Source organism: Callithrix jacchus, chromosome 5 (genome assembly GCF_049354715.1).
Source record: "Callithrix jacchus isolate 240 chromosome 5, calJac240_pri, whole genome shotgun sequence".
NCBI classification, from domain to species: domain Eukaryota; kingdom Metazoa; phylum Chordata; class Mammalia; order Primates; family Cebidae; genus Callithrix; species Callithrix jacchus.
In genome coordinates this window covers 132404790-132543987 of record NC_133506.1, presented here as the reverse complement: position 1 = coordinate 132543987, position 139198 = coordinate 132404790, and the positions used below count along the sequence as shown (strand labels likewise).

The window sequence follows — 139198 nt, the reverse complement described above, 5'->3', positions numbered from 1 at the left end:
TTTAGCTAATACCTAATTTTGTATTTTACTTAAGAATGGATCACGCTGGATGCAGTGACTTATGCCTGTAATCCGAGAACTTTGGGAGGCTGAGGCAGGTGGATCACCTGAGGTCAGGAGTTAGAGACCAGCCTGACCAACATGATGAAACCCCGTCTCTACTAAAAATACAAAATATTAGTCTGGCGTGGTGGCAGTCACCTGTAATCCCAGCTACTTGGGAGGCTGAGGCAGGAGAATAGCTTGAACCTGGGAGGCGGAGGTTGCAGTGAGCCAAGATCTTGCCATCGCATTCCAGCCTGGGCAAAAAGAGTAAAACTCTGTCTCAAGAAAAAAAACGAAAAAGAAAGAGAGAGAATGGATCTCAAACAGTGTCCCTTTCCTGTAAATATTGTAGTAAAGAACAGAACATACTGTTAAATAATCGTGAGCAATGATCAATACTAGGAAATTTACATTCATACAGTTCTATTATTTAATCTATGAGTGTATTTGTACGTTGCCAGTTGTCCAAAAATGTCCTTAATTAAAAAACAAAAAGTCTGTTCTAGGGCCTAATCCATGATTAAACACTGCATTTAGCTGTCACTTTAGCGTCACTTAATCTGGAGCAGCTCCTCAGTCTCTGTCTTTCGTGACCTTGACATTTCCTGAGAGAACAGGCCAGTTATTTAGTGGATTCTGTGAACTTTGAACAGATTTGTCTTTGATAGTTTCCTTGCTTTCTGGCATAACAAGATGCCCCACACCCATGTACATTTTCTGGCCCTGATTCTCAATGACCATTTCTTTCATGGGAAAGGGTATTTAGAAATGGGACCTGAGGCCAGGAATGTGGCTCATGCCTGTAATCCTAGCACTTTGGGAGGCCAAGGTGGGTGGATCACCTGAGGTCAGGAGTTCTAGACCAGCCTGGCCAATACAATGAAACCCCATCTCTACTAAAAATGCAGAAACTTGCCAGGCGTGGTTGTGGGCATCTCGAGGCTGAGGCAGGAGAATCACTTGAACCTGGAAGGCGGAGGTTGCAGTGAGCTGAGATCACACCACTGCACTCCAGCCTGGACAACAGAGCGAGACTCTGTCTAAAAAAACAAACAAAAAAATGGGACCTGAATCCCGATGGCAGTGCTATTGATTGGGGTGAGATGCAAGTGCGGACTGTGGTGGCGACCAGCTGAGCATCCCGGGACTGCCTCTCCTCCAGCCCTGGAGACTCCTCATTCTGGGAAATGGCAGCTTCGGGCTGGTTTCTGCGGATGAGTTTCTCCGATGCCCGGGTGACACTGAGGTAGAGCGGGAGACCTGCAGCGTCCACAGCATGGCTCTGGGTGTGGCTCATCCAGCATAACCCTCAAATTTCCTTTTACCCATTATTTAATGACGAATTTTATTGCATTTTAGGGCTTGAGAGGTTTACTTGTCTTTTTCTTATCTTATATTGTTGATTTACTGTAACCGCCAGCAGGGCAAACACAAAATTGGGGCATCCGCAGGCTGTCAAAGAAGTGTCAAAATATGTGATAAACATAGGGCGACTCAGCAAAACAACTCAGACTCTAATGACATGATGAATGCACCGCGCCACGGAGGACTTGCTCTGTCCCGGGCAGTGCAGGTGGCTGCTCATCCATGGAGGCGATTGTTCTTGGCAGGTCCTTCCTGCAGTGATGCATGCAGGACAGAGGGTTACTGACTCACAGGGAAAGACTGCACTCACTGGCAAAATCCTCCCTCTGAGTTTTGTGAATGTTCTCACACAAGAAACTCCTGACTGATCTGCAGTCTCGGGGCTGGATTCCTACCATGACACGATTCCTGGGCCACAGCTCCTGAGGAAATGAGGAATCTGCAGGAAAAGGTCAACAACAGGTGCCCGCCTTCGTGGTGCTAAGGGGCCTGCACCTTTGGCTTCTGAGTGTTCCCAACAGAAGGGTGGCAGAAAGCGCTGCAGGGCTGTCTGAGAAGAGGGCCTCAGGACAGAACTGCCAGTGTCAGAGAAGAGGCAGACTGGGAACATGGAAGGAGAGTGGGAAATGTATCCAGACAGGAATCTAAGGGCAGTTGTTTTGTTGAGAAGCCTCACCTCATTGAGGTATCAACATGAAACCATTTTCTTTTTCTTTTTCTTTTGAAACAGAATTTCGCTCTTGTTGCCCAAGCTGGAGTACAATGGCACGACGTCGGCTTACTGCAACCTCCGCCTCCCGGGTTCAAGTGATTCTCTTGCCTCAGCCTCCTAAGTAGTTGGGATTACAGGCGCCTGCTACCACACCAGGCTAATTTTTTGTATTTTTAGTAGAAATGGGGTTTCACCATGTTGGCCAGGCTAGTCTTGAACTCCTGACCTCAAGTGAACCACCCGCCTAGGCCTCCCAAAGTGCTGGGATTACAGGTGTGAGCCACCGTGCCCGGCCTTACTTTTTTTTTTTTTAATTGCATTTTAGGTTTTGGGTTACATGTGAAGAACATACAAGATTGTTGCATAGGTACACACATGGCAGTGTGATTTACTGTCTTTCTCCCCATCACCTATATCTGGCATTTCTCCCCATGCTATCTCTCCCCAACTCCCCATCCCCCACTGTCCCTCCCTCCCCTATTTCCCCCCAATAGACCCCAGTGTGTGATGCTCCCCTCCCTTTGTCCATGCGTTCTCATTGTTCAACACCCACCTATGAGTGAGAACATTCGGTGTTTGATTTTCTGTTCTTGCGTCAGTTTGCTGAGAATGATGGTTTCCAGGTTCATCCATGTCCCTACAAAGGACACAAACTCATCATTTTTTATGGCTGCATAGTATTCCATGGTATATATGTGCCACATTTTCCCTGTCCAGTCTATCATCGATGGGCATTTGGGTTGGTTCCAGGTCTTTGCTATTGTGAACAGTGCTGCAATGAACATTCGTGTGCATGTGTCCTTATAGTAGGACAATTTATAATCCTTTGGATATATACCCAGTAATGGGATTGCTGGGTCAAATGGAATTTCTATTTCTAGGTCCTTGAGGAATCGCCACACTGTCTTTCACAATGGTTGAACTAGTTTACACTCCCACCAGCAGTGTAAAAGTGTTCCTATTTCTCCACATCCTCTCCAGCATCTGTCGTCTCCTGATTTTTTAATGATCGCCATTCTAACTGGCATGAGATGGTATCTCAATGTAGTTTTGATTTGCATTTCTCTAATGACCAGTGATGATGAGCATTTTTTCATATGTTTGTTGGCCTCACATATGTCTTTTGTAAAGTGTCTGTTCATATCCTTCACCCACTTTTGAATGGGCTTGTTTGCTTTTTTTCTTGTAAATCTGTTTTAGTTCTTTGTAGATTCTGGATATTAGCCCTTTGTCAGATGGGTAGATTGCAAAAATTTTTTCCCATTCTGTTGGTTGCTGATTCACTCTAATGACTGTTTCTTTTGCTGTGCAGAAGCTGTGGAGTTTGATTAGGTCCCATTTGTCTATTTTGGCTTTTGTTGCCAATGCTTTTTGTGTTTTGGTCATGAAGTCCTTGCCTACACCTATGTGCAGAATGGTTTTGCCTAGGTTTTCTTCTAGGGTTTTTATGGTGTTAGGTCTTATGTTGAAGTCTTCAATCCATCTGGAGTTAATTTTAGTGTAAGGTGTCAGGAAGGGTTCCAGTTTCTGCTTTCTGCACATGGCTAGCCAGTTTTCCCAACACCACTTATTAAACATGGGGACTCCTTTCCCCATTGCCTGTTTTTGTCAGGTTTGTCAAAGATCAGATGGTTGTAGATGTGTGGTGTTACTTCCGAGGTCTCTGTTCTGTTCCATTGGTCTATATCTCTGTTTTGGTCCCAGTACCATGCTGTTTTGATTACTGTAGCCTTGTAGTATAGTTTGAACTCCAGTAGTGTGATGCCTCCCACTTTGTTCTTTTTGCTTAGAATTGACTTGGCTATGTGGGCTCTCTTTTGGTTCCATATGAAGTTTAAGGTGGTTTTTTCCAGTTCTGTGAAGAAGGTCATTGGTAGCTTGATGGGGATAGCGTTAAATCTGTAAATTACTTTGGGCAGTATGACCATTTTCACAATATTGATTCTTCCTAGCCATGAACATGGAATGTTTCTCCATCTATTTGTGTTCTCTCTTATTTCTTTGAGCAGTGGTTTGTAGTTCTCCTTGAAGAGGTCCTTCATATCCTTTGTTAGTTGTATTCCTAGGTATTTTGTTCTCTTTGTAGCATTTGTGAATGGCAGTTCATTCTTGATTTGGCTCTCTTTAAGTCTGTTATTGGTGTATAGGAATGCTTGTGATTTTTGCACATGGATTTTTATCCTGAGACTTTGCTGAAGTTGCTTATCAGTTTCAGGAGATTTTGGGCTGAGAACATGGGGTCTTGTAAATATACAATCATGTCGTCTGCAAATAGAAACAATTTGACTTCCTCCTTTCCTATTTGAATACGCTTTATTTCTTTTTCTTGCCTGATTGCTCTGGCTAGAACTTCCAATACTATATTGAATAGGAGTGGTGAGAGAGGGCAACCTTGTCTAGTGCCAGATTTCAAAGGGAATGCTTCCAGCTTTTGCCCATTCAGTATGATATTGGCTGTTGGTTTGTCGTAAATAGCTTTTATTATTTTGAGATACGTTTCATCAATACCTAGTTTATTGAGGGTTTTTAACATAAAGGGCTGTTGAATTTTGTCAAAGGCCTTCTCTGCATCAGTTGAGATAATCATGTGGTTTTTGTCTTTGGTTCTGTTTATGTGGTGAATTATGTTTATAGACTTGCATATGTTGAACCAGCCTTGCATCCCCTGTATGAAGCCTACTTGATCATGGTGGAAAAACTTTTTGATGTGCTGTTGCAATCGGTTTGCCAGTATTTTATTGAAGATTTTTGCATCTATGTTCATCATGGATATTGGCCTGAAGTTTTCTTTTCTTGCTAAGTCTCTGCCAGATTTTGGTATCAGGATGATGTTGGTCTCATAAAATGATTTGGGAAGGATTCCCTTTTTTTGGATTGTTTGGAATAGTTTCAGAAGGAATGGTACCAGCTCCTCTTTGTATGTCTTGTAAAATTCAGCTGCGAACCCATCTGGATCTGGGCTTTTTTTGGGTGGTAGGCTTTTAATTGCTGTCTCAACTTCAGACCTTGTTATTGGTCTATTCAGGGTTTCGACTTCTTCCTGGTTTAGGCTTGGGAGGATGCAAGTGTCCAGGAATTTATCCATTTCTTCCAGGTTTACTAGTTTATGTGCATAGAGTTGTTTGTAATAATCTCTGATGATGGTTTGTATTTCTGTGGAATCTGTGGTGATATCCCCTTTATCGTTTTTTATTGCATCTATTTGATTATTCTCTCTTTTCTTTTTTATTAATCTGGCTAGTGGTCTGTCTATTTTGTTGATCTTTTTGAAAAACCAACTCCTGGATTTATTGATTTTTTGAAGGGTTTTTTTGTGTCTCTATCTCCTTTAGTTCTGCTCTAATCTTAGTTATTTCTTGTCTTCTGCTAGGTTTTGAGTTTTTTTTTTTATCTTGCTCCTCTAACTCTTTCAATTTTGATGATAGGGTGTCAATTTTAGATCTCTCCTTGCTTCTCATGTGGGCATTTATTGCTATATATTTTCCTCTAGACACTGCTTTAAATGTGTCCCAGAGATTCTGGTACATTGCATCTTCATTCTCGTTGGTTTCGAAGAACATCTTTATTTCTGCCTTCATTTCATCATTTATCCAGTCAACATTCAAGAGCGAGTTGTTCAGTTTCCATGAAGCTGTGAGGTTCTGAGTTCATTTCTGAATTCTGAGTTCTAACTTCATTACACTGTGGTCTGAGAGACTATTTGTTATGATTTCCATTCTTTTGCATTTGCTGAGGAGTGATTTACTTCCAATTATGTGGTCAATTTTAGAGCAGGTGTGATGTGGTGCTGAGAAGAATGTATATTCTGTGGATTTCGGGTGGAGAGTGTTGTAAATGTCTATTAGGTTTGCTTGGTCCAGGTCTGAATTCAAGTCCAGGATATCCTTGTTAGTTTTCTGTCTTGTTGATCTGTCTAATATTGACAATGGGGTGTTAAAGTCTCCCACTACTATTGTGTAGGAGTCTAAGTCTCTTTGTAAGTCATTAAGAACTTGCTTTATGTATCTGGGTGCTCCTGTGTTGGGTGTATATATATTTAGGATGGTTGGCTCTTCTTGTTGCATTGATCCTTTTACGATTATGTAATGTCCTTCTTTGTCTCTTTTGATCTTTGTTGGTTTGAAGTCTATTTTATCAGGGACAAGAATTGCAACTCCTGCTTTTTTTTTGCTCTCCATTTGCTTGGTAAATCTTCCTTTATCCCTTTATTTTGAGCCTATGTGTATCCTTGCATGTGAGATGCATTTCCTGGATACAGCACACAGATGGGTTTTGGCTTTTTATCCAATTTGCCAGTCTGTGTCTTTTGATTGGGCATTAGCCCATTTACATTTAGGGTTAATATTGTTATGTGTGAATTTGATCCTGCCATTTTGATGCTAGTGGGCTGTTTTGCCCATTAGTTCATGCAGTTTCTTCATTGTGTCAATGCTCTTTACCATTTGGTATGTTTTTGGAGTGGCTGGTACTGGTTGTTTCTTTCTATGTTTAGTGCCTCTTTCAGGAGCTCTTGTAAAGCAGGCCTGGTGGTGATGAAATCTCTGAGTACTTGCTTGTTCGTAAAGGATTTTATTTTTCCTTCACTTATGAAGCTTAGTTTGGCTGGATATGAAATTCTGGGTTGAAAGTTCTTTTCTTTAAAGATGTTGAATATTGGCCCCCACTCTCTTCTGGCTTGTAGGGTTTCTGCTGAGAGATCTGCTGTGAGTCTGATGGGCTTCCCTTTGTGCGTAACCCGACCTTTCTCTCTGGCTGCCCTTAGTATTTTCTCCTTCATTTCAACACTGGTGACTCTGACAATTATGTACCTTGGGGTTGCTCTTCTTGAGGAATATCTTTGTGGTGTTCTCTGTATTTCCTGGACTTGAATATTGGCCTCCCTTGCTAGGTTGGGGAAGTTTTCCTGGATAATATCCTGAAGAGTATTGTCCAGCTTGGATTCATTCTCTCCATCACATTCAGATACACCTATCAAACGTAGATTAGGTCGTTTCACATAGTCCCATATTTCTTGGAGACTTTGTTCATTCCTTGTTACCCTTTTTTCTCTAATCTTGCCTTCTCATTTTATTTCATTGAGTTGATCTTCAACCTCTAATATCCTTTCTTCTGCTTGGTCAATTAGGCTGTTGAAACTTGTGCATGCTTCTCGAAGTTCTAGTGTTGTGTTTTTCAGCTCCGTCAATTCACTTATATTCCTCTCTAAGTTGTTTATTCTCATTAGCATTTTGTCAAATCTTTTTTCAAGGTTCTTAGTTTCTTTGCATTGGGTTAGAACATGTTCTTTTAGCTCAGAGGAGTTTCTTATTACCCACATTCTGAAGCCCGATTCTGTCAATTCATCACACTCATTCTCTATCCAGCCTTGTTCCCTTGCTGGTGAGAAGTTGTGATCCCTTGTAGGAGGAGAGGCATTCTAGTTTTGGGTGTTTTCATTCTTTTTGCACCGGTTTCTTCCCATCTTTTTGGATTTATCCACCTGTTGTCTTTGTAGTTGTTGACTCTCAGATTGGGTCTCTGAGTGGACATCCAGTTTGTTGATGATGAAGTTTTTTTTTTAATTAAAAATAATATATACCTTGTGATCTACCCACCTTGGCCTCCCAAAGTTCTGGGATTATAGGCGTGAGCCACCATGCCCAGCCAATGATGAAGTTATTTCTTTCTGTTTCTTAGTTTTCCTTCTAACATTTAGGCCCCTCTGCTGTAGGACTGCTGAGGTCCACTCCAGGCCCTGTTTGCCTGGGGATCACCTGCAGCTGCTGCAGAACAGTAAGAGTTGCTGCCAGTTTCTTTTTCTGCTATCTTTGTCCCAGAAGGATACCCGCCAGATGTCAGTCTGAGCTCTCCTTTATGAGGTGACTCTTTGGATATACTGGGGTCAGGGAGCTGCTTGAGGAGACAGTGTGTCCTTTATAGGAGCTCACATGCTGAGCTGTGAGCTCCATTGTTCATTCAGAGCTGCTGGGCAGGTACATTTAAGTCTGCTGTAGCAAAACTCATAAACCCTTTTTTTTTTTCCCACAGGTGCTCTGTCCTGGGGATTTAGGGCTTTATTTATGAGTTTCTGTTGTGCTGCTGCCTTTTTTTCAGGGCTGCCCTGCCCAGCCAGGAGGCAGCCTAGTCACTGTCTGCCTGCAGAGGCTTTGCTGACCAGCTGTGGGCTCCACCTAGCTGCTATGTGGACTTCCGTGCAGTCCTGTTTATACAAGTATAGTTAGAACTGCCTCAGCAATGGCGGCCCGCCTCTATAATGGCAGACTCTCTCTGTAATGGTGGGCTGCCTCAGCAATAGCAGACTACCTCCATAGTGGTGGACTGCCTTGGTAATGGCAGATGCCCCTCCCCCACAGAGCTTGCTGTGAGAGTCTTAATCCAGAACGTTTCAGATTGCTGTTTTTTTGTGGGGGTGGGACCAGCTGAGCCTGATCACCTGGCTCCCTGCCTCAGAGCCCTTTTTTTTTTTCAGTTGAACACACGGCTCTGTGTCCCAGGTGTTCCAGTCACCTGTTGAAAAGGAACCAGGATCTGTGTGATTTCCTGTGCAACGACCCACTGCACCAGCTGAAACAGCCACACTGAGATTTGTGGCGCTTTTTTGCCTGGGAATCTCCTGGCCTGGCTCCCTGTTTCAGTCCCCTTTTTTTTATCAGTTGAATGGGTGACTCTGTATCCCAGGAGCTCCAATCACCAGCTAAAATGGCACCCCGACCCATGTATTTTGTGCGTAGAACCATTGCGCTGGCTAAAACGGCCTTACTAGTGACCCGTGAGGCTCCTCTGCCTGGGAATCTCCTGGTCTGTGGGCAATAAAAACCCGTCTGGAAATGTGGCATCAACTCACCCTCTGCGCTTCTGCTGGGAGCTGCAATCCTGAGCTGCTCCTAATCGACAATCTTGGATCTCCGCTTTCTTTTTTTCTTTTCTTCTTTTTTTGAGATGGGGTCTGGCTGTGTTGCCCAGGCTGGAGAGCAGTGGCCTGATCTTGGCTCACTGCAATCTCCACCTCCTGGGCTTAAGCCACCCTCCCACCTCAGTCTCCCAAGTACCTGTAAGTAAGGCACACACCACCATGCCCAGCTAATTTTTGTATCTGTAGAGTTGGGGTTTTGGCTGGACGTGGTGGCCCATGTCTGTAATGCCAGCACTTTAAGAGGCCAAGGTGGGTGGATCACTTGAGGTCAGGAGTTTAAGGCCAGTCTGCCCAACATGGTGAAACCCTGATTCTACTAAAATTATAAAAATTAGCCATCCGTGGTGGTAGGCGCATGTAATCCCAGCTACTCAGGAGGCTGAGGCAGGAGAATCGCTGGAACCCAGGAGGTGGTGGTTGCAGTGAGCCAAGATCATATCACTGCACTCCAGCCTCGGCGTCAGAGTGAGACACTGTCTCAAACAAACAAACAAACAAAACCAGAGATGGAGTTTTGCCATGTTTCCCAGGCCAGTCTTGAACTCCTGAGCTCTAGCGATCTGCCTTCCTTGGCCTCCCAAAGTGATGGGATTCTAGGTGTGAGCCATGGTACCCAGCCCATTTTCTATTTTCTCATCACTGCTTCCAACTTCCTTCAGTTCCTTAGCCCTATCTAGGGCAGATTCATCACTTTGGCGTGGTAAAACTCAGGCCAGCCCTGTTTCAAGCCCCACTCACATATCAGGTTCGCAGTGCTTTACCTCCTCTTCCCAGCACAACTGGGGCACTCACCCTGCTTGCTGGGAGAATGAGGAGATTGGGGAGTGGGCATGGTCTAGTTCAGTGATACCTCCTGCCTCTTTTCTTTTCAAGGCCTCACTTCCTAGCTGCCATGGAGTGGACAGGAGGAATGGAAGGACAAGGAAGAAGGCAGCAGAGGTCTCTTAATGTGGCTGGCTAGAGGTCCAAGGTGAGGAGGCCCCAGATCTGGTTGGACTTGGTTCCATCTACTGCTGCTGGCCTCTGAGGATAGGGTGGACTCTGCACAGATGATGTCCCCTCTATGATGAAGCCCTGCTCAGAAAAGCCAGCCTAGTCTTCCCTGCCCCACCAGGAAATCCAGTTTCCAGTCTCCAGAGAGAGGGCCCCACTGTTTGCTTCGGAGGCCATCTGGACAGTGTATGAGCCCTGCCCTTCCTCTGAACTTTGTGCTTCTTGCTATGGAGACATTGAGGCTCTTCTGCACCTTCCAAGGGTTATGGGAGATTGCCTGGGGTGCCTCTTTCTTGTTCTTCGACTCAGACAAGGTTTTTGAACACTGCCAGCATGGGCTGTGCTAGCGGCTAGACTGCCTTCAGCAATCACAGCGCTCTCAATACTTGATTCCATTTCTAAGACTGTTTCCCAGACTGTTCTCAAACTCCTAAATCTGGGCCACAAGCATGAAAGAAGCTGTGTGTAATTAGTTTGCTTCTTTCCATAGACCTGTTTGTTGAAATGGAGTCTTCTGCTGGCAAATCATCACATAGAAAAAGAGGTGGGTACAAAGGGCCCAGATGGAAAACCTGATGGAAAAAAACAAACTCTTTTTTGGTCTGATTTGGGTAAAAATGATATTCTGAAGCAGAGTGTCAGTTGCAAAGAGATCATTATCTATACTCCCTAAGTAAATATTAAGGGGCGGCCATTGTTTTCATCTTGCTATATACGATTTTCACAGGCTATATACCTCCTGGGGTATTGGAAAAGACATTTTCAACAGAACAATAATCAATGAGAACTATAGTTTACAGCTTTTGAAGCAAAATAAAATGAGACCTATCAAGACACACTAAATCATTTACATCCCTTTTAAAATCAGTAAGAAGGAGAGTACATCCAGGACAATGGCAAATTAGGGGCCTCAAAACACATGTTTTTGGCCAGGTGCGATGGCTCATGCCTGTAATCCCAGCACTTTGGGAGGCTGAGTGGGCAGATTACCTGAGATCAGGAGTTCCAGGCCAGCCTGGGCTACATGGTGAAACCCTGTCTTTACTAAAAATATAAAAATTAGCCAGGCATGGTGGCAGGCACCTATGGTCACAGCTGCTCAGGAGTCTGAGGCAGGAGAATCACTTGAACCCGGGAGGCGGAGGTTGCAGTGCACTGAGATCGCACCACCGCACTCCAGTCTGGGCAACAGAGTGACACTACATCTCAAAAAAAGAAAAAGAAAAAGAAATCTGGTTGTTTAAAAGAGTCAGGGACTTCCCCCTTCTCTCTGTCTTCCTCCTACTTTCTCCATGTGGTGCGCCTGTTCCCCTTAGCCTTCCGCCATGACTGTAAGCTTCCTGAGGGGCTCATCAGAAGCAGATGCTGGCACCAGATTTCCTGTACAGCCTGCAGAACCATGAACCAATTAAACCTCTTTTCTTTATAAATTACCCAGCCTTCATAAATTTCTCATGGCTTACATCCTCCTTTTACCCGGTCACTTCCTCAGAGAGACCTTCTCTAACCACAGCTCTTACTCTGTACTTCATTTCTCTTATTTGTTTATTTATTTATTGAGACAGAGTCCCACTGTGTTGCCCAGGCTGGAGTGCAATGGTTCATTCATAGCTCACTGCAGTCTCGAACTCCTCAGCTCAAGCAATCCTCCTGCCTCAGCCTCCCCAGCAACTGGGACCATAGGCATGAACTACCACACCTGACCAATTTTTTTTTTGAGATGGAGTCTCAATCTGTTTCCTGAGCTGTAGTGCAGTGGTGATCTCGCCTCACTGCAACCTCCATCTCCCAGGTTCAAGCAATTCTCCTGCCTCAGCCTCCCGAGTAGCTGGGATTATAGGCACAGGCACCCACCACTACGCCCAGCTGATTTTTTGTATTTTTAGTAGAGACAGGGTTTCACCATGTTGGCCAGGCTGGTCTCGAACTCCTGGCCTCAAGCGATCCTCCTGCCTCAGCTTCCCAAAGTGCTGCGATTACAGGTGTAAACCATGAGGCCTGCCACATTTTTCTTCATAGCATGGATTATTATCTGTTTGATTCTCCACTGTCTGTTCTAGGAGCTTACCTCAATGAGGGCAGGACTGCTATATTTTGTTCATCACTATGTCCACGGCCCCAACAGTGCCTGGTGTTGGAGAAATAATCCTTAAAAATAAGGGCCAGGTGCAATGGCTCACACCTGTAATCCCAGCACTTTGGTGGGCCGAGGCAGGCGGATCACAAGGTCAGGAGATGGAGACCATCTTGGATAACATGTTGAAACCCCGTCTCTACTAAAAATACAAAAAATTAGCCCATCATGGTGATGCATGCCTGTAATCCCAGGTACTCAGGAGGCCGAGGCAGGAGAATCACTTGAACCCAGGAGGTGGAAGTTGCCCAGGAGGTGAGCTGAGATCGCACCACTGCACTCCAGTCTGGGCAACAGAGCAAGACTCCATCAAGTCTCCTGCCACTCCAGAAAACTACTCCACAAAGGTACCTTCAGCAAAACAGTTAGTATTATTGTTACTGTTTTTTAATATGGAACACTTCACGAATTTACACGTCATCTTTGCACAGGGTCATGCTGATTTTCTCTGTATATTCCAATTTTAGTGCATCTTCTGCAGAAGCAGGCACAGTATAGGTTATTAATATTGCAGGCTGACTAGAATACAATGTGGCCATTAATTTTCACTACTTCCTCTCTGGGTACTGGTGGCCAGGGTACTTTTCCTGCTAGAATCTCATTCTCTGCCTTTCCTGTGGTAATGTCCCATGTTATTCTGTGAGCCTCACTGGCCAGGTAGGGAACACTGGATAGGGAACCTTGCTGTGCTGGAGCTGGCCAGGTGCCCCTCCTCTGTGTCTCTACTTGCCCCGTGTGTTTTCTATCACTCATTTACACACCAGTTGATAGTACTTAGCCCAGGAGGCAGTATATAGTAAACTCTTAGGAAATGTGAACTTAATTAATTCACAAGCAAAACCTTTGAGTTCGTGTCATCTTTCTTTTAGATTGCACTTGTTACCACAATGCTGGGCTGTAGTGTAGACCTCCCTTGCTATCAAACTCATTCTTCCAAAAGGAGAGTACATGGGAAGGTGGAAGGACTTCCCATGTGCCAGGAAATGGTTGGCTCTAATCTTAGAAAATGAACTAGGGGCCAGGCACCGTGGCTCACACCTGTAATCCCAGCACTTTGGGAGGCCAAAGTGGGCGGATCACCTGAGGTCAGGAGCTCAAGATCAGCTGGCCAACATGGCGAAACGCCATCTCCACTAAAAATCCAAAAAGTGGCTGGGCATGGTGATGCATGCCTGTAATCCCAGTTACTCGGGAGGCTGAGACAGAATTGTTTGAACCGAGGAGGTGGAGGTTGCAGTGAGCTGAGATGGCACCACTGGACACCAGCCTGGGCAACAGAGCAAGACTCCGTCTCAAAAGAAAGAAAATGAACTTGGGTTCTTCAGCCATTATTAGAGCCTCGGGAGAACAAGAAATATGGCAGTTGTATCCAGAGACCAACGAAATGTTGTCAAACACGTCTACTAGGGCCTGTCTGACATTTCAACTGCCTGCAAGAACCACTGCCACAGCCCAAAGGGGCCTCAATCGGCCATCCAGCCAGACTCAGTCTTCCAAGGCAGCTGTACCTGCTGTCACACCGTCCAGGAGACAGACGTTCTGTACGGAGGAAATACCAGCAGGCTCACTCAGTACTGAATCCTTGCATAGGGCGCCCTTGATCAGCTACTCTTTTATTAAATGACAGAGTCATAAAGTTTTTTTTCTTTTTACCAAAATGGCATTATTTTTGCCTTTGTGCTACTGTGCAAATGCTCTAAGAAATAGATATGTCTGTTGAGCCTGTTACAAGGACAAATATTATAGTTTTAGAAACCAGGGGCATTGTTAGAACTGTTAGAAACAAGAAAAAACGAAAACACTGGCTGGACAGAAGCGTAAAACTATCTCACCTTTATACTCAGACATTAGAATACCATTCCTGGACTTCACACTTTAGAAAGCCCCATATTGCAAACGTACAGATACAAAATCACTAAAGAACAACAGGCACCTATGGGTTGCTTGGATCTGGTGAGCGGTGCTGGTGCAGCGTGATCCACAGCCTTCAACATGGGCACTTGTGACTAACACTGTTCAGGACCCCTCCTGGGTTCAAGCAATTCTCCTGCCTCAGCCTCCCGAGTAGCTGGGACTACAGGTGTGTGCCACTATGCCCAGCTAATTTTTGTATTTTTAGTAGAGACGGGGTTTCACCATGTTGACCAGGATGGTCTCGATCTCTTGACCTCGTGATTCACCCGTCTCGGCCCCCCAGCGATTTTTGGATTCTTCAGAGGCAAGCACTGACTTAAGATGTGGGAAGATTTTGAGCAGCCCAGGTGCTTGGTAATAAAAAGGACTAATTAATTAGCATGTTGATTCCTACTCTCAGAGAACAGAAATAAATTGATTTTTGCATAACAAAACACATTTCCCCACTTTTTCTTTTTCTTTTTTTCTTTTTTTTTTTTTTGAGACAGAGTCCCGTTCTATCACCTAGGCTGGAGTGCAATGGCGTAATCTCAGCTCACTGCAACCTCTGCCTCCCAGGATCATGCAGTTCTCCTGCCTCAGTCAAATAGCTGGGATTACAGGCGCCCACCACCACGCCTGGTTAATTTTTGTATTTTTGGTAAACACAGAGTTTCACCATGTTGGCCAGGCTGGTCTCAAACTCCTGACCTCCGATGATCCGCCCCCTCAGACTCCCAAAGTGCTGGGATTACAGGTGTGAGTCACCGCAGGCCACATTTTCCCACTGTATTGATTGTCCGATTCCTGATTCTGGAGATACTCCCAAATCAGTGCAATATTTGCAACAGTTGTAAATAATGTTTCGCAGCTGTGCCTGGTAGCTCACGCCTGTAATCCCAGCACTTTGGGAGGCCAAGGCATGAGGACTGCTTGAGCCCAGGGGCTCAAGACCAGCCCGGGCAACATACTGAGACTGTCTCTTCCAAAATTTCAAAGGTTAAATTAAATTAAAATATGTTTTGCAATAGTAAAAACTTCATATTGCTCCTGGATTTAGATAAATTGGATCTAGGCATAACATGTATGAAATGTAATGTCATTTCTTTATGTTGGCAACTAGATGGACATTGAACACCAAAATTGTGGAGAGTTTTGTTTTCTATAAAAATGCTTTTACAGGCATACCTTGTTTTATTGCACTTGACTTTATTGTACTTTGCAGATACTGCATTTTTACCAACTGAGGGTTTATAGCAACCCTCCATCAAGTAAGTTTATCGGCCTCATGCTTCTAACAGCAAGTGCTCACTTCACGTCTGTGTCATGTTTTGCTAATTCTTGCAATATTTCAAATTTCTTCTTTCTTTTTGAGACAGAGTCTTGCTCTGTCGCCCAGGCTGGAGTGCAGTGGCGTGATCTTGGCTCACTGCAACCTCCACATCCCGGGTTCAAGGGATTCTTCAGCCTCAGCCTTCCAAGTAAATGGGACTACAGGTATGGGCCACCTGTAGTATTTTTGTATTTTTAGTAGAGACGGGGTTTCACCATGTTGGCCAGACTAGTCTCAAACTCCTGACCTCAAGTGATCCACCTGCCTTGGTCTCCCAAAGTGTTAGATTAGAGGCCTGAGCCACTGTGCCCGGCCACCAAATATTTTCATTATTATTATATTTGTGATGGCAATCTGTGATCAGTGTCTTTGATGTTCCTATTGTAATTTGGAGGGGCACCAGGAACCATGCCCCTATAGGATGGCAAACTTAAATATTGTAGTCAGACTGCTGAAGTGAAAGGAAGAGGCATGCATCTCTTGCTTTCAATCAAAAGCTAGAAATGCTTAAGCTAAGTGAAGAAGGCATGTAGAAACCTGAAACAGGCCTATAGCTAGGCCTCTTGTACCAGTTAGCCAAGCTGTGAATGCAAAGGAAAAGTTTTTGAAAGAAATTAGAAGTGCCACTCCATGGAACACATAAATAATAAGACAGTGAAACATGTCTGGGCATGGCAGCTTGGCTGGGTGCAGTGGCTCACACCTGTAATCTGGGAGGCCAAGGTGGGCAGGCAGGTTACTAGAGGTCAGGAGTTTGAGACCAGCCTGGACAACATGGCAAAACCCCATTTCTACTAAAAATACAAAAAAATTAGCTAGGCATGGTGGTGTGTGCCTATAATCCCAGCTACCCAGGAGGCTGAGGCACAAGTATTGCTTGAACCTAGGAAGTGGAGATTTCAGTGAGACTTGGTTTCAAAAAAAAAAACAAAGTGAAACAGCCTTATTGCTGTTACAAAGGAAGTTTTAGTGTTCTGGATAGAAAATCAAACCAGATACAATATTCCCTGAAGCCGCAGCCTAATCCTCAGCAAGGCTGTAACTCTCTTCAATTCCATGAAGGCTAAGAGAGGTGAGGAAGCTGCAGAAAGAAGTCAGAAGCTAGCAGAGATTGGTTCATAAAGACTAAGGAAAGAAGCCATCTCCGTAACATAAAAGTGCAAGGTAAAACGCAAGTGTGGCTGTAGAAGCTGCAGCATGTTATCCAGATCTAGCTAAGGCCATTGAAAAACAGCCTTACATTGGAAGATGCCATCTAGGACTTTTTTTTTTTTTTTTGAGATGGCGCCTTACTCTGTTGTCCAGGCTGGAGTGCAGTGGCACGATCTTGGCTCACCACAACCTCCACCTCCCAGATTCAAGCAATTCTCCTGCCTCAGCCTCCCAAGTAGCTGGGATTACAGGTGCCCACCATCATGCCCAGCTAATTTTTGTATTTTTAGTAGAGATGGAGTTTCACCATATTGGTCAACCTGGTCTCGAACTCCATGATCTGCCTGCCTGCCTTGGCCTCCCAAAGTGCCGGGATTATAGGCATGAGCCACCATGCCCAGCCCCATGTAGGACTTCTATAGCTAGACAGGAGTTAATGCCTGGCTTCAAAGCTTCAAAGGACAGGCTGACTCTCTTCTTAGGGGCTGATGCAGCTGGTGACTCTAAGTTGAAGTCAGTGCTCATTTACCCTTCCAAAAATCCTATGGCACATAAGAATCATGCTAAACTACTCTGCCTTTGCTCTAGAAGTGGAATGACAAAGCCTGGATGATAGCATATCTCATTTGGAGAATGATTTGCTGAATATTTTAAGCCCACTGTTGAGACTTACTGGTAAGAAGAAAAGACTCTTTTCAAAATATTACTGCTCACTGACAGTGCACCTGGTCACCCAAGAGCTCTGATGGAGATGTACAAGGAGATTAATGTCTTCATGACTGTTAACACATTTATTCTGCAGCCCATGGATCAAGAAGCATATTACATTTCAAGTCTTACTCTTCAAGCAATGTATTTTGTAAGGCTATAGCTGCCATAAGTAGTGATTTCTCTGATGGATCTAGGCAAGTCAAAAAACTTCTGGAAAGGATTCATCATTTTATTGTCGTGAAGAACATTCATGATTCTTGGCTGGAGTTCAAAATATTGACATTAACAAGAGTTTGCAAGAAGTTGGTTCCAACCTTTGTGGATGACTTTGAGGGATTTAAGACATCAGTAGAGGAAATCACCACAGATGTGGTGTAAACAGCAAGAGAAACAGAAGTAGAAGTGGAGCCTGGGATGGGTGCAGTGAGTCATGCCTATAATCCCAGCACTTTGGGAGGCTGAGGTGGGCTGATCACCTGAGGTCAGGAGTTCGAGATCAGCCTGACCAACATGGAGAAACCCCATCTCTACTAAAAATACAACAATTAGCTGGGTGAGGTGGTGCATGCCTGTAATCCTAGCTACTCAGGAGGTTGAGGCAGGAGGAGAATTGCTTGAACCCAGGAGGTGGAGGTTGTGGTGAGCCAAGATCACGCCAGTGCACTCCAAGAGCAAAACTCCATCTCAAAAAACAAACAAACAAAAAACAGTGGAGCCTAAAGATGTGACTAAATTGCTGCAGTCTCATGATCAAAATTTTACGGATGAGAAGTTGCTTCTTTATAAATGCACAAAGAAGGTTTCTTGACATGGAATCTACTCCTGGTGAAGATCCTATGAACATCGTTGAAATGGAAACAGCCCCCACTGCTGCTCTGAAAAGCCATCTTTGCATTGTTCCTTGTCTAGCTCCATGCCTCCTCCTCCGTTGTGGAATCCAGCAGCTTTATCACCAGAGTTCCCAAACTCTCACTGTGTTTTTAATCCCGAGTGCTCTACCATGTCAGACGCAGCTGTAGACACTAGCTCCAATATCACCATCAAGGACTTAAAGGATAAGGGAGTTGCGGAGGGGAAGAAGGGAGTTGTGGAGGAGGCAGAAACAGAAGAGATCCCCTTGCTAACAGGAACGCTAATGAGGAAAATTGGGAGCAGGAGGCTGACAATGAGGTAGAGAGGAAGAAGGTGATGATGAGGAAAAGGTTGGAGATGAAGACGAGGAAGCTGAGTCTGCTACTGGCAAGTGGGCAGCTGAAGATGATGAGGACAATGATGTTGATACCAAGAAGCAGAAGATTGATGAGGACCACTAGATGGCAAAAAAGGAACTAAAAAAAAATGGCTAGGATCTATTCACCCTCCACTTCCCGTCTCAGAATCTAAATGGGGTCACCTTTGAGTAGAGAGGCCACCCACAGATGACACGCACCCTCCACCACCCAACCCAACCACAAGAATTTGCAACAGGGGAGGAAAAAGAACCGAAACTTCCAATGCCCTGCTTTTTTCCTTAAAAGAACTTTAAATGCAGCCATAAAAATGAATGAGTTCATGTCCTTTGAAGGGACATAGATGAAGATGGACATCATCATTCTCAACAGACTAACACAGGAACAGAAAACCAGATACCACCTGTTCTCACTCATTAGTGGGAAGTGAACAATGAGAACACATGGACACAGGGAGGGAATGTCACACACCGGGGCCTGTCGTGGGGTGGGGGGCAAAGGGAGGGAGAGCATTAGGACAAATACCTAATGCATGCAGGGCTTAAAACCTAGAAGAGAGGTTGACAGGTGCAGCAAACCACCATGGCACATGTATACCTATGTAACAAACCTGCACGTTCTGCACATGTATCCCAGAACTTAAGGTAGAATTTAAAAAAAGACTAAACTTGTTATAGGAATATTACTATGATTATTATTTTAAATTCACCTCCATCAAAAAATACTTTAAAAAGGAAATTTGTATTTTTATTTATATTTTATATTTTTGTACATATTGATAGGGTCAACCTTTTTTTTTTTTTTTTAAGATGAAGTTTCTCTCTTGTCACCCAGGCTGGAGTGCCATGGTATGATCTTGGCTCACTGAAACCTCTGCCTCCCGGGTTCAAGCAATCCTCCTGCCTCAGCCTCCTGAGTAGCTGGGATTACAGGTGTGAGCCACCCTGCTCTGCCTAGGGTCAGCCATTTTTAATGATCTTGGATGACTAAACCAACCTTGGCAGCATTCTCTGTCCTACTTCTGACTTGACTGGTGGTGTAACGATGTTCATTATAACCTCAAATGAGAAAGAAACGCCTCCCAGGTTGAAGTGATTCTCCTGCCTCAGCCTCCCAAGTAGCTGGGACTACAGGTGCCCAGCACCACTCCCGGCTAATTTTTGTATATTTAGTAGGGATGGGGTTTTGCTGTGTTGGCCAGGCTTATCTCTAACTCCTGACCTCAGGTGATCCACCTGCCTCAGCCTCCCAAAGTGCTGGGATTACAGGCGTGAGCCACTGTGCCTGGCCATTTTATTTTAATAATATGTCACAGTTACCCCAACCTTCATCAGCCACTACCTCAATCAGTTAGCAACCATCAACATCGAGGCAACACCAGCAAAAAGATCATGGCTCACTGAAGGCTCAGATGATTGTTAGCAGTTTTTAGCAATAAAGTGTTTTTTTGTTTGTTCATATTATTATTATTTTGAGATGGAATCTCACTCTGTAGCCCAGGCTGGCATGCAGTGGCATGATCTCGGCTCACTGCAACCTCTGCCTCCCGGGTTCAAATGATTCTCCTATCTCAGCCTCCTGAGTAGCTTGGATTACAGGCAAGCACCACCATGCATGCCTAATTTTTCTATTTTTAGTAGAGATGGGGTTTCACCATGTTGGCCAGGCTGGTCTCGAACTCCTGACCTCAAGTGATCCACCTGCCTTGGCCTCCCAAAGCACAGGGATTACAGGTGTGAGCCACCACACCCAGCCATAAAGTGTTTTTAAATTTACATGTACATTGGTATTGTAGACATAATGTTATCGCACACAAAAGAAAATATTATAGCGGCCAGAAATGGTGGCTTACACCTGTAATCTCAGAACTTTGGGAGGCCAAGGCAGGTAGATCACCAGAGTCAGGTGTTCAAGACCAGCCTCGCCAACATGGTGAAACCCCGTCTCTACTAAAAATACAATTAGCTGGGCGTGGTGGTGCACGCCTATAATCCCAGGTACTTGGGAGGCTGAGGCAAGAGAATCGCTTGAACCCAGGAGGTTGTAGTGAGCCAAGATTGCACCACTGCATTCTGGCCTGGGCAACAGGCGTGAGACTTCATCTCAAAAAAAAAAAAAGAAAGAAAAAAAGGAAGGAAGGAAGGAATGAGGGAGAGAGGGAGGGAGGAAAGGAAGGAAGGAAGGAAGGAAGGAAGGAAGGAAGGAAGGAAGGAAGGAAGGAAGGAAGGAAGGAAGGAAACATTATAGTGTAAACATAGCTTGTGTAAAAAAATTTCTCTTAACTTTGCTGCAATAGTCACGTTATTGCAGTGGTTTAGAATCAAACCCACAATATCTCCAAGGTATGCTTTTAAAATATTTAGTTACATTTTCTCAGTTTTAAGTAATTTTGACTTAAAATTTGATATATAACTTTTATATGCTAAGACATATGTGTGGGCACCAGAGCGATGTTATTTAAATGATAATCTGCCTGCCTGACCCTGAGTCCGAGAATGCCTTCAAAATGTCTAGCTGATATATTACTCTCTAGGTAGGAACATCTGTTCATTTTAAGTTTCACTTTTCCTCCAAGACAATTTCAGAGATGCTGTTGCAAAAATTACAGGTATAGTGATACTTATAGCCGCCTATACATTCCCTCCAGAGCACATATACTTTTTCCCAAGAGATAAGCCCCAGATCTGAGGGGTTGCAGTGCAGAGCTCCACGTGTCTGCAGCCACCCAGGACCATGCTTCTGTGTGTGAATCTACCTGGTAAATCATCCTATGCTGACACACTGGATTTGTCTGCCTTCTCCGGTTTACGGGCTCCTTCAGCATTTGGAGGTTGCTTTGTATATATGGCCCTTTCATGGATCAATGTGCTATGTGACCATTTATTTATTTATTTAGAGACAGAGTCTTGCTCTGTTGCCCAAGCTGGAGTGCAGTGCAATCTCGGCTCACTGCAACCTCTGCCTCCTGGGTTCAAGAGATTCTTCTGCCTCAGCCTCCTGAGTAGCTGGGACTATAGGCACCCACTGTGCCCAGCTAATTTTTTTGTATTTTTAGTCGAGACACGTTTCACCATTTCTGCCAGGATGGTCTCAAACTCTGACTTCGTGATCCCCCCACTTCGGCCTCCCAAAGTGCTGGAATTACAGGCGTGAGCCACCACGCCGGGCCGTGACCTTCTTTTACACTCATCAGTCACCACAGAAGTTATGGGTAGACTATCTGGGATGGCCATGTGAGGAATTCAGCAGACCTTTCCCTACAAAACAGCCATTGAATTGGTGAAAAGTGTTTGTTGGTTTGTTTGAGACATGGTCTGGCTCTGTCGCCCAGGGTGTACTGCAGTGGTGCCATCTCAGCTCACTGCAGACTTGATCTCCCAGGCTCAAGTGATCCTCCCACCTCAGTCTCCCAAAGTGCTGGGATTACAGGTGTGAGCCACTGCACCTGACCTAATTGATGAAAATTATTTAAATAATAAAAAAATTTTTACCTTGTCCTAAGGACATACAGCAAGTGAAGAAAATTTATTCAAGAAAATCTCCTGAATCTCAGTAAGAATAAAGAGTCAGGGCATCTGAGTCACATCCCAGTCCTATCTTCTAAGCAGAAGATACTTCTCAGGAATCCCAGCTACTTTGGAGGGAGGCTGCTGCAGGAGGAAGCTGTGAGCTCAGAGTTCAAGGCTTCAGTGAGCTATGATTGCACTACTGCCCTCCAGCCTGTGTGGCAGAAGGAGACCTTGTTTTGAAAAACAAAAACAGCACAACTGGAAAGTCAGTTTTCCCTAAAACATACACTTCTCTGGATCCCACATGTTGCCCAGGCACAAGCTACAGCAGCACTGGGCTGGAAACTGAGAACCAGGAAACTGGGGCTCTAGATTATGCTGCCACACCAGCTGGCCTCAAGAGATCTTCAAGTTCAACCTGCCCCTAATGTGGTGAGAGGCACAGATTGTCCACAGCAGCTCAGCTTGCACACAGGAGCTCAACTGGATTTCCATGCCCTGTGGAAGGCAGCGAGCAGCGGCAGCCAGTGCCTTCCTCAGAACTTAGGGCACAATGAAAGAGTTACTCTGTTTAGTCACACCAATGCTGTGGGTAAGAAAGTGCCTTTCACTGTGCACTTATTTACATAGTGTTGCAAGCAGGTACCAGGATATAGGAATATAATTGTACATGTCAAGTGTGTCAGGGAACTCAGGATAAGGGGCCAATTAGGACCAAGAGTTATGACTTGATACAGGTCGATTCAGAAAATGTTTACAGAGTTAACACATGAGCATCTATAGGTTAGGCACGGTGAGAGAGAGAGAGAGAGGCTGGGTCAGTACTAACAAATGTTTCTCCTTGCTACCGGCCCACACCTTGGAATAGTGCTGGCTTACAGTGTATGGTAGGGGACAAAGGAAACCATCAGTCGTCTGTGTTACTCTCAGCTGTTCAGACGTATGTTAGTGCCTTTTTCGTCTTCCTTAAGGAAGGCAGTTTAATTATTTACCAGTGCCTGCCATGGGTGAAGGCCAAGAGCTTTCACGATTTCAGTACAAAACCGAAAGCAGTGCATTGGGAGAAATGCACACTGCCAGGTGAGAACAGCAAGCGCAGGTCCCAAAAGCCTCCCCACAGTTCAACACCCTAGACACAATATATGTTTTTTTATTTTCACGGACCATGTTGAAGTTGTTCCGTGAAAGACACAATATTTTTATAAAATTACTAACTCACAGTACTTTATGGAGGGCTGCTTCTCTGAATTTTTTAAGTTTTCTACAAATGGTCTTGAAATTTTTCCTCTGTAGTGTACTTTTTTCCCCAAGAATGATGTGGGTTTTGTTTTGCATTGCTTCAATCAAGGTAGAGTGAATAATTTCTCCAAGGTGCTACTAAGCAGTGGGTGAGAATGCAATCACAGTCACTCAGCCTACAGTTGGGATGAATTTCAAAATGCCTCAAGGCCTGTTTGAATCTTTTCTGCAATGCTGTATTATTTTCAATAAACCTGGGACAAAAAGGCCAGGCGCGGTGGCTCACGCCTGTAATCCCAGCACTTTGGGAGGCCAAGGCGGGTGGATCATGAGGTCAAGAGATCAAGACCATCCTGGTCAACATGGTGAAACCCCATCTCTACTAAAAATACAAAAAATTAGCTGGGCACAGTGGCGCGTACCTGTAATCCCAGCCACTCAGGAGGCTGAGGCAGGAGAATTGCCTGAACCCGGGAGGCGGAGATTGCGGTGAACTGAGATCGCGCCATTGCACTCCAGCCTGGGTAACAAGAGCGAAACTCCGTCTCAAAAAAAAAAAAAAAAAACCTGGGACAAAAAAAAAATCACAGCCAGGTGTGGTGGCCTGTGATCCCAGCACTTTGGGAGGCTGAGGTGGGAGAATCACTTAGGTTCAGGAGTTGAGACCAGCCTGAACAACATACTGAGACCCATCTCTATTTCTCAAAAAAAAAAAAAAAAGCAATCTCTAGGTTGGTTGGGTCTGGACCCCCAAGCCAGTGGCTGACTGCGTGATCTTGGGCTGGCAGCTTGTTCTTGGAGGCAGTTTCCTCCACTGTAGCATGGGGCTGATGACCGTACCCAGCCCCTAGAGTGGCTGTGAGGGTTCCACGAGTGCCTGCGGACTCCCCAGTGCCCTGGCAGAGTGAGCCCTCCTACGTGCTGGTCATTGTTATAATGGTCTCGATTTCAGATGAGAAGGAGGGAAGATTGAGCTGAAGTGTTGAATGTGGTGTCTTCACGATAATCCCACAAGGTAGACAACTGCTTTTTCCATGTATATGGAGGCAGATAGGTTAAGTAACCTTACCACAATTGCATATAATGTGGTTATATTTCTCATAAAGCTTGACATTCAAGTATTGGCTTCAGAGACAAAGGAAAGACAAATGAAAGTGTTTGAACAACAGGAGTTTCCCTTCCTTCAAGCCATGCCAGCCTATAAGCCTTCATAAAGCAGTGAAGGCGGATCCTCCCTCCCCTGGCAGAGACTGATAAACTCAGCACTCGCCGGAGTGGCTCATTGTTAGCACAAAAGGTGTGCACTTCCCGCAGGCAAACCGGAGTGGTGAGTCTCCCTGCTGCCCACATCAAGGCCCCAGGACATGCAGAACCCGCCTCTAGAGCCCGACCCACCACCATGAGGTCCTGCCGGTGGAGATGCAGCTACCTGAGGCAAGGCATCCAGTGGTCCTTGCTCCTGGCTGTCCTGGTCGTCTTTCTCTTTGCCTTGCCCTCCTTTATTAAGGAACCTAACACAAAGCCTTCCAGGTAAGATTCTCACCCTTTCCACTCCTCTGGTATCATTCATTAGAGGAAACCGAAAACCGATAGTGCAGGGAGGACTGGGGAAGCCTGAGCCACCTCTGTGTCCACATGGGAGTGTCAGGTTCAGGAATGTTCTCAAGAACCACTGGGAAGAAAGACTAATGGAAAGACTTGCAGGGAACAGAAGAAGTGGCAGTGGGGAGCCAAGAGGCCATGGGATATAAGTGTCCAGATACCATGGGTCGTGTACAGGAGTTTGAGAACTGATGGGTTAGGTCTGCAGAGTGCAGACAGAAGACATGCCTGCTTTCCCCTCAGGGAATGTGAGTAATGACAGCAGCTTTGGGTTAGTTCTTACATGCCGTTCTCTATGTCCTGAAGCGAAAGAGCCATCCTGTGTGTTCCACTTGTTTCAGACCCGGATCCACCCTAAGTTTGTCAGTAAAATGGAGGGCCTCCCTCTTAGGGAGGCAGTTTCAATTGTGTGGACGCCAAGTTAATCCTTCAAAAAGACCTTCTAGACAATTTTTCTTAGAAAATACACACATCTCCAGCAGTGAGAGGCCCTTTTCTTTTTGTTCGAGTGGAGTCTCACTCTGTTGCCCAGGCTGGAGCTCAGTGGCATAATCTCAGCTCTCTGCAACCTCCACCTCCCAGGTTCAAGCAATCCTCCTCCTGCCTCAGCCTTCTGAGTAGCTGGGATTACAGGCACACACCACCAGGCCTGGCTAAGTTTTTGTATTTTTAGTAGAGACGGGGTTTCACCATGTTGGCCAGGCTGTTCTTGGACTCCTGACCTCAAGTGATCCACCCACCTTGGCCTCCCAAAGTGAGCCACCGTGCCCAGCCAGTAATTTCATTTCACTGTTTTTAAATGTTGAAAGTAATGCAGGTTTTCACAGAGTTACAAAGAAAATACAGGTCTCCACCTCTATGCACTCTTCAAAGTGAGCACTCTTGATACTTGAGGGCACATGGAATTCTATTATTATGTAGCTAACGCTGCTATCGCGTTTACTATGTGCCAGCCCCTATTCTAAATGCTTGATGTACGTTAACTCACTAATTCTCATTATTAGGCGGACACTGAGACACAGAGAACTGAAATGAGTCTCCCAAGATCACCCTCTTAGTATGTGGCAGGGCCAGGATTCAAACCCATAGCCTGTGCTCAGTACCTTTATGCTATACAAGCCAGATAGATAGATAGATAGATAGATAGATAGATAGATAGATAGATAGATAGGCAGATAGATAGATACAAAGATAGGCAAATAGAGAGATAGGCAGATAGATGGATAGAGAGATGGAGCTATAGATATTTATAGTATATAGATATATACATATAGATATATGTACACTATATACTGATATATATACTATATGTTAAGTAGCATGAGAGATATATGTATATGTTGATATATAATATATATCTCAATATATAGTGAGAGATACATGTATGTATAGATATATAAGATCTGGATATATTCATACATATATATCATATAGATATACATAGATATGCACAAGACAGCTGTATGTATACATATATATGTGTCTCATGCTACATATTGTGCCACAGGTTGACCTTGTAAGTCATACTATATCACAGACATCATTCCATGTCGGGACATACGGGTCAACTCCCTTCTTTTAACAGTTGCTTAGCTTTCCACAGAGTAGTCACCGTTTACTTAACCAATCCCTGTCACGTCTCTCACATACCTTTGACCACTTGTGTAAGTGATGTCTGGGTAGATTTCTGGAAGTGAAATTGCCAAGACGATGGATATGTTTACATGAAATGTCCGTGGACACCATTGAATTGTTCTCTCAAAATGCTTCACCAACAGGTGTGAGAGTTAACTTTCTTCACCCACTATGAGCACACTGGCTTTCATTAAGGTTTTTAAGGTTTAATCAGCTGATAGGTGAAAGTGTTTCTCTTTTTAATTTGCATTTCTCAGATCACTGATGAGTTTGAGGATCTTAACTTTATTAGTCATTTGTATTTTTCTATGAATAACCTGTTCATATCTTTCTTCTTTTTTATTAAGTTATTTATCTTTTTCATACTTACAGGAGCTTTTTGTGTATTAGGGACATTAACCTTTTTTATCATGTATTACAATATTTCGAATGTCTTCTTCAGCCTGATATTTGTTTGGTTTTATTTCATTGTTCATGATATGTTATAAGAAGTAATTGTTACATCAATAAAATTTGTCTATCTTTACTTTATGGTCACTGGACTTTGCAAGATTCGTAGGAAGGTCAGTCCCACCCCCAACATTATATATATTTTCTTCTGCACTTTCTACTAACATGTCTGTACTTCTGTTCTTTAAGCTTAGTAAGAATCCATCAGCAATTTACTTTTGCGCATAATGTGAATATAGGTTTGTATTTGTTGGAACTCTAGATTGCAACTGACAAAAACCCAACTTAACCTAGCTTAGCTAAGAAGACAGGGGAGGAGGGAAGCTCAGGGGACTGGAGTTCTCCCGGAGCCATGTTTTAGGGTGGGAATGCACTGCCCGAGAATCACTCATAGTGACCTGGCCTGGCCGCCTCAGCAGATGCCACATGCCCTGGAGTTAAGGGGCAGATGTTAAGTAGAGTGGCATCTGGTTCTGGTCTAGAGATTTCTGAAGGCACAAAGTTGTTGGAACTGTCGGTGATGTACCTGGGAAGAGACAGAACCACCCTGCCCCTCCCAGGTCTTCACAGCCCAGAGGCCATGGAAGGAAGTTCAGCACTTCCTGATGGGAGAGCAGGAAGCAGACCCCTCAACTGCCCATTTACCTGCTGAGCAATAATGGGGCTCTCACTCCCGAACAGTGTTTGGGGTCGCCAAATGTTGCAGGAGGCAGTGGGAGACATGACCTAGAAAGGACCCTCCTGTGGGGATTCTCAATGTGAAGGAGGACCACCGAGTCAGCAGGGGCCCCTGACATCAGACAGAAGCTGAATGAACCTCAGGGCGGGCAGGGACTCCCAGCCCCACCGTCCACGACAGGAGCTCACTGAAGTAAGAATACCAGAGGCGTTAGGGCTTGAAAAAAGAGGGGGAGTTTTCTCGGAGCCTGACTATGACTCTTGCTGCCCCCCTCTCTCCAGCTCCCCTAATCTCCCCCTCATCTCACCCCCACATCTCCCACCCCTATCAGGCCAGAGTCTGAGCTCTGGGCTGGGTAGGTTGGGGAATAGAAGAGCTTAGAGCCAGGTAGAGCACCTAGTGCGTGTGTGTGTCTATCATGCAATTATATGAATTTGTGAAATTATATGAATTATGTAATTTCTTTTCTTTTATTTATTTATTTTTTAAATTTTTCTTTGAGACGAAGTCTTGCTTTTGTCCAGGCTGGAGTGCAGTGGCGTGACCTGGGCTCACTGCAACCTCTGCCTCCTGGGTTCAAGTTATTTTCCTGTCTCAGCCTCCCTAGTAGCTGGGATTACAGCTTCTCCTGGCACCACGCCCGGCTAAGTTTTGTATTTTTAGTAAAAACAGGGTTTCACTATGTTGGCCAAGCTGGTCTCAAATTCCTGACCTTGTGATCCGCCCACCTCGGCCTTCCAAGGTGCTGGGATTACAGGTGTGAGCCACCGCGCCTGGCTATTTATTTATTTTTCAAGACAGAGTCTTTGCTTTGTCACCAAGGCTGGAGTGCAGTGGCTCAATCTTGGCTCACTGCAACCTCTACCTCCCATGTTCAAGCAATTCTCCTGCCTCAGCCTCCAGAGTAGCTGGGACTACAGATGCGCACCACCGCGTCTGGCTGATTTTTGTATTTTTAGTGGAGACAGGGTTTCACCATGTTGGCCAGGCTTGTCTCGAACTCCCGGCCTCAAGTGATCCACCCCCCTCAGCCTCCCAAAGTGCTGGGATTACAGGCGTGAGCCACCGCGCCCATCCAGCAGGTCATATTTGTCTGTGTTTCCTCAGAGCTTTGAACAGGCAGGCCCTGGACCCAGTGGAGGTGCTTTACAAATGCTTGTTGATGAAAGACTGAATTTGTCACCTTAAAAAAATGCCAAAGAAAGAAAATAAAATAAACAAACAAACAAAAAACATGCCAAAATGTTTAAACTTTATTCAATGGCTATCAAAAACTTCAGAATAAGGGAGTTAACTTGATTAAATTCATGATTTATGCAGAGTACTCTGTCCATAGATTCCAGGACGGATGATATGGGGAACATGGTTTTAGAGGGGATGGTGTAGAGGCCATTGCAATAGTGTAGGATAGCGTTCATGAGACCGTGGCAAGGACAGTGTGAATCGGAAGAAAGGACGGAGAAGAAGTCAGATCAGCTGGACTTGGCAACAAATAGGATGGTGGGAGGAGTGTAGCAGAACTTCAAGACAGTTTTAAAGGCCAGCGCGGTGGCTCACGCCTGTAATCCCAGCACTTTGGGAGGCCGAGGCGAGCGGATCATGAGGTCAGGAGATCGAGAGCATCCTGGCCAACCTGGTGAAACCTGGTCTCTACTAAAAATACAAAAATTAGCTGGGTGTGGTGGCACACGCCTGTAATTCCAGCTACTCGGGAGGCTGAGGCAGGAGAATTGCTTGAACATAGGAGGTGGAGATTGCAGTGAACTGAGATCTTGCTACCACACTCCAGCCTGGTGACAGATTGAGACTCTGTCTCAAAAAAAAAAGTAAAGTCTTTTCCCCTCATAACTTCTCCAAGATTGATCTGTTTCACTACATCTTGAACATGGAACCAAATCTTAACTGCTGGGGGCACAAGATGGAGAGGGAAACAATTAAATAACATTCCAAAATAGTATATAATTACATTCAATACATACAGCCAGAAAGGGATCTGGCTGTCTATGCCCTGAGGTGCTAACAGTAGATTCTTTGAAGGGACTGGGATAATGGGAGGTTGCTATCCTTTCATGTTTGAAGGCATTTTCTGCTTTTTCTTAATAAGCACACATTGCTTTTCTTTTTCTTTTTTTTTTTTTGAGATGGAGTCTGGCTTCTATCGCCCAGGCTGGAGTGCAATGGCATGATCTCGGCTCACTGCAACCTCCGTCTCCCAGGTTCAAGTGATTCTTCTGCCTCATCCTACCGAGTACCTGGGACTACAGGCATGAGTCACCATGCCCGGCTAACTTTTGTATTTTTAGTAGAGACAGGTTTTGCCATATTGGCCAGGTTGGTTTTGAACTCCTGACCTCGTGATCCACTCGCCTCAGCCTCCCAAAGTGCTGGGATTACAGGCATGAAGCACTGCGTCCGGCCACATTGCTTTCATAAAAAGAAAAATAATTCATAAAAGTTCATTTCTGAATACTCAGGGAAGAAAAGACCCAGGTTAGGTAACCCCTCCATACCAAAGTATCCCCCAAGCAAAACTGTCCTCCTAGGGTGTCACCACGCCTCTCATACATATGACTCACATCATCCTACCGATGACACTTCAAGGCAGCTACTTATGTGTGTTTCTCTTATAGACTGTGAGCTTCTTAAAACCACTGACGATTGCTTTTTTATCTTTAATCCCTACCAGATACCTCTGAATGCCTGACATGTCATGGCTTCTCAATGAATATTGCAGAATAAACATTGCACTGTGTTTTGAAATTCTCATGAAACTTTCCAAAAGGTGTCTCATTTACTTGATTTGTTGTTGTTTTGAGACAGAGTCTCTCTTTACTTCCCAGACTGTAGTGTCGTGGCACAATCTCTGCTCACTGCAACCTCCACCTCCCAGGCTCAAGCAATTTTCCTGCCTCAGTCTCCTGAGTAGCTGGGATTACAGGCGTTTACCACCACACCTGGAAGGGAAGTGTCCGACCTACCCTCTGCGGGAAGACTGAGCTCGTTCGGAAAGAAACCGGACCGCAGGCAAGAAGAAAGTCTTAAGTTCAGGCTTTATTGAGAGAAAAGAGCCTCCGGGCGGGCCAGCCGGGACGAAAAGGAAAAATGGCCGCGCCGCTCAGAGGGGCAGTGTTGTTTTATAGGGGGCTGAAGGGCCGAGGGAGTAGGAAGCTGAAAAAGCTGAGGTGGTGGGCAACATTTGGTCAGTTTGAACCGCTGGGCGGGAAGCTGGGCGGCGGGAAGCCCGGCGGCGGGGAGCTGGGGAGAGCTGATGAGGCAGAAACCGGGCGGCGGGAAGCTGGGGAGAGCTGATGAGGCAGAAACCGGGCGGCGGGAAGCTGGGGAGAGCTGATGAGGCAGAAACCGGGCGGCGGGAAGCTGGGCAGTGCTGATGAGGCAGAAGCGGCGGGAGGGGAGCTGGGGAGTGCTGATAAGGAAGAAGCCGGGCGGCGGGGAGCTAGGGCGGTATGTAGAGTGAGATAAGGGAGCCTCTTTGTGGGGGAGGGAAAGAGAGAGAGCTTTCGCAGTAGGGGCAGAGTTTTCCAAACATTCCCGACTCCTTAAAGAAAAGAAAAAGAGGGGGTCAGGGGAGTCGGTTGTCTCTCTGGCTACTTCCTGCTGACAAGGGTCGACGGGGGGTTCTGAAGAGGTCTCTTTTCTTAAGGAGCCTGGATGTTCGGGGAGAGGTCTGTTTCTTGCACTCGTTCAGGGTAGGGTTGGAGCAGCATCTGGTGGATGGTGACTCGAGTCAGTTCTTGAAAGCGCCGCTGTAGGAACTGTAGAAAGCAAGGAGCAATAAGTAAGATTAGGCAAACGGCTACTAGGGGCCCAAGCAATGGGGACAAGAGGGTATACATAGAGGAAGACCACCACGCTGTGGCTTCAGCCGAGAACTTCTGATTCTGCAGGTTAGTTTTGAGTCTCTGGAGGCTCTCGATTCAGGTTTCTACTAGGCCGGATTCATTGATGTAGTAACAGCACTCTTCTTGTAGGAAGATACAGGTCCCTCCTCGTTCAGCAGTGAGCAGGTCTAGGGCTCTTTGGTTCTGCAAGGCAACTTGGGCAACGGAGGTGATCTGTCGGAGTGATGCTAAAGACTCAGTAGAGTCATCAATAGCTGCTTGGAGTTGTGAGGTCAGTCGGGCTATGGCCAGGTGAGAGTGGACTAGTGCCCCTCCTCCCAATCCTGCTGCAAGTGCTGAACCAGCAAGGGAGACTCCAAAGGCAATGGGTAGGAAGGCAGCTCATTGGGTGCGGCGATGGGGAGTTTGCTGCATCTGGAATTCGGCTGGGGAATATATAGTGAGTCGAGGGACTAGGGTTACTGGGAGGCATAAAAGAGATGAGGAAAGACCAATGTAGAGAGTTTTTGTTAAGGTCCTGTTACACCAAAAAACGTTCCTCGTGGGGCTGTTATATTAGTGGTTACCCGTATAGTTCTGTTACAGCTAGGGAAGTTTCGGCCTAGGGAATAGCACACAGGTAGCTGTTCAAAATCAGGTGGAGTGTAGAGATCGACTTCTTTGATGGGGGAGAAGGAAGAAGTTGAGGCTGAAAGGTTGAGAGGGATGGGGTAGGGGACTGCAACGAAGGGAGTCTGTCCTAAGAAGGCACACATGAGGCATGAGGTTAGGTCAGTTAATCCTGAGAGGTTAGCTAACTTGATTCCTTCTTGGAGAAAGGTTAACCAGGAAAACAGAGACGAATGTGGTTGCAATTGGTCATTCAGAGATTTTTCTTGTAGGCTAATATCAGAGTGGACTTGGTGGACTGTACGTACGTATGCCCGCCAGATGTACAGGTGGGAAGAGGGATATTTGGTATCTATGTGGTCATACGAGGCAGCTTTCTGGGGGCTTTTCCACCGGTTGTCCCAGGGGTCAGGTATGAGAAGGGAATACCGTTTAGAACCGATAATGGTGTTTCCTTCTCCATCTATGTCTGGGATGATTTTGAGCTGAGATCGGGCAGGTACTGTGGACTCGATAGCTATATGTAGTCGACATCTCATCCAAGTACATCCCATGCAGGAGCGCCAAGGAGTATTATTGCATGCTCCTGATGGTTGGTCATGGTTGAAGCACATGAGAAGTATATCAGTATGGACGTTGCGGAATTTGGTGAAGTTCAGATATATGGCACTTTGGCATCCGGCTGCGGGGCAGTCGAAAGTTGCAAGAAGATGGTTGTGGCTGTATGGGGGGGTATTACAGATGAAGGTGGTTTTGGTATAGTTTTCAGTTAGGAAGAATCTCCATCTGTAGGGGGTGTGGCTGCTAGGCCCTAGTAAGTTTGACAGATAAAGGGCCAGTAGGAATAGCCTTCCAGCATAGGGAGGGTCCATGAGGAGCCTTTTTTACCCAAGAGAGGTGAACCCAAGATGGGATTTCAGCAATTCTTATAGCTGATGGAGTGGTAAGGAGGACTGTGTATGGTCCTTCCCACTTGGGGGCGAGGGGCTTTGGGGAGAGGGACCTGATAAGAACTGAGTCTCCGGGGGAGACTTTCTGTGTATTTTCAGATGGCTGGGTGGGTTGGGGAAGAGAAGCGTTGGCGTGTTCTCGGAGAAGGCTGTGAAGGAGAGTAAAGTAGGGGAGGTAACTGTCTAGAGGAGTGGTCTCTGGCGGTGGGGGAGTTGAAAGTAGGAAGGGGCGACCGTACAGCAGCTCAAATGGGCTAAGCTGTGATGGGCCCCGGGGGCTTGCTCTTACCCTGGTGAGGGCGATAGGAAGTAAGGTTACCCAGGATTGGCGGAGCTCAAGCATGAGCTTGGTCAGATGCTCCTTTATTAGGCCATTGGCCCATTCCACCTTACCAGAGGACTGAAGATGGTAGGCGGCATGTAGCTTCCACTGAATTCCTAGAGAGGTAGAAACAGCATTAGTGACTTTGGAGATAAAGGCTGGGCCGTTGTCTGACTGTATGGTGGCTGGGAGTCCAAAGCGTGGGATGATGTCTTGAATGAGATGAGTGGCTACTGTCCCGGCAGACTCAGAGGCTGTGGGGTAAGCTTCAATCCAGCCTGAAAAGGTGTCAACAATGGTTAGCAGATACCGGTACTGTTTGTGCTTTGGCATATGGGTGAAATCAATTTGCCAGTCTTGGCCAGGTAGGAACCCGCGTAGCTGATGAAGCTGGCACCGGGGATGACAGGAACCCTGGGAATTAGTTTTCGCGCAGACAGTACAGGAGGACTGGACTTCCTGTATGGTACTGAGGAGATGGTGAGGGTGAAAAAGTGGGTTGAGGAACCGGTATAAGGCTTTAGGCCTAATGTGGAGTGAATTGTGGATGTCTTGGATTATCTGGTACTTTTGCTTTTCGGGGAGGATGAGGAGGTTATGCTTGAAGGCCCAGTCATCCCTGAACCGTACCCCGGGGGTAGACTGGAGGGCCTGGAGTTCTGAGGTAGAGTATTGAGGGCTATATGACTTGGACAAAAAACAGAGAGTGGAGGTGGGTGGTGGATGGTTTCTCGCTGTGTCTTTAGCTACCCTGTCTGCAAAGGCATTCCCCGCGGCTACGGGTGAGTTCAGGGACTGATGCCCTTTACAGTGGACGATGGCTACCTTGCTAGGGAGTTGAACGGCTTGGATAAGGGCGGCAATGAGTTTTCCATTGAGAACGGGCGTGCCCTTAGTGGTGAGGAAGCCTCGTTCCTTCCAGATCATGCAGTGTGAGTGAGCTATGAGGAAGGCATACTTGGAGTCAGTATATATATTTACTTCTTTGTTCTGGGACCAGGATAGGGCCCGAGTGAGGGCGACTAATTCAGCCTGTTGTGAAGTGGTCCCAAGAGGAAAGGGGCGGGTTTCTATAATTTCAGAGTGAGTTACTACAGCATAGGCCACTCTCCATGGGCCGGTGGGATGAGGTATAGAGCTGCCATTAACAAATATGGTAATGGAGGCAGATGGTAGGGGTTGAGGTAGCAAGTCTGGACGAGGAGACTGGGCTAATTTGAGGATTTCAGTACAGGAATGTAGGGGTCTGGCGTACGGAGGGCAAGGGAGGAGGGTAGCCGGGTTTAATGAGGAGCAGTGAGAAAGAGTGATGTTGGGGTTCTCAATAAACAGTAGGTGAAGCAGTTGAATATGGGAGGGCCCGAGGTGGGGCAGAGAGTGTTGACTGAGCAGTTCAGTTAACCTGTGTGGAGAAAAGACTTGGAGTGGGAGTTGTAGATTGATCTTAAGAGCTTCTGTGGTTAGGGTGACGGCGGCAGCTAGGGCTCTAAGACATGGCTGCCATCCTCGCTCAGTTGGGTCAAGTTGTCTAGACAGGTAGTCTATAGGCAGAAGGGTCTTTCCTACTGGTTGGACTAGCACTCCTACAGCTGTATGTTGTTTCTCATCTGTATATAGTTGGAAGGGTAAGTTGGGATTAGGCAGGGCTAGGCTGGTGGAGGTGCAAAGGGCGTTAAGCAGTGACTTGAACGCCCGGTTGACAGAACCTGGTGAGGAGAGTGGTCCTTCGGGGGCTTCTGTAGCAGCATGGTATAGAGGTTTTGCTAGCAAAGCATAATTAGGTACCCAGTGGTGAAAAAACCCCACTAGTCCTAGGAAGGAGAGGATTTCTTTCGCTGACTCAGGGGCCTGGAGCACCTTTAAGGCTTGTAGTCGGTCGATTGTGATGGACCGTCGCCCAGGCGTGAGCTGTATGCCTAGGTAGGTGACAGTGGGTGAGGCTATTTGTGCTTTGGTTGGTGACACCCGGTATCCCTTATCTCCTAGGAAATTGAGTAGGGCGGTGGTGGCCTGGATGCACTCCTGGCGGGTGGGGGAGCAGATAAGAAGGTCATCTACGTACTGGAGGAGGTGAGAGGGCTTGAGGTTGCAGTGAAGTAGGTCAGTGGCGAGTGCCTGGTCGAATAGGTGCGGGCTGTCTCGGAAGCCCTGTGGAAGGACTGTCCAGGCCAGTTGTTGGGACATGTTCGTAAGGGGATCATCCCAAGTGAAGGCAAAGATAAAGTAGGAGTTGGGGTGTAGAGGTATAGTGAAGAAGGCATCCTTTAGGTCTAAGACTGAGAAACAGGTGGTCTCTGGGGGAATGTTAGAGAGAATGGTGTATGGGTTGGGGACAACTGGATGTATGGGAATTACAGCTTCATTGACTAAGCGCAAGTCCTGGACCAGCCTATATTGTCCTGAGGGTTTTCGTACTGGGAGGATGGGGGTATTACATGGGGAGTTAATGGGAATTAGGAGGCCTTGACCTTTTAGTTTCTCTATGATGGGTCTGATACCCATACAGTGGGCTTTAGAGATGGGAAATTGAGGGCGGCAGAGAAAATGAGGCGAGGAGTCTTTAAGGCGGACCTGAACTGGCTGGTGGTGGGTAGCTACAGACGGGTTGTTAATGTCCCAGACCTGAGGGTGGACTCCGGGGAGTAGTTCTGACAGGGCCTTTTGGGGTTCAGTGTCTGAGGTGAGGGCTAGGAGAAAGAGACTGTGTGCGTTGGCGGAGGGGAAGGTTATGACGGCCTTCAGCTTTGAAAGGATGTCTCGCCCCAGAAGGGGAACTGGGCAGGTGGGGATTACTAAAAAGGAGTGGGTGAAGGGAGTGGAGTTATATGAGCACATGAGTGGTGGGGTTTGGTAGGGGATACTCGGGGTCCCGTCGATTCCCATGACCGAGACCTGGGAAGGAGTGAGACGGCCAGAATAGGAAGGAAGTGCGGAGTAGGTAGCCCCCGTGTCGAGCAAGAACGAGACACTTTTACCCGCTACCTGAATTTTGACCCTTGGCTCGGCAAGGGTAACGGGAGTCGGAAAGCCAGGGCCCCGCTAGTCGTCTAGCAGCCCTAATAGACTGGGGAACGGAGCTCCCTCGGAGGTCGGTTCCTGGCAAGCAGGCTCCTCCCTACTGAGGGTGACCGCCGGCTGCGTAACGCCAGTGTGTCTGTTTTGAGGAACCGGCACCCTGGGGAAGCTGGGGCAGTCTGACTTCCAGTGTCCCAGGAGCTGACAGATAGGGCAGGGCTTAGTTGGTGGCCGTGGTTGTGGACAGGCTCGGGACCAGTGTCCTTCCTTTCCACATTTGAAACATGCCCCTGGAGGGGCATGGGTTTCGGCCCTGGGCTTCTGGTTCCCTGCTGGCCTTAGAGCCGCCACTAGGGCTTGGGTCTAGAGGGCAGCCTTCTGCTTCATGCGAGTTTGGCGGGCAGCCTCAGCCGCATCTTCCCTGGCATTGAATACTTTAAAGGCCATTTTTACCAGGTCTTGGATGGGAGTCTCTGGCCCCTCTTCTGCTTTCTTTAGTTTCTTTCTTATGTCGGGTGCTGATTGGGAGATAAAATGGGAGGCTAATACAGTGGCCCCGTTTTGGGAGGCTGGGTCTAGTCGAGTATACCGGACTAGGACTTCTTGCAAGCAGGCGAGAAAGAGGGCGGGGTTCTCATCAGGTAGTTGGGTGATTTCTCTCAGTTTATCATAGTTTACAACTTTGTTAGATACAGCATCCATTCCCCTGAGGAGGTATCTAATCATGCGGTCCCTCTTGGGTATATCAGACCCTCGATTAGCCTGATAGTCCCATTGGGGATCTTCACCTGGGATTGCTTCGGGGCCTAGGGGGATCTGGTTATCTATAGCATGGTCTTTATCTGCTTGGTTTCTGGCTGCCGCTAGGATGCGCTCATGCTCTTCTGTGAGGGTGGAGGAACAGATAACGCAAATATCATGCCAAGTGAGGCTGTAGGCTTGAGTGAGGTATTGGAATTCCTTAATATAGGTGGACGGGTCGGCTGAGAAGGATCCTAAATGTTTCTCAATTTGGGACAGGTCTTGGAGTGAGAAAGGAACATGGACCCTGACTAAACCTTCAGCGCCTGCTACTTCTCGGAGTGGGGCCAGGATAGTTGGCTGGTGAGAGCAGGTGTGGGCCGCCACCGGAGAGGCAAGAGGAAGTGCAGCCTCTGAGGGAGGGGGCTCGGAGGGAGTAGAGGGAGAGTGAGGCATGTCTTCTGAGGTAGGAGGTGCAGAGGGAGCAGAGGAAGAGCGTGCCGTTGATGGCGACTGGTTGCTGAGATTGGCAGGAGAGGACAGATGTTCAGGCAAATCCTCCGGTGAGGAGTAGGGAGGGGGAGAGGTAGTGGAGGAAGATTTACGAGGGGTTCGAGCTAAGAGGATTTGGTAGGTGGAGCAGGAAGAACATAGGTCAGGGTGGGTATGGAGGTCCCAAAAAGCCTGAATGTAAGGAATTTCATTGTCCTTGCCCACGCGGCGACAAAAATCGTCGAGATCTCGGAGGGTGTTGAAATCGAAAGTGCCAGTCGGGGGCCAATGTGACTGGTTACTGAGTTTGTATTGGGGCCAAGCCACCTGGGACAGGAAGACAAGCTTTTTCTTTCTGAGGGTTTGGGAATATCCCAATTTGGTAAAATTTTACAGCAAGCACCCAAGGGGGGTGCTTAGAGGTATTTTGGACTCCGAATTTCCCACGGCAGGCGCAGCTACAGACTCTCCGGCGCGGATGGGCAGATGCAACAAAAAGGCGTCCCCGTTCGCTGCAAATTCCCCGGAGTACAATTAAGTACGGATAGGGAAGCGGTCAGAGGGGTGTCCCCCGTCTGGCGGCTGTCCCTCGGAAGGCTCCTGGAGCTGGAATGGAAGACTTCCTTGGCTCGGCCAAGACTAGGCAAGGAGTCCGTGCGGAACGCCGGAGGGGAGCAACTGCACCGTGCCGTAGGAAGAGGAGACGGGAAGCGGAGGAAGGCAAAGCAAGAAAAACTTGGCTTACCTTAATCGGAGCGTGGAGGTGGCAGGGCCAGTGTTGGGTAGGTCGGGGAGGGGGCCGTGGCTGGGCCAACGGCCTCAGCTCCCATCCCGGGTTTCGGCACCAATTGTCCAACCTACCCTCTGCGGGAAGACTGAGCTCATTCAGAAAGAAACCGGACCGCAGGCAAGAAGAAAGTCTTAAGTTCAGGCTTTATTGAGAGAAAAGAGCCTCCGGGCGGGCCAGCCGGGACGAAAACGAAAAATGGCCATGCCGCTCAGAGGGGCAGGGTTGTTTTATAGGGGGCTGAAGGGCCGAGGGAGTAGGAAGCTGAAAAAGCTGAGGTGGTAGGCAACGTTTGGTCAGTTTGAACCGCTGGGCGGGAAGCTGGGCGGCGGGAAGCCGGGCAGCGGGAAGCTGGGGAGAGCTAATGAGGCAGAAACCGGGCGGCGGGAAGCTGAGCAGTGCTGATGAGGCAGAAGCGGCGGGAGGGGAGCTGGGGAGTGCTGATAAGGCAGAAGCCGGGCGGCGGGGAGCTAGGGCGGTATGTAGAGTGAGATAAGGGAGCCTCTTTGTGGGGGAGGGAAAGAGAGAGAGCTTTCACGGTAGGGGCAGAGTTTTCCAAACAGGAAGTTTCCATTGGCTTCTTGAGGTTGGGGTTGGGAAGTGGAGGTCGGGGTGATTTCACCAAGGAGCTTTGCTAGGTAACAAGAGCTGTTTGTTAAACTGAGTGCACAGCTTGGATTTTGCTGAATGGCCTAGGCCAGCTTGGAGCTGACAGCAAGTAGTCGGACCATGGGGAACACGAGCCTCACACCTACCCGCTCAGCACTCAGACCTTCTCCTGAGCAAATGTGGAATGAATTGATCAAGAATATGTTCACTAACTCAGGTTTTTCACTCTGCGTTGTGGTATTCTTTCAAAATAGATACTTTGGGGGTGCCTTCCCAGTTCATGAACCAGTAACCCCCTCTTCCTCTTGAAACTGTCCTCCTCCCATGCACAGAGTGGGCCCCAAGATGTCACATAGTACGTGACCCAGACCCCTGGAAAAGGATGGAGATAGGACCCAAGTGGGCCACGGTCTTCTCCTGCAAGAGTGAAAAATTGGGAGCAAAGAGAGTTCATGGTCTCCAGCACAGGCGTTACAGGGTTGTGGGCTGGAGAGCAGAGGAGCCCTGTCTGCACAGAGGGAAAGAGAGGAAGAGGCCAGGCGCGGTGGCTCGTGCCTGTAATCCCAGCACTTTGGGAGGCTGAGTCAGTGGATCACAAGGTCAGGAATTCAAGTCCAGCCTGGCCAATACGGTGAAACCCCGTCTCTACTAAAAATACAAAAGTTAGCTGGGCGTGGTGGCAGGCGTCTATAATGCCAGCTACTCAGGAGGCTGAGGCAGGAGAATAGCTTGAACCCCGGCGGGGGTGGAAGCTACAGTGAGCTGAGATCACGCCACTGCACTCCAGCCTGGGCGACAGAGCGAGACTCTGTCTCAAAACAAAACAAAGAAGGTGTATGTTTCAAGGAGGAAGGACGGATCCCTAGGAGGTAAGGAGGAAGAACTGTCGGCTGTCAACCCTTTCCTAATACCCTGGGGAAATGTAGTTTTTGTTCCGTTTCAATGTTAGAATACAGAATGCCCCTGCTCGAAACCCCGAGCAAATGTGTTTCTTTGAGGCTGGAGAAAGGCTGGAAATACCAGCCAGGGCCAGCTGCAACTCAGGCCAGGAGGCCTAATGGAGGAATGGCTAGCAGAGGCAATCTGCCTGCTTCCCATATTGCTGTGGACCAGCCCTGCCTTCCTCCAGTGATCACAGACCTTTGTTTCCTGTCTTGAATAACAATAATTGTGTATTACATAGGTCCACGGCCTGTGCTTTATGCAAGTTTGTATTCCTGGTGCACACTGCACAGAATAGACGTTTAGTAAACATTTGTTGGATGCCCACCACCACACTCAGCTAATTTTTGTATTTTTAGTAGAGACGGGGTTTCACCATGTTGGCCAGGCTGGTCTCGAACTCCTGACCTCAGGTGATCCACCTGCCTTGGGCTCCCAAAGTGCTGGGGTGACAGGCCTGAGCCACTGCACCCATCCAGAAAATAGATTCAAACAAAAGCAAAATCAGATCTGAGATATGTACATAGGACATACAGGAGAATATTTTATCCAACAAATGTTCATAGAGACAGGATTTTGCCATGTTGCCCAGGCTGGTCTTAAACTGCTGGGCTCATTCATTACAGGCATGAAAGAATTTCTCTTTTATTAATACTACTGCTAGAAAAAGCATTATTGGATGGAAATCAGGTTGTGCCCCCCGCATGGCCACTTCCGTCCTTCTGCCGCCACCGGCCACCACCACTCCTACTGGAAATTCTTCAGTAGCTCCTCTTGGACAGGTGGACAAATGATAAACTCTAAACACAATCTGACATGGGATGCAGATTATAATCCAGCCTTGCCCACCCGTTTGGGAACACCTCTTGTCCCACACTCAGCGTTTTGTAATTGATCCACAGTCTCAAGGCACCATGCATTTCATGTTTCCAGGACTGAAACCTCCACCTCCCCAACCCTCTGCAACTCCTAATCCTCTTGGAGGGGAAGCTCCTCTAGGAAACCTTCCTCACCTCCAACGTGGCTGTCAGAGCCCTTCCTTCCTGCTCCCAACGAGCTCACACATTCTCTAGGCAGCAGGACTCCTTTCTCTGCCTCTCACTAGAGTTGTTCTTGCTTATGGCTGGAAAACGTGGCTTTCACTTGTGACCTCTAGCCTCTCACATGAAATGTGGCAAATAGAGTGGCCTCTCAACAAGTATTTGTTGAGTCATGTATTTTTTTCCTAGCTATGCCAACTAGCGAGAGTTAGGTGGGTCTTTGTTGTTGTTGCTGCTGTGTTTGATACAGGGTCTCGATCTCTGGCCCAGGCTGCAGTACAGTGGCTCCATCTCAGTTCACTGCGCCCTCCCACTCCTGGGCTCAAGCGATCTTCCACCTCAGCTTCCTGAGTAGCTGGGACTTTTGTACAGATGGGGCTTTTGCCATGTTGCCCAGACTGGTCTCGAACTCCTGAGCTCAGGGGATCCACCCACCTCGGCCTCCCAAAGTGCTGGGATTACAGATGTGAGCCATTGTGCCTGGCCAAGGATAAACTTTTAAGCAGAGTTTGACTCATGATCCTGTTTGAATCCAGGCTGGCAGCTCTCATCCTGACATCAATGTGCTTGTCCCACTTCCTTGTGAATGAAGTAACTTTGGTTACCTATGCTTCCAACAATAGCAACAAAAAGGGCAACTGAACCACGCAGATATCAGGTGACAGGACCAGGGTCACACAAGCTCATTCTTGGAAGCCACACCTCAAATGGCTGTACCCTGGGGGCCCAGGAGCAAGCACAGGGACTGGGGCGCAGTGCTGGGAAACATTTCAGCTCTAGTCCTTTTAGCATCCTTTCCCAGCCCCTCAGGCTCCTGGCTATTGCCAAGGTTGCTTACTGGTCAGAGGTAAGTCCAGACCGACTGGTAAAGGACATGATATGCTTTTTGGTAGTGCTGGTGACACCCTTCCCTCCCTCTCCTATGGGGACTAGTTGGAAGTCTGCCTGGGGACGATAATAACTACTACTGGGCCAGGAGTGGTGGCTCATGCCTATAATCTCAACACTTTGGGAAGCCAAGGTAGGCAGATCACTTGAGGCCAGGAGTTCAAGACCAGCCTGGCCAACATGTGAAACCTCATCTCTACTGAAAATACAAAAATTAGCCAGGTGTGGTGGCAGGTGCCTGTAATTCTAGCTACTCAAGAGACTGAGGCAGGAGAATCACGAAGCCAGGAGGAGGAGGTTGCAGTGAGCCGAGATTGTGCCACTGCACTGCAGCCTGGGTGACAGAGCAAGAAGACTCTGTCTCAAAACAAAATAAAAACTATGTATGCTTCTGACCCGTTTCCACAATCTTCAGCCTTCATCCAAGTTATCTCTGTCCCTAGGCATCGAGGCACAGAGAACATTAAAGTGAGGTCTCCACAGTCCCTGCAAAAGCCTAAGTCCCAGGCACCCACGAGAGCAAGGAGGGCGACCGTCTCTGCAGAGCCAGAGCCAGAGCACAGTGCCCTCAGCACACACGCCCAGCCCAGGGCCCACAGCGCCGGAGAGGGAAGAAGGGAGGCTGACCAGGCACCGCTGGAAAAGCAGGGCAAGGCGCCCGGTGCAGCACAGAGGGCAGCGTGGAAGAGCCAAGAAAAAGAGAAAACCATGGTGAACACACAGTCACCCACAGGGCAAGATGCAGGGACACTGGCACAATCATGGAAGAGCCAGGAAAGAAAGATGACCCAAGGAGATGGGGGCCAGGCCGGGAAGCTGAGGGCCACCAAGACGGTGTCAGTGAAGCACCAGGGCAAAGCAGCAGCCACCGCAAAGGCACTCATTCCCAAAGGCTGGCACGGAATGCTGGCCCCCACAGGGGCAGTGCCAACAAGGACAAGACAGAAAGGAGTAACCACAGCAGTCATCCCACCCAAGGAGAAGAAAGCGCAGGTCACCCCACCCCCTGCCCCTTTCCAGAGCCCCATGACACAGAGAATCCTAAGACTGAAAGCTGCCAACTTCAAGTCTGAGCCTCGGTGGGATTTTGAGGAAAAATACAGCTTTGAAATAGGAGGCCTCCAGACGGTGAGTTTTTGCCACCACCCCTTCCCTCTGGCTCCCAGCTCTGAAGCCTCTCCAGAGACACAGCCCAGCCCACCCTCTCCTCACCTCCTGGGTTCTGCTTCTAGACTTTGTCTTGTCCTGCCCCAAACTCATCTTGAGGCACAGCTCAGCCCCACATGACTCTGCCCCACTCATCCTTCCAATGATGGCCACCATGGGGGATGAGGAGCAGGCCGGCCCCGGACCCCTGGTGTGAACAGCGTAAGAGGGGTGGGTAAGAAGGGGCCTGCCCTGGAGCCCCTGAGGCCCAGAGGCCATCCATCTGGGGTGAGAGAGTGTGATCTACTCCTGGCTTGGCCCCTGAATCCCCCCGTCCTCTGGTGGGGGCTGCAGGGGAGGAATTCACAGACAAGAACACACCAACCTCACTCTCAGCTCTATCCTCCAGAAATGCCTCGTCTTCCCTGCAAAGTCAATTCCACAGCCTCCACTCTCTTCCAACCCGAAGGAAACAGGCTGGCTTAACCACACCCACCCACATGGTCCTTCTCATCTGCGCTTGCACAGAGGGGCGGTATCCAAAATGTGTACGTTGCTGGGTATAGCGACACACGCCTGTAGTCCCAGCTACTAGGAGGCTGAGGTGGGAGGATCACTTGAGGTTAAAGCGAGCTATGATGGCACCACTGCACTCCAGCCTGGGCAGAAGGAAGAAAGGAAAGACAGAAGGAAAGAAGAGGGAAGGAAGGATGGAAGGAAGGAAGGAAGGAAAAAAGGAAGGAAGGAGGGAGGGAGGGAGGGAGGGAAGGAAGGAGAGAAGGAAGGGAGGGAGGGAGGGAAGTGCACGTTTATTCACATATGACTGTAACCGCAGCAGTGACAGCTCACTGGACACCTGCCACATTCCCAGGATGTGGTTCCTCTCACACTTACAAAGGGGCATTTGCCTTGACAGCTGAGAACACCCATTTCCCAGAACCCTCAGGACCTCAAGGAGCCCAGACAATGGGAAGGGGAGGGTGAGACTCTGAGAATAGGATGGAAGAGGTCTCAGAGCCACGGCTTCCACACAGCGAGGCCCAGCCCTTGTTCTCGGGGCGTAGCCCCTGCCGATGGCCTTTCTGGGCCTCGCCCTTCCTGACCTCGTCCTCCTGCATATAGACCTGCCCTGACTCCGTGAAGGTCAAAGCCTCCAAGTCGCCGTGGCTCCAGAAACTCTTTCTGCCCAACCTCACTTTTTTCCTGGACTCGAGACACTTCAACCAGAGCGAGTGGGACCGCCTGGAACACTTTGCACCACCCTTTGGCTTCATGGAGCTCAACTACTCCTGTGAGTCCCAACCCCAGGGAGGTGTGGGCGCGCAGTAGGCCAGGGCAGAGAGCGGGGGGCAGAGAACAGAGGGCAGAAGGCAGAGGGCAGCTGGCTTCGGTCTGCCTCTTCCCTGGGGTTTGCCAGACCTGGGAGGAATAATGGGTCAGACTCCTGTCCCTCCCAGGGCTCTGAATGGAGCCCCACCTTGTTCCAGTGGTGCAGAAGGTGGTGACACACTTCCCTCCAGTGCCCCAGCAGCAGCTGCTCCTGGCCAGCCTCCCTCCTGGGAACGTCCGGTGCATCACCTGTGCCGTGGTGGGCAATGGGGGCATCCTGAACAACTCCCGCATGGGCCAGGAGATAGACAGTCATGACTACGTGTTCCGGTAAGCTGTCCCACCCAAGCTCTCCAGCCCCTCTCCTGCCCCTCTCCTGCCGTCTCCTGCCCCTCTCCTGCCCTCTCTTGCCCTCTCTTGCCCCTCTCCTGCCCTCTCTTGCCCCTCTCCTGCCCCTTTCCTGCCCTCTTGCCCCTCTCCTGCCCTCTCTTACCCCTCTCTTGCCCCTCTCCTGCCCTCTCCTGCCCTCCTGCCCCTCTCCTGCCCCTTTCCTGCCCTCTCTTGCCCCTCTCCTGCCCCTCTCCTGCCCTCTCCTGCCCCTCTCCTGCCCTCTCTTGCCCCTCTCCTGCCCCTTTCCTGCCCTCTTGCCCCTCTCCTGCCCTCTCTTACCCCTCTCTTGCCCCTCTCCTGCCCTCTCCTGCCCTCCTGCCCCTCTCCTGCCCCTTTCCTGCCCTCTCTTGCCCCTCTCCTGCCCCTCTCCTGCCCTCTCCTGCCCCTCTCCTGCCCTCTCTTGCCCTCTCTTACCCCTTTCCTGCCCTCTCTTGCCCCTCTCCTGCCCTCTCTTGCCCCTCTCCTGCCCTCTCTTACCCCTCTCTTGCCCCTCTCCTGCCCTCTCCTGCCCTCTTGCCCCTCTCCTGCCCCTTTCCTGCCCTCTCTTGCCCCTCTCCTGCCCCTCTCCTGCCCTCTCTTGCCCCTCTCCTGCCCTCTCTTACCCCTCTCTTGCCCCTCTCCTGCCCTCTCCTGCCCTCTTGCCCCTCTCCTGCCCCTTTCCTGCCCTCTCTTGCCCCTCTCCTGCCCCTCTCCTGCCCTCTCTTGCCCCTCTCCTGCCCTCTCCTGCCTCTCTCTTGCCCTCTCTTGCCCCTCTCCTGCCCCTCTCCTGCCCCTCTCCTGCCCTGTCTTGCCCCTCTCCTGCCCCTTTCCTGCCCCTCTCCTGTCCCTTTCCTGCCCCTCTCCTGCTCTCTCCTACCCCTCTCTTACCTGCTCCTGCAGACATGGACTCTTCCAAGACACCCATAGGGTATTCCATGCCTGCATCTGGAAGGTAGAATTCCTGGGTCTCCAGAGAATTGCAGCACATAACTGCTGCCTCCCCCATTTCTCCTTCCTTTCCCCACCCACCTACACAAATCTCCTTCCTCTGCTCACCTATCCGGTCTGATTTTGCCTTTCTGTACAGACTGAGCGGAGCTCTCATTAAAGGCTACGAACAGGATGTGGGTGCTCGGACATCCTTCTACGGCTTCACTGCCTTCTCCTTGACCACATCGATTTATGTATTGGGCAATCGGGGCTTCAAGAATGTGCCTCTCGGGCAGGTGAGCAAAGAGGGAGGGGCCTGGCCACACCCAGACTCTGGATGGGGGAGCACACAGGTGAGGCAGGAGAGGAGGCTTGCTTCTGGCTGGAGTCTGCAGTTGGTACAGGCTCCCCTTCTATCAGGCAGGAGTCGGGAGGACAGTCAGAGCAGCCAGAGGAGAGCAAGTGGGCAGGTGAAGTCAGAGCAGGCCGCCCCCGCCCAGGTCCTAAAGGCAGTGCTGTGGGATCACTCCCTGTTCTTGGTCCTCAGGACGTCCGCTACTTGCACTTCCTGGAAGGCACCCGGGACTATGAGTGGCTGGAAGCGCTGCTTATGAATCAGACGCTGATGTCAAATAACCTTTTCTGGTTCAGGTACCCACTGCCCTCCTGCCATCCTATTATCCCAGGCTGAGCCATGTCATGAGTGGCTATAAAGGGTTGGACAGGTGGGGACAGCCTGAGCTATCACCTGGAGATGGGACACCAGTCATGCTCGTGAGCCTGACTTGGCCCACACCAGGCCAGGTAAGGGAACTCTCAATGACCCCTTCGTCACCGCAGGCGCAGACCCCAGGAAGCTTTCCGGGAAGCCTTGCAAATGGACAGATACCTGTTGCTGCACCCAGACTTCCTCCGATACATGAAGAACAGGTCAGAGGAGAAAGCACGTGACACACAGCCCAGGTCCCTGTTATCCTTGTAGTCTCCTGACAGTTGGGGGTTTGGGCATTTCACAGGTTTCTGAGGTCTAAGACCCTGGACGGTGCCCACTGGAGGATATACCGCCCCACCACTGGGGCCTTCCTGCTGCTCACGGCCCTGCAGCTCTGTGACCAGGTAAGGCTCCACCGCAGCTGCAGAAATGCCTGGAGAAACTGCTCTGGGCTATTCCTGGGCCTGCACAGCATAGGACAATGGATGGGCTGGGTGCACCCCCTGGTGGGAGGGAGGGTGGGCATAAGTATGGGTGCATGCCGTGGTGCGTGGGTATCCAGGGACCCACACCCAGACCCTTAGGGGTGGAACCAGGAAAAAGAACCCGCACCCTCCACACAGAATTAGCCATGAGAAGAAGCCTGAGTAACAGCAACTACAGGCCCTATGTCTCCTCTGACCTTGCTGTAGGTGAGTGCCTATGGCTTCATCACCGAGGGCCATGAGCGCTTTTCTGATCACTACTATGATAAGTCATGGAAACGACTGATCTTTTACTCAAACCATGACTTCAAGTTGGAGAAAGAAGTCTGGAAGCGGCTACACGATGAAGGGATAATCCGACTGTACCAGCGTCCCGGTCCCGGTCCCGGAACTCCCAAAGCAAAGAACTGATGGGGGGCTGGGCTGCAGTGGTCTCCTCTCCTGCTAGTGGGAATCGAGACTCTGACCACACTCCAGGCCCTTCAGGCGTTCGGGGGGAACACTTGAATCCAGGACAAGACTCTCCCAAGTTGGCAAATGGCTGATGGAGGTTTTGAAGTTCGTCAGTACATGGTCCCGGTGGAGATTCCTGAGACCAGGGTTTTTTGTTTTTGTTTTTGTTTGGAGACGAAGTCTCGCTCTGTGGCCCAGGCTCGAGTGCAGTGGTTCGATCTTAGCTCACTGCAACCTCCACCTCCCCAGCTCAAGCAATTCTCCTGCCTCAGCCTCCTGAGTAGCTGGGATTACAGGTGTGTGCCACCATGCCAGCTAATTTTTTTTTTTTTTAGTAGAGACAGGGTTTTAACATGTTGGTCAGGCTGGTCTTGAACTCCTGACCTCATGGTCTGTACACCTTGGACTCCCAAAAGTGCTGGGATTACAGGCGTGAGCCACCGCACCTGGCGAGACCAGGGATTTTTTTTTTTTTTTTTAAGACAGAGTTTCACTCTTGTAACCCAGGCTGGAGTGCAATGGCACAATCTCGGCTCACCGCAACCTCCGCCTCCTGGGTTCAAGCAATTCTCCTGCCTCAGCCTCCTGAGTAGCTGGGATTACAGGCACACGCCACCATGCCCAGCTAATTTTTGTATTTTTAGTAGAGACGGGGTTTCACCATGTTGACCAGGATGGTCTCGATCTCTTGACCTTGTGATCCACCCGCCTCGGCCTCCCAAAGTGCTGGGATTACAGGCTTGAGCCACCTCGCCCGGCCAGACCAGGGATTTTTAACTAAATGGGGTGATGAGTGATCAACACCACAGTTCCTGCTGAAAAGCACTCTTCCAGTCCAAAAGCTGCCTGATACAAAGAAAAGAGCCTGGATGCACAGAAACATATCACTCTGGTTTAAATTTCAGATCCAGTTGGCAGTTGTGAAATCTTAAAGGTATTGCTTGGCTTCACTACAGATTGTCTAGAAGATCTTTCTAGGGCTTATCTGCTTCTAGAAAGGTCTATACGTGTCTTTAAGCGATTTGGTAGCTCTATGTGTTGTAGAAAACTGGTAATAATACAAATGATTGTTATCCATGGAAATGCAAATACATTTCATACAATGAAGATGCAATGAGTTAGTACTCTGTGGACAGTGACCAGTTTTGCGCGTGATCCTTTTCATTCTTCTATTCTCCCCATTAAGCTCCTTCCTTTCTCAGACCTCCACAATGAGAATTTGAGCTAAGCCAAAGACATTTCAGTTCACCTTACCCTTTGAGCTCTATCTGCAGGATTTGGACTCTGGAGCCGGAACAACTCCAATTCTAAATAAAATAAAGTGGCCGAGCACAGTGGCCTGTAATCCCAGCACTTCGGGATGCCGAGGCAGGCAGATCACTTGAGGCCAGGAGTTCAAGACCAGCCTGGCCAAAGTGATGAAACCCTGTCTCTACCAAAAATACAAAGGTTAGCCAGGCATAGGAGCAGGCGCCTGCAATCCCAGCTACTCAGGAGGCTGAGGCAGGAGAATCACTTGAACCTGGGAAATGGAGGTTGCAGTGAGCCGAAATTGCGCCACTGCACTCCAGCCTGGGCGACAGAGCGAGACTCCGTCTCAAAAACTAATAAAAATAAAAGGAAATGATAGAATAAGGGCCCTTGGTAAGAGGGTGGAAGGGTGAGAGGGGAGCTTCCCTTTAGACTTCATGCTCAGGGAGGGAGGGGACCGATGGGACAGGGATTTGCTTTTCACTAAAGGGTGTAGTGCCAGCTCCGGGCGGCAGGTGGCGGTATCTCGGCGCCCTGTCCTCCGCGGCGCCCCAGGCTCAGTTCTGCAAGCTGGTGGAAGGAAGCGGCACCCACATGCATGACTCCGCCACTGTGGCTTCTCTCCACCGCAACCTTGGGATGGACAGAGCCGATCTGGTAGAGCCCTGATAGGAGGTGCGCTTGGGAAGAAGGGCCATTGGCGCCGCTGCCGCGGGTGCTTTCGCGTGGGCTCCTCCAAAGGAGGAGCTCGTGCGCGTGGGACGGGGGCAGCGCCAGCCTCTGCCCCGCAACCTGAAGGACCGAGCTGCTTGCGGGGCTGAGGGAGGTGCCGGCAGCCAGGGGAGAGTGAGGCGAAGACGCGAGGCCCTAGCCATCCCCGGGGCTGCAGGCCTGGGCGGGACAGGCCGGAGGGCGCTGAGCTGAGCCGCCGAGCCCCTGGGACCGGAGGGCCTCGGGAGGTTGCCGGGGCTTGTCGGGGGTCGGCTCTGTGCCCTGCAAGAGGCGGGTGGGCACCGGGGAGACCAGGCCAGGGCGTTCGCAGCCTAACTCCAGCTTCTCTGGTCTGAAGAGCAATAAATGCTTTTCCCCCCACAAAGCTCTAGCCGCAACGACTTTGACCGGGTGGACACATCAGGTCAGAGCAGGAGAGAAAATGCGCAGCCACAAGCACAGAGCTCCCTTACCCGGTATTGGCCTCCTCAAATTAAACTCAGGCTACCCAGACTTAAGGACTGAGCCTTGCTCAGTCCAATACTGATGGGTTAACTCATTCTGCTAGTATAAGTCAATAGAATTAGAAAAGGTAAGTCAATTAGAGGCATACGAATTAGAAAACCGCAAAACAGTGATAAATAGGCTACATATTATAGTAAGTTAGCAGGATACAAGATTACCCTATGGAAATCAATGACCATCATAAACATAAATAATAATCAGGTAGAGGATATAATGTACAGAAAACGCATGTACAATAGCAGCAGTATCTGTATGATGAAAACATTAAAACACTCCTGAAAGACACAGAAATAGATCTGAACCAAGTCATCTTTCGTTCTTGGAAAAGATGACTCAGTATCATAAATATGTTAAGTTCTCCCCCAAGTTAAGAAATAAATTTAATGCAATTCCAATAAAATGCCAAAACATTTTTTTCTAGAGCCTAAACAGATCCAAATATTCATATGGAAGGATAAAAATGCAAGAATAGCTAGGAATAACCTGCGGAAGAAGAGCTATGAGAGAGGTCTGCCTCTACCAAATAATCAGACATGCTATAAAGTCTCTATAATTAAAACAGTGTGGTGCTGAAGCAGGAATAGACGGACCAGTGGAATGCAACAGAAAGTCCAGAAATACACCCGAGCCTTGTGATGAATGGTGCTTGGACAGCCAGATAGTCATTAAGAAAGAGATCAAACTAGGTCTGTAACTCCCACTACACAGTTAAATTCCAGATGGTTCAGAGATCTCGATGTAAAAACACGAAATGATAAGAGTTCTAAGAATTCATGGGTGAATACCTCTTTGATCAGAATGTAAAAAAAGATTTCTAACTAGGACTCATGAGCCAAAGGCAATACAAGACTGGTAAATTTTACTACAAAAAATTAATAAAATGTGACATGGCCCAAAAAAAATCACCGCGAGGTCAAAAGACAAATTAAAAAGTGGGAGAAAATATTGGCCACACATATCATGGATAAAGGCTTAATATGCCTCCTATAGTTATATGACTTTGAGGAAAACAAGATCAAAAAATTGAAAAATGGGCAAACAAATAAACAGCAACTCCCCCCAAAAAGATGTAAAAATGACTCTTAGACATGTGGAAAAAAATGTTCAGTTTGTCTCATAGTAAGTCAGTAAGTAAGTAATCCCAGGACTTTGGGAGGCAAGGCAGGAGGGTCACTAGAGGCCAGGAGTTCAAGACCAGCCTGGGCAACAGAACAAGACCCCCTCATCTCTATTAAACAAAAACATGGGGAAAAAAAAAAGAAAAAGAAAAACTTTAAACAAATTAAATTTAGAAGGGTTTTTCTGAGAAAAGAAACAATGAATCAGGCAGCATCCTGAACAGTAAAGGTCCAGAGAGCCCTACCCAGCATCCTGAGTAGGCAGGACTTACAGACAAAAAAGGGAAGTACAGAAACAGCTAGCTGGATTGCACTGGGCTCAGTTGTTCACACCTGTAATCTCAACACTTTGGGAGGCTGAAGCAAGCAGATCAACTGAGGTCAGAAGTTTGAGACTAGCCTGGCCAAAATGACATAACCTCATCTCTACTAAAAATACAAAACATAGCCAGGTGTGGTGGTGGGCGCCTATAATTTCAGCTACTTGGGAGGCTGAGGCAGGAGAATTGCTTGAACTTGGAGGCGGAGGTTGCAGTGAGCCAAGATCGCACCACTATACTCCAGCCTGGGCAACAGAACAAAACTCTTGTCTCAAAAAGAAAAAGAAACAGCTGGATTGGTTGCAACTCCACTTTTGCCTTGTTTGGACAAATCTGAACAGTTTTCAGTCTGTGACTGGTTGAAAGCCCAGCTGCTATGATTGACCAAGGCTTGGCTATTTGTTACAAAACTATTCTCTCAACTTTAGGCAGTAGTTTGTTTACAGACCAAGCTAGGTTACAGTTCTCTACGTACAGAGGCTGCTTTAGGACAAATTTGATTGAACAGTACTTATGCCTTATATAGGATAGAATAAGAAATAAGCAACAGGGCACAGTGGCTCACGCCTGTAATCCCAGCACTTTGGGAGGCCGAGGCGGGTGGATCACAAGGTCAAGAGATCGAGACAAGACCATCCTGGTCAACATGGTGACACTCCGTCTCTATTCAAAATACAAAAAAATTAGCTGGGCAGAGTGGTGTGTGCCTGTAGCCCCAGCTACTCAGGAGGCTGAGGCAGGAGAATTGCCTGAACCCAGGAGGCGGAGGTTGCGGTGAGCCAAGATCGCGCCATTGCACTCCAGCCTGGGTAACGAGCGATAACGAGTGAAACTCCGTCTCAAAAAAAAATAAAAATGAAAAATTACCCAGGCATAGTGGCACATGCCTGTAGTCCCAGCTACTCAGGAGGCTGAGGCAGGAGAATCACTTGAACCTGGGAAATGGAGGTTGCAGTGAGCCGAGATTGTGCCACTGCATTCCAGCCTGAGTAACAGAGCGAGACTTCATCTCAAAATAAAATTAAAAAAAAAAAAAAGATTTACCAAAGCCCAGTGAGATTGGTTACCTAAGGGGACTAAATAGGAATAGGGCAGAAGGGATAAGAGAGTGGATTGGGCCGGGTGTGGTGGCTCACGCCTGTAATCTCAGCACTTTGGGTGGCCGAGGCAGGCGGATCACCTGAGGTCAGGAGTTCAAGACCAGCCTGGCCAACAAGGTGAAACCCCGTCTTTAAAAAAAAGAAAAAGAGTCCAGGCGCGGTGGCTCACGCCTGTAATCGCAGCACTTTGGGAGGTCAAGTGGGTGGATCACGAGGTCAAGAGATCGAGACCATCCTGGTCAACATGGTGAAACCCTGTCTCTACTAAAAACAAAAAAAAATTAGCTGGGCATGGTGGTGTGTGCCTGTGATCCCAGCTACTCAGGAGGCTGAGGCAGGAGAATTGCTTGAACCTGGGAGGCAGAGGTTGCAATGAGCTGAGATCGCACCACTGCACTCCAGCCTGGTGCCTGGTGACGGAGCAAGACTCTGCCTCAATAAAAAGAAAAAAACAACGTGGCTCTGTTCATTAACATTAAGAACATAGAACCAGGAAATCTTGGCTGCTAAAATCAAAGACCATGAGAAACTTTGTTGTTTGAAGTCACATTAGTAAGAATGGAGCATCCCACTCCTGCCCAGAGGATGGAGCATCCCACTCCTGCCCAGAGGATGGAGCATCCCACTCCTGCCCAGAGGATGGAACATCCCACTCTTGCCTCAGCAGCCTGCGTTCCGTTGACACAGAGAAACAGCCCCAATCCCAACCCAGATGCAGAGCTTCAGATAACCAGAAGGAGCACAACAGTCTACATTTTTCTTAACTATGTCAAACAAATAGGATCTTGAGTCAATTTTAAAGGCCAGGCCTTAACTCCAGTCTGAAGTTATTCATTCAGAAAATTTCTTTTTCTTCTCCTTCTCCTTCTTCTTGTTTTGAGACAGGGTCTTGCTCTGCAGTACAGCGGCATAATCACAGCTCACTGCGGCCTTGACCTCCTGGGCTCAAGTGACCCTCTCACCTCAGCCTCCTGAGCAGCTGGGATCACAGGTACGGGTCACCACGCCTGCTTAATTCTTTTTTTTTTTTTTTTTTTATAATTCTTTAAAACTTTTTGTAGAGGCCAGGCGCGGTGGCTTACACCTGTAATCCCAGCACTTTGGGAGGCTGAGGCTGGTGGATCACGAGGTCAAGAGATTGAGATCATCCTGGTCAAAAATGGTGAAATCCTGTCTCTACTAAAAAATACAAAAAAAAGTAGCTGGGGTGTGGTGGCACATGCCTGTAGTCCCAGCTACTTGGGAGGCTGAAGCAGGGGAATCACTTGAACCTGGGAGGTAGAGGTTGCAGCCTGGGCAACAGAGCAAGACTCTCTCCTAATAATAATAATAATAATAATAATAATAATAATAAAAGTAAGACACCAATTTACAGAGACATAAGGTATCCTTCTCCCCTTTCTACCATGGAGAGCAAAGCTGAGCCACTGAAGACACCTTTGCACCCTTGTGGGTCTGGGGCCGACTCCAGAGGCATCCACAGGAACAGGCTTCCCCAGCCAGCCTGCACCCGCCAGCTCTGTGCTTCCTGAAGGGGCTGCCCCTCGACACCCAAAGTCCTCTCCCTTTGTCTGGTGGCTTCTCTAAAGATGTGCTGTTCTCTGTGGAAGATGCGACATGAGCTGGGATTCAAAGCCACTTCTTGGAGAACCAGGCACTCCCTGGGCATCTCCTGTGAGCACAGGAAATGTGTGTGTTGATGAACCTGCCTTTCTCTTGGTTTTGAGGATGTTGCTGTTGTTGAGACAGGGTGTTGGTCTGTTTTTCTCTTGCTTTATTGGGTTTTGTTTCTTTGAGATGGGGTCTTGCTCTGTTGCCCAGGCTAGAGTGCAAAAGTACAATCTCACTGCAACCTCCGCCTCCTAGAAGTGATCCTCCTGCCTCAGGGGTAGCAGGGATTACATGCACACACCACCATACTCAGCTAATTTTTGTATTTTTAGTAGCGATGGGGTTTCACCATGTTGGCCTGGCTGGTTTCGGACTCCCGACCTCAAGTGATCCGCCCACCTCGGCCTCCCAAAGTGCTGGGATTATAGGTGTAAGCCACTGCACCCTGCCTTGTCTTTCTCTTGTTAATCTGTCTTCTTATTCCAGGAGGCCGGCTCAGCCAAGAACTTATGAGAGGTAAAGGAAAAAAAGGTTTTTTCTTCCCCTACAATAGCTATGCTGAATTCCATCATATTAAACAGAGACCACATTCCTCCAGGAAAACGTCACATTTGGAAGTCAAGTATTAAAACCACAGCCAGGCAGCTCCTGGCCCTAAAGCCAGAGCCAGAACCTGAGCTGAAGCTGAAGCACCTGCAGGGTTTTCCATCCATGTTCCTTTACCACCTGTTCACCAATCTTGTCTCTGCAACAAAGTCAAGGTTGTTTTTCTAGGAGGGGAAATACAAAAAAGGAAGACAATTTTATCCACTTTTTTTTTTTTCAAAGTCTTCATCTCTGCTCACTGAGACCTGATGTGGCAGCCATCACCAGCCTCCCAGGCAGGAGAGCCACGCGCCAGAGGGCCACTGTGAGAATTTAAAAAGTTCCTTTTTAAAGTTTCCTTTCTTGTTAAAGAATAAGTGTGCTAATAACTTTGTTAAGCCCTATCCTACATAGCTGTTAGACATGCCGTGCTTACAGGCACATAGTACATTCTATGTCCTTGTACTTTAACCAAGGTATCTGTGCTGGACATGCTCACAGGCCTGTCCCTGCTCTCCATTGCTTTTACCTGTTTAGAAAAGTTTTAAGTTGTTAGCCAATCGCGTTTTAGTTTAAATTGTGAGGTCTGGCTCCAGCCAAGGGAGATCAGACACAGCAGGAAGGACAATCCCAAATGGGTAAGGAATAACTTTGTGTGTTTTCCTTTGTTCATTGTACTCTCGTGGCAAGATGGCTATGAGGGTACCCTTCCTGCAGTCCAGGAAGTAAAAAGTGTGTTGCTAAAAAATCCCTTGTCTCAGTGCTAATTTTTCTTTGTGGCACCGAGCAGCTATTTCCAACAGCCATCCTCTGAGACGCTCAAAGCCCTCGTTTCTCCGCAGCTCCTTGGCAGCTGTCTCTCCGTACTTGTGCAAATGGAATTCAATTCTTTGCACATCTGTTTATCCTGCTTCTCATCGCGATTGCAGGAAGGTGAGAGCACCTGGCGGCTGAGGAATTCTAGAATCCTGTTAAGTCCAGAAGTCTTAGTAAAATCCCCCTGGTGATATAATCTCAGTTACTCAGAAAGGGAAATTAGGAAAGCGACTGAGGTGATTTGTTCCAGGTTCAGGTGTAAAACGCGCCACCTTTGTGGGAAATTCCCAAAACCTCCGAATCCCCCTTCAGAGCCAGTTCGGGGACTGTCAGTCTCCTTCCAGTCTAGAGGGGGAGACGACTGTCGCTCAAACCTGCAGCCAATAATAGAGAGGCATTGCCACTGGGTCCCGCCCCTTTACTTGACGAGTCAAAGAGAAAAGTCGCTGCCCAGCGCGGTGGCTGCCGCCTGTAATCCCAGCACTTTGGGAGGCTCAGGCGGGCGGATCACGAGATCAATTAACGGAGACCATCCTGACCAACATGGTGAAACCCCGTCTCTACTGAAAATACAATAATTAGCGGAGGGTGGTGGCAGGCACATGTGATTCCAGCTACTTAGGAGGCTAAAGCAGGAGAATTTCTTGAGTCTGGGAGGTGGAGATTGCAGTGAGCAGAGATCGCGCCACTGCACTCCAGCCTGGGCAACAGAGTGAGACTGTCTCAAAAAAAAAAAAAATTAACAATTTTTAAAAATTATTTTAAAAAACATAGTTCCCATCCTTTTCCTTTTTTTTTTTTTTTTTTGAGGTGGAGTCTCCCCCTCTTGCCCTCCCAGCCGGAGTGCAATGGTGCAATCCCGGCTCACCTCAACCTCCGCCTCCTGTGTTCAAGTGATTGTCCTGCCTCAGCCTCCCGAGTAGTGGGGATCACAGGCACACACCACCGCTCCCGGCTAATTTTTGTATTTTTAGTAGAGACGAAGTTTCACCATCTTAGCCAGGCTGATCTTGAACTCCTGACCTCAAGTGATCTGCCTGCCTCGGCTTCTCAAAGTGTTGGGATCATGGACTTGAGCCATCATGCCCACCCCATCCTTTTCCTTGACTCATTACAGCTTAGACCAAGAACCCCAAGTGCAACTTCAAGCTTCCAAACTCTAAGGCCTCTGATATGGTTTGGATGGGTGTCCCCTCCAAACCTCATGTTGAAATGTGATTCCTGACGTTGGAAGGGGCCTGATGGGAGGTGATTGGATCATGGGGGTAGATCCTCCATGAATAGCTTAGCAACATCTTGGTGATAAGTGAGTTTTGCTCAGTTAGTTCCTGTTTAACAGTCCGGGGCATCCTCCTTCTCTCTGTCGCTCTCTCTCCAACTGACATGCCTGCCCCTACTTTACCTTCCACCATGAATGAGATCTCCCTGAGGCCTCACCAGAAGCCAAGCAGAACAATGAGCCAATTAGACCTCTTTTCTTTATAAATTATCCAGTGTCAGGTATTTCTTTATAGCAATGCGAAAACAGACTAACAGCCTCCAACTATGTCCTCTTCCCAAGGAATGCCCTTGTAATGATTCAAAGCCTGGACCAGGAATTCAGTGTTTTACCAATGGGTAAACCATGGCTTATCCATTAAAGGTTGCCACATAATTTATCTTTTATTAACCACAGTCTCTCTCTTTTTCTTCCTCCTTTCAGAGTCACTAATGCAAGTGCTCACAAAGTTACTAACGGATTTATCATTAATCAACATGTTTTCTCTTTTCTCATATGCCTGGGACTTAACTAATTCAGCTGTTTTAGAGGATGTAAAAGGTTAAAGCACAAATCTAGCACATCTCACAACGCTCTGCTTCTGAGTCAGCAGGGTTGTTTTGTTTCGTTTTGTTTTTTGGTTTTTGTTTTCTGAGACAGAGTCTTACTCTTTCACCAAGGCTGGAGTGCAATGGCACAATCTCAGCTCACTGCAACCTCTGCCTCCCAGGTGCAAGCAATTCTCCTGCCTCAGACTCCCGAGTAGCTGGGATTACAGGTGCCCGCCACCACACCTTGCTAATTTTTGTATTTTTAGTAGAGACGGAGTTTTGCCATGTTGGCCAGGCTTCAAATTCTCGACCTCTGGTGATCTGCCTGTCTCAGCCACCCAAAGTGCAGGATTAAAGTCGTGAGCCACCACACCAGGCCTAGCGTTAGCAGTTTTTGATCTTGTTCTTTATTGTAGTGAGGAATCAGTTGGGGCTTTTTGAAGCTTATAGCAATGAGAGTAGGCAAAGGGTATAAAAGTTGCTCCTGCCGGGCGCGGTGCCTCACGCCTGTAATCCCAGCACTTTGGGAGGCCGAGGTGCGTGGATCACGAGGTCAAGAGATCGAGACCATCCTGGTCAACATTGTGAAACCCTGTCTCTACTAAAAACACAAAAAAATTAGCTGGGCATGGTGGCGCGTGCCTGTAATCCCAGCTACTCAAGAAGCTGAGGCAGGAGAATTGCCTGAACCCAGGAGGCGGAGGTTGCGGTGAGCCAAGATTGTGCCATTGCACTCCAGCCTGGGTAACAAGAGCAAAACTCTGTGTCAAAAAAAAAAAAAAAAAAAGTTGCTCCTGGCATTGGAAAGATCGAGAGAGATTAAGAAACAGGACAGATGTTTATGTTAGTAATGTTAGAGGCATTTCAATCAGAGTGACTCCATCTTGAAAAGGGACTGGGTAAAATGAGGTTGAGACCTGCTGGGTTGCATTCTTAGGAGGTCAGACATTCTTAGTCACAGGATGAGATAGGAGATCATAAGATACACGTCACACTGGGTGTGGTGGCTCACGCCTCTAATCCCAGCACTTTGGGAGGCCGAGACGGGTGGATCACCTGAGGTCAGGAGTTCAAGATCAGCCTAGCCAACATGGTGAAACCCCATCTCCACTGAAAATACAAAAAATTAGCCAGATGCGGTGGTGCACGCCTGTAATCCCAGCTACTTGGGAAGCTGAGGCTGGGGAATAGCTTGAACTGGAGAGGTAGAGGTTGCAGTGAGCTGAGATTGCATCACTGCACTCCAGACCAAGTGACAGACTGAGACTCAGTCTAAAAAAAGAAAAGATACAGATCACAAAGACCCTGCTGGTGAAACAGAATGTGGTAAAGAAGCCAGCCAAAACCAAGATGGCAACAAAAGTGACCTCTAGTAGTCCTCACTGCTCATTATATACTAATTATAATACATTAGCATGCTAAAAGACATTCCCACCAGTGCCATGACCGCCTAGAAATGCCATGGCAATGTCCAGAAGTTACCTCATATGGTCTAAAAGGGGGAGGAACCCTCAGGTCCAAAAAATCTCCAGCCCTTTCCTGAAAAGCATGAATAATTCACCCTTGTTTAGCATATGATCAAGAGATAACCATAAAGATAGCCACCCAGCAGCTCTTGGGGTTGCTCTGCCTAGGCAATAACCATTCTTTTGTTTTTTTAGAAGGAGTCTTACTCTGTTGCCCAGGCTGGAGTGTGTGGTGGTGCCATCTCGGCTCACTATAACCTCCACCTCCCGGTTTCAAGCGATTCTTCTGCCTCAGCCTCCTGAATAGTTGGGACTACAGGCACCTACCACCATGTCCAGCTATTTTTTTTTTTTAAGTTTTAGTAGAGACGATCTCCTACCTCATGATCCGCCTGCCTCGGCCTCCCCAAGTGCTGGGATTACAGGCGTGAGCCACCGCATCCGGCCAGGAATAGCCATTCTTTTGTTCCTTCACTTCTTTAATAAACTTGCTTTCACTTTACTCTGGACTCACCCTAAATTATTTATTCCATGAGATCCCAGAACCCTCTCTTGGGGTCTGGATCGGGACCCTTTTCGGGTGGCAGTAATGAAAGGTCTAAAGTGTACTCAGAGGATAGTGTTGCATTCGTGCTGGTCGCCATGGCAGTACTCACATGTCCTTTTGACTGTATTTATTTATTTATTTTTTTGAGAGAGGGTCTCACCCTGTCACCCAGGCTGGAGTGCAGTGGCGCAATCACAGATCTTTGCAGCCTCCAACTCCTGGGCTCAAAGGATCCTCCCACCTTAGCTTCCTGCATATGTGCCACCACACCCAGCTCATTTTTTTTCCTCTCTTTTTGGTAGAGACAGGGCCTCATGATGTCTCCTAGGCTGGTCTTGTACTCTTGGGCTCAAGACATCAGCCCACCTCAGCCTCCCAAAGTACTGGGATTTCAGGCATGAGCCACTGTGCCCGGCCTTGACTGGTATTTAAAGGAAAGCTTAAAGTCAAACATTGTGTTCACAGGAGAAAAGTGCACCTTCCTAAGCATTAGGAGTTATACTTGTTACAAAATCATTTGCAAATCGGTTTATACAAAAACATGGCATTTTCTGGATTATTACATACTAGGTGAGCACAAAGAATAGTTCTGTGCTGGCACTTGCTAACTGGGAACCAGAGGCCTCACCCTGACCCCTTCACACACACACACACACACAGAGGCACACACCAGCTTTCTCAAGATCTCAAGGCAGGTTTGGGTGTGGTGGCTCACGCCTGTAATCCTAGCACTTTGGGAGGCCAAGACAGGTGGATTCCTTGAGCTCACGAGTTCAAGACCAGCCTGGGCAACATGGCGAAACCCCATCTCTACTAAAAATACAAAAATTAGCCAGGCATGTTGATGCACGCCTATAGTCCTAGCTACTCAGGAGGCTGAGGTGGGAGGATAGCTTGAGCCCAGGAGTTCAACATGATCACAGCGCCACTATACTCCAACCTGGGTGACAGAGTAAGACCCTGTCTCCCCAGTTTCCCCCCAAAAAATTCAAGGCAAATAGCACATGCAGGGTGGTGCATGACATGGTCTCTACCCTTAGCTGAGCTCGAGGGCAGGAAGAAACAGGGTCTGCATGCCCGGCCATTTCGCATAGGCACAGCACTTCCGAGCGTAGGAGGATATGAAAGACACTCATTCTAGCACAGTCAGACCCAGGCATGGGTGGAGAATTCCTCTCTTGCAGGTGTATTGTTCTTGTCTTACCTTGCTCGTTGTTTCAGGGATGTCAGGCAATGAGTATCACTGCCTCAGAGTTGAGGGCTAGTGAAATCAGAACCAGGCAGGTGATAACATTTAGGTCCAGAAGAGAGGCTTGGTAAGAAAGGTGTTTGGGCCAAGGGAATAGGTAGGTTTCTTATTTAGGCAGATGCCATTTAGACAACCAGAGTAGAATCATTTGTCACAGTGCTTGGCTGGGGGTGGAGACACACATCACTCCTGGCTGGGGGCATTTGTGAACTTACAAACATGCCCATGTAGCTCACAGGAACCTCTTCTTGCCAAATTGCCCTCCAGCCTCTAATGTTAGAAATGAGAGTCCAATGTTAGGCTAATTCTCTTTCCCTTTTAAGGAAATGCTCTTGCCCTTGGAAGCTTGCAACATATCCTCTTTCTTTTCTTTCTTTCTTTTTTTTTTTTTGAGATGGAGTCTCCCTCTTGGGGTGCAGTGGTGCGATCTTGGCTCACTGCAACCTTCACCTCCTGGTTCAAGCAATTCTCCTGCCTCAGGCTCCCAAGTAGCTGGGATTACAGGCACCTGCCACCATGCCTAGCTAATTTTTGTATTTTTAGAAGAGACGTAGTTTTGCCATGTTGGTCAGGCTGGCCTTGAACTCCTGACCTCAGGTGATACTCCCGCCTTGGCCTCCCAGAATGCTGGGATTACAGGGGTGAGCCACCACGGCTGGCAAGGACACTTACTCTTGTTCTGTTAAAGTTTCCATCTGGTCCTTTCCTCATTCTCCTTTAGCAGGGGCGGTTCTGGGGGTCTCCCTTCCTTTGGCTGTGCAGTCTGCCTAAATTAGCCATTCTCTTTTAACCTACTAACAGTTTTGTATTTCCTCAGCAACCAGGTCTGGCGTCTACAGTTTTTCAAGAAGTGATGTGTGGCTGGGCACGGTGGCTCACGCCACACATCACTTCTTGTGTGAATTTTGGGAGGCTGAGGCAGGCAGACCACTTGGGCCCATGAGTTTGAGACCAGCCTGGACAACATGGCGAAACCCCATCTCTACAAAAAAAAAAATACAAAAACACTAGCCTAATGTGGTGGTGCACACCTGTTACTCAGGAGGCTAAGGCGGGAGGATGACTGAGCCTGGGAGGTCGAGGTTAATGAGCACTGATGGCACCACTGCACTCCAGCCTAGGCGACAGGGTAAGAGCTTGCTTAAAAAAAAAGAAGTGATGTAAGAAATAATGGCTTCCACCTTTTCCTGGGTAAGGAATGAACAAACAGCACGTCATGAGGCTCCTGTCAGAGCCCAGCAAGAAAGTGGTACCAATCCTGGGGCTCCCCAGGTGTAAGCAGCAGCTCTACCCAAAAGACGAGGCCCCAGCTAAGGGATTCTGGGGTAATGGTGGCTGGAGCAGACACTCCCAGTTCTCTCTGTCCCCACAACTGCCTCTCTGAAGTAAGACAGCAGCCAGGAAGGCAATCACATAGGACTTGGCAAGTACATCTGAGATCCATCCAGGACTCCCTGGGGAAAGGAGCAGGTGAGGACTTGCTTTGTTTTGGTGTTGAGGTGGGAGATTGTCACTAGGGACCAGCGGCAAAAAGGAGGGCTTGCCTGGTCTTGCATTCTGGGGGAAAGTGCAGCCTGTGTTGAGGTGGGAAATTGTCACTAGGGACCAGCGGCAAAAAGGAGGGCTTGCCTGGTCTTGCATTCTGGGGGAAAGTGCAGCCTCTGGGGGTTTCCCAAGCAGACTCAGGCTGAGTAGATTGGAGGTTGGGGAGGCATGCACAGTTTCAGAGTGCCAGCTGGAGGTCACGGGGTGGCACTGCCCTCACCACACACCCATGCTGACACGCACATAAAATCTCAGTTACGTCCTCTGTTTTTCTTTTTTTGAGACAGAGCTTTGCTTTTTCTTGCCTAGTCTGGAGTGCAGTGGTGCGATCTAAGCTCACGGCATCCTCCACCTCCTGGGTTCAAGCGATTCTCCTGTCTCAGCCTCCTGAGTAGCTGGGATTACAGGCATGCGCCACCACGCCTGGCTAAGTTTGTATTTGTAGTAGAGATAGGGTTTCTCCATGTTGGTCAGGCTGGTCTCGAACTCCTGACCTCAGGCAATCCACCCACCTAGGCCTCCCAAAGTGCTGGGATTTCAGGCATGAGTCACCGCGCCCGGCCTATGTCCTCTGTTTTTTAATCCAGTTCTCAGAGCTTGCTTAGGGTGTAAAGTTGACCCCAAATAAGTGGTCATGTGACTAGACAGTGACTAAATCCAAGACCTCGCCACTGGAACTGTCCATTTGGGAAATCACCATTGTATTGCTGCCATCAGGGATCTGCCACCAGCCCAGTGGACCCTTGATCTCTTCATGCACAGTTGTAAGAAACTCAGGCCGGGCGTGGTGGCTCACACCTGTAATCCCAGCACTTTGGGAGGCCGAGGCGGGTGGATCACTTGAGGCCAGGAGTTTGAGACCAGCCTGAACAACATGGTGAAACCCTGTCTCTACTAAAAATACAAAACTTAGGCTGGGCGCGGTGGCTCAAGCCTGTAATCCCAGCACTTTGGGAGGCCGAAATGGGTGAATCACAAGGTCAAGAGATCGAGACCATCCTGGTCAACATGGTGAAACCCCGTCTCTACTAAAAATACAAAAAATTAGCTGGGCACGGTGGCGTGTGCCTGTAATCCCAGCTGCTCAGGAGGCAGAGGCAGGAGAATTGCCTGAACCCAGGAGGCGGAGGTTGCAGTGAGCCGAGATCGCGCCATTGCACTCCAGCCTGGGTTACAAGAGCGAAACTCCGTCTCAAAAAAATAAAAATAAAAATAAAATTTAGCCAGGCATGGTGGCACGCACCTACAATCCCAGCTACTTGGGAGGTTGAGGTGAGAGAATTGCTTGAACCCGGGAGGCAAAGGTTGCAGTAAGCTGAGATCCTGCCACTGCACTCCAGCCTGGGTAACAGAGTGAGACCCTGTCTCACACAAACAAAAACAGAATGCTAAAAATAAAAGAACCCACAGGAAGGCAGGAGAAAAAGGTGATGGTGGGGCTGGTGGAGGGTGGGGGTAAGAAATAGCAAGCCAGGCAAAGAGGAATGCAGAAGCAGGAATGGGGCAAGAGAACAGCAGGCACAGGTGGGGCCTGCAAGACAGTAGGGGATGATGTTGCAGAAACTATAAGGCAGGACTCTCACTAGAGCAGGAGCCAGGTCCGGCTCACTGGGAGACTTGAATGAGAGGCATCAGAGTTTGGGCTTATTTTCTAGATGCTGGGCCTGAAGACAAAATTTGACTTGTGAATTCCTAGTAAGAATTTTGTTCTTCAAAATCGGTAGTCCCCAGGTACTCTCCTGCTATTTCATCTGCCCAGAGTCAGCCATTTTCAAATCTTCCAGCTGAGCCTTTGGCATTTACCTCCATACTTGTAAATTACATGCATGCATTAATAATTATGCTTTAGATTTTAGGCGTTATCTACTGATGTCTCCCAGGGAAGATGAGGATCCGGCTCCTATCCTGCCCTACTTTCCCACACATGTGCACATCTCCTACACACGTTTTTCCTCTGCTCTCACACAACAACAATCGACACAGAAAACTTCCGTGACCAGATGTGTGCAGATCTCTCCCCACCAACAAGCAAGCAATCAGTTCTGCAGCGGACACCAGCTGGGTGTCCTCTAATTCAGTTCACTTCCGAGGGCCATCTGCCTGAAGACAGCATCAGATCATGGGTTGAGGGCTCAGTGCCACAAGACTGCTCCCTCTCCACTTCCAATGCCCATTGCAACCCCTAGGGGTTGTATTACCTGTGCTACTAACTGGCTATAAATCTGGGTTGCCATGACTCACTCTTCAAGCTCAATTAAGTTGCTAGCACGGCTCACTGAGGCAGGAAATACTTATGTTTACCAGTTTATTATAAAGGATGTCACAAAGGATACAGATAATGACACGCACAGGGTGAGGTATGGGGGAAGGGGCGTGGAGCTTCCATGCCCTTCCTGGGCACACCACCCTCCCAGAACCTCCACATGCTCCGCTATCCAGAAGCTCCCCAAACTCTGTCCTCTTGGGCTTTCTATGAAGACTACAGTGGATAGGCATGAATAACAACCATGTAGAAATGAGATTAAACAAAAATGGTTTGGCTGGGCACAGTGGCTCACACCTGTAATACCAGCACTTTGTGAGGCCAACGCAGGTGGATCACCTGAGGTAGGGAGTTTGTGACCAGCCTGGCCAATATGATGAAACCTCATCTCTACTAAAACTACAAAAATAGCCGAGTATGGTGGCTTGCACCTGTAATCCCAGCTACTTGGGAAGCTGAGGCAGGAGAATTGCTTGAACCTGAGAGGCAGAGGTTGCAGTGAGCAGAGATTGCCCCACTGAACTCCAGCCTGGACAACAAGAGGGAAACTTCATCTCCAAAAAAAATCAGTTTCTCGTTTATAATAAAATAACATTTTTTTCCAAAATGTTGACATTTTCAAGAAGTTAAAAGAAAATCTTCCCATGAACGAATCTATAGAAAAAAATTAAAAAGAAGCTTTTTAAACCCTGAAAAACAGTGACTCTAATTGTGTGAATCACAAGTGTTAATAATCCATTTTCTGACTGATCTAGAATATCCTGTTCATTTCAAAATTATGTCATCAACTGTATTTTCTTTTTCCAAACTCAGTTTCTACTCAGCTTCAATTCGATGCATAAATTTGTTTTTTTAGAAACTCTTGAAATACAAGTGAAACAATTTTCATCATTGCTTTTTTCATAAAATAATTATCTAAATGGTTTTGATTGAAATGACAAAACCAGCCTGTGATACATAATTAGAAGGTCTAGTACATTTTGATTAGAAACTTACTTGACATTCATGCCATTTCAGATACTGAGAAATAAATTGATTTTAGTAAAAATATGTTTTTACAAAATGCTTACACATGGTTGTTTTAGAACAGAGAGTACTTGAAGTTTCAATCTCCTGGTTTTGCAAATCCATAATCCCTAGTCCATCTTATGTGAAAAGCATGTATATATACTTTTAAAGACTTTGATTCAAGTTAATGATAACTTTATAGTTTTAAAATATCTAATGAAGCATATTTCAGCTAAAAAGAAAACTTTAGGTTTTTATTAGAGAAAATTTCAAACATATACAAAAGTGTAGAGAATACTGTAATGAATACTGTTTTTTATAATTACAGAATTTCTTTTACCAGAGTTTTTTTGTCTCATGTGTATTTGAATGACCATCTTCTTTCAGCCTGAAGATTCCTTTAGTATGTCTTGTAATGTATGTCTGCTAGCAACAAGTCATCTTACTTTTTGGTTACTTAGAAGTGTCTAGGCACATGCCACCATGCCTGGCTAATTTTTGTATTTTTAGTAGAGACAGGGTTTTGTGATGTTGACCAGGCTGGTCTCAAACTCCTTACCTCAGGTGATCTGTTTGCCTCGGCTTCCCAAACTGCCGGGATTATAGGCATGAGCCATTGTGCTCAGCCTAGTAGATTTTCTCAGATAGATGTTTGTTCATTTGCTTTATGCCCTCAAGACTCAAGATCATTTCCACAGACTTGAAGTGGTGGTCTTTCTATACTTTCTCTCCATTTCACTGGAAGTCCTGATCTCTTGCAATGGTTTTTTTTTTTTTTTTTTTTTGAGAGAGTCTCACTCTGTTGCCCCCAGGCTGGAGTGCAGTGCGTGATCTTGGCTCACTGCAATCTCTGCCTCCCAGGTTCAAGCACTTCTCCTGCCTCAGCCTCCTGAGTAGCTGGGATTACAGGCGCATGCCACCAGGCCCGGCTAATTTTTCTATTTTTAGTAGAGACAAGGTTTCACCATGTTGGCCAAGCTGGTCTCAAACTCCTGACCTCAGGTTATCCTCCTGCCTCGGCCTCCCAAAGTGCTGGGATTACAAGCATGAGACACTGTGCCCGGCCTGCTTGTTTCTTTCCTTTTCTTATTGATACATAATATAATATTTGTACATATTTATGGGGTACATATGACATTTTGTTACATGCATAAGATGTGTTTCTCCATTTCTTTTTATGGTTGTATTTGAAATGTCTAAGGACATTTTTTTTTAAGTTAAGTAAACAAGTCAGGCCAGGTACAGTGGCTGAAGGCAAAAATAAAAAATAAATTAGCCAGGTATAGTGGTGGGTGCCGGTACTTCTGGCTACTTGGGAGGTTAAGGCAGGAGGATCGCTTGAGCCCAGGAGTTTAAGACAGCAGGAGCCATGATTGCACCACTGCACTACAGGCTGGACAACAGAGTGAGACTCTGACTCAAAAAAAAAAAAAAAGAAGAAGAAGAAAGAAAGAAGAAAGTAACACAGGTCTCCAGGGATGGACTTTAAAAATAGCTGAATAGGTGTGCAGCTGATACAGATCTGAGCCTCAGATGGAGACCAGTTCAGGAGTCACAAACAGAAAGCTGGTTGTTGAAACCGTGAGAGCAAAGAGTCGAAAGCTGGAGGTATTTGGAGCTCAGATGCAGCAGGATTAGAACTGGAAAATGCAGGCTTCCTTTGGAAGGATGATGGTTGCTAGTGGCTTTGGTGGGTACGATTTCAATGGCATGATAGGCAAGTAAGTCAGATGCAAAAAGAAGTGGAAAGAAAATAGACTTCTCTCTACCAAGAACTTGGATGAAAGAAAAAGAGAGTAGCTGTGAAGGGGGCAGCTCAACATGGTTTTTTCTTTGTTTTGTTTTGCTTTTAGGATGAGCTATTGGGGGCACGCTCATAGGCTGTGATAAGGACCTTGCAGAGGGGACAGGAAGGGCTGCCGAAGAGTGGGAGGCCACAGTGAAGAGGCTGGCTCTCCCTGGGAGGAGGAGAGTCTGGAGCAATAAGGTGAGGGCACATGGGCATGCTGTGAGCAGAGGGACTCCCTGCCCTTTTGTTCCAGGCTCTTTTCAAGACCATTGGTATGGCAGACTGCCTTGGAAGATAAAGTGCCTCCCTCTGGAGCAGAGGGCAGATTTCCTCACCATCCAACATAACGAAGATAATGTCTCCTTCTTGGAGAAGGGCAGGTTTCCTTGCAGCCCATTATGAAAGATTCTGGTTCCCTTACCTCGGGGTTTCTCAGCTGTGCTGCAAACCCACTGTGTGTGCAACAGCCACCTGGGCCTCTCTGGCTCTCATGGGACTTGAGGAGTAAACAGAAGTGACACAAACATGATGCCTATGTTGCTCGCTGTGCCATGAGTAATAACGTCCTTTGTTTCTGATCCATTAGTCTTGTGTCTTCTACCAGCAACCACAGAACTGTGGCAGGCTCATCATTTAGCTTCTAAGTAGAGCAAAATCTGCTCTACTTACTACTCCAGGTGGGTGGATAGGAGACTTTGATGTGAGGGGAGTACTGCCATTTGAAATGAAATTCTTGACATCATAAATTCCAAGTAGTGCCCATCTGCAGGGTAGCAAGTGAGCCTGGCTCTACCCAGCGGTCTTGCGGTGAAGGAAAGCACTGGCCCAATGTGACTCGGGCTGTGGTCCTTTGTCTCCAGAACGCCCTCCCAGCCTAAACCTCGCGCTGCTGGGACCCCGCGGCCTTTGTCTGGGTCCAAGGGGGCCCTCCCCGCCTGCCCACGGGCGACCAGCCCCAGTCTCAAGCCTGGTGGACGACCTGTTAGAAACCCGGCCCCGCAGCAGGAGGTGAGGGGGGCGGTAAAGGAGCATCACCGCCAGAGTTTCGCCTCCTTCAGATCAGATTCAGATTCTTAGAGAGTGTGACCCCTGTTGTGAACTGAGCATGCCAGGGATCTAGGTTGCGGGCTCCTTATGTGAATCTAACTCGTGCCTGATGATCTGAGTGGAACAGTTTCATCCCCAACTCCCCTTATTCCCACCCCTGTCCGCGGAAAAATTGTCTTTCAGGAAACCAGTCCCTTTGTGCCAACAAGTTTGGGAACCCGCTGTGCTGGACCTTTCAGGTGGTCTCTCTGACTGGCCTCGTTTTGTAAAAGGAACTCGATGCAGGCCGGGCGCGGTGGCTCACGCCTGTAATCCTAGCATTTCAGGAAACCGAGGCAGATGGATCACGAGGAAGTTCAGCCTGGCCAAGATGGTGAAACCCAGTCTCTACTAAAAACCACACACACACACACACACACACACACACACACACACACACACACAAATTAGCCGGGAGCGGTGGCAGGCGCCTGTAATCCCAGCTACTAGAGAGGCTGAGGCAGGAGAACCCAGGAGGTGTACGTTGCAGTGAGCCGAGGTTGCGCCACTGCACTCAAACCTGGGCGACAGAGCGAGACTCCATCTCGAAAACAAAAACAAAAACAAAAAACCCCAAGGCGACTGAGGGGCCTGGCCGCCCTGGATGGTCACCAAATAATTGCTGACAGCCTCAGCTCTCCCATGCATCCCACCAAGGCAGGCTCCCCACCTCACCCCTTTTTGCCTCCCTACGGTCAGCCCAGAGACTGAGCTGCGGGGTTTGCTCCTCCATCCTGCCCGTCCCCTCCCCAGCTGTTCTGCTGTCCGCGGACTGACAGGGCTGAGGGTCCTTTGGAGGGAGCCGGGCAGATCTCCTCCTGGCCGCCGCCCACCTGCACGGAGTCTGGAAGCCGAGTGCCGGGCTCCAGAGAGCGCAGAGCGCAGGCAGCGCGGCAGGTGGAGCCAGGCGTCTCCCTGCGCCTAGCCAGGAACGCGCGAGGAAAGCGCCCTGCCCAACCCGAGACTGGCGGCCTCCTGGGGCTAGGCTGGAGAAAGCGCAGTGCCAGGAGTGGCCGCGGCCAGAGTCCACCGGGCAGGGGGCAGGGGCAGGGCCAGAGGACCTTGCGCTCCGGGCGCCGGGCGACACTCCAGCCCCGCGGGACCCGCCGCACAGCCTCCGAGGGTGCAGCGGCGTCTGGACACCCGGCCGGGGCCAAGAGGGAGCTTCCGGACGGGGAGGCGCCGCGAGCACTGGGCGGGCAGGGCGGGGCAGGGCAGGACGGCCGCCTCCACAAGTCCCACCCGGCACACCAGGGCCTCTGCGCTCTGCCCGGGACGCCTGCGGACCGGGCGCTCGCGGGCCGGGGCTGTATGGGGCTCCCGCGCGGGCGGTTCTTTTGGCTGCTGCTCCTGCTCGCGGCTGCCTGCTCGGGGCTCCTCTTTGCCCTGTTCTTCTCGGCGGTGCAGCGGTACCCGGGGCCCGCGGCCGGAGCCAGGTAGGGGCTGCCGCGTGCAGAGCCGGAAGGCGCAGGGGTGACCTGGGCGCGGGGAGGGCGCCTAGCCCAGGCTCCCCGGCGGCCCGCAGCCCTCAGCCCAGCCTCCGCCTGGACCCCTCTGGGGCGGCTCACAGCGAGGACTCGGGCCGTGGCCCTTTGTTGACAGAACCCCCTCCCAGCCTAAACCTCGCGCTGCCCGGACCCCGCGGCCTTTGCCTGGGTCCAAGGGGGCCCTCGCCCCCTGCGCACTGGCGACCCGGCCCGGTCGCCCTTGTTGGTGAAGTCCCCCCGCCCCCGGCCTGATTAGTACAGTTTCTATTGTCGAAATCTAGCTGGGTCCGCTAAGCAGGGAAGAACTACCCTTTTTCCCGGGAGTTCTCCCTCAGTAACGTCTGATTCTGCTTTTGGGGCAGGGACCCAAGTGTCCGGTTTCCAACTTCCGGGGGACCCTCGGCTGGGCCGCGGCCAGCCGCCTTCCCCGCCCGCTGCAGTCTCTGCCCGCCCCGCGCCCGCTCCCTTCTCCCGGCCTCTGCTCGCCTAGTCTCGATAAGCCTCCGACGGGCGCGATCCGCGAAGAGGTGGACGCGGGGGCGATCAAGGGGCGACTCCGGGCTCTATCGGCGCTCTCCTCCCCGCGCCGCCTCCTGCGCTCCACGCCCTCCTCCTCCCTGGGCACTTTCCTCTCCTGGGTGCCCCACGAGGAGAACATGGGAGCCGGCCTCTAGCAGGTGGTGGTTCCAGGGACTGATGAGCAGCAAAACTTGAGAAACGCGGACCGAGCCGTGCGGAGTCTGGGTTTGGGAGGCGGGAAGGGCGCCGCAGCCTCAGGGAGAGGCCTCCAGCCCCAGTCTCAGCCTTTCCCTTCCTGGCGCTTTTCCATCTGCATGCCCCCCTCCCCCGCCGACCTTGCTGGGGGCCTAAAGGGATGAAAACAAAATAAGTATCTGGTCTCCCCAGATGAAGTCAAAGGACACATCAATAGTTGCAGACAAATGTCAAACAGCTTGCCAGTGATCAGGTGTCCAGCGCTCTTAGAGCAAAGGGTGCTCTGGCGGCGACACCTGGAATTCTTACATCCCCTTGTAGTCAGGATTGCCTAATGAGGGTTACGAAACCTGACTCGGGTTAAAGGCATTAAGAAGGAGGATCCTTGGCCCCCCACGGTGACTTAAGCCTGTAGTCCCAGCACTCTGGGAGGCAGAGGTGGGAGGATTGTTGAGGCCAGGAATTCGAGGCTGTAAGCTGTGATTGCACTACTGCATTCCAGCCTGGGCGACCCAGCGAGACCCTGTCTCACAAGAAAAGAAAAGGAATCTTTGTCACTTTTATGTAAAGATGTTTACAACACACAGTATCTCAATGCAAAGAAATAATCCAAGTTTGATGTGAGCCTGGGCAACATAGGGAAACCCCATCTCTACCAAAAATACAAAAATTATCCTGGCATGGTGGTGCATGCATGTGGTCCCATCTATTCGGGGAGCTGATGCAGGAGGATCCCTTGAGTCCGGAAGGTCGAGGCTGCAGTGAGCTGTGATGGTGCCACTGCACTCCAACCTGGGCAATACAGTGAGGTCCTGTCTCAAAAAATAATTTTAAAAATTCGAGGTGATGGATATACTAGTTAGCTGGTTTGATTATTGCACATTTGCATACACGTATTGAAATCTCACACGGTATGCTGTACATATGTGCAAGTATGTACCAATTAAAAATAATTTTACAAAGAGGAAGAGACCTGATCTAGCAGCTCAGCCCCCTCCGCATGTGACTTCCTGCCCCACCAACACCAAAGCCCTCTGGCTGCTCCGCCTATGGGGGAGCCCTGCTCCACAAGGAGCAGAGGAAAATAAAACAAAAATTCACCAAATGTGGCTCCTCAACCTTGGATTTAGCCCCCATAACTGTAAGAAATAAATTGCTTTTCTTGTAAGAATAACTTTTGGGGACAGTCTCACTCTGTTGCCCAGGCTGGAATACAGTGGCTCTATCTTGGCTTACCGTAACCTCCACCTCCAAGCTCAAGTGATTCTCCCACCTCAGCCTCCCTAGTAATACATTTTTTAAAAAACACAAATTAGTCCAGGTGCAGTAGTTCACACCTGTAATTCCAGCACTTTGGGAGGCCGAGGTGGGCAGATTATGAGGTTAGGAGATCGAGACCAGCCTGGCCAATATGGTGAAACCTTGTCTCTACTAAAAAGACAAAAAGTTAGCTGACATGGTGGTGTGTACCTGTAGTCCCAGGTACTTGGGATGCTGAGGCAGAAGAATCTCTTGAACCAGGGAGGCAGAGGTTGCAGAGCTGAAATTGCACCATTACACTCCAGCCTGGGAGACAGAGACTCCATCTCAAAAAACACACACACACATACACACAAATTCATTATTTTGGCTGGGCGAGGGGCCTCACGCCTGTAATCCCAGCACTTTGGGAGGCCAAGTCAGGTGGATCACCTGAGGTCAGGAGTTTAAGACCAGCCTGACTAACGTGGTGAAACCCCGCCTCTACTACAAACACAAAATTAGCTGGGTATGGTGGCACATGCCTGTAATCCCAGCTACTCGGGAGGCTGAGGCAGGAGAATTGCTTGAACGTGGGAGGCAGAGGTTGCAGTGAGCCGAGATGGTGCCATTCCACTCCAGCTTGGGCAGCAAGAGCAAAACCGTCTCAAAAAAAAATTATTTCAAGATATCTAATACAACTTTAAGTATGAAGTTTACTATACTTCTATTATACTGCAACAATTTTTTTTTTTTTTAAAGATCTTTCCTCTTTTCAAAAAGTAGTATGATTCAAGCACCTGGCCGTTTCCTGCTGTTTCTCTGTATTTGCACTGTAGCATAATCCCCAGTGCGGGGCAGATCAGGACTCAGCCTTGCTGTGGGAGGTGGATATTTAGTCTGGAGGAAAGAGTGGGAGGTGGATGGCATTCTGGGCAAAGCCAGCAGGCCGCATGAGCTTCCCCAGCTAAGGACTGAAATGGACATGTCTGGCTACAAGGGAGAGTCCAGGAAGACGGGCAGCTGGGAAGGGTCTACGGAGCCCAAGGAGGGACTCTTTGTGCAGATTAGAGTGGACTCCAGTCTGGGAATTTCTTCACAGCAGAAGCTGGCTCAGTGAGTCCCAGGCATGAGGATTTCTACTAAATGTTGTTGTTGTTTAACAGAAGAGAGAGTGAGAATCAACATAGGGCTGTCAGTTACTGTCAATGTTATGTTTTTAAAAAGAGAATATTTTAGGGCTCTTAGAATGTGAAGGCAGGGCACAGTGGCTCGCTCCTGTAGCACTGGGGGAGGCTGAAGCAAGCAGATTGCTTGAGCCCAGGAGTTTGAGACCAACCTGGGAAACATGGTAAAACCCCGTTTCTACTAAAAATACAAAAAAAAAAAAAAAAAAAAAAGCCAGGCATGGTGGTGCATGCCTGTAGCCCCAGCTACTTAGGGGGCTGAGATGGGAGGATCACTTGAGCCCAGGAGGTCGAGGCTGCAGTGAGCCGAGATCCTGCCACTGCACTCCAGCCTGAGTGACAAACTGAGACTCCATCTCAAAAAAAAAAAGAATGTTATCTAAGTTGTGAGTAAAATTAGCTTGTAGAAAAATGCAGCACATGGTCCATACATCTTCTGAGGCTGGTAAAACTTCCCAGAAGGGCATGTGCAGGCTGACCCCTTCCTACCCCCTTCCAGCTGCCCCAGGCACATGGATTCCTGAGAGGGAGAATCTGGAAGGCTCAATGGTAGTGGGGCTGGGGCTGGGAGAAGTTGCTGGGCACCAAGGATGCTCTGGAGTCGCCAGGCCGCCCTGAGGGTGGAGAGTTCAGGGCAGTGAAACTGCGCTTTGGTGGTTCCCCATCCCCTCCCTTACAGCTCTGCCCCTCCCATCTCAACTCTGCCCTGTTCCGCAGCTCCTCCACCAGGCTCTCAAGCCCAGCTGCACAGCAGAACCACCTGGTTGGGATGGGAAGGTAGGGATTGGACTCACCAGTGCCCGCTCCCCACCCCAGAGCAATCAGATCAGAATCTCAGGAGTGGGGGCTGAGCAATGGGGTTTTCCAAACCACCCTGGGGGTTCTCATAGGCAACCTAGGCTGAGCACCACCGTCCTAGTTCCTTCTCAGAGGGGGTTATATTGCGCTCGTGAGCAGGAACTATGGGATTACGTGGATGGACAGGTGGACAGTCTGAGGGAGAAAGGGAGGGAGGGGGAAGGAATCAACCCTGCTCCCTCTAGGCTGTGCCTCCAAGGTCTTGTAGGAAACCCAGAAACCACAGAAAGGCAGATCCTGAGTTCCCCTGTGGCTCAGCTGCCACCTGGAAGCAGGTAACAAGAGGCCTTTGTTTCTCTCACAAACTGCCAACCCAGAGTCCCCTCCACCTGCTCCCTGTGGCTGCTGGAGTGAAGGGAGGGGTCTGAGAGAAGGCTGGCCACTCTTTTGAAAGGGTAAGGACCCCCGCTCCTTCCTTCATGTTTTCCTTCTGCCCCGATTCAGGGCCCACCTAGTGCCTGGGAATTGGGAACTGGGAGGGGACTGTCCCCTTACCGCCCTCTAGAAGAGACACTAGTAATAGAGGCTGACACAGTAAGATCCTCTCTCTTCCTCCTTTAGGTATCAAGAGCTAACATTTAGAGGGCACTTTTTATATGTGCCAACATACACTCTGTTTGAACCCTCCTAACAATTGAAGGAGCTCAGTATGATTATCACTATTGTACAGATGCAGAGTCTGAGGTTCTGAGAAGTTCAGCAACTGCCCAAGATCACACAGCAGCCAAGTGGTGGAGGCAGGTTGCAAACCCAGGGAGTAAGGCTGCAAAGCTGTCTGAGTCTGTTTTGTGCTGCTCTCACAGAACACCAGAGTTGGATCATTTATGAAAAACAGAGATTTATGGTTCTGGAGGCTGGGAAGTCCCAGGTCATGGGGTCTGTGTCTGGAGAGGGCCTTCTTGCTGCATCCTTATAGTGGAAGGCAGAAAGGCCAGAGGGCACATATGCTCCACCACACCCGGCTAATTTTTTTATTTTTGTAGACATGAGGTCTCACTATGTTGCCCAAGTTGGTCTCCAACTCCTGGTCCTAAGCAATCCTCCCACCTCAGCCTCCAAAAGTACTGGGATTACAGGTGTGAGCCACCACGTGGGGCACAGGCGGATTTGTCAGCCCCTAGAGCTAAGGGAGTCAGTCAGTCCAAAAGTTTCCAAGGGGTAGGTCTGTGCTGCTGATCCTTGCTTTTTTTCTGCTTTTTCCCCCAGGGACGCCACACCATTTCAAGCATTCTTTCGACCCAAAGCATCAAATTCTTGGACAAGAAAGGTACCGTGGCAGTTTTGAGCACCCTCAAATTAGTGGGGAGGAGGGAAGAAGAGCAAACAGGAGCATTCTCATGAGATTGCTAGGCAGGAGCTCTTGGGAATGCCCCAAGTACAGAGTTGACACAGCAGGAAAGGATGAATAAATACATACTCCTGGGGTAGAAACAGCTGAACAGTTTTTGGGAGTCTTAAGATTGTATCTTAAATAGTCCTGTGAATTTTATTTTATTATTTTTATTTATCTATTTTTGAGCCAGAGTTTCACTCTTGTTGCCCAGACTGGAGTGCAGTGACATGATCTCGGCTCACTGCAACCTCTACCTCCCGGGTTCAAGTGATTCTCCTGTTTCAGCCTCCTGAGTAGCTGGGATTACAGGCATGCGCCACAACGCCAGGCTAATTTTTTTGTATTTTTAGTAGAGACGGGGTTTCTCCACGTTGGTCAGGTTGGTCTCAAACTCCTGACAGGTGAGAGGCCTTGGCCTCTCAAAGTGCTGGGATTACAGATGTGAGCTACCATGCCTGGCCAGTCCTGTGAATTTTATACTCTACTCTTCAAAATACCTACTTCCTATAAAAGTCACATTTAAACTGCTCATCCCGGAGCAAACTCCAGGCTCTGGAAAGACACCCTTGCTTGTCCAGAAGGTTTGAGAACCTTCAGGTTCCTGCCTCATAACCGTAAGTGGCAGACAGCGTTGCCAGCGTTGATTTTGGGACTTTACCTGCGTTCTCTCATTGAAGCCTCACAGCCACCCTAGAATGTGGCCCTTGCAAATGGGTGAAATGAGGCCCCAAGAAGTGAAGTACGTCACTTAGGTAGTAAGAGGCAGTACTGGGTTTGAGCCTTTTGTCTAGAACCTGGCTCAGAACCAATGCACAATCCAGCCGCCCCCACCCCCCTCCCCAATCCCCACCACCCCCTGGCTCCACGTGCTGCCATTAAGCAGGATGGTGACTGTGTTGTTCTGGATTAATACAGGCTTAAGAGGTGTTTTCCATACCCAAGAGACTAATCTGGGACACGCTGACAGGGGCCTAGCGGAGACAAAGTTCACTGCATACAAGAGCTTAGTGACAGCCAAGCTGTTCAGAGACACAGCAAGTAGCCCTGGGCAGATGATGGGGGCCCTGTCTTCAGAACAGAGGCCGACTGGGCATGGTGGCTGTCGCCTGTAATCCCAGGATTTTGGGAGGCCAAGGCAGGTGGATCATGAGGTCAGGAATTCAAGACTAGCCTGACTAACTTGGTGAAACCCTATGTCTACTAAAAATACAAAAATTAGTGGGGTGTGGTGGCAAGAGCCTGTAGTCCCAGCTAATCAGGAGGATGGGGCAGGAGAATCACTTGAACCCAGGGGGCAGAGGTTTCAGTGAGCCAGGATCGCACCATTGCACTCCAACCTGGGTAACAGACTGAGACTGAGATTCCGTCTCAAAAAAAAAAATAACAGAGGTCAATGGATACTTGGCTGGCAGGCTGAAGAGAGGCCTTAAGCACCTTATGAATGCTCGGACCAGGTTGTCTTGAAGCTTCCTAAAGTCTTTTCCACCTTGGCCCTTGTGCTGTTTGATGCTAACTGACATATGTCCCCACCTGTCCCCATCTGGCTTTTGGACACATATAAGAAGGCAAAAACTGCTAGGTAGAGCTTTTATCCCCTGGATGTGGTGGCAACGTTTCCTTCTTAGCTCCGACCACCGGGAAGCTCAGAGCCAGATGTTTGGCCCATGTCTCCCAGATTGTGACACGTTTTTCCTGTACTTACTTCACATTGTCTTACTTTCCTTTCTTTACTTCTCCTTCCCTCATTTCCTCATTTTATTCTATTGTATGCTTTTGCCTTCTTAACTGTAATTTTTTTTTTTGAGGCGGAGTCTAGCTAGGTCGTCTAGGCTGGAATGCAGTTGCACAGTCTCATCTCACTGCAACCTCCGCCTCCCAGGTTCAAGGGATTCTCCTGCCTCAGCCTCCCTAGTAGCTGGGACTACAGGTGTGCGCCATCACACCTGGCTAATTTTTGTATTTTTAGTAGAGACAGGGTTTCACCATGTTGGACAGGTTGGTCTCAAACTCCTGACCTCAGGTGATCTGCCTGCCTCAGCTTCCCAAAGTGCTGGGATTACAGGCATGAGCCACGCCGCCCCGCCGTGCATTTTCTTTTGCGTGGTTTCATCCGTGAAAACTCTAGGTTAACACAGAAACCACACCCAACTCAGCAAAGCCATGTAGGAATACACAAAAAGTACACACAGGTGCACGTGAGATCTCCATCAGCTTCACCAAACATGTTATGGGTTCACCGCCCTAGTGAGCCTGGCGGCACAGTTCCCTCTGGTTCCAGACAACCTTCTTCCCACCGTTTTACAATATCACACAAACTGCCCCCTTCTGACACACACTTCCACACCCACTTCTACATTAATCTCAAGCATTCCTTAACCATGGGACATCTGTAAAACGATGCTTCTGTCTTTCTTGGATATTTATCTTTGGTTCTATGCATTCCTGACAGTTTTTCAGTGTTATGTCACTCATCCCATTTTCTCATAAGCCCATGGTGTTTCTTTTTTTGTTTTTATTTTGTTTGGTTTTGTTTGTGAGAAGGGGTCTCACTCTGTCACCCAGGCTGAAGTGAAGTGGCATGATCATAGCTTACTGCAGCCTCAATCTCCCAGGCTCAAGCAATCCCTCCACCTTAGCTTCCCAAGTAGCTGGGACTACAGGCCTGGGCCACCATGTCTGGCTAGTTTAAAAACATTTTTTTGGCTAGGCACAGTGGCTCACACCTGTAATCCCAGCACTTTGGGAGGCCAAGGGGGGCAGATCATGAGGTCAGGAGATTGAGACCAGCCTGGCCAACATGGTGAAACCCTGTCTCTACTAAAAATACAAAATTAGCCCGGCATGGTGGCACAGGCCAATATTCCCAGCTATCCAGGAGGCTGAGGCAGGAGAATCGCTTGAACCGGGAGCGGAGTGAGTCCAGATCACGCCACTGCACTCCAGGCTGGACGACAGAGTGAGACTCTACGTCTCAAAAAAAGATCTTTTTTTGCAGACATGGGGTCTTGCTATGTTGACCAGGCTAATCTTGAAACTCCTGGCCTCAAGTGATCCTCCTGCCTCGACCTCCCAAAGTGCTGGCATTACAAGGGTACGCCCCCACGCCCAGCTGCCCCATGGTGGTGATTGCATAGCTTTTCATAGCACGGTGATATTTAGCCACTCATAAGTTGCATTATAGTAGAAATGACTGCACAACTATTTCCTGCTTTGTCCTTTGATCAAACCAATGGCTTAACTCCCCATTCAGGAGTAAGAGAAGGGCCACCCAGACCATGACTGTGTTCGATTCTGACCTTGCGAGGTTGTGCACAGCAGACAAGGCTGGGCCTATTTCCTGACCTCACCGTCCCTCAAGGCCCATGAGTATGGAGGTGCTGTGTTCCTTCCCCGTGGCCGCTGGAACAAAGGAACACAGCCTGGAGGGCTTCGATCCACAGAAATGGAATCGTCACAGTTCTGGAGCCCAGAAGCCCAGAATCAAGGTGCTGGCAGGGCCATGCTCTCTCTGAAGGCTCGAAGAAAGCCTCCCCTGCCTTTCCGCAGCTCTGGAGGCTCTGGAGGCTCCTTGGCTTGTGGCTGCATCACACAGATCTCTGCTTCATCATCACTCAGGCTCCTTATAAGGATACTAGTTCGGCCCAACCTCACCCTCTATGACCTCCTCCTAACTAATTGCATCTGGCAGCCTGTTCACACACAAATCGTGGAGTATCAGCAGAGTTAGGCTTTGCATGCAGAGTGACGTCTGTTCACACACAAATCGTGGTGTATCAGCAGAGTTAGGCTTTGCATGCAGAGTGACGTCTGTTCACACACAAATCGTGGAGTATCAGCAGAGTTAGGCTTTGCATGCAGAGTGACGTCTGTTCACACACAAATCGTGGTGTATCAGCAGAGTTAGGCTTTGCATGCAGAGTGACGTCTGTTCACACACAAATCGTGGTGTATCAGCAGAGTTAGGCTTTGCATGCAGAGTGACGTCTGTTCACACACAAATCGTGGAGTATCAGCAGAGTTAGGCTTTGCATGCAGAGTGACGTCTGTTCACACACAAATCGTGGTGTATCAGCAGAGTTAGGCTTTGCATGCAGAGTGACGTCTGTTCACACACAAATCGTGGTGTATCAGCAGAGTTAGGCTTTGCATGCAGAGTGACGTCTGTTCACACACAAATCGTGGAGTATCAGCAGAGTTAGGCTTTGCATGCAGAGTGACGTCTGTTCACACACAAATCGTGGAGTATCAGCAGAGTTAGGCTTTGCATGCAGAGTGACGTCTGTTCACACACAAATCGTGGTGTATCAGCAGAGTTAGGCTTTGCATGCAGAGTGACGTCTTCTGCGCAGCCCAGACTGGAACTCCTCCACCAAGGGACAGGAAGGTCAGACCCATGCATCAGAAAATGCCCCAGAGTTTGCTCAAGTGTGAGGTGAAGGAGTATGAGGCCAGAACCATCAGGCCAAGGGGACGTGGCCTCTGGGAGAGGACAAGCTAGGCAGACTAAATCCAGAAAGTTCCTGGACCCCTTAGCAGCCAGCTCAGTTCAAAAATGCAAGATGGCCCCGATCTGGAGGGGACAGGGCAGGCCTTCCCTCACAACTCCCAGCTTCCCTGCAGAGTCTGCGGGGTGCTACCCACCCCAGCCCCTACCTTCTCACCCACAGGCCCAGGCCTGCCGACACCTGCTTCGCCTGGCCATTCAGCGGGACCCCCACTTCCATGGCCTGTTCAATCTCTCCATTCCAGTGCTGCTGTGGGGGGACCTCTTCACCCCAGAGCTCTGGGACCGCCTGAGCCAACACAAAGCTCCGTATGGCTGGCGGGGGCTCTCTCGCCAAGGTAACCTACACCCGCATCTCTCACCTGCCTTCTGCCTCAGCTTCCCACTCCTGGCCCTGAGGTAGGCCAGGCCTCCCTGCCCTCGTGGCTGGTGATGCAGGGCCTCCCTGACCCCCCTCTCCTCCCAGAAGCCCCAGCTCTGCAGCTCCTGCCTCACCTTCCTCCTCCATCCAAGCACCTAGGGGTCCATGAGGGGGCTGGCCTACCCCAATGCCTGCCCCGCCGGGCCCTCACCGTCCTGGGGCCTCCTTGGCAAGAAAGGCTGCAGTGTCCACTGGTGGCCAAGGACAGGCTGTGGGGGCCTCAAACCACCTCAGTCACAGTTGCTGCTGCAGGACCCTCCACACTGCAGGCCCAGAGCCCCCTCTACATCACACCTGCTCCCCAACCCCCTCAGGCTTGCATTTCTTTTCGTTTGCAATATACAGTTTTGTTTTGTTTTGTTTTGTTTTGTTTTGAGGTGGAGTCTCATTCTGTCGCTCAGGCTGAAGTGCAATGGCACAATCTCAGCTCACTGCAACTTCTGCCTCTCAGGTTCAGGCGATTCTAGTGCCTCAGCCTCCCAAGTAACTGGGATGACAGGTGCCCGCCACCATGCCAAACTAATTTTTGTATTTTTAGAAGAGACCGGGTTTCACCATGTTGCCCAGGCTGGTCTCGAGCTCCTGACCTCAAGTGATTCACCTGCCTCACCCTCCCAAAGTGCTGGGATTATAGGCACGAGACACCTTGCCTGGCTTTTTTAATTTTTATTTTTTTAAGCCCTGAGCACACTTCTCTAGGAATACAGTCTTAAGAGGATAAGTTATTCGGGTTCTTAGGACAAGTGAAGGCCCCAAGCCCCCTCCTCCACTGTCAGCTTTTCAGTTCTCTCCCCCCACAGACATCTCCTTCCCTCCTGCCCTCTCTGCTTCTGGGGAGGGGCTGGGTCAGGCCTCAGGGGAGGTAGGGCACCAGAACCAGCCTAGGGAAGGTCCCAGGTGCCCCTGATGCCAGCCCTCTTCATGGCTGCCCCCATCCATACCTACAGCCATCGCCTCCACCCTAAGCCTTCTGAATGGCTCAGAGAGCACCAAGCTATTTGCCCGGCCCAAGGAGCCCCCTCCAAAGTGTATCCAGTGTGCCGTGGTGGGCAATGGAGGCATTCTGAATGGGTCCCGTCAGGGCCCCAACATCGATGCCCATGACTATGTGTTCAGGTACGAGAGGCAGGGGCTGGGGAGGGGTGGGAGAGAGAGCTGACCGGAGGGTGGGGGTGTCTCCCTCAGGGGCCGTGGGCTATGGCAGCAGCGGCCTGGGCAGCTCAGTAGTTGTGACGGGCACACAGGCATGGACAAGGCAGACACAAACAGCAGGCCCTGAGCATGGAGTGTGGGTGCCCGTGCAGGGGACCCAGGAGGAAGAAGCAGCCATGACAAGCTCTGTTCACAGGCATCACCCCTTGAGCTCTGGAGGAGTGGGGGTCTGGCTGGCAACTGGGCACTGGTAATACCATGGGCAGAAGAAGTGGTCATACAGAGGCAGGGGGACAGGCCAGGCAGAACCACGGAGATGGAAGTAGAACAGACAGCCTGGGGTAACCGCAGAGCCTGATGGGCTTCTGTGCCAACCAGACTCAATGGAGCTGTGATCAAAGGCTTCGAGCGTGATGTGGGCACCAAGACTTCTTTCTACGGTTTCACTGTGAACACGATGAAGAACTCCCTCATCTCCTACAGGAGCCTGGGCTTCTCCTCCGTGCCACAAGGACAGGTGAGGCCTCTGGCAGGCATGCCACTGCGGTTGACAATGGCACCATTGTTCCTAGAGTCCCCTCCGTGGGGGTCCTGGTCCAGTGGATGCAGAGGGTGTGCCAGGACTCTGGCTGAACAGGACGGCCACTGGTGGTGAGGGAGGATTCGGTCCTGGACTGCTGGCTGATTCACGCAGCACAGGACTCCTCTGGAGTGTGGGACATGAATGGCTAGCATCGACCCAAAGCTCGTGACTTGCCAGATAATTTACAGAGACCATGTCAACCCATGGTTTTACTGGAGAGGGGATAAAAGCCTGGCGCCTTTCATTCAGTGAGTCAGCAGTGGGGTCAGGATTTGAACCCAGAGTGCCCCCCAGAACTGGCATTCTTTGGGGAGCTCAGCCTGTCCTAGCGACTCCCAGGGGAAGGGGATTTAGGGAGTTCCTCCTCTGTTCCCAGCACGTTGCATGGTACACACATGGTCACCACAGCAGCCCTGAGAGGGACCATTATACCCATTTCCAGATGACAAAGCTGAGATGCTGAGAAGTTCAGAAACATGTCCAAGTCACCCAGCTGGAACCGTCAGAACCTAGGCCCCTCTGAGCCCAGCACCAGGGTTGTTTCCATTTTCCCACACTGGCCCCTGGAAGAATGATGTGTGACCTCTCGAAGCTCACAACAGCCCTGTGTTGGAAACTTAGTCTCAGTGACATGAGGGACGTGCCCCAGGTCGTAGTCAGTACGTGGGAGCCAGCATCTGGTCCTGCCTGCTGGTGTCCAGGTTCCTCCACCCACACCCCTGGGCTGTAAGTGAAAGCCTCCCTCCTCAGGGCTGTGGGTGTCACATGCAGGGTTAGGGGGATCCCAGTAAAAGAAGACCTGAGGTGCTGGAGGGGGCTGAGCTGGGTTTTTAGAAGCTTCCTCCCCTGACCAGGGGCTTAAGGAGTGTCCTCCCATAGTGTTTACACCACATTGAGTCCTCACACTAGAACCTCTCTTGTGAAGTAGAACAAAATGGGGCAGCTTTCATTTTTTGTTATTTTTTTTGAGATGGAGTCTCACTCTTGTTGCCCAGGCTGGAGTACAATGGTGCGATCTCAGCTCACCGCAACCTCCGCTTCCCAACCTCTGCCTCCTGGGTTCAAGCAATTCTCCTGCCTCAGCATCCGGAGTAGCTGGGACTACAGGCATGTGCCACCACTCTCAGCTAATTTTTGTATTTTTAGTAGATATGGGGTTTCACCATGTTGATCAGGTTTGTCTCGAACTCTCTACCTCAGGTGATCTGCCCACATTGATCTCCCAAAGTGCTGGGATTACAGGCGTGAGTCACTTCACCCGGCCTTTTTTTGTTTTTGAGACAAAGTCTCACTCTGTCACCCAGGCTGGAGTGCAGTGGCGTGATCTGGACTCACTGCAACCTCCGCCTCCTGGATTCGAGCGATTCTCCTGCCTCAGTCTCCTGAGTAGTTGGGATTACAGGCATGTGCCACCACGCCTGGCTAAGTTTTGTATTTTTAGTGGAGAAGGAGTTTCAGCATGTTTGCCAGGCTGGTCTTCGAACTCCTGAACTCAAGTGATCCGCCCATCTCGGCCTCCCAAAGTGCTGGGATTACAGGCGTGAGCCATCATGCCCAGCCCACTTTCCTCTCTATTAGAAAAGTGCATGAGTGCTAAGTCCAGCCTATACTCCAGGGGATGGCAATTAGGTGTCACCTCCTGAAGGAGCATCAGAGGATTCATGGACCTACATTGAAACCAGCACAGTACCTCCAGATGGGAATGAAAGGCATTTAAGGGAAATTCTCCAGTCGGCTCAAGGGGCATGGAGGGCCATCCGCAGTGAGCAGGAGCTAAACCTGGCCTGGTTCCCCTCTGGGGTCCTTGTCTCTATTCTGACAGGACCTGCAATATATCTTCATCCCCTCAGACATCCGCGACTATGTGATGCTGAGATCGGCCATTCTGGGCGTGCCCGTCCCTGAGGGCCTAGATAAAGGGGACAGGTGAGCCACCGGGCAGTGATGGTGTGGGGCATGCCAGAAGGGCAGGGGTGCTGTGGTCAACTCCCTGATGGGGTAGGAGGAGGGAGGTGAAGGGCAGCAAGAAAAGTCCTAAGAATTCAATCATCCCCAATTACTCACATAACTCAGCACTGGGATAATCTACTTTTTGTCTCCCCCTGGAAAGCCCAGATGACGTTTTGAGTCCCCAGTAGCCCTCTGGGGGTGGGAGAGGCAGCTTTTCTAAATGGGGCAAGTGTGCCAGGCTCCTCGGCTTCAGGTTGCTCTCTCTCTGCCCAGCCCAGCCTCTCCAAGTCGATGGCTGGGCCAGGTCTGTGTCCCACTGAGCACACTGTGAGTCAGGGCCAGTCCGTGCCACTCCTCCTGGTGGGCATCCTTCCCAGGGCGCTGCCTGTGAAACGGGAGAGCAGGCTTGAGGCCCAGTCTCCTGAAACGCAGAAACAATAGGCCCTTTGTCTTCTCTCCCACCTTCCCGCACAGCAGGCCTGGGGCCAGCTCTTTTGAGCCACATGCTGACCCTCATCTGAACCTCCTCCTGGGGATTCTGAGACAATTTTCTGTCCCTGAGATCAGGTCCCTAGAAATCGAGGCCGCTGCTGTGGCCCAGACAACCAGCCCTCCTATGTCAGGGGTCTCCATGAGGGCATCTTGCCCATCCCCCACAGAGCAGCTTTACAGGTGGTCCTTATGGATAAGGGCTCTAAAGCCAGGCCCACCCTGCCCCGCCCCAGTGATGATGTAACAATTCTCCCACTGCTGGTCTGAGCTGGGCTTTGTGACACGCTGGGCTTGGGCTCTCTGGGGCTGCCTCAGAGACATCGGGTGGACCTACACCTCCCCAGCACCAATGAGCTCCCCCTCCCACACCCCTAATCCGTCCCCTACCCAGTCTCCCTCCCAGTCCCGTTCCAACAACATTGTCAACCCTCCAGGCCAGCAGCCCCACGAGAGCTCTGGAGGCTTGGCCCCTTCCCCCACTCGGGGCACTTCCTTGCGGCCCCCCTCCCACCCTCCCACCCCAAACCCCTCACAGCCCCCTTCCCGGGCTTCCTCCCTGAACCCTAGTCCTCAAGTGCAACATGTGCCCCGAGGGGCCGCCCAAACCTCCACTCCACCCACCTCCAAATCTCCCTCCCAGTCTGGTCTCAAACCCCTCTCTAGAAACCCTTCCTTAACACCCACTGTGCCCAGGTCCCCCTTGCACAGCCCCGCCACCTCATCTTCCTATATTGGGCCAACTTGGAACATCCCATCCTATATCACTCCCTATGTGCCCCGCTTTCTGAAGGAGCCCCCCTTTTTCCAGCCCCCCACAGCACCACTTCCCCAAAACCCATGCTTTGCCTGTCCCTGTCCGTGCCCCGCCCAGAAGCCCTCACCCCCTCCTGACTCGCTCTACTTACCTCTCCTTCCCCCACCCCCCTACCAACCCCAGTTTCACTGCCCCTTCCCAACTCCCCCCGCTCTGTTCACGCCCCCCTCCTCTCTCTCCTACACCCCGCCCATCGAGGTCCTGGTGAGTGGGAAGCCGCACGTGGTCCCCACCTCACTGCCTGCCACCTTCTACACCCCCTTCTCCCGCTACTACTCCCAGCCCCGCACCTACCGCTCAGGGTACCGTGGCTACTCCGGCACCCTGACCCTCCCCTCCATCTCCCCCTTGCAATACGACGGCTTTGGGCGCTCTGTCCACTTCCATCACGGGGCCTAGGCCTCACACCTATTTCGGACCAGAAGCCTCTGCCAGTAAATTCAAGCTGCTACATCCGGACTTCATCAGCTACCTGACAGAGAGGTACGGAGCGGGGGGGGCTGGAAGAACAGCTTCCCCTTCCTTCCCCCTTACACACCCACCCCACATCCAGGCAGTGCCCTTCCATGAGCTCCACGCACTGACCAATAACCAGAGCTTCACTGTCCTGAGTGCCATGTGTGAAGCTCTGTCACTTCATTTACTGTTTTATTTAGCACGCTGATAGACGGAGCGTGATGCAGGTTGGAATCACCTGGAAACAGACAAACCCAGGATAACTCAAGGAGGTTTATTTACTAGGGACTACTCACAAAGACACAGACTGGGACTTGGGGGCCATGAGGTGCACAGCAGCAGTGGGGCTGTCAGCAGCAGCGCATCAGCACCTTCAGGCCCAAACACTGCCAACCACGGTGCGGGGAGGAACCCGGGGAACAGCCTCCACCCCCTCCCCTTCTTCCCCTCCCTCCCGCCAGGCGATCTCGATGTGGATTGCATCAGTTGTCACAGGGTAGTGGGGTGAGTACCACTAGTGGGCAGAGGCCAGGGATGCTGCTGAACATCCCTGCTCAGCAACGAAGAACCACCTGCCCCATATCAATTATCAATAGCACTGTGACTAAGAAACCCTGCTGTGGACCAGAGGCTCGAATCCCAGGGCAGGGAGCAGTTGGAGGGGTGCGTGGATCTGGGGAGGCAACTGAAGCCCCAGTTGGTCTCATGCTACAGAGGAAGACAGGCTCAGAGACGACAGGGGACTTGCCTGGCAAAGTTTGGACATGAACTCAGGCCTGAGGGCAGAGCCCGTGGCCACACCCTGGCCCCACTCTTGGGCTCTGTGGGTGCATCCATCACGCCAGTGGGTCCAGTCACAGGGTCTGAGCTCCCTGCCCCTCACACGATTCCTACTTAATCAAGTTGTGGGATAGAGAGAAACTGCAGTTAAGGGCTACAGGCCACCCATGCCCTTGGCAGTGTGGTTACTTAGTAGCTTGAGGTGAAAACAGGCTGTTGGTGAAAGGGGGAAGGATTTCACCTGTGCTTCCTCTTTCTCACCCCCACCTTACCTAAGGTCTCAAAGAGCTTTGCATTTGGACCAAATAAAGGATTGACTGGAGTAGAAGGCTCAGAGTTTTTGAGGTTTTCCCACCTATCTGAATGTGTAGCTATGAAGTGTGATGATACAGACGTCAAGCTAGTGAGCTGAAATGCTTCTTTTTGCTTCCAGGTTCTTGAAATCAAAGTTGATAAACACAAACTTTGGAGACCTATATATGCCTAGTACTGGGGCTCTCATGCTGCTGACAGCTTTGCACACTTGTGACCGGGTAAGAGGCCTTCTCTTCCAGAAGCCTACGGCAGCAGAACACAGGCTAACAGAACCCAACAGGATCCCCGATATCCCTTACCCTCAGACCTGCGACTCTGGCCTCTGTTCGTGGAACCCCCAGCTCCAAGAGTGCTGGTGCTGCCCACTTCCTTGCTGCCACCCAGGGGGCCTTTAAAAGGATGGGTCCTGGGCTAGCCTTGCCTTGGCTGTGGACATGTGCCCCAGGCTTCCTTATTTCTTTGCTCTTCTCCAAGGCAGACACTCAATGTGGTATTTAAGGCTCAAGTGATCTAACTGCCCTTCTGAAAGCCAATCTCTTCAACACACTGGGCCGAACAGGGCCATTCTTCTATGGGGACATCGTAGGGCTGGGGTGGGGCAGCAGATTTAGCCTCCCACACACAAATACTTTGAAATCACCCTGTCATTCCTGATGGGATATGCCCATGTGAACCTCGTGGAGGCAGGGGCTGAGCAGCAGCTTTCGAGGAGAGGTTGTGACCTATGCTAAAGCTGGATTGCAGAGCTGGAGGCCAAATGACACTCCATGACTCAGGCCTACACCTTTTCCCTTTTTTTTTTGACAGGGTGTCACTCTGTCACCCAGGCTTAAGTGCAATGGTGTGATGATCCTCCCACCTCAGCTTCCCAAGTAGCTGCCCGTCAGCTAGTTTTTACTTTTCATAGGGACAGGGGCTCACCATGTTGCCCAGGCTGGTCTCAAACTTCCAAGCTCAAGTGATCCTGCCACCTCAGCTTTCCAGTGTTGGGATTACAGGCATGAGCCACCACACTAGACCTCTTCCTATTTTAATACAAGAGTAGTAGGACGTGGTGGTTCATGCCTATAATTCCAGCACTTTTGGGAGGCGGAGGTGGAGGTGGGTGGATCGCCTGAGGTCAGGAGTTCAAGACCAGCCTGGCAAACACGGTGAAACCGGCTCTACTAAAAATACAAATTTACCCAGGCGTGGTGGTGCATGCCTGTAATCCCAGCTCACAGGAGGCTGAGGCAGGAGAATCACTTGAACCTGGGAGGCAGAGGTTACAGTGAGCGAAGATTGCACCACTGCACTCCAGTCTGGGCAACAGCGAGACTCCATCTCAAAAAATGCAGGAGTGTCTTAACTGCAATCCCCAATTAGGATGGGGAGAGTAGTAATGGGCCTCAAGTTCCAAATGCAGCTGCCAATCACCGGCTGTGCAAGTGGGGACAGTGAGTCACCCCTGAATCTATCTCCCCATTTGCTATGTGGGAATAAGCCCTAGACCACTTCCTACCTCCTCACCTTAGCAGGAGGACACCTTTCTAAAGTCATGTCACATCACACGAGTCTGTTTATACACAGTAGACGCTCAATAAATACTAACCCAATGACTACCCTTGCCCAGGTCAGTGCCTATGGATTCATCACAAGCAACTACTGGAAATTTTCTGACCACTACTTTGAGCGGAAAAAGAAGCCATTGATATTCTACGCAAACCACGATCTGTCCCTGGAGGCCGCCCTGTGGAGGGATCTACACCAGGCTGGCATCCTTCGGCTGTATCAGCGCTGACACCAAGGTACTGAGCCTTTGCCTCTTAGAACTGTGGCCCTGATCCTCTCAAGTGGCCTAAAGCCTTTTTCTTAACTTCTCAATCTTGAGAGGCTTCACCTTCCCTTCTTTCCAACAGAAGGCACTCGGGTGAATTGACAATCATGGAAACCTGTTCAGTGCAGGATACCCCAGCTTGTCCTTGGCTCACCCAAGGAAACTCCTCTATGCATCTAAAACAATACATCTCAATTTTGGCCAAGGGAAGACAGTTTTGCTGGATTTGCACCGAGCAACTTTAGGAAATGTCGGTGGAGTGCTCAAGATAAACAGCAGTCCAGGCAAGAAGCAAAGGCACCCGCTGCAGCTCAGATCCTCCGGTGGGGCATCCTACCTGAGGCTAAAGGGATTCAAGGACTCCAGGACACCTTTTAAGAGCCTTTCTGAAAACACGCTAGACTTACCTCTGCTCCATAATCAAGTGGGAGAACAAAAGGCAGAATGTAACTGGAGACTAGGTACCTGTGTACACGATGGATCACCATTTTGTCTTTTTTTTAGCTGGGTAGAGAAATCATATAAAATGCAGGGTGTTTTGGTATGGACATCACTCAGAATTCAAGAACTCTGGAGGGGTCTGGCACTTGATGGGGGTTAGTTGCTTGGGAGCCTGCCTGCCACTGAGGGAGGAAGCCCCATTAGAAACATTATCACCAACAGGATGACGATGCTACCAGCTAATAAACCCTCATCCTCATATCATGGCTTCAGTACATTTGAACTTAGCTGACAGTAGTTTCATAATTTTATTGTGAGTGGTTTTAAAGAAGTCTCATCCAAACAAGTTACCACACAGCACTTAACCAAGCCCTGGGTTTAGTCCTGTTCGTCCTGATGACTAAATGGCTTTGCAGTTTGAGATGCTTCAGTGTGCAAGGCAGCGGGAGTGTCTTCACAGGGACAGCTGGCAAGAGACTTCCCAAGGCAACATCCATCATGTCGGTCAATTTAGGGCACAGTCTGGCTCTGTAGCGTTGAAAGGCTGATTCTATCAACACACTTTACAAGAGGGATGGGGATTAACTCAGTCACCAGAAACAGAACACACTTCAGAAATCCAGAGACCTCTGATCAACAGAATAGACATTTGGGCTCTAATTGCCAAAGCACCTACTTGGAAGAAACCATAGCATTCTGCTGCCTGGACAGCAGGAATTAAGAGACATTTCAGAGCTGCTGGCCCCAGCACTAAGCCTCTCAGCTCACTTGACCCTGGCAATCTTAAACAGTTCCTCCTTGGTCCCCATGATAGCCGTCATATTCCTTTGGGTTTACTTGGTTTGGAAGGAATGTGGTCAAATGTGGGATACATAAGGCAGCCCTTAACGGTCACAGTCCATCCGAGTATCTTATGTAGTGATCTTTTAGTAAAGAAGCTTGAGGCTGGTAGTGGGCTTGGAGCCAGAGGATCGCTGGAGTCCAGGAGTTCGAGACCAGCCAGGTAATGGAGTAAGACCCCCAACTTTAAAATTTTTAAAAAGGAAAAATGGCTGGGTGTGGTGGCTCACACCTGTAATCCTAGCATTTGTGGAGGCTGAGGTGGGCAGATTGTCTGAGCTCAGGAGTTCAAGACCAGCCTGGGCAACATGGTAAAACCCTGTCTCTACTAAAACAACAAAAAATTAACCAGGTATGGTGGTGTGCGCCTATAGTCCCAGTTACTCGGGACGCTGAGGCACAAGAATCACTTGAACCTGGGAAATAGAGGTTGCAGAGATCATATCACTACACTCCCAGCCTGGGTGACAGAGAAAGACTGTCTCAATAAATAAATAGTCTCAAAAAATTCAAAAAAAATTTAATTAAAAAGAAAAAGGAACCTGATTATCTTAGTAAGCCAACACTAGATATTTTCTGACCACTATTTGAAACAAAACCACTGATATTCTATGCAAACCATTATCTGTTCCTGGAAGCCACTCTGTGGAGGCACCAGGAGAACTCTGATCAATCCTTTATTGATTTGAAGTAAAAGTGCTAAAGCAGTGGGTGGCAACCCATTAGCAGATCAGAAAATCAATTTAGTGGATAACTAAAAAGAGAAAACACAAGCTGGCATCCTGTATACTGGGGTTAAGCATTACTCTCTGAAACTCATCAGTTTCCCCTTAGGTCCTCTGACAGAGTAGAATCATGTTAACTTCAGTTTTTTTTTTTTTAAGACGGAGTTTCACTCTTGTTACCCAGGTTGGAGTGCAATGGCGCGATCTCGGCTCACCGCAACCTCTGCCTCCTGGGTTCAGGCAATTCTCCTGCCTCAGCCTCCTGAGTAGCTGGGATTACAGGCATGCACCACTATGCCCAGCTAATTTTTTATATTTTTAGTAGAGACGGGGTTTCACCTTGTTGACCAGATCTCTTACCTCGTGATCCACCCGCCTCGGCCTCCCAAAGTGCTGGGATTACAGGTTGTCCCATCGATTTGTGAGAGTATACCCAGGTCATCCATAGTGGGGGTCTGAAAATGTACTTAGTTGTACTCTAATTTCACTAACTGCCAAAAGGTTTTCCAGAATAATCTTAGTCACTTCATTCCTTTAAAGATGAAGCCCAAAGAACGCATGGCAATTACTTTAGAGGAACAATTAGCCACAGAGGCAGGGCTGTGCTGATCCCATCTGGCATCGCTGGGAGCTAACCTGTAAAACAAGAGAATAATGTGAAGTAACAGCTAAGGAAGTGACTCAAAACTGAATGCTATATAACAACTAATCCAGGAGGAAAAGGCAATCAGCCTAAGAGCACTCATTCTCACCACCATCACGCATGTGTGCACGGGGGAACATAACGGGGCACTCTGACATCATTTCTGTGCAGGCTGGTGGGGACCCAGGATGACTAATTTTAGGCAGATGGTACCTCTGAGGGAGCAGTTTCTGGTAAGAGACCAGTAAAGAACTATTAGAAAGCACTCCCTCTGGATAGAAACATTTCAAGTCAAATCTTATGGTTTCCTGAGAGTTCTGTAGCCAAATCCACTCAGCAGACCATAACCACTTGATAACCTGCCCTTTCCACTGTTTTACTTGCAGGCTGTAAATTACTGGGGGCACTTTTTAGGTTCATTAAATTTCACCCAAAATATCGCTTCTTTGATGTCTAGCAAAAATGCAACCTTAAAAACAAAGAGTGTGCACACACCTCCCAATTTCGACAGAAAACAAAGGCAGTCTTTGTGCACTTCCAGCCTGGCATTCCAATGGGAACAAAGCCAGGCCCCCCGCCTCCAGCGCCACTTTGCTTCTTTCTTGCTCACATGCCAGTAGTGGCATTCAGACAGGATCTAAGCTGCAAACTTAGGAGACCTCCCTGGTGTCCTTAAACAAAGCACCTGGAAACCAAACAGCTGTGGTTTCGCCCGAATGTCAGGACCCTGGAGCAGAGGCCAGGTCAGTCATGGACCATTCTCATGGCCACAAGCTGCCATACATCCCACATTCCAATCTGTTTCTGAGAGTGCATTCATTTGCTTGAAATACGTAACAAGCACTTTCATTCCACAGTAAGAGCATAAACCAAATCCTGGCCACTTGGCCATTCCTTCCCCCTCATACAGCCTGTACCCTCAGAGCCATAATCAAGGAGCTAGAGCAAAGTGAGGCAAACCACACATTTGGTTTTCCTGTTTTAGGGGGATGATGCTCTCAACTGGGCTCTTAGCAGGAAATGCTGAAAACAAAAAAGGTGGAGGGGAGACAAACAAACCACAGAACCAAACCCTTAAGTCTCAAGAATAGATTGTTTCTCTCAGTCAAGGTTTTCAGACAGGGATAACTAACCACCATAGGCTTGTAGGACCTCTTAGGGATATGAAAAGATGTAAAAACATAAAGCTTACAAACAGGAAAGCAATCATTTCACTTGCTTCCAGCAAAGCAGTCCAGTTTTCTCTCTTATTGCAGACACCTAGCAACAAAACACTACTAAAGCCTCCCCGCCCCTTGGCATACACTGCTTTAAGTCCAGAGCAGGGAAAGCAAAAAAGATGAGCACTCCCCCACACCAAGCCTGTTTAACGGTTCATCTACTTACATGCATTAAAGACGTGGTACTTTGGGTCCAGGTCAGGTCCTGGTTCAGGGCAGCGTCCACAATGTGGCTACTAGAGGATCCTTTTCCAGACTTGGAAACTGAGGCTGACTACACCTGGGAAGGAAGAGAAATTAAGAAAAAAAACTAATTAAGAAGATACACACAGAGTAACTCTCAAGCAGCTTTCTTAAATTTTCTGTAAGGCAAACTTGAGAAACTGAGTTTCAGACATTCAAATTCCACATAGAAAGGCCTTTCTTTGCCTTCGGACAGGGAGAACTCGACGTCATCACAGACTCAGCTCCCACCCACCTGCTGGCCCACAGCACTAACTGCCACAGCACATGCAAACTACTTTTTTCCTATCAAACTGTTCATTTTCCTCACACAAACTCTTAAGACAAATCTCATTCTGTCACCCGGGTTGGAGTGCAGTGGTGTGATCTCAGCTTACTATAACCACCTCCACTTCCCAGGTTCAAGTGATTCTCGTGCTTTAGCCTCCCAAGCAGCAGGGATTACAGGGGTGCACCACCACGCCAAGCTAGTTTTTGTATTTTTAGTAGTGACAGGGTCCCACCATGTTGACCAGGCTGGTCTTGAACTCTTGGCATCAAGCAATTTGCCCGCTTCAGCCTCGTAAAGTGCTGGGAATACAGGCATGAGCCTCCGTGCCCAACCCGTCATGTGAACTCTTAGCTGATCTTGTCTGCCTTATTAGACTATGTTTTCTCTCAAGGGCATAGCTAGTGTCTGGTTGATGCACCCAGTGTCCAGATCTGGCACACTGGCAGTTCCTGCCCTTTGATAGACCGGCTCCCTCTCAACAGTGTCTGGTAGCTGAGTAGGGGCATCCATTCCAGTGTCTCTCTAGATGGTCAGTGTAATGCCTGCTACAGTGCAGGCCACTCATCATTTGAGCTTATTCAAGACAAGCTACGCAAACAGTACCTGCTGCCAAGAAGCGACGTCACACAGGCCATATCCATTTCATCCAACTGTGTATGTAAAACTGCCCTGCACAGCAAGCAGCAAGCACATGGCTCAGTGTCTTAAGACAGGGGATTAGAGATCCACTCCAGAGCTACCTAAAAATAGCCAGCACTATAATCTCACTATAATAAAATCCTTGTGCTAAAAACAAATCTGATCACCTAATTCAAGTTTGTCTAACCCATAGCCTGCATGTGGCCCAGGATGACTTTGAATGCAGTCCAACACAAATTTATAAACTTTCTTAAAACGCTGTGAGATTTTTTTTCTTCTAGCCCATCAGCTATCATTAGTGTCAGTGTATTTTATGTGTAGCCCAAGACAATTCTTCCAATGTGGCACAGGGAGGCCAATAGATTGAAGACCCTGATCGAGTTACTACCACCCATTTGCTCTTGGACTGGCCACATGATTCCTCGACTCCACTCCAGAGCCATTCTCACCCATGCCTAGAGGTGAGGCCCAGGAAATGTGTATGTTTTAACACTTTTGGGGTGGCTCTGACATAGTTAAGTTTAGAAATCACTAACCCTGAGTACAATGGGTCGATCTCAGCTCACTACAACCTCTGCCTCCTGGGTTCAAGTGATTTTCCTGCCTCAGTCTCCTGAGTACCTGGGATTACATGTGCCCGCCACCGCACCCAGCTAATTTTTGTATATTTAGTAGAGACGAGGTTTCACCATGTTGGCCAGGCTGGTCTCGAACTCCTGACCTCAGGCGATTCACTGTGCCCGGCCAGGATATTTATTAATAGTAGCATTCACCAGATGCCAGGAACACCCTCTCTCCCCAGTTGAGAACCACTGGTCTAATCTAACTCAGTAACTGCTTGTTTTACTTTGGGAAAGAGAACTCTCTAAGCCTCACTTTTACTTACTCAGCAGCACAATGAAGGAAAAAATTTACCTCATGTGGGATTGTTATTACAAATACTATTTGTGAGAGTGCTTGCCAAGGACCCTAGCAAAAGGATTTCCACACTACTTCCATTATCTGTGCAATCATAACTCTGGAGGAGCCACATATCTCCAAAACTAAAGACCAATACTTAAAGGAGACCATCAGCTATTCAATTTCATGAAAGAAATAAGTATCTTACCATTTACAGAAATTTCATCATGAAGATCCTTACACTCAACATCTTTAGGTGATGAGTTTTCGAATGACTGTTTTCAAGACCACAGCCAACACCTTTAATCTAAGAGAAGGATAACAGGCTTCATTCTAACAGAAACCCCCTTAAGGTTTATTCTCCAGACTTATATTAAAAGGCTGAGCCTCAGCAAGTCATATCTCCTCACAAAAGATGTCACTTCAGACAGGGATAACTTTAAATCATCCTCAGCTCAGCCAATAACAAACATTCCTAAATCCCAGCGATCCAAAATGCATTTTCCACGTCTCTCTTTCACCCTTGAATGCCCTGACAAGGATCCACGTTGGCGACAGTGACACCTAGTGGCCCCAAATTACTCGGGCAGAGACCCTCATTTTTATCATTAAAATAATTAGCATTCTGAATTCTGCGTAATTTCTTACCATAGCTGGCTTGTACGTCAACACGTATTCTCACATTCGAACTTCAGAATAAAGCAGGAGATGAATGTATGTGATGGGACCAACTCTGCTTTCTCATTTCTGGCGACCACTCGGGCCCGGCCTGCACCATTCTAACTCATGTTAGAGCTCCATCCATTACTGTGAACCTTCAACCTGGAACTCTGCTTTTCACCGTATCTGCAGATGCCAAAGAAAGGCTTCTGAGGAAGTAAGAAAGGCTCGTGTTAAAACCAAGGGTTTCAAGAATAAGTCTGCAATCCTATCTGTAAAGTTAAATATAAACTACCGATCGGGGCTGTCCTCAAGGCACTCCAAGTGGAATCACGTCTTCACACGTTAACACTGCTGATGCTGAATTGAGAACCACAACCGTCAAAGTTTGCCTGTACGCGGACACCGAAGACCCCCGGGCGCCCACGCTCAGCACACGTGCGGCTGAGGGCCACGGGGCTGCCCAGGTTGTTAGAACCTCTCCCCCGGCAGAAGCCAGCCCTGCAACGCCGAGGACGGGCTTGAGCTCTCTCCCTTCACATAATAACATTTTCTCGCCGCCTTTAAAGCATTTTCTCATCCAGTACTTGTTAACCCTCCCACCCACTCTATGACGGAGAAACCGAGCTTATCATCACCACTTCGTCTCTAAGGAAGGGAGACCAAGTGTGTTAGTGTCGTGTCAAGGAAGACCCCATTTTTCTACTCAGGCAGCCTTACCATGACAAATGCCTGAGGCTGTTGGCCATGCTCAACACCAACGGAACCAGCCATGACTTTCAGCCACGCGGCCGACAGCGAAAAGAACGCAAAACCGCGCCTGCGTGCAAGTCTTCCCGACAATCTTTCCGGAACTCTCGCGATGTTGAGAAAGGGCTGAAGGGAAATGTAGTTTAAAACCGCGGTCGCTGGGGGCCGGCCGCGTCCTCAGCGCGACTGTAGAACTGGTTGTAAGATGGTGGTCGCCTCCAGCTGCAGTGGAGGGTCGGGGTGGGGAACCAAGCCTGTGAAGAACCACGGCTGTGAGAAAACGAAGCTGGAGGGTCCCTGCTACCATAAAGTCGTTGAGCTTCAGCACAGGTTGTCCCTGGCCGAGACGGGAAGCACAGAAAGTTCGAGGGGGCAGGGACGGATGAGGAAACCAGGGCTTTACCGAATACCTTTTTTTTTTAATTGCTTTGCGGATTTTGTTTGAGGGAGGGTAGGGGCATTTGGGGTGGTTCATTGGGATAGTGAAGAAGAGAGATTCCAAGGAAATCGTGCAACCTCCAGCTCAGGTGTTTTTAAGATTGGGGTGAGGCCCAGGCGCAGACGGCAGGGGGCGCTCGAGAGCGACGGGGCTCGGACTCCGCAGCTGCCCGGGGCGAGCGTGCTTTTTATTCCGAGAAAGGAAAACTGACAAGTGTCACAAGTGGAATTTCGAAAAGAACGGAGAATGATGTAACATCCACCGCTCTTCTGAGTGTTATTTTCCAGGCAACCACCCTGGCTTCATTTTTTTGTTTGTTACTGGGGTTTTTTGGTTTGTTTTTGAGACAGGGTTTTCACCCCGGCACCCAGGCTGGAGTGCAGTGGTGCAATCATAGCTCGTTGCAGCCTCGACCTCCTGGGCTCAAGTGATCCTCCCGCCTCAGCCTCTCGAATGGCTGGGACGACAGGCGAGCGTCACCACGCCCGGCTGATATTATTTTTATTTCGTAGAGATGACGTAGGTCTCACACTCCGTTGCCTGGGTTGGTCTCAAACTCCTGGCCTCAAGCAGCCCTCCTGTTTTTGGCCTCCCAAAGTGCTGGGATTACAAAGGTAAGTCACTGCACCCAGTCTGGCTTCATTTTTTAAATAAAAATAAGGCAAAAACGACAACAACCAGGGCCAGAATTTGCCCCTATTTGGAAGTTATTTTAAATTTGCAAGACCAAGAACCTCTAATGCATTCCAGTCTCCCCATTCCCATCCACCCATTTCTATGGCCTTTGGTGTGGATTATATTGTCCTGCAGGTGGTAATATGTTGCAGATACTTATCTTCAAATCACCACCTCTGTGGCCGGGCACGGTGGCTCATGCCTGTAATCCCAGCACTTTGGGAGGCTGAGGCGGGTGGATCACGAGGTCAAGAGATCGAGACCATCCTGGTCAACACGGTGAAACCCCGTCTCTACTAAAAATATAAAAAATTAGCTGGGCATGGTGGCATGTGCCTGTAATCCCAGCTACTCAGAAGGCTGAGGCAGGAGAATTGCCTGAACCCAGGAGGCAGAGGTTGCGGTGAGTCGAGATCGCGCCATTGCACTCCAGCCTGGGTAACAAGTGAAACTCTGTCTTAAAAAAAAAAAAAAAAAAAATCACCACCTTTGCTTATGTTTACCTCCTTTCATTTGAGTGTAAGCTCTTCAAGGGCAGAAGTCTCTTGTTATTTTTATTTATTTGTTTGTTTTTGAGATGGAGTCTCCCTCTGTAGCCCAGGCTGGAGTGCAGTGGTGCTTTCTCGGCTCACCGCAAACCTCCACCTCCTGGGTTCAACCAATTCTTTAGCCTCCCAAGTAGCTGGGATTACAGGTGTGCACCACCACTCCCGGTTATTTTTTATATTTTTAGTAGAGATGGGGTTTCACCATGTTGGCTAGACTGGTCTCAAACCCCTGACCTCGTGATCTGCCTGCCTGGGCCTCCCGAAGTGCTGGGATTAGAGGCTTAGCCACTCCGCCCAGCCAAGTGGCCATTCTTTTATTCCATTGCTTTTCTAATAAACTTGCTTTCACTTTATGGACTCGCCCCAAATTCTTTCTTGCTCAAGATCCAAGAACCCTCTTTTGGGGTCTCGATCAGGACCCCTCTCTGATAACACTATCACTGCCCCCATTTCACAGATGAGGAAACGGAAGCACTGGGAAATTTCGTAACTTGCCCAAATTCACATAACCAGTAACTGGCAGGGTCAGGGTTTGCTCCCAGCCTGTAGATTTCACGCTTTTACTACTAATGAATAAGGTGATCTTATGTATAAGGACTTTTGTTTTGGAAGAGGAAGGGAGAAGGAAGAAGATTTTCATGTGTTTGTAGGGGTGGTTGGGAACAAAATCAGAAATGAAGTTGAAAGGAGGAACGATGAGCACCTGCTCTGCCACTGGAGCCACTTTGTGGCAGGAAGAGTGAGGAGGGGAGGCTGCAGGGCTGATGTGTGGAAGACAGAGGCTCAGGGCTCTAGCGGGGCTATATTGGGCCAGGATGCCACCCAGTGTATGGTGAGGGCAATTCTTCACATTCTTCACTTGCCACGGGCCACCAAATCGCTTTCATACCTGACTGGACACCACTTCCCCAGCAGTAGGCTCATGGCAGATGGCGATGCCAGGGCAGCCGGGCAGTGGCCAAGAGGCTGGAGTGAAATACAGTGAGAGGCCTTGTACCTGAGCACACGTTAAGTAACTGCACAGCCAACCGAAAAATAACTGGGGAAACTTCAGAGAATGCTCAGAATTCCTGAATGACCTGGCACGGGCTGAGCTGTTGAGACTGAAGTGTTGTTACTGTGATCTCATTTGCACTCACTGCTCGTGAGAGCTAGGACATCTGAGTTTTACCTACTATAAAATTATTATAGAGCCATTATACAAGGCTAGTGCAGACCTCTGTTTATTGACATGGAAAGAGTCACAGTCTAGTAACCCTTTACAAGCAGGAAGGCAGAAGTCCCCAGAGCTGTTCAGGGACACAGGCTCTAAGTGCAAAGGGAAAATCTGGCCAGCGGGCCCACTGTGTTGGGGCAGTCACTGACAGGGTTGAAGACATGGTGTCTGAAGCTCACAGTAATAGAAAACAGGGTCTTTGGGCTGGTCACAGTGGCACAGGCCCAAAATCCCAACACTTTGGTTAGCCAAGGCAGGAGGATCACTTGAGCCCAGGAGTTCAAGACCAGCCTGAGCAACATAGGGAGATTCCCATCTCTACAAAAAAAATTAAAAAAATAAAATAGCTGGGTGTTGTGGCACATGCCTGTAGTCCCAGCTGGACAGGAGGCTGAGGTGGGAGGATTGGGAGATTGAGGCTGTGCAGTGAGCCATGACAAGCCTCTTTTTTTTTGAGAGAAAGTCTTTCTCTGTCACTCTTGCTCTGTCACCTTGAGCAAGGGTAACAGAGCAAGACCTTGTCTCAAAAAAGAAAAAACCATAAAAATAAAGCAAACAGAGTCTTTAGAATATTGAGATTATTTCTCAACCTGGAACAGAATCCTTAATTTTATTAATAAGAACACAGACGAAGGTAGGTAGTATCCCAAGCAGCTGACTGCTTACATCTGGAACAGCGGGCAGCAGGAATATCAAGGAAGCACGTGTGTATGGCAGGCACTGTTAGTGGCCAGTCTCTTCCTCCAGCTGATGAGCCTACGGTCTCTTCAGCTGCTGGGTGAGGGTCCTCTTCAGCAGGGGCAAGCCCCTCCCTAGCCCCAGGGGCAAATCTTGATTCATCTGTACCAGACATGGTGAGTCTATTTCCTTTGCTGGACGTTGTTTTGGGAAAGAGTCTGCGATGCAATTCTCGCCAAGTTTAGGAAGGTTTTCCTGCTTTTAAAAACAACAGCCTCTCTTCTGGCTTAGGGACACTGTGAAGAAGTGATGCTGGGCCTGCTGGAGCCGTCTTGCATCTGTGAGGCTTCCGTTAAGCAGGAGCCGAAGGACTGCGATGGCAGAGTAGAGAGAAGAAATAACATGAGTCCTCAGTATTGCGGAAGCCGCCAGTCTCAACACCCCCACAATTCAGACCTTTTGTTTTGATTCAGAGACATGTCTGTACAGATATAGATATATATGTATGTGTGTGTGTATATATATATATATATTTTTTTTTTTTTTTGAGACAGAGATTTGCTTTTGTCGTTGGAATGCAGTGGCATGATCTCAGCTCACTGCAACCTCCACCTCCTGGGTTCATGTGATTCTCCTGCCTCAGCCTAGTAGCTGGGATTACAGGTGTGCACCACCACACCCAGCTAATTTTTGTATATTTAGTAGAGACGGGGGTTTGGTCATCTTGGCCAGGCTGGTCTCAAGCTCCTGACCTCAGGTAACCCACCCACCTCAGCCCCTCAAAGTGATCACAGGCATGAGCCACCATGTCCAGCTGCATTTTTATATTCTTAAACGCAGGATATGTCTTACAAGCAATGGCATCTCAGTTTAAGTGAATTACAAAATGTGAGATTCTAAAAAGAAATTAAGTCATTTTAATTTGGGTGTTCTGTTTCAGTCAAATCATCCTAAATGATATCTTTTAAAATAATTCTTCCCAGAAGAATGGATCATGGCAGAAGACAGCAAATGAGCTGCTGCATGCAACCTTCCTTTCTGAAATAATAGCAGCTGCCTATACCAAGTGTTTACTCCGTGCCAGGTACTCTCGAAACACCTTTTGATTCACTGTCTCATCTGATTCTCATGACAGCCCTGTCATTATCCCCCCTACCCAACCACCCATTTCGCAGCTGAGGAAGCCAAGGTACAGAAATGTTAAAGGAATTCACAGGTGAAGGCACTGAGACCTGAACTCAATCCAGCCTAAAAGCCCATGGTCTCAGCCACCATGCCCTGTTTCCTACAAAAATTACACTATGACAGTGGAATATTTTTGCTTAACTCCAGAGATTTTAATTCATCCCCCTAGAAAGCCCATCATGAAAACGTAGAGGATTTTTTTCCTGAGAGTTCTTGGGACTGTGAAATAGGGTCACAGATCTTGTTCAGATATCTGGGATCATGCAGATGACCAGGCAGATGGAAGAAAAGTAAAAATATTAAAATGAAACATAAAACTGGGATCACTGCATTAAGTTTAACTTAGCTTTAACTTTCTGGAGGAGGAGAAACCTGACACAGACCCTATGCATTGAGAATAGATGACCTTGGAATTGTGGATCATCTGTGCTCGCCAGCAGTGTCCAGGAAGAAAAGCAATGCATTTGACGTCCCTGCTTGAAAGAGTCACTGCCTCTAGATTATTACTCAAAAATTGATTTTTTTTAAATAAAAATAAATGAATTTGAAGATGATGTAATGTTCCGTGGATCTCTTCTGTCATTTCCCGGACATGTCTCTCCAGGCCCAGAAAGCCCTGCCTTCTCACAGCTGTTGCATAACCTTTAGCTTGTGATAGTGTTTATTCCTTTTGCCTTGAAAGCCCCTTCCCTGCATCTTCCCTGCTCAGCAGATTCCAGCTGGTACTTAAATACCTCCTCTGCGAAGTCTTGACTGAGATGCTGCAACAATTCCCGAGCTGTTTCCTCGTGGCACCTTTCTGCTGGCAGGTGGATTAGCACATTTTCTGCAATCCAGGATGACCTGGAGGAAAATCCCAGCTCTACTGATTCTAGCTGAGTAACCTTGGCAAAGGTCACCTCATTTCTGAGTCTCGTTTTCTCATCGGAGGAGGAGGAAGAGGAGGAGGAGCCAAACCTCACTGGAGGTCGTTAAGTCAGTGCTTCAGAGCACTTAGCACAGTGCCTGGTGCAAGGTAAGCACCGAATAAATGGGAGTTTGTGTTATTTCAACATACTTGGAACACATCTCACTCTTTTATGATTATTTATATGTCTGGCTTTTCTGCTAGATGGTGAGCAAAACAAGTATCAGTCTTCATTCTTGTTTCTAACTCTCTATGTCATCTTTATTCTGGTGTAATTTACATATAATGCAGTGTAACCATTTACAGTGTATGGTTCAGTAGTCCAGGAAGTGTATATACCCATGTAACCACAATCCCAGTTAAGATTTAGAACATTTTTGTCACCACAAGATCTCCTTCTTAGGCAGGGCTGGTGGCTCCTGCCCGTAATCCCAGCACTATGGGAATCCAATGCAGGTGGATCACCTGAGGTCAGGAGTTTGAGACCAACTTGGCCAACATGGCAAAACCCTGTCTCTACTAAAAATACAAAAAATTAGCCAGGTGTGGTTGTGGGCACCTGTAATCCCGGCTACTCAGGAGGCTGAGGCAGAAGAATCACTCAAACTCAGGAGGCAGAAGTTGCAGTGAGCTGAGATCGTGCGGTGGCATTCCAGCCTGGGTGACAAGAGTGAAACTCTGTCTCAAAAAAAAACAAAGAACAAAAAACAACTTCTTACCCTTGCAGTCAACCCCCATATCTAACCCTGGTCCCAGTCAACCACAGATGCCTTCTGTCACTATCAGTTGGTTCTGCCTGCTCTAGAATTCCATGCAGATGTAATCACACAGCAGGTAGCATTTTGTGTCTGGCTTCTCTCAATTTACCCATGTCTTTTGCATCAGTTGTTCGTTTCCTTTTCATTGCTGAGTATTAATTCTATAAATATATCCCAGTTTGTTTATCTGCTCACATGTTGAGGAATATTTGGGTTATTTCCAGTTTGGAGCTGTTACTAATAAAGCTGCTGTGGACATTTCTGTAGTCTTTTTTGTGGATGTACGTTTTCATTCCTCTGAGATAACTTTGTAAGAAACTGCCACACTGGTTTCCCAGGTGGTTGTAACACTTCACCAGTCCCCAGCAGTATATGATATACGACAGGGTCACATCTTGGACAGTACTTATTATGGTCAGGCTTCAGCTTTAATTACTCTGGTGGGCATGCAGTGGTATCTCATTGGGCTTCTGATTTGCATATTGACATCTTTCTTTCCCAAAGTGCTGGGATTACAGGCGTGAGCCACTGCGCCTGGCCACATGTTGAGCATCTTTCGATGTATTTGCTGTATGTATGTTTTGTTGTAGTGTATATTAAAACCTTTCCCCACTGTTTTATTGGGCCGTCTTATTATCAAACTGTAAAAGGTCTTTAAGTATTCTGGATACAAGTCCTTTCTCAGAGTTTTGTTTGGCAAATATTTACTCCCAGTCTTTCCAAGTGCAGAGGTTTCATTTTGATGAGGTCCAATGCATTGATTTTCCTTTTCTGGTTAGTGCTTTTCGTATCCTGTTGAAAGGACCTTTCTTTCTCCATTGGATTACCTTTGCTGCATCTGTTTCTGGATTCCATTGATCTGTGTGTATGTCCTGATGAATCTCACACCATCTTGACCTCTGATTCTGTCTTCTCACCGTAGCAAAGCCACTGTGGTCCACTTGGGTTTCCCTCCCCAAACTGTAGTCAGGGACCTGGTTCCAGGCAGTCATGGGGTCACTGTCCGTGTGTGCTGCCTGTTGTCAAGTGTCTGTTTCTTATATTTTGCCCGGTTTTCTGGTTGTTAAGTGGCAGAAGGTCTTAATCCATTTCTGGATCCACAGGGCTTGGCACACAGCACCTCCAGACACAGTTCATTATAGTCACTTTCGATTAGGAAAGTTGGTGGGGCCCCCAGAGAGCTTCTGGTCCATCCCCTTCATTTTACAAAACAGTTATTTTCCGGAGGAGATCATTAGTACTTCACATCCTCACCCCAGCCCACTGGGGCTTGACAAATGTTTATCAAATGGGGAAACCAAAAGGTCCAGAGTACAAAAGGTCACAGGGACAGGCAGGGTTGGGCTGGCAGAACTAGGCCACCTAGGCTGGGGCCTTCCTATAGGACTAACCAGCAGGACAGAGTCTGTCTCTCCTCACTGTGTCACTCCCAACAGCTGACACAGGGTTTGTACATTGCAGGTTCCCGGAGCATGCTTGTTAAATAAATGACCAAATGAACGCATTATTTTAATGCTTACTTCAAAATGGCTTCTGCCTCTGTATATATTAAGTATATGTGTGTCTGTATGTGTATGTCTGTGTGTGTCTGTGTGTGCATATGTGTAGGTGTGTGCATATACATGTGTATGTGTATCTGTGTATGTCTGTATGTGTATATGTCTGTGTGTGTGTGAATGTATGTGTATGCATGTGTAAGTGTATGCATATGGGTGTATGTGTGTGTATCTGTGTGTGAATGTGTATGTGTTATGTGTCTGCGTCTGTGTATATGTACATCTGTGCATGTGCAAATATGTATGTCTTTGTGAATATGTATGTGTGTGTGAATGTGTATGTGTGTGTATATATCTGTGTGAATGTGTGTATGTGTGTGACTGTGTATATGTGTATGTGTGAACATGTGTGTGAATTATCTGTGTGTGTGTGTGTGTGTGTGTGTGTTCACTTAGGGACAGGATTGGCCTCTCCTACCCAGGCTCATAGGCCGAGTCTGTTAGCAAATTTTTTTGGTTTAAATTTTCTTAGCCCCTATGGTTGTAATCCCCACTAGGGGGCACATGTGTCCCACAGAGAGGGTCTGTGCTCCTTAAGCACAAAGACTGGCTGCCAGCTGTCAGCAGATCCCCCTCGAAGCCACCTCCTTGGTCTCCATGTCCTGCACCCTCCCCCTGCAAAACCAAATCAAGACAGCCTTCCTCGCCAGACTCCCCCTTCTCCAGCTGGGCTTCTGGCTGCCATCCTCTCCTCTCCTCAGGGTCCTGCCCCTGGCTGAAGGAGGCAACAGAGTGGCAGTGGCGTGACGGTAGGTGATGACCTTGCTATCTGTCATCCCTGCCAGGGGCCACCACTTCCTCCCTGAGGAAGCCTGAGGAGTCCTAGCGGGGTAGCTCTCCTCTCTGCGTCACCTGGCAGGCAAGAACCAGCCTCTCAGGGCCCAGCGTCTGGTCTGCCCTTGAATGTGAGTTCCTGAAGACAGAACAGTGGCAATGACCCTGGCTGACACCAGCCCACCTGCAAAGGCAGGCTGGGCAGGACCGCAGCTCCATTCCTTGTGCCTTGTAGATGGGTCACAACCAGAATGCCCTCACGGCCCCCAACTCCAGACTCGGGCCCCCTCCATCCCAAGCTTTGGCATCAGATTTCCCAGGCTTAGGTCCTGGCTTCACTGCCAGCTACGAGTGACCTTAAGCAAGTTCCTTGAACTTCACTTTCCTTATTGGATAAATGATAACAGTTCCTGCCGCATAAAATACAGCAGTGGCACAGTGCCTAGCACATAGTAAGCACCCAATGTATGCTAGTGGTTATAAGTATCATTATCATTATATTAACCTAAGCTTCCGTGCAAACCACTTTGCTATTCTGAGGTTCACAAAGAAGCATGATTTTCCTACCAAAATCTGTATTAGGGTTAAAAAAAAAAAAAGAAAAGAAGCATGATTTTCCTCTAGCTTTAGCTCTAGGTCTTGGGCTTCTTCCTAACAGTGAGGCCCCCTGCAGAGGGGCTACGGGAGCCTTAGGAACAGTGGGGTTCGCTCTTATGCCATTGTGCCTCTCTCAGAGTGGGCACCATGCCCTACTCATCTAGTCTTGGCTCAGCACCTCTGCTGTTTGCCCTTGCCCAGGACTGTCTGCACACACACACACACACACACACACACACACACAACTACATACACACACAAGTGCACGCTTGGGGTGGGTAGGTACTCCCCAAGGTGACATCTACACCCCAGGGTGACAGTGGACAGCAGCAGCTGCTGTGGCTACTTCCCTCGCTCCTATCTCACCCTGCCGCCTCATTAGTTCCCTGGTCATGCTCCAGTCTCCAGGAGAGACCAGCAGCCGCCCTGAGCCTCAGTCACAGGAGCAGCACCTCCCTGCTCCTGGCTGCTGCCCTCAGCCGCCCTGCAGCTCCAAGCAGCCTTTCCCCGTCACTCAGACTCCCCCAGCAGAGAGATTAGCATTGACACAGAGGAAGGCACCACATCAGGGCTGCGCCTCCCAGCTTGTCAAGGTGCTGAGGTTCATTCCGGAAGCAGAGCCAGTTGCAGTGGCAGTGTCCATGCCTGGGGGTTGGGACAGGGTTTTGGGCACAGAGAGGCAGTGACAGCCTTTGGCATACTGGGTGCTTCCCCACCCCAGCAATGCCACCCTCTGCCATTCTCTAATCTGTTGCAGAACTGCTGGCTGCCCAGCTCTGTGTTTGTGGAGAAGCAGCAGGAGGACCACAGAGTGAGGAGGTGAGGAACTCTAGCCATCCTGAATCTACCACTGTTCAGTAATTTACGGTTCGAACCTAATTGTGCCAGCTCACATATATGGGACACTTACCCAACGTGCTAAGCTCTTCCATGCATTATCTAATCAACCCTTACGACAACTCTAAGAGATAGATAGCACCATCCCCATCCTACAGCTAAGGAAACTGAGGCACAGAGGTGTTCAGAAACCTACCCAGGCCACAGAGGTAGGACGCACTGGTGGAACCAGGTTCGAACCCAGGAGCTCTGACTCTGGACGCCTTCCTCTCGGACTCTGTCATTTCACAGTAGCCAGCACCCTGGACTAGAAGGGACCCCACCCTTTGCCTCAGCTCTACCTCTCTAGTTGCCCTTTGTTTACCTTCTCCTAAGCCCCTGAGAACTCCTGCTCCCATTCCCAAGCAGTGGCTCCTTGCAAGGAAACAGGAGGAGAAAGGACTCAGCCTCCGTGGGTACAGTGTCCTAGTCAGGATTTAAGCCATTGCCCCACTTAAAGGTCCACCCTAGCCCTGAGCTTCACACCAACCCCTGCGATGGGAGCCAGTGGTCTGAGGAAGGGGCACCTGGGTCCCGGGAGCCTTCTGTGGGGAGCTCTAGGCTGAGAGAGGCAACTTTCTGCAGCAGGAGCTGCAAATGTGCAGATTGCGCAGAGAACCCGGGGGGGGGGGGGGGGGGGGAGAGGCCCCGGGAATAAGAGGCAAGCGTGGGCTGGGTGTGCGGGGAAGGTGTAAACACAATCTGCTCCCACCAAAGCCAGCCTGCTCCCTGGGGGAGAGAGCCCCCCCCACCAGCCCACATGGCACCCCAGCTGCCCAGGCAGCCCCAGCCCCGCCACCAGCCAGCAGCCCCTTCCTCTCTCTTTCCTGCCCTTCATCTAGATCGGGTCCCTGGAGCAGTGGGCACTTCCTCGCAGGTTCTTGGAACAGTGCTGTGGAGGGGTGCTGCCTTGGGGAAGTGCCTCTGGGCCATAAGCCAGACCCATGACCTTGGCCTGACAGTTCCTCAGACCAGTGGAAGAAGATAGGCAACGTGGAAATGGCAGCAAGGATGAGGTGACAGGAACATGGCAAATAGATGAGAGAATAAATGCAGATAGGATCTGGGAACACAGACTGGGTCCCCAGAACAGTGCCCTCTGGCCCTCAGCCTGACAGGCCTGTCACCAGGAAGGCCGATGCCTCTCGGAAAGAGACAGGCTGACAGGAGCTGAGACAGGCAGTCACAGGCTCACGGCCTGGGTCAGGCTGGCGCTCTGGCTTTGCCCCTGCGGGCTCCTTCCCTAGTGTGACTTTCCCCCTGCCTCCTGCCTGCCCTACTTTGAGAGACTCCCACAGAACTGCCTTTGCACACACCCCAGCCAGGCTCCCCGAGGAACCGGCAGCCCCTCCCCAGCGGGGTGCGCCTCCTCCCCCACCCTGAGCACCTCCCCAGTGGTTCCCTCTCCTATGCGGCATCCCTCACCCTTTCCCTTCCTTCCCTTCAGAGGCGGAGCAGCGGCAGCTGAGGTGCTGCTGTCTAGAGAACTCCTCCGTCTCCTACTGCCTGAAAGTCAAGGGCAGGGGCCAGCCAGGCGGAGACATCGCCGCCAGGCTGGCAGAGGGAGCTGGCTGGGGAGGAGAGACTCGTGTGCACGGAGGCATGGGGGGATTTTGAAGACTAATAGCTTCGAGATGTCGGGAGCAGCTGCCTGCAGGGTCTGCGCCTGGATTTGGGAGTAGAAGCGGAAATCTGCTTTTATCTCTGTGCAGGATCGCAGGATTGCAAAGTGAGAAATGGCAGAGCAGCTGGGGGCAAAGGAGGCAGCCGCGGGGACTGAGCATCAGCAAATTGACAAAAACAAGTGTCAGGCTTTTTCCTTCCCACACGCTACTGCCCATTTGGAACACACGCGCTCGAGCACACGGCAGAAAACACATTGGGAGGACAAGCTGTCAGTTGCTCCCATCCAGCTGCAGGCAGACATGTCACAGATCCAACTGGCATTTCTTATTGATAATTTCAGCAGAGCAGCCAGTGACAGGAGGAGCTCTGGGAACTGGGGAAAGGCAAGTGCCACAGAAGCGAGTGCCACTGTGGCCAACTGACACCAGCACCTCAGACCACAAGCGGAGGCTTCACAGAATAGCTCCTGGGCTGACAGGCAGTGGCTGGGCCAGCAATCCACCCCCAACCCCTGCAAACTGTGCTGGGTTCCAGGGGGAGGCCGCCTGCCATGGTGGGTAGGAGCGTGGGCTCTGCAGCTCCAGTGTGAGCCCGGGAGCCTCCATGTACTGCCAGGTGACGCTGGGCAAATGATTTAACCTCTCTCTGTGTTTCCTCATTTAGAAATTGTGGATAATATTACCAGGCTCTGTGGGTATCTGAGGATTAAATTACAGAATGAATGGAAGCCCTTGCTTAGTAAACGTGAGCCATCAGCCATCCCTTGCTTCTGGGGTCTACTCACTCCTTACTTATTCCTGCCTCTTGTCTGGGCTGCTGGCTGCCCCGGAATTAGCGGGAGGACCCAGCAAGTCCCTCACCCTGGGCTTTCTCAGACTCAGCAGTTCCTCAAAGGAGCCTCAGGAACACAGAGGGGAGGGAGCCCATCTGAGAGCAGCAAGCACCTCTGCTGTTTCTACCAGGCCCAGCCAGGTCCTGCTCGGGAGCCCACAGCCAGGGCCTGGGGGAAGGGGAGACTGGTAGGTCCTGGGCTGAAAGTGGGGGTACCTACCCTTTAGTGCTGCTTTCCCCCATTCTCCCTCTTGCTGCTGCCCCGGCTCCCACAGCATCCTCCTGGACTAGGGAACGAACCAGGACCTGAGCTGAAACAAAAAATCGGAACAGATCAGCACTTCTCCCACACCTGAGGATGGGACTTGCATTCAGAGTGGATGCTGCAGAGCACCGCCTCTCCCTTGGATGTCCTCCGACACTGCCCTTGCGCCCCATCATGACCACCACGCCATCCCCAAGCCTAGAAAATGTGGTCAAACCACACGTGGTTCTCTGCAAACTAACCCTTGCCCCATGGCCTGGAACACAACAGGCTTAAGGTAGCAGCCAAAGGCACAAGTCCATTCACCTACTTTGAACCTCCATCAGAGACCACAAGGGCTGAACTCTGCCTGCTATGCTCCTATATGGCCAGGCCTTGTCTATTTCTTCCTCCCTGTCCCCAGCCCTGCCCTCTGTCCTCCCCAACTCCCAGCCCTGCCCTACCTGCCTGGGCCAGCTGATCCCAGTCTCTGGGCCTGAGCCCACCTGCAGAGGTGAGGCTTTACTTCAGAGGTTCTTTCTCCCTAAACAGAGGAAAGCACTGGGGTCAGAACTGGAGGATGTGACCTTCCCATGTTTCTCACTCTCCTCTTCCTCCTACTCCCATCCCTATCGATTCACCCCAATATTGAGGGGCAGGAGCACCTAGGCAATCAGTTGGCATTTAGGACAGTGTGACTGGAGAGCAGAAATGTCACCCCCACCGCCAGCCCTCCACAGCAGCCACCATCGGCAGGTGGTTCCTCGATGTCAGACCGATTTTTCCAGTTAACTGGGTCCCAAGGAGTTAATAGGCAACTGCTTCCTTCTGGCTAAGTCACGCCAGGCCTGGCCTGGCCAGATGGTCCTCAGAATTGGCCTTTTCTCTCCTGCCAGCAGGTCCAGGCCCATTTCATGTAGAAGAGGCACTGCCTGGAAGTCAGGGCCTGAACATCTCGTATTTGCCACAAATGAGATAGATTATCGGGAGCAAGTCACCTAAATCTTCCTGCCCCTCAGTTTCCTCAACCACTAACCAAAGATTAAAAACACATGTGCTGGTCGGGTGCGGTGGCTCACACCTATAATCCGAGCACTTTGGGAGGCCGAAATGGGTGGATCACGAGGTCAAGAGATCGAGACCACCCTGGTCAACATGGTGAAACCTCATCTCTACTAAAAATACAAAAAATTAGCTGAGCATGGTGGTGCATGCCTGTAGTCCCAGCTACTCGGGAGGCTGAGGCAGGAGAATTGCTTGAACCCAGGAGACGGAGGTTGCGGTGAGCCAAGATCGTGCCATTGCACTCCAGCCTGGGTAACAAGAGCGAAACTCTGTCTCAAAAAAAAAAAAAAAAAAAAAAAAAAACACATGTGCTGCCAGTCCTCTGGGTATTGAGACTTCTGAGTGAGTTAATGTATAAGAAACCTCTGGAGAACACTAAAGCACAGGTCCCGGGTAGAACAAGACAGCTGCTAGCATTTATGGTGCAATTATTCTGCACCCTCACCAGGACCTCGAAAGCACTGTTATCAACCCTAGTTTACGTAAAAATAAACTGAGTGCGTAAATGGCCCCATAGTCTTTCCATTAGTAAGAGGGAAGCCAGGATTTAAATTCTCCCTGCCCAACTCCAGACCCTGGCTCAATAGTGAGGACCACTCAGCATTTGAGGGCCTCCTGTGGGGGGAGGCCCAGGCGTGGTCATTTTATCCGATTTAACTAGTGATACTAAGCAGGCACTGTTATGATGATCCCAGCTGGCCTATCCAGTGTCACAGAAATGCCTCTGTTTCCTGTACAGTCCCAGGGCTTCCCGTCGGGCCTTCTGATCATCAGAATCTCAGGACTCAGAATCCCAGGACTCAGAGGACAGGAGACAGGAAGACTGAGGTTCTCTCGGTTGCCATTGTCACATATCAAAGGGACTCATTGCTGGCAAGTCCCCACTCAGAGACATGGATGGTCACAGGACCCCGCCACCTGCATCCACCCTGTGTGGAGACACCCTCCTGCCAGCAGGCCCTGACCCAAGGATATAATAGGATATTTTTTACTCTTTGTTTCACTGGGAGCAAAAAAGTCCTTCTTCAGACGGGTCTCCCATGCTAGGTGAGTCCATAGGCACAAAAGGAACCCCTCGTGCACGGGAACTTAATAAAGATTTGCTGGTGTATCCCTGTATTTCGTTGGGATAGGCGCCCCTGTCATCGAACGACAGTGGTCACCCACGGAAGGAAAAGTCTGGAAGTTCCCCCAACTTCACCCCCTAAAGACCACATGGCTTCAGCCTAGGGAAGAGTTAACTTTCTGGCCACTGGAGACAGCGTCCTGCCCGCAGGGGCTGCCCAGCCAATGGCACTCAATGCTGATGATGTCATGCTCCTCCCGCGCCTTCTATTGGGGACTGGACAGCGAATCCTGCAGGAGGCTGGGGCTGCGAAGCCGAGGCGGGGCGGGGGCAGAGGAGGAGGAGGGGGAAGGGCAAGGAAAGGCGAGCAAAGCCGCGCACAGCTCCTCCTGCCTCATCCCTGCCTCCACTCCCCTGCGCCTCCCGACAGAAGGTGCCCCGGGGGACCGCTCCGTACTGGAGATGAGAGGCACAGCAGCTTTGGTCCAGAGGAGCGGCTGGGGGCTCCCATTCCCAACTGCAGAAAACAAGACATCCGGCCTGCCCACCAGGCGGACGGGGAGCTGGGTGCCTAGGGCAAGCGCCGGGAGACGGTGCAGCACAGGCGCACACACAGGCACACACGTGCACCCCCAACCAGGCACAGCCACAGCATCCTTGGCAGCACCCTCCCTCTCCCAGCCCAGATTCCAGCCTTACCTGCCAGAGGCCTGAGGGTCTGAGTCCACGCTGCTGGCCCTAACTGCCCCATCCACGTCGCTGGGCTCTCTGTGGGAGGCAAGAGTAGGCAGGAAGAACTATGGCCGTGCCCGGCCCCTCCACAGGTCCCAGCCGCATTGGGCTATGGCACTGGAGGCTGCAACTAGAGCTTTTGACGCTCTAAGTGTCCCCTGCTCTGAGACTGAGCTCTCAAGGGTTCCTTGAAAATGCCCTCCCAGCTCCCCTGAAGGTCCAGGCTTAGTGGCAGCCCAGCCCCATGGGTCCTCCCCCACCAACCCCCAGCCATAGCCCAGTCAGTTTCTCACGGTTGGACTCTGTTGGCAAATCGGCGGCGCCAGAGCATGGCCAGGGTGCTGAGCAGGAAAAGTGTGGTGCACATGGCGCAGCTGCCCCATCCCCTCCCAGACCAAGTCCACAGAAGGCCACAGGCGAGGAGCCAAAATGGCCCCGGCCAGCTCTCAGGAGCCACTGCGGTCTGTCCTGCGGTTCCTGCTGGGGATGGATTAGGAGGCTCAAGCTGATTAGTGGGTCAGCGGCCTTGACCTTGGGAGGACTGATTAAGCTCGCTGGGCCCCGGTTCTCCCCTCCAGCGGTAGGATCAAGGTGTGTACTGTGGCATTGGGCACATATTCGGAATGTCCATCTCTGAGACCAGGCCTTGCTTACAAGGAGCTGCCAGTCTAGACGAATGTGCTGTCAAGTACAATGACTGCAGGAGAGTGACCCGGGAGTGATTCAAGGCGCCTCCAGGGCACTTTCAGAGTTGCAGGCATCAGGGCAAGGTTCAGAGAGGGGCGAGGGCATCTGAATTTGCAGCGCAAGGAGGATGAGCCCTCAGACAGAAGACGCTGCGAGGCTACTGACATGAAATCATGGAGCATCTGCGGGGAACTGCAAGGTGAGCAGAGGTGAAGCAATGATGTCACCGCAGAAAGATCAGGAGAGGAGGAAGAAAGGGGAAGAATATTCAATAACGAAGCCAGAGAGACAGGGGAGACTCGACAGTGAAGGGCTGGCACAGTTTACCCTCTGGACAATCCTCTCCAAACTTTACTGATTACACACCCTCTTCAGTAAAAGGCAGAATTCAAGTGCGCACTCACAAAATAGATAGGTGCACCCACCTACAAATTATATGCTAGATGACGATGCAGATACATCCCTACACCATAAGGCTGCACTGAATTTGCAAAGGATGAGATGAAAAGAAATAGCGGTTTTCTCCTACTTTCCACATTCCAAGGGGACCTGTTGGGCAGCCACTTGGTCCCAGCAACTTTGAGAAACTGTTCAGTGTGTGTGGAGCGTAGAACCAGCCATGACCACGCTGAGACGTGGGTCTGGGAGTAATGAGAGAACCTGAACCCACCCACTCCTCTCCACCCCTCCAAAACCTCCAGGAGGCGTTAGATTTTCCTTCACTCAACAAGGGGGAGGCAGTGTCAGATGCACTGCCCCAGGGTCCCCCAGGCACCGGAGCCCTGAGCTCCCAGGAAGGGCCCAGCCTGCAGCTGAGGCTTGCCTGGGCGAGTTCTCCCTGCCTCCCCAGGACCTTACAGTCGAATTTTAAGAATAAATACATGAACCATAGCAGAAGCCCAGAGCCAACCCTTGGCAATGCTTGGGCAATGGGACACCAAGTCTTGAGCAAGGACAGGGTCACGGGGAGCCTGAGTGACTTCTCTTCCTGACACTGCCAGGAACTGTCTGGCCTCAGGCTGTTCCCAGGACCCAGCAGCCGCTGAAGGGCGGGCACCATGGAACTCTCCCCCTACCTCTGGCCCAACGCACACTGCTCTGGACAGGGTCCACCAGGAGGAAGGATTTGTCTCCCCCAGCCCGGAATCAAGCCCTTGGTGGCAGCTGAGATGTCCCCAGCGGCTTGTGCCTTCCTCAGGACTTCTTGACCGGCAAGTCCTCTCTGCCCTATCCGGTGCCTCTCCGGACTTTTCTCCGACACCAGCTGGGCCAGAATTCAGGGCAGCGCCTAGTTCTTGCCTGTCCTTGTCATTGGTAAGCCACGGGGGACTTCTCGACGCCCCCGCCGCCACGCGCGTGCACCGAGGGCAACGGGGGTGCTGGGCGGAAGGAAAGGGGTCGCAGGCCTCGGGCGCCCGCGATCGGAGGTGCGCTCAAGTTCCGACAGCCAGGGCGGTGGGCGGGCGGGGGGACGATCCCAGTCTAATCCCCCCACCCCAAGAGCCGTGGCGCCGCGGCCACCAGCGCCTGGCTCCGGGGAGAGGCCGGGGCTCCGGGAGCCCAGCGCGGTCCAGGGGACCCCACGGAAGGGCTAGCGGGCAGCCTCACAGCGAAAGCTCGGGAGTGTTGGACTTTGAGTCAGTTCCCCGCCGCTGGAAGGGTCTGCACGCGCACACCCGGGATGCCGCACGCTTTGGGAGCCGGGACCAAGCGCTACCGGCCCGCGCCCGCCTCGGCGCACTCCTGTGCGGCCCGCGCCACCCTATGACGCGTGACCGCCCATTCCTCCCGGGACCCCCATTGCCCCGGCCACACCTACCCCAGCCCCGCCCCGCAGTGCAACTCCGCGGTGGCCTGCGGGTGGGCGGGCGGCAGTCGCGTCGCCCCCACCCGGAGCAGCTTTTCACCTTGCCGGCATTGGCTCACCCACACGGGGCCCGGGGTTTGGAGCGGATTTGTTTTTTTAAACATTTTCCAGCAGACCACATCCCCGCCCCCCGCTGGCTGTCCCCCGCCCCCCGCACATATACCCTGCACACACGCACGCACACACACACACACACACACCCGGCGCGCACAGACACACGCTTCCTCCCTCCGCGCTCTACCCCTCGCCCGCCCGCCGCGCACGCAGCCGGCCCCGGCTCCCCGCTCCCCGCGCCCCGCGCCCCGCGCCCAGCGCTCGGCGCCCCGCGCCCCGCCACCGCCGCCGCCGCCGCCGCCGAGCAAAGCCAGGCTGGGCTTGGAGCTCCTCATGGAGAAAGTGGCAGGGGAGATGGAGATCGAGCGCAGGGAGCGGAGCGAGGAGCTGTCCGAGGCGGAGAGGAAGGCGGTGCAGGCTACGTGGGCCCGGCTCTATGCCCACTGCGAGGACGTGGGGGTGGCCATCCTGGTGAGGTAGGTGTCGCCCGGCCCGGCCGGGCCCTGGGCAGGGAGGGCGGCAGCGGCTCCGGGCAGAGGCGGGCTGGGCCAGGGTCCGAGCTCCGGCGCCACCTCCCCAGCCGTGACTGGGGCCGGTGCGAGGTCGGCGGGGCGGGCAGCGTGGGGCGCCTTGGGGTGAACGAAGCCTGGGCTGAGCTTTCCCTGGCTCTGGCGTGGAGCTCACCAGGAACTAGGAACAAGATGCTGGAGGGCACCTCGGTCCCCCTCCTTTTCCCGGCCTGAGAACTCCTCCCTCGGCCAGAGACCCCAGACACCCAGCCAAGCTGTCAGACACACACATTTTTCTGGCCTTTGAAAGGGAGTAGCAGGGGCTCCCCATTTTAGAGATGGGTAAACCGAGGCTCAGTCAAGAAAGGGGACAAAGAGGAGCAGACCCTTGTCTCAAGCTCAGCTGCTCACTGGATTCAAAGCCTCTTGGAAGAACAGGGAGCAAAGAGCAGAGGTTGAGAAGGAAGAGAGCTGGGGTCCAGTGTTCCCAGCTGCCCTCTTCCTGCTGGAGGTGCAGGTCAGCAGGATCTCCTGGCGCAGACACAGGTGTGGAGAAGCAAACAGTGCGGGAGCATACAGTCCCTGCTGAGTCTGAGGGTGACTGGAGAAGAGAGAAGCCTAACCCTGTCAGGAGACAGGGCCTAACCCTAAAACCCCCCACCTAGGGAGGAAATGCAGTGGCTTGGGCTTAGGGGGTCATTCAGGCACCACACGTCCCTAAGAGAGCCACACACACAGAGCGTCCCATTCATACACCTGCCCAGAGCGTGCACACACCATTCTCATTAACGTGATGTGTCCAAGCCTCGAAAGCTAGTAACTGACTCGAGCTACAAATCCATGCTCTCTTCCCACATGTGCTGGCCCCTGGGGGTGCAGGCAGAGAGGTTCCAGACCAGCTCACTCTCAATCCCCTGTTCTTGGCAGAGGAAAGGGTCAAATCTAGGACAGAGCAGGACAGCCTTGTCATGGGAAGACGGGTGAAGCCTCGCTCTGCAAGGATAGCTTTAGTGCCTCCCCGACTCCCAGGCCTCTCCGTCTCCAGCTTCTCTCTCTCAAGCCTGGGACCTACCCAGCTCCACCATGATATGCCCTGATTCCAACTCCGAAGCAGATTTTGGAGGAAAAAGAGCAGGAAGCACTTCTAAGGAGTTAAAGGAGCATTCCTGAGGATGGGGCAGCTATCTCAGCAGCACCCCAGGCCCAGAAACAGAGCTGGGAGCGGCCGGAAGCTAAGAGGGGCATTGGGATCCTGGAGCCTCAGACACTTGGAACCGCAGATCCCCCCACGGGCTGGCATCTACACAAGCACACAGCGGGTAGCAGAGCCAGACTGCATCCTCGGACACTGGCAGCCGGGTGCGTGTCTAGGCAAGCACATGGGTCACCAGAGGAGGCAAGCCAGGGTCCTCAGGACCTTGGAGGTTTTCTGTCCCAACCCCTGCCACGTGCCTGTGCGGATCCGTGGAGGAAGTACTCACCGTCCACATCCCGGGGCACCACTGAACCTCCCCAGGAAGGGGACCAGGGTGGGGCAGATGCCAAGGAGAAATGAAGCACTGAGGGCAGGGCCATGTCTGGACAGTCAGAGCTTTCAGCCAGGATTTCTTTTTTTCTCTCCACCCCTCTTCCAGTCTCCACTCCTGTCTCTTAGAGGGGCCTGGGCCTGGGCTGGAGGAGGTCGTTACCAATGTGCTCAATTCTGTCGGACTAGAGCCCAGCCTGTCTCAGCTCTGTCTCAGCCACTCCCTGCCAGCCCAACCCCACAGGGCCTCGCTTTCCTTCTTTCCTCCTGTCTCTGCCCAGGGCCTGGTCAGTAGGGGAGGGGAGGAGAGGGGGATAAGGGCTCCTGAAGGTCCCTCCTTAGATCCTGCGCCCATCAGTCTTGACACAGTGCTTTCTTCCCACACACAACACACACATCCTCAAGGTCAAGGCCCCAGCTGGAGCCCTCCGGCCAGCGCTCTCAACTGTGCCCTCTTCACTGCACCAGGCCAGCGCTCTCAGCCCTAGTGAGCCTGCAGGGCAGGGAGAAGGCCGCTGTACCTCCACAGCCCCAACCTGGAGAAGTTGCCACGTTGGTGGGGGTGGAGGAGGCGTTACTTTCAGAACCTGGGGCAGACCCCACACTTCCACTCCCAGCCAGGGAGGAGACCAAGAGGGAACACCCACCTTCCCGCCGGGTTGTAACTCTGACACCTTCCTCCTCACACTCAGACAGGCCTATTTCAGGCTCTCTTGGAAGCCCAGATTCCTCTGGGAGCTGAGAAACTCCCCAGGGCTGGCTGTGGAGGCTTCTCCCTGGCAGCACAGGCTGAGACTGGGCGAGTCTCAAGTGGAAACATCATGGAGCCAGGAGGCAGGAGCCACACACGTGGGCCCCACGGGCTGCAGAACCTTGGAGGGTCTGGGTGGGGGCTCCCTGAGACTGTCATTCCTCAGGGCCACAACCCAGTGGTGGGTGTTGAGGCAGGAGACACCTGGTTACCAGGCCACAGTCCCCTGGCACAGCCATCTTTTCAGGCAGTGTGGGGAAACCATCAAAGCAGGGCCCATCTGGGCCCCTTCCTGGCCCATCTACTCTATTGGGCAATCTTGGACATCTATTCCTAATTCATAAGAGGGGGATTAAAACGGTGCGTATCTCAGGAGGGAAATGCAAGTATTTGTGAGATCATACAGTAAGTGCTCAATAAATTTTCCCTGTTGTTTCCTAATCAGTAAAATAGAGGTAACACCTGCTTAGCTGTGGCAATTAAATACAATAACAGACCAGGCACCTCGGCTCACACCTGTAATCCCAGCAATTTGGAAGGCCAAGGAGGGCAGAACACCTGAGGTCAGAAGTTCAAGACCAGCCTGACCAATATGGCAAAACCCTGTATCTAAAATACAAAAATTAGCCGGGCCTGGTGGCGGGCACCTATAATCCCAGCTAATTTGGGAGGGTGAGAAAGAAGAATCACTTGAACCTGGGAGGTGGAGCTTGTAGGAAACCAAGATAGCACCACCGCACTCCAACCCGAGTAACAGAGTGAGATTCCATGAAAGAAAGAAAGAAAAAGAGAGAGAGAGAGAGAGAGAGAGGAAGGAAGGAAGGAAGGGAGAAAGAAAAGAGAGAGAGAGAAAGGGAGGAAGGAAGGGGAAAAGAGAAAAAAAGAGAGAGAGAAAAGAAAAGAAAAAGAAAGAGAAAGAAGGAGAGAGGAGGAAGGGAAGGAAGGGGTTCAATAACATACGTGGAGATACTTTGCAAATTGTAAAACACCAGGCAAATATATATCATTATTATTTTGAGTCAGGGTCTTGCTCTGTCACCCAAGCTGGAGTGCAGTGGGACGATCATGGCTCACTGCAGCCACCAATCCTGTGCTCGTGTGATCAGATCTTCCTGCTGCAGCCTCCCAAATAGCTAGGACTACAGACATGCACCGCCATACCAAGCCAATTTTTTTCTTTTTTTCTGGAGACAGGATCTCATTATGTTGCCCAGGCTGGTCACGAACTCCTGGCCTCAACGGATCTTCCTGCCTTGGCCTCTCAAAGTTCTGGGATTACAGGCATGAGCCACCACACCCAGCCTTTTATTATTATTATTACTTATTATCATTATTTCTTTTGATTTGGGATCTCACTCTGTCACCCAGGCTGAAGTGCAGGGGCATAATCTTGGCTCCCTGCAGCCTTGAGCTCCTGGGTTCAAGTGATCCTTCCACTTCAGCCTCCTGAGTAGCTAGAACCACAGGTGTGTGCCACCTCACCTGGCTAATTTTTTGTATTTGTAGAGACAGGGTTTGCCACATTGCCCAGGCTGGTCTCAAATGCCTGTGCTCAGGTGATCGCCTGCCTTGGCCTCGTAAAGTGCTAGGATTACAGGCGTGAGCCACCGTGCCCGGCCATATCATTATTTTTTATTGCAATTGTAAAACCTCCAATGTCTGAGATGCTCATTTAAGTCCAAATTGGGTTTTTCACATTGGTCCCTCATTACAGTGCTTCTCCAGAAAATTCAGTGTATCTTTAGACCGACAGCCTCACATGTCCTCACCCGTGTATCCATGAAGCAGTGATCGGGGGATCTCCTCTCACCTTTCTGCAGACAGGGAGCTTGTGAGGGGGTTTGCCTAAGGTCACAGTTGGCCTCTGAGAGGGGCCCTCCTGGGTTTCCACGCAGACTGTGCACTGGTCACTGTGCAAATTTCCCCTGCCAACAGCGGATCCAGCACCAGTAGGGACGACCCGGCCAGATGCCTTCTCTGCATCTGTTCCAGCCCTCACATCTGAGACTCACCTCCTGGCCAAAGGGCTGCTTCTACAAATTATCAGCTCCCTCTGATTACGAAGGGGATGCACAAAGGGGTGGAACAACCTGGAAGAACAGGTCCAGGGCACTCCATGCACTTTCGGGGATTCGCTTAAGTTATGTAAGTTCTGACTGAGTCCATGCCTATGTCTCATTTGATATCCAGCCCCCACAGGGAGAGGAGGTGCAAAAGTCGTTGTTGGCCAGGCACAGTGGTGCATGCCTATAATTCCAGCAATTTGGGAGGCTGGGGTCAGGAGTTCAAGACCAGCCTAGCCAACATGGTGAAACCCCTTCTCTACTAAAAATACAAAAAAGTAGCTAGCCGGGCATGGTGACAGGCACCTGTAGTCCCAGCTACTCAGGAGGCTGAGGCAGGAGAATCACTTAAACTTGGGAGGCAAAGGTTGCAGTGAGCCAAGATTGCACCACTGCACTCTAACCTGGATGACAGAGTAAGACGCAATCTCACACACACACACACACACACACACACACACACACAAAACACTGTCATTTTTCACACTGCAGGACCCCAGCTAGGGCAGGGGGTCAGGGTGCATGAGAGCCTTGGGATCGGTCTGACAGGCTGGAAGGGGGGCAGGGAAGGCCGCCTGAGTGGTGCCAATAGCCTGGGGGCAAAGCATTTGCTCTAGGCCAGCCTGCTCCAGGTAAGGCATGCCTAACACAGAAAATGGGTCATAAAAAGGAATGGGGCCTCCTGAGGAACATTTTCTCAACAGTAAATAGAGCCGCTGGGCCGGGAGAGGGATGACATGAATATTGGGAGGAATGTGAACGTAAGTTTGAAGAAGTGGGTGGGGGACAGTTCAGAAGAAGCCGGGAGTGCCCAGAAAAGGAGTTTCACTTTGGCAGACAGTAGGGAGTCATTGAATGCTTTTGAGTATGAACATGACTTCATGAAAGCAGTATTTTAGGAGAATCGGAACCATTTCAGACCAACTGGAGAAGATTTCATTTCAGGTTCACTATGATTCCAGAACCTGAGCTCTTACCCTGTCAGCTGTGACTAGAGCAGGCCTTGAAGGGGGTGTAGAGTTTGGGAAGGAAGCAAGAAGTGAGGAAGACAGAGGCCTGGGAGAGGAAGCCACCAGCCTGCGAAAGCCTGGCAGAGGGATGTGGCTGGACTGGGTAGGGGCCCCAGGTGAGCCGGCTTGGCCAGAGCGAGGAGGTTCTGTGCTGAGCTCTACGGATAGCAGTGAAAATAGTGATGGTGCAGGGATGGGGAGGTCTGGGGTGGCTTCCTCAGCTCCCACTATCTTGGCCGCTTCAGGGTGGGCCGGAGGATGCCCCAGCTTCAGCATCTACCCTGTTCCTCTTGCCAGGTTCTTTGTGAACTTCCCCTCAGCCAAGCAATACTTCAGCCAGTTCAAGCACATGGAGGATCCCCTGGAGATGGAGCGGAGCCCCCAGCTGCGGAAGCACGCCTGCAGGGTCATGGGAGCCCTCAACACTGTGGTGGAGAACCTGCACGACCCCGACAAGGTGTCCTCTGTGCTTGCCCTCGTGGGGAAGGCCCACGCCCTCAAACACAAGGTGGAGCCCGTGTACTTCAAGGTAGGCACCCGGCTCTGCTGCAGAGACCCCACGCCCATTCTTCATGGCCACCTGCAGCTCGCAGGCTCCAGGAGGGCTTCCTGGGACAGCAGAGGTGACCCCCAGAGTGGCTGCGAGAGGGAGGGGCAGTGCTGGCAGCAAGATGGAGGGGCTAGGTCCAGGGCAGCCTTTGTCCTGACAGCACTGGGCTCCCAAAGCTGCCAGGCTATGGCATTAGGAACAATCCCCTTGGCCACACATGGGATGGAGGGGCTCGGGGGTTAACGGATGCAGGGCGCCCTCGCGTTCACTCCCCCTTCCTCCCTTTACCCCCAGATCCTCTCTGGGGTCATTCTGGAGGTGATCGCCGAGGAATTTGCCAATGACTTCCCACCTGAGACGCAGAGAGCCTGGGCCAAGCTGCGTGGCCTCATCTACAGCCACGTGACCGCTGCCTACAAGGAAGTGGGCTGGGTGCAGCAGGTCCCCAACGCCACCACGTGAGGAGGCGGGCGAGGGTGGGCTGGGCAGCCTCCCTGCCATGTCCTCTCCTGTCCCCAAGGTCTTCCATCTCTCCTGGGGCCCTGGGGCTGACCGCCTGGGAGGGAAAACCTGAGGCAGGCCAACCCTGGGGTCTGACATGGAAGAACAGGCATCATAGGAACAGGCCTTCAAGACGGCTCCCCTGGGACTTCAGGCTGCGCAGAACCGTGAGCCTGAGCAGAGGTCCTCCCGAGCCTTCTCATTCCCTAGAGCCAGGGAGTGCTAAGAGCATCCAATGCCACAGCTGGCCAGGCAGAGAGGCGCCAGAGGCTCCTGGCGGAAGGTCTGATCATCAGGCTCAGAAGCGGCCCAGGCCAGCCCAGCCACTTCCTCCCTGGGTGCCAGTCACAAGGGGATGTTTTTTCATCTCTTGCTGACCAGTGCTGCAATCTGCCCTCTGCCTCAACAGGGCTAGAGCCAGGAGGATCACGAGGACATGTACACACCCACATGCCCAAGCCCACAAGGGAGCTCCATGGGTGTCACTCACACGCACGCTCACAGGGGGATGTTTACTTCCAGGCTGACCTGGAGGCTGGCCTTCCCGTTCTGGGCCCGGGAGGTGGCTCAAGGAGGGTGGCCGGCCTCCGTGACTCCTGCTGACTCGGAGCGTGAGGGGAGGGCTAGCCCCCAGACACAGCGGCTGGGAACACTCAGCCTCCCTGGGCCCCCAAGGGGAGGCTTACTCTGGGAGCTGAATGAAGACGCAGAGGCAGGGCTGGAGTAGGAAGGAGTGAGCGGAGCGGAGGCAGGAATGGGAAGCAGAGGTCAGCCAGCAGCCCAAGACACACGTGGTGGAGAAACGTTCCCAGCAGTTTCCCATGGAAAAGGCGGTGTCTCCCGCCGGGCTCTACATGGGTCCCCAAGCTGCCGGCCCTCCTGCTCACAGGCGCAGCTCCTGGAGGAGGTCTCCTGAGGGCAGCTGGGGACGTCAGGCCTCCTGCCCTTCCTGCTGCTGACCACACTGGCCCGGGGCTGGCTCCTGCACCCCTCCCCCTTCTCCCGTCAGCACCACCCCAAGAGAATGGAGTCCTCAAGAACTGCTGGCCACAGCCAAGCCAACTCCAGATGTGCACAGCTGGGCCCTGGCCTGCCTGAAACCCGGAGTCAATGGGAAACAAGCAGATGTTGGCCCACCAGAGGAGGGCACTGGTAGAGCGTGGAGAGCTGGGAATGCCCCCTCGCCCCCCACCAGCTGTCACTCAGAGGGTCCAGGGGAAGAGGAGGAGAGAGGAGGGGGCTTGCCCTCCCACCCCTCTCCCCAGGCAGGCTCGGCTGCCAAAGATGAGTTTGTTTACAACACTTCCTGCTTCCAGAGAAACGGGCTTTTATACAAGGGCCGAGAGGGACAGGAAAGAGAGCTGGCTGGGCGCGAGCCCCAGTGAATCAGAAACACATGGCCTGGTTCCCCACACGCTGCCCGCCCTGCCCTCCCCACCCTGCCCCGGGACCTCCATCTCCAAACCCCAAACATTAGGAAAGTGCCAAAGTCTCCTCCTTCTCCCTCTTCTGCTCTTTCTGGACTGATGGAGATGGGCTATCGTGGACACTGGCACCCCATGGGGGTTAGCCCCCAGCTGTCAAGTGCTGGGGTTGTCCCCTCATCCCTTTACATCCTCTAGCCCACTCCCAGGGTCCCTGGCCTGAGCCTGCAGAGCCTCCCTGCTGCCAGGGTCTCCATGGGCTCGAGGGTAGGACAGAGTTACAGGGCAGAGTCCTAGAAGGCCCTCACCCAACTTCTCTTATCAGGGAAGCAGGAGTGGGCCAGGCGCCACTGTTTATTGAGCCATCTCTGCTTCAGGGTGTGCGCCTTTGCGTGGGCGGGTGGGGGGTGCACGATGATTGCAGCGGGGGCTGCGTGAACCAAGAATACGAGAATACAGATGGTGGCCCCAGGAGGGATGAGACAGGCCAGACAGAACTCGCCACATTTCAGAACTAATGGAAAAAGAGCTTACGTTGGTATGTTGCTTTGCAGTTTGTGAAACACTTTTTTGCCCAGTTTATGCACAAGACAGACATTATTCACATTTTAGAGAAAAAGATCCAGAGTTCCCATGGGCCAACAGACTTACCTGAGATCACGGCAGGTTCGGAGCAGGACACAGACTGGAACTTGGCTCTCACAGTTGCTTTCAACCACACTGTGCCCGGTCTCCTGGCAGGAAGTGAGCCTCGCCAGCCCCAGGTCCCTTTCCCCCCAGGGTCCTTCCTGCCTCTGGTAACCTATATCCTTCCCTTCCTATCTCATCCACAGCCCACCAGCCACACTGCCCTCTTCGGGGCCGTAGGACCCCTCCCTCCACCCCCCTCCCTGGCAGCACCTTGAGCAGAAGGCCGAGTTCTGAAGACCCTCCTTGACAACCAAGGAAGCTGGAGGAATCCCTGACTCGACTTCCCCGAAGGAGGCCTCTGCGGCAGCCACAGCCCCCCCCGGAGCTGCTGGGAGGCAGCGCTGGCTGCCTGGATGCTGACCCCAGTGTGGTGGGCGGGTGGGGGACCCTTCCTCCTCGCAGAGCGGGGCCCACTCTTCTTAGCTTTTCTACTCACTGTTAGAGAGAGACCTAGCTGTGCGGCTGGCGGGGCTCGGGACAGGTCTAGGAGTCCCTTGGGGAATAAACCAGCCCCATTTCTATCAGCCCGGACGGCACGCAGGTCTCCACATCACCATCTAGAGTATCACGCACACATCTACCATAAATACAGATATATTCTATATATGAGCTATATATAAATATATATATATACATATATATACACGCGTACATATCTAGAATGTGTATCTGCGGGGCCCAGAAGCCTCAGTTCTGCCCACCTGTGAGTGGGGCAAGGAGGAGTTCCCGTTGTGCAGAGAACAGAGTGTTCTGGCAGAAAGGCAGTCCCACAGCGGTGCAGAGGACCTGGGCCTGGAGGGGCAGGGCTGGGGCAACCTGGCTTGGCAGCAAAGCCCAGCCCCTTCTCAGACCAGCTCCCCACATTCCTGCATTCCACTTCCAGGCAGAAAGGAAGGGGCTCCCCCTACTCCCCGAGAGGAACTGACTCACCAATTGCCCGAGAATGGGCAGGGGCAGAGTGAAGTTCTGGACAGACTGACCGCACTGGGGGAAGGGCCTCAGTCCAGAAACTTGCACTGCCAGCTCCACCTGCCTTGGCCACCAGAGCAGCCCCAGGGGATCCGGGCTGCTGGGCAGCAGGTCGGTGGGACCACGTCCCTGGGTCTCACCCTCAGTTCTGAGGGCTGAGGGCCTTCCCCACCCCATCCTCCTCCTGGCCAGCGGTTGGCCCTGTCTATTCATCTACGTCAGCCTTGTCGGGGGAGGGGGACCCCCCCCATGTGTGCCCCTTGGTCACATGTATTGTCTTCAAGGATGTTTTGCTGCTGTGGCTACTATGTCTGTGTCCCCTCCTATCCCATCTTCAGGCCGTCATCTGTGTAACTGCCTGTCTTCCTTTTCTAGTTACTGATGTTTGTAACCAGACCCAGCTGTGTCATTAAACAGACCCATTCTTGCTGTACCTGTGCACACTTGTGCGGTCTCTTCCTCGCCTCTGTCTCCTCTCCCTGGTTCTGGGCTCAGGCCTTTTTCCTGAAAGTCCTCCCTTGGCCAGGCATGGTGGCTCATGCCTGTAATCCCTGCACTTTGGAAGGCTGAGGCAGGCAGATCATGAGGTCAGGAGTTGGAGACCAGTCTGACCAACACAGTGAAACCCCGTCTTTACTAAAAATACAAAAATTAGCCAGGCGTGGTGGTGGGCACCTGTAATCCCAGCTACTCGGGAGGCTGAGGAAGGAGAATCACTTGCCTCTGGGAGGTGGAGGTTGCAGTGAGCCGAGATTGTGCCACTGCACTCCAGCCTGGGCAAAAGAGCAAGACTTGGTCTCAAAAAAAAAAAAAAAAGTCAGGAGATTTAAAGATTTGATTCTGGAAATCTCTTCCCAGCAAGGGTAGAATAGGGAGGAAGGAATCAGAGGTGAGATATCCAGACAGAAGGACCCTGTTTGTCCCAGTACTTTAGTGATAGAACCAAGGATTGAACCTTGACCTTTTTTTTTTTTTTTTGAGATAGAGTTTCGCTCTTGTTGCCCAGGCTGGAGTGCAATGATGCAATCTTGGCTCACCAAAACCCCTGCCTCCTGGGTTCAAGTGACTCTCCTGCCTCAGCCTCCCAAGTAGCTGGAATTACAGGTACGCGTCACCATGCTCAGCTACTTTTGTATTTTTAGTAGAGATGGAGTTTCTCCATGTTGGTCAGGCTGGTCTTGAACTCTCGACCTCAGATAATCCACCCACCTCAAGTTACATGCAGTGGATCAGCCCTTGGGTGTTTGAGAAAGGAAGCCTGCTCTCATAAGCCTCAAACCCCCAATGCCTTCTCTGTGCTCTCAGCTCCCAGATCCCTTCCCCAGCCCTCTATCCCTCACCCCATAGCTGGCTGGGTCAGGCCTGCCCAGCCCCCACTCCATGATGAAGGCAGCAGCAGCAGCAGCTCCCTGAGAAGGGACCAGGAGGTCACCAGCCCCGGGTGGGCTGCAGGAGAAGCAGGAAACAGCCTCTGCCCCTTGGGAGGCCTGCGGGCTGCCTGGGAAGACTCATCGGACATGCAGGAAGAGCCTTGTCTCCCAGACCATGATCTTCTTGAGTGCAGCCTCTGCCTTTGTCTCCTGGGCCTGGCACAGGGGAGAAGCTCAGTAGAAATCAAAGAATCGATAAATAACTGCTCTTAGAAAGCAAGACAAGTACCTAGTACAGGCCTAGAGTGAGCTGTATGAACTAAAACAATGCAGGGCAGAGAGGACAGCTCGGGCCTGGCCTTTCCAGGGAGGCAGTGGAAAAAGACAGCGCACTGGCTCTGGGCCCAGACTCCATCTCTCGATGCTAGGTGACCTTGGGCAAGTCACGCAGCCTTTCTGAGCTGCAGTTACCTCTAACTTACAGCAGGAGTGAACATGAAGGCTGCCTTGCAAGGCAGGTACCAGGAGGAGGAAGATGGATGCCACAGGGCAGAGGACAGTGACAGGCCATCAGGGCCGTGTCAGGAGGCAAAGGAAAAGAAATAGAAGGAACTAGCTGGGCACAGTGGCTCATGCCTGTAATCCCAGCACTTTGGGAGGCAGAGGCAGGCAGATCACTTGAGGTCAGGAGTTCGAGGCCAGCATGACCAGCATGGTGAAATCTTGTCTCTACTAAAAATACAAAAATTAGCTGGGCGTGACGGCAGGAACCCATAATCCCAGATACTTGAGAGGCTGACGCAGGAGAATCACTTGAACTCAGGAGGAGGAGGTTGCAGTGTGCCAAGATCGCGCCACAGCACTCCTGGGCGACAGAATGAGAATCCATCTCAAAAAAAAAGAAAAGAAATAAAATAGCAGGAAACCAGGAGAGCTTCCAACTCCTGGGCCCAGGCAAGCCAGAGCTGGAACCGAAGCCAGTGTGGGCCACAGAGCCACGGGCCATAGGGACTACCTGGACTATGGAGGAAAACGGGCATCTGAGGTCAGGGGTGGGGCAGACCTTCCGGGAAGAAAGCCTGGCCCCCATCCCACATCAGTTGGCTTGAGAATGGTTGAAGGGGCTTCTGAACGCATCAAAAACCGGAATCCTTCGGGAATGTGGCCCTTCGGGAAGGTTCTCCCTGTTCTCCACTCCCGACAGAGAGGACACTGGCAATTAGCGAGTCAGCCATACCCGGGATGGGGATGCAGCTTGGACTTGGTACAAACAAGGCACCCCCAGAGGCCTTGCTGGGGGAAGGCGTGGGATTCTGGATGGGCTATGCCTGAGTGCAGGGGGCGAGTGGGTAAGAAGCAACGTCTGGGCTTTAGTTGTTCTCGACACCCAGCGTTAGCCATCTCGCCCAGGAGCTGAGCAAGTGAGTCAGCTCCCCGGGCGAGCTGGGGCTGTGAGCGATGTGGGTGTCGGGAACCGGGGTGCGCTGCGGCTACTTTCCCGGAAAAGCGGTCCTGGCGCCGCAGCCCCACAGCGTCCCCTGCTGGCCGCGGAGGGATCCTCACCGGGAGCCGGCTCTTGCGCCCGGACTCGTTACCCGCCTGGGGTGACCCCTTCCTCCCTCTCTTTCAGGAGGTGCGTGGAGGATTCTCTGTGCAGCCTTGTACACACTCAGGAAAATCCCCACCTCCCATAGTTGGAACCAAGTGGAAAAAGTTAATAAATGCTCTTTTTTATTTTTTTTAAAGAACGCCTGTAACCCCAGCACTTTGTGAGGCCGAGGTAGGAGAATGACCTGAGCACACGAGGTGGAGGCTGCAGTAAGCTGTGATCGTCCTGCTACACTCTAGTCTGGGCAACAGAGCGAGACTCCATCTCAAAGCATAAAATACAATAAAATGAATCTTTCTTTATCATGGATATTTTTGTTTTAACATTTTGTTTTGTTTTGTTTTTTAAGACGGAGTCTCGCTTTGTCGCCCAGGTTGGAGTGCAGTGGCGCAATCTCGGCTCACTGCAATCTCTGCCTCCCAAGTTCAAGCAATTCTCCTGCCTCAGCCTCTTGAGTAGCTGGGATTACAGGCACCTGCCACCACTTTTTGTAGTTTTGGTAGAGATGGGATTTCACCATGTTGGCCAGGATGGTCTCAATCTTCTGATCTCGTGATTCGCCTGCTTCAATCTCTCAAAGTGCTAGGATTACAGGCATGAGCCACCATGCCTGGCCAATTTTTTTTAAATATTGTATTTCCATATTATTTCTCTTGATTACTAAGCCCCTTAAATTTGGGGCCCCAGGCCAGCACCTCATTCACCTCACCCTATTCCAGGCTCTGTCTTATTGTAGCGCATTTGAGGGAACCCAGCCGAAGGACACCCATTTTAAAATTTTATATATTCTTTTATTTATCTGAGACACTGTCTGGCTCTGTTGCCCAGGCTGGAGTGCAGTATTGCGAGCACAATTCACTGCAACCTCAAATTCCTGGGCTCAAACGATCTTCTCTCCTCAGTCTCCCAGCATGCTGGGATAATAGACATGAGCCACTATGCCCAGCACATATTCTTCTTGACCTCCAGAAAGTCGCCCCACCCACCCAGAGGGCGGTGGGTTTCATAGTTGCTCACTGGATATCTCTGGTAAGAGAATTGTTTGCAGCAGGGTATAAATTTGAATGTGGCCCTTAGGGCTGAAGACCCTGGGGCAGGAGCTTTTGGTAGCAAGAAGCAAAGTCCTATTTGGGCTCCCAAAGTGAGGCTGGGGAGGCCGGGTGCTGTGGCTCACGCCTGTAATTCCAGCACTTTGAGAGGCCGAGGCGAGAGGATCACCTGAGATCAGGAGTTCGAGACCAGCCTGGCCAATATGGTGAAACCCCATTTCTACTAAAAAATACGAAAAAATTAGCCAGGTTTGGTGGTGGGCACCTGTAATCCCAGCTACTCAGGAGGCTGAGGCAGGAGAATCACTTGAACCCAGGAGGCAGAGGTTGCAGTGAGCCAAGAAGGCACCAGTGCACTCCAACCTGGGCGACAGAGTGAGACTGTCAAAAAAAAAAAAAAAAAAGTGAGGATGGGGAGTGCATAGCAAAGACATGTTTGGAAATAAAGGAGTTTGGTCTCTGGGGATCAGGTAAAGCCTCATAACTCAGCCTTGCTGGAAGGAGAGACCGGCACAGCTGCCCGGGAGCCTGGGAACTGGACATCAGACTAGGGCAAGGCAGTTCGCAACCCAACTATCTCCTGACCCTCTGATCGTTATCGGGGCCCCCATGTCTCCTGCGCACCTGCACCGCAGCCTTAGCGTGAGGAGTCCCTGGGACCCCACTCATGTTGGGCAGGCTTCTTCACCTTCCCTTCCTCCCATCCCGGTGACCAGCCCTCAATCTCCTCTGTGGAAAAACGCTGTAGAAACACTGTTGGATCCAGCCTTTCTCAACAGCTGGGGTGGACAAAGGTCTCATTGGAGGCTACCCTGTAAGCCTGCCTGGGACCCACCTGGGGTCTGATCGGTTCTGGCCACGTGGCACACAGCACCCGGCGCACTTCACTATTTCCTGGGGAAGAACAGAGACATCATCCCCAGGGTCTTGCTCTGTGGCCTAGGCTGGAGTGTAGTGGCAAAATCTTAGCTCACTGTGACCGCCATCTCCTGGGCTCAATCAATCCTCCCACCTCAGTCTCCCGAGTAGCTTGGACTATAGGCACACGCCACATGCCTGGCTAATTTTTGTATTTTTTGTCGAGATGGGCTTTTGCTGTGTTGCCCAGGCTGGTCTTGAACTACTGGGCTCAAGCGATCCACCCTCCTCGGCCTCCCAATGTGCTGGGATTACAGGCATGAGCCACTGCACCCGGCAGTTTTAACTCTTCATCATAGGTCCTGTCTGCCCCGCCCCACAGCAACCAGCTGCCATCCTGCCTGCCCATCTGCCCATCCCCATCTGTTCTCTCTGCTGCCCCGGTTGCTTCAGGCCTAAGCCCAGGGTGGCCTCCCTGCCTTCCCTAGTCCATCCTGCATGGGCTGCCAGCTCTGTGATTGTCACTGCTCCTGTTCCAGAATCTCCAGTGGCCCCAGGTCACCTCCCAAAGACAATCCGAGCGCCTCAGTCATCAAGGGCCTCAAGACCTGGTGCCAACACACTTCCCTGCCTTCCCTGGTGTGTTCTCCATCCAGATTTGGCTTTCTGTAGCTCCTGGCCTCTGCTCACTCGGCCCCAGGGCCTCCACCCACTGACATGGTCTCCCTTCCTCAACAGAGCCTTGAGCAGCTCTGAGCCCTCTTTCCCAGAATCTTCCTCGACACCCCTTCTAAACAAGCCCCCTCCTCTGTGATGTCCATGCCTGTGCACAGCCTCCCTCTCCTCCCATGGAGAGATCTGAGAGGAGAAACATGACTTCATTTAGTCTGTTTTATTTATTTATTTATTTTGGGAGATGGAGTTTCACTCTGCTGCCAGAGCTGGAGTGCAGTGGTGCAATCTCAGCTCACTGCAACCTCCACCTCCCGAGTTCAAGTGATTCTCCTGCCTCACCCTCCCAAGTAGCTAGGATTACAGGCATGCACCACCACACCCGGCTAACTTTTTTTTTTATTTTTAGTAGAGACAGGGTTTCATTATGTTGGTCATGGCTGGTCTCTAACTCCTGACCTCGTTATCCATCCGCCTTGACCTCCCAAAGGACTGGGATTACAGGTGTGAGTCACTGCACCTGGCGTTGTATTTTTATTGGAAAGGGGGTATCACCATGCTGGACAGGCTGGTCTCAAACTCCTGACCTCAAGTGATATTCCCATTTCCACCTCCCAAAGTGCTGAGATTACCGGCATAACCTACCTCACCTGGCCAGTCTCTTTTTTTTTAATAATAGTGATGGGGTCTTACTATGTTGCCAAGTCAGCCTGGAACTCCTGGGCTTAAACGATCCTCCTGCCTCCACCTCTCAAGTAGCTGGGAATACAAGCGTGAGCCATCATGCCCAGTTTAACATGATTTACTCATGGACAGGATGCAAGGGGTGAAAGAGAGGACAGTTGAGGACTCCAGGGCTTCTGGCCTGTTTAACTTGGCAAACAGAGTCGCCATTTTCCAGGGGAAATAGCCAGAGGACAGGAGGCTTTGGCAGGAGTTCTGCTTTGTCCACACGAAGCGTGAGGAGTCCAGGAAGCAACCGGACGCTCCAGCCTGAATCGGGACAGAGACGTCAGGGCTGGGATTTAAATGTGGGATTGGATGAGCTCACTGAGAAAAGAGTGTGGGAAGAGAAGAGGGGCAAGGACAGAACCCTGGAGCCATCAGCCCTGAGGCCGGAATAAAGGGACCAGGGAGAGCGAGGATGCAGGGAGGGAGGATTACAAAGGGGGAAGATCAGGGAGATGGGGGATGAGAAGCATCAGGCAGAGGGGCACAGGGAGGGGGATGAGGGAGAAGGGGGACTAGGGAGAGGGCAAGGAGAGGAAGGACCAGGGAGAGAAGGAAGCAGGGGGAGGGGAGGCCAGGTGGAGGATGGATGTGGGGAGGGAAGCCAGGAAGATGGGGGATCAGAAGGAGGGGGTCAGTGGGAGGGAGGATGGGTGAGGAGGCATCACGGAGAGTGGGGACTAGGGATGGGGAGGAAAACCAGGAGGCTGAAAGGAGAGCATTTGGGGGCAGTAGCCAGCCGTGTGGGCACTCTGCTCAGGTCCAGAGCAGTGAGGATAGATGACAGGTCGTGCCCGGGACCATGACCTGGCTGGTTCAGAGACTGGAGGGGAGAGGTCTGGCCGGGAAGTGTGGGTAGAGGATGGTGGTCAGGGAGAGATAGGAGGCTGAGGTGCAGGAGGGTATGGGGTCAGGACAGGGAGACGGCAGCCCCTGTGTGGCCTGACCCTTGACAGAAAGAGAGAGAGAGAGAGAGAGAGAGAGAGAGAGAGAGAGAGAGAGAGAGAGAGAGAGAGAGCACACGCAATGCGGAGGGGTCAGGGAGTGGGGGCACAAGATTTCTGGAGGGAAGTCCTCAAGAAAGAAAAGAGGGGATGTCGGCGGGTGTGGTGGCTCATGCCTGTAATCCCAGCACTCTGGGAGGCCAAGGTGGGCAAATTGAGAGGTCAGGAGTTTAAGACCAGCCTGGCCAATATGGTGAAACCCCATCTCTACTAAAAATACAAGAATTAGCCAGGTGTGGTGGCGCATGCCTATAATCCCAGGTACTTGAGAGGCTTGAGCCAGGAGAATCGCTTGAAGCCAGGAGGTGGAGGTTGCAGCGAGCCAAGATTGTGCCACTGCACTCCAGCATGGGCGACTAAGCAAGACTCAAAAAATAAAATTTGCTGGGCATGGTAGTGTAGGATCTTCTGAGTACAAAAGGTCAAGGCTGCAGTGAGTCATGATCATGCCATTTGCACTCCAGCCTGGGTGACAAAGCAAGACCCCATCTTAAAAAAAAAAAAAAAAAAATTAACACTGCATTCCAGCTTGGGCAACACGGAGAGACCCCATCTTTAAAAAACAGTTCTTTTTTTTCCGAGAGTCTTGCTCTGTCGCCCAGGCTAGAGTGCAGTGGCACAATCTCAGCTCACTGCAACCTCCACCTCCTGGGTTCAAGCAATTCTCCTGCCCCAGCCTCCTGAGTAGCTGGGATTATAGGCACTGGCCACCATGCTTGGCTAGTTTTTATATTTTTAGAAGAGACAGGGTTTTATCATGTTGGCCAGGATGATCTCGAACCCCTGACCTCATGATCCAATCACATTGGCCTTCAGAAGTGCTGGGATCACAGGCATGAGCCACCGTACCAGGCCAAAAACTTCTTTAATGAAGTTTTTTGTTTTTGTTTTTGTTTTAGAGACAGGGTCTCACTCTGTCACCCAGGCAGCAGTGCAGTGAGTACAATCAGGGCTCACTGCAGCCTTGACCTCCAGGGCTCAAGCCATCCTCCCACCTCAGCCTCCTGAGTAGCTGAGGCTACAGGCGTACACCACAATGCCTGGCCTTACGCATAGTTTTTGAAGTAGCATTCATGGGGATTTTGTATGATTACAAAGGCAATATGTAGAAGATGACAGCAAAAGTCAAAAAAGAAAAAAGGCGGCCAGGCGCGGTGGGTCGCGCCTGTAATCCCAGCACTTTGGGAGGCCAAGATGGGCAGATCACAAGGTCAGGAGTTCAAGACCAGCCTGGTCAACATGGTGAAACCCCATCTCTACTAAAAATACAAAAATTAGCTGTACGTGGTGGTGTGCTCCTGCAATCCCAGCTACTCTGGAGTCTGAGGCAGGGAATTGCTTAAAAACCCAGGGGGCCGAGGTTGTGGTGAGCTGAGATCGCACCATTACACTCCACTCCAGCCTGGGCGACAGAGCAAGACTCTTATCTCAAAAAAAAAAAAAAAAAAAAATTGCAGGAAATTTGGGGTGGGGGGGTGGGGAATGGAAAGCACAAAGAGAGGTGTCCAGAAAGCAGTTGGAGACTCCAGTCTGAAACAGGACAGAAGTCAGGGCTGGGACAATGAAAGTCACTTGTGATCCCTCCAACCCAGTCAGTCACTGTCAGTGTTTTGCTGTAAATACGGTTTTCCTGTGCACGTGTGCATTTTACACAGCATATACACATTGCATTTTATGTTCTGCCAGGATCTCAGCATGCAAACCAGTTTTAGTGAAGAAGCCTCCAGCAGGTTCGCAAGTGAGTGTGTTTCATTCAGTTCAGGTCATATGGGGATGATAGTAGCAGTTGACTCAGTGGCAGCGCATGTGCGTCTGACAAGTTCCCAAGGCTTTCTGGCTGGTCCCCAGTTTGTGTGAAATGAGCCAGGAAAGAAGGCTGTCATCTCTCCCGGCGACTGCAAAGCCTCCTCCCAGTCTTCGACCTCCGCTCTGCCCTCCCACGTTGTGGTCTCCACTCTGGGCCCAAGAAATGCTTTTATCGTGTGAATCAGACCACGTGGACTCCTCCCTGTCCCATCAAAACCCTGCCCTAGCTTCTGGAAGTCACAGCCAAACAGAGAGCAGTCTTGGCCTGGCTCGCCCGCCAGCCTGATTTGGCTGGGGCCGTCTTTCCAGGCTGATTTCTCCCGCTCTCGCCTTTTTTTTTTTTTGAGATGGAGTCTCACTCTGTCACCCAGGCTGGAGTGCAGTGGCACAATCTCCACTCACTGCAACCTCTGCCTCCCTAGTTCAAGCAATTCTCCTGCCTCAGCCTCCCGAGTAGCTGGCACAACAGGGCGAGCCACCACACAAAAAATTATCTCTACTAATTTTTGTATTTTTAGTAGAGACAGCATTTCACCTTGTTGACCAGGCTGGTCTTAAGCTCCTAACCTCCGGTGATTCACCCACCTCGGCCTCCCAAAGTGCTGGGATTACAGGCCTGAGCCACCATTCCGGTCTAATGCGGTATCTCTTAAAAACAAAATTAGTCAGCACAGTGGCTCACACACATAGCCCCAGCTACTTGGGAGGCCAAGGTGGGAGGATCACTTGAACCAGGAGTTTGAGACCAACCTGGGCAATATACCAAGACCCTCTTTCAACAAACAAACAAATATATATATACACCCCCGACAAATCCCATGATGAAGAAAGTGCCAAATTTTGTAATAGAGTCAGGATCCCTTTTCCCAGTCCCTCTATCTTCACTGTCTGGCCCTCCTGCCCACATCCCACACTTGGAAACATGGCTGAGTGAGTTAGAAGAATGGGGAGGAAACAGCATAAGTCAGGTGGAGGCAAAGAGCAAGAGGCAAGTGGGGCGGCTCACAGGGTCCGCTCGATGAGACCTCCCGCCTGAGGGGCCAGGCTGGGGTCCCAAGGAACCCCCTTCCCCCGCCTGGCTAGAAGGTCCTGGAAGCAGTGAAGGAAGAGGCGGGCTGGGGGTCCCATGACAGGGCAGGGACCTGGGGGTTCAGCCTCCAGGAGAGCCAGGAGTGCAGGCCAGATAAGCCCTTTAGGTAAAGAAAGGCCAAGGTGTGTGGGATCACCGGAGGTCAGGAGTTCAAGACCAGCATGGCCAACATGGTGAAACCCGTCTCTACTAAAAACACGACAATTAGCCTGGTGTGGTGGCTCACCCTGTAGTACCAGCTACTTGGGAGGCTGAGGCAGGAGATTTGCTTGAATCCTCGAGGCAGAGGTTGCAGTGAGCCGAGATAGTGCCATTGCACTCCAGCCTGGGTGACAGAGCGAGACTCAGCCTGCAAAGATGGCCTGAGCGAAATCAGGCCGGCTGGTAATCGAGGCCAGGACTCTGCTTTCTTCTTTTTTTTGAGACGGAGTTTCACTGTTGTTACCCAGACTGGAGTGCAATGGCACGATCTCAGCTCACCGCAACCTCCGCCTTCTGGGTTCAAGCAATTCTCCTGCCTCAGCCTCCTGAGTAGCTGGAATTACAGGCACGTGCCACCATGCCCGGCTAATTTTTGTATTTTTAGTAGAGACAGAGTTTCACCATGTTGACCAGGATGGTCTTGATCTCTTGACCTCATGATCAACCCACCTCGGCCTCCCAAAGTGCTGGGATTATAGGCGTGAGCCCCCGCTCCTGGCCTAGGACTCTGCTTTCTGTTTGGCTGTGACTTCAGGAAGCTAGGGCAGGGTTTTGATGGGACAGGGAGGAGTCCACCCGATCTGATTCACAGGATAAAAGCATTTCTTGGGCCCTGAGTGGAGACCACAACGTGGGAGGGCAGAGCAGAGGCTGAAGACTGGGAGGAGGCTTTGCAGTCGCCGGGAGAGAACATGCCTTTAACCAAACGAACAAAGCCCAGCAGAAGTCCATTCTCTCAGGGTGCTGGATGCCACAGGTCTGAGGTCATGGTGGTGGGCAGGGCCGCACTCCCGCCAAAGCCTCTGGGGAGAATAGGTCCTCACCTCTGCCAGCCTTTGGTGACCCCAAGAGTTCCTCGGCCCAGGCCAGCGTCACTCCAGCCTCTGCTCTGCAGTCACCTGGCCTTCTCTCTATGTTGCTTTTGTCTCAAGTCTCTCACTGTGTTTCTCTTCTAAGGAAATGTGTCACTGGGTTTAGGGCTCACCCTAAATCTGGGATGATTTCATCTCAAGATACTCAGCTTAATCTCATCTGCAACGACTCTTCCAAAAAGGTCACGAGCACAGGTTCCTGGGACTCATATCTCTGGGGGCCACCATTTAGCCCTCTTCTACCCTCGCAGACTGGGAGGAAGAAGCCCAGGAAGAGGCACGGATCTGTCGCCCAGAGCCCTCTGGGAGCTGGACCCTGCTGATCTGGGTGCCAGAGCACACGGGTCAGGAGTTCCAGACCAGCCTGGCCAATATGGTGAAACCCTGTCTCTACTAAAAAGACAAAAATTAGCCAAGTATGGTGGCACGCACTTGTAGTCCCAGTTACTGGGGAGGCTGAGGCAGGAGAATCGCTTGAACTCAGGAGGCAGAGGTTGCAGTGAGCCAAGATCATGCCACTGCACTCCAGCCAGGTGACAGAGCCAGACCCTGTCTCAAAAAAAAAAAAAAAAAAGAGAGAGAGAGAGAGCAAGAAGCAGAGAGGAGAAAGCAGAACAGGAAGCCATTGCCCTGGCCCAGGCTCCCCTCAGCCTCCCCGGTGGTCTTCAAGGTCAACCCCTGCAGTCCAGGCTCCAGCCCACAAAGCTCTCTCCAGGCAAATCGACCTCCTCAGCCCCTGCTCAAACTCCCACCCCAGCAGCAGCTGGGGTCTGAGGGCAGCTGGGATCTGAGGCTGGGAGAGCACAGGGATGTGATCAAGCGAGACCAGTGTCCAGAGACTTCTGTTCCCAGCTTCTTACCCTGCAGTGACATTTGGGCCAAGGGAGACAGGAAAGGCTCAGGCATCAGTCACAGCTCGGAAGGTGAGATGTGACCCAGCCTCTGCCTCCCCTACCCTCTGGGGCTCTTGGGAGAGAAGAGCTCCTTGGAAGGGCCTCTTCTATTTTTCCTTGGTGATGGTGGGGCCAGCAAAGCAGTGTCTGAGGCTCCTTGGTTTTAGACGGGCCCCAAGAGACCCAGACGGGCTCCAATCTCCCTGCCCTTGCTGTGCAAAGGCAAGCTGGCCTCTCACCCTCTCTGTGAAGCCTTGGTCACCTGGTGGCTTTGGGTTACCTGTTGTTCCTTCTGCTGAACCCACTGCCCCCACCCACGACTCCCTGGGAGTTAGTACGAGGGGTCCCTGGAGCAGAAAGCCCAATGGTGGCCGGCACCCTCACCCAGGCTGTTGCCCAGGCTGGTCTTGAGCTCCTGGGTTCAAGTAATCCTCCTGCCTCAGCTTTCTGAGTAGCTGGAATGACAGATGTCATTTATTTTAAAATACAAATTTTACTTATTAGCATGAATTTTACTGTTCATCTTTGTATTGTCAGTTTTTACACACAGAAGAGCACTGAACTCATACGCAGAATCAGCAAAAAGACAATTGGTATTTCGCAGCTCGTACATGCAGCTGTGATGTGTGCTATTCTTACCATAGCAGTGGAGACACTGCACAAAACCAACTCACCTGTTTTTATTTCACTTTTTTTTTTCTTTTTTGGAGACAGAGTTTTACTCTTTTTGCCCAGGCTGGAGTACATGGCAGGATCTCAGCTCAATGTAACCTCCACCTCCTGGGTTCAAGCTATTCTCCTGCCTCAGCCTCCAGAGTAGCTGGGATTACAGGTGCCCGCCACCACACCCAGCTAATTTTTGTATTTTTAGTCAAGAAGGGTTGGGGCGGCGGTTTTGCCATATAGGCCAGCCTGGTCTTGAACTCCTGACCTCAAGCGATCTGCCTGTCTTGGCTTCTCAAAGTGCTGGGATTCCAGGCATAAGCCACCATGCCCAGGCTTTATTTCACTTCTTGATTCTCCCAGCACTCCTGGGAAGCCACTGGCTTCCTGAACTCACTTACCGGTATTCATGTTGAATCTTGTCAGACTCCCACGCAGCATGGGTCCGCCAGACCACCGGGCCGTGGGCATGGAGAACGTCGTATGAGAGTCCAGCGGATGTCAGACGTGGATACGGTGCATGCTCCATTGTCCAGCTGGACTTCACCGTAAGACACAATTTCAAAGATAAAATGATGAAGAATTCTGACATGGCGACAGCAGAGCGTTAAACCAAGCAAGAACCTTCTGAGCCCAGAGTCCTGTGCTACTGTCTAGCTGACACTCCTGTGTAGCGTCCCTGTCTCTGGACAACTGCCAGTTGGGAAAGAAAGTCTCAGTCCGACAGCCAGCAGGACACTGAATCCTGGCACCACGGGAGTGAGCTTGGAAGTGGATTGTCCCCCAGTCGCCTTGAGATGACTGCAGGCTCAGCCGACAGCGCGTTGACAACCTATGAGAGACCCTGAGCCCAAGGACCCTGCTAAGCCACACCCAGATTCCTGGACCCACGGGACCGGTGAGATAAGAAACGTGTGCTATTTCAAGCAGTTAAGTTTTGGGATAATTTGTTTTGCAGCCAGAAATACCTAATACAGCTGGCATTCTTCTGTCAAGTAGACCATTCCTTCCTCAACCAGGACCATTCAGTTGCTTTGAAATACAGTTTCTACTGGAAAGGCAAGACAGATGCTTGATTTTTTTTGCCACTTTTGGTCTGATAATTTTTTTTTTAAGAGGTAGGATCTTGCTCTCTGGCTTGGGCTAGAATGAAGTGGCACGATCATGGTTCACTGCCATGATTTTAATTTTTATCAAATTTTTTTAAAAATTGTAATAAAATTTTATTTTATTAAAGCCTCCCGGGTTCAAGCAATTCTCCTGCCTCAGCCTCCTAAGTAGCTGGAATTACAGGCACCCACCACCATGCCTGGCTAATTTTTTTGTGTTTTTAGCAGAGACAGGGTTTCACCATGTTGGCCAGGCTGGTCTCGAACTCCTGAACTCAGGTGATCCACCCACCTTGGCCTCCCAAAGTGCTGGGATTACAGGCATAAGCCATTATGCCCAGCCTTATTTTGTAATCTTTATTTTTATTTAAGATAAAAATGGGCTAGAATCCAGTGGTACAATCATGGTTCAAACACCTGGGCTCAAGAGATCCTCCTGCCTCAGCCTCCTGAGTAGCTAGGACAATGGACACATGCCACCATCTTCAGCTTATTTATTTATTTATTAGAAATCAAGTCTTACTGTGTTGCTCAGGCTGGTCTCGAACTCCTGAGCTCAAGTGGTCCTCCCACCTCAGCCTCCCTAAGTGCTGGCATTACCTGCCACCGCGCTTGGCCAGGACTTTGGTTGAATAAATGCTTCAGTGGAGTCCCAAAAGTTTCTGTGGATTTCTCCAGTTTGAGTGTCTCAGGAACAAATGAATTTTTATAAATCCCACGTATCTATCTCGTATCTCCGACACCTGCAATCATTTTTCTTTTTGATGTTCAAATTGTTACAATTTGCCTGGTGGGAGTCCTTTCCAGCTGGCTCTTGTATCCTTTTGACATGGCCCCATTCATCTTTGAAAGCTTCTTTGCTTTCTGCTGCAAACAAGATATACCAGGCTCCCCATGCACTTGCCCGGCCCTGGCCCTGGAGCCAACAACTTCCCCAGGGAGCCACTTCCCAGGGTTCCTTGAGTGGCACCTACCATTGAGACACAGAGACCTGGATGCTAGCGATCGTCACAGATTTATTTACATCTCCCCAGTTATTGGTGATCCTGGATATCTTCTATATTCATTGACCATTTTCACATATTCTTCTGTGAATTGTCTTCTTATCCTTTCCACCAAATTTCTATTAGATTGCTTTATAATTTTATTTTTTTGAGATGGAGTTTTGTTCTTGTTGCCCAGGCTGAAGTGAACTTCCACCTTCTGGGTTCGAGCGATTCTCCCCCCACAGCCTCCCACGTACCTGGGATTACAGCGCCCACCACCAAGCCCGGCTAATTTTCTTTTTATTTTTAGTAGAGACAGGATTTCACCATGTTGGCCAGGTTGATCCACTAGCCTCGGCCTCCCAAAGTGCTGGGATTACAGGTATGAGCCACTGCACCCAGCCTTATT

At 50.4% G+C, this 139198-nt stretch overlaps 4 protein-coding genes, 2 long non-coding RNA genes, 1 other non-coding gene and 1 pseudogene across 24 annotated transcripts; 4 read left to right on the top strand and 4 right to left on the bottom strand.

Moving 5' to 3' along the window:
- The first annotated feature begins 9347 nt into the window (after positions 1-9347).
- On the top strand, positions 9348-18546 carry LOC118153456 (uncharacterized). The gene is made up of 3 exons (XR_004742679.3): positions 9348-10005; positions 10519-10572; positions 12357-18546. It is a non-coding gene; the product is annotated as an uncharacterized LOC118153456 (long non-coding RNA).
- Positions 12549-12649, bottom strand: LOC118154281 (U6 spliceosomal RNA; annotated as a pseudogene).
- A 5963-nt stretch (positions 18547-24509) lies between the features above and the next one.
- Positions 24510-48380, top strand: ST6GALNAC1 (ST6 N-acetylgalactosaminide alpha-2,6-sialyltransferase 1). Its single transcript, XM_035301861.3, has 9 exons — positions 24510-24758; positions 42293-42977; positions 44118-44286; positions 44483-44654; positions 45781-45919; positions 46171-46274; positions 46464-46553; positions 46640-46739; positions 47028-48380. Exons 1-9 carry the CDS (start codon positions 24628-24630, stop codon positions 47229-47231), a joined length of 1794 nt encoding a protein of 597 aa, XP_035157752.3. The 5' UTR covers positions 24510-24627; the 3' UTR covers positions 47232-48380.
- A 20936-nt stretch (positions 48381-69316) lies between these two features.
- ST6GALNAC2 (ST6 N-acetylgalactosaminide alpha-2,6-sialyltransferase 2) lies at positions 69317-100800 on the top strand. 6 transcript variants are annotated; one of them, XR_004743594.2, is made up of 11 exons: positions 69317-69508; positions 74764-74824; positions 79558-79732; positions 80763-80931; positions 81346-81484; positions 83373-83476; positions 85206-85289; positions 86476-86575; positions 87970-88144; positions 96457-96558; positions 100045-100800. XR_004743594.2 is itself a non-coding variant. In XM_078374721.1 (11 exons), the coding sequence occupies exons 3-10, from the start codon at positions 78253-78255 to the stop codon at positions 88135-88137; spliced, it is 1062 nt and encodes a 353-aa protein (XP_078230847.1). In that variant the 5' UTR covers positions 69317-69508; positions 74764-74824; positions 78141-78252; the 3' UTR covers positions 88138-88144; positions 88256-91258. The 6 variants fall into 6 exon arrangements, 5 of the variants coding, with proteins under 5 accessions (XP_078230847.1, XP_078230846.1, XP_002748807.1 ...); XM_078374721.1 differs by lacking the exons at positions 96457-96558; positions 100045-100800 and adding exons at positions 78141-78375; positions 88256-91258; XM_078374723.1 differs by lacking the exons at positions 69317-69508; positions 96457-96558; positions 100045-100800 and adding exons at positions 72434-73952; positions 78141-78375; positions 88256-91258.
- Positions 88909-95560, bottom strand: LOC103793389 (uncharacterized). Of its 5 annotated transcripts, none has more exons than XR_004743597.3 (6): positions 95476-95560; positions 94744-94964; positions 94304-94402; positions 93160-93296; positions 92209-92322; positions 88909-90815 (listed from the first exon to the last, which is right to left on the bottom strand). It is a non-coding gene; the product is annotated as an uncharacterized LOC103793389 (long non-coding RNA). The 5 variants fall into 5 exon arrangements; XR_004743600.3 differs by having other exon boundaries at positions 93160-93292; XR_004743599.3 differs by having other exon boundaries at positions 93160-93225.
- Positions 94477-94554, bottom strand: LOC118154340 (small nucleolar RNA R38). The gene has a single exon (XR_004744207.1). It is a non-coding gene; the product is annotated as a small nucleolar RNA R38 (small nucleolar RNA).
- Positions 98956-116107, bottom strand: PRCD (photoreceptor disc component). 7 transcript variants are annotated; one of them, XM_078374728.1, is made up of 6 exons: positions 111572-111743; positions 111246-111314; positions 108880-108959; positions 108392-108482; positions 100981-103386; positions 98956-99432 (listed from the first exon to the last, which is right to left on the bottom strand). In XM_078374728.1, exons 1-3 carry the CDS (start codon positions 111643-111645, stop codon positions 108938-108940), a joined length of 165 nt encoding a protein of 54 aa, XP_078230854.1. In that variant the 5' UTR covers positions 111646-111743; the 3' UTR covers positions 98956-99432; positions 100981-103386; positions 108392-108482; positions 108880-108937. The 7 variants fall into 7 exon arrangements, with proteins under 7 accessions (XP_078230854.1, XP_078230855.1, XP_078230850.1 ...); XM_078374729.1 differs by having other exon boundaries at positions 108884-108959; XM_078374724.1 differs by lacking the exons at positions 108880-108959; positions 111572-111743 and adding an exon at positions 115877-116107.
- On the top strand, positions 113056-124311 carry CYGB (cytoglobin). 3 transcript variants are annotated; one of them, XR_004743596.3, is made up of 5 exons: positions 113056-114362; positions 120042-120273; positions 120589-120752; positions 122832-122963; positions 123053-124311. XR_004743596.3 is itself a non-coding variant. In XM_035301860.3 (4 exons), the coding sequence occupies exons 1-4, from the start codon at positions 114220-114222 to the stop codon at positions 123084-123086; spliced, it is 573 nt and encodes a 190-aa protein (XP_035157751.1). In that variant the 5' UTR covers positions 113056-114219; the 3' UTR covers positions 123087-124311. The 3 variants fall into 3 exon arrangements, 2 of the variants coding, with proteins under 2 accessions (XP_035157751.1, XP_035157750.1); XM_035301860.3 differs by lacking the exon at positions 122832-122963; XM_035301859.3 differs by lacking the exons at positions 122832-122963; positions 123053-124311 and adding an exon at positions 121685-122757.
- The last annotated feature ends 14887 nt before the right edge of the window (positions 124312-139198 follow it).

What these genes read in the sequence shown, in the direction of transcription:
- ST6GALNAC2 (XM_078374720.1), top strand. Translation starts at nt 69,384, where the DNA reads ATGGGGCTCCCGCGCGGGCGGTTCTTTTGGCTGCTGCTCCTGCTCGCG. An exon ending in ATCAGCTACCTGACAGAGAG is followed by an intron (nt 85,290 to 86,475) that starts GTACGGAGCGGG and finishes TTTTGCTTCCAG; the next exon opens with GTTCTTGAAATCAAAGTTGA. An exon ending in CTTTGCACACTTGTGACCGG is followed by an intron (nt 86,576 to 87,969) that starts GTAAGAGGCCTT and finishes ACCCTTGCCCAG; the next exon opens with GTCAGTGCCTATGGATTCAT.
- ST6GALNAC1 (XM_035301861.3), top strand. Translation starts at nt 24,628, where the DNA reads ATGAGGTCCTGCCGGTGGAGATGCAGCTACCTGAGGCAAGGCATCCAG. An exon ending in AAATAGGAGGCCTCCAGACG is followed by an intron (nt 42,978 to 44,117) that starts GTGAGTTTTTGC and finishes TCCTGCATATAG; the next exon opens with ACCTGCCCTGACTCCGTGAA. An exon ending in AGTCATGACTACGTGTTCCG is followed by an intron (nt 44,655 to 45,780) that starts GTAAGCTGTCCC and finishes CTTTCTGTACAG; the next exon opens with ACTGAGCGGAGCTCTCATTA.
- PRCD (XM_078374724.1), bottom strand. Translation starts at nt 115,970, where the DNA reads ATGGCCCTGCCCTCAGTGCTTCATTTCTCCTTGGCATCTGCCCCACCC. An exon ending in GGTGCCCCGGGATGTGGACG is followed by an intron (nt 111,315 to 115,876) that starts GTGAGTACTTCC and finishes TGCCTCCCACAG; the next exon opens with AGAGCCCAGCGACGTGGATG. An exon ending in GACCCTCAGGCCTCTGGCAG is followed by an intron (nt 108,483 to 111,245) that starts GTAAGGCTGGAA and finishes TTTTTGTTTCAG; the next exon opens with CTCAGGTCCTGGTTCGTTCC.
- CYGB (XM_035301859.3), top strand. Translation starts at nt 114,220, where the DNA reads ATGGAGAAAGTGGCAGGGGAGATGGAGATCGAGCGCAGGGAGCGGAGC. An exon ending in TGGAGCCCGTGTACTTCAAG is followed by an intron (nt 120,274 to 120,588) that starts GTAGGCACCCGG and finishes CTTTACCCCCAG; the next exon opens with ATCCTCTCTGGGGTCATTCT. An exon ending in CAGGTCCCCAACGCCACCAC is followed by an intron (nt 120,753 to 121,684) that starts GTGAGGAGGCGG and finishes TCCTGCTCACAG; the next exon opens with GCGCAGCTCCTGGAGGAGGT.